The sequence below is a fragment of the Haemaphysalis longicornis genome, unplaced genomic scaffold (assembly GCF_048455015.1).
Source record: "Haemaphysalis longicornis isolate Haplotype H1 unplaced genomic scaffold, Haemaphysalis longicornis Haplotype H1 scaffold_10, whole genome shotgun sequence".
Lineage (NCBI taxonomy): Eukaryota > Metazoa > Arthropoda > Arachnida > Ixodida > Ixodidae > Haemaphysalis > Haemaphysalis longicornis.
This window is the reverse complement of record NW_027526204.1, coordinates 108767976-108911014: the sequence shown is the minus strand read 5'-3', so window position 1 is coordinate 108911014 and position 143039 is coordinate 108767976. Positions and strand designations below refer to the sequence as shown.

The 143039-nt window shown below is 47.6% G+C and overlaps 4 protein-coding genes and 1 long non-coding RNA gene across 16 annotated transcripts in view; 1 reads left to right on the top strand and 4 right to left on the bottom strand.

The window, feature by feature from the left end:
* LOC144157899 (uncharacterized) overlaps window positions 1–255 on the bottom strand; it is a 1226-nt gene extending 971 nt beyond the window's left edge. Inside the window, exon 1 of the mRNA XM_077688615.1 lies at window positions 1–255. This exon is cut by the window's left edge and continues 971 nt beyond it. Within this exon, the coding sequence (XP_077544741.1) occupies window positions 1–187 (187 nt within the window). The 5' untranslated portion in view covers window positions 188–255.
* A 34646-nt stretch (window positions 256–34901) lies between these two features.
* On the top strand, window positions 34902–53279 carry LOC144159088 (uncharacterized). Of its 7 annotated transcripts, none has more exons than XR_013320238.1 (7): window positions 34902–35193; window positions 37173–37229; window positions 40713–40786; window positions 43368–43478; window positions 47485–47676; window positions 50044–50103; window positions 52691–53279. XR_013320238.1 is itself a non-coding variant. In XM_077690365.1 (7 exons), the coding sequence occupies exons 4-7, from the start codon at window positions 40758–40760 to the stop codon at window positions 52815–52817; spliced, it is 327 nt and encodes a 108-aa protein (XP_077546491.1). In that variant the 5' UTR covers window positions 34914–35193; window positions 37173–37229; window positions 38991–39146; window positions 40713–40757; the 3' UTR covers window positions 52818–53279. The 7 variants fall into 7 exon arrangements, 3 of the variants coding, with proteins under 3 accessions (XP_077546491.1, XP_077546490.1, XP_077546492.1); XM_077690365.1 differs by lacking the exon at window positions 47485–47676 and adding an exon at window positions 38991–39146 and having other exon boundaries at window positions 34914–35193; XR_013320237.1 differs by having other exon boundaries at window positions 34908–35193; window positions 47485–50103.
* A 1410-nt stretch (window positions 53280–54689) lies between these two features.
* Window positions 54690–66534, bottom strand: LOC144159087 (uncharacterized). 5 transcript variants are annotated; one of them, XM_077690361.1, is made up of 7 exons: window positions 66352–66528; window positions 65940–65991; window positions 65509–65572; window positions 65108–65131; window positions 64832–64964; window positions 59345–59390; window positions 54690–55414 (listed from the first exon to the last, which is right to left on the bottom strand). In XM_077690361.1, exons 1-7 carry the CDS (start codon window positions 66365–66367, stop codon window positions 55387–55389), a joined length of 363 nt encoding a protein of 120 aa, XP_077546487.1. In that variant the 5' UTR covers window positions 66368–66528; the 3' UTR covers window positions 54690–55386. The 5 variants fall into 5 exon arrangements, with proteins under 5 accessions (XP_077546487.1, XP_077546485.1, XP_077546486.1 ...); XM_077690359.1 differs by lacking the exons at window positions 54690–55414; window positions 59345–59390 and adding exons at window positions 61821–62135; window positions 64323–64390 and having other exon boundaries at window positions 66352–66534; XM_077690360.1 differs by lacking the exons at window positions 54690–55414; window positions 59345–59390; window positions 65108–65131 and adding exons at window positions 61821–62135; window positions 64323–64390 and having other exon boundaries at window positions 66352–66533.
* A 5280-nt stretch (window positions 66535–71814) lies between these two features.
* Window positions 71815–83571, bottom strand: LOC144159092 (uncharacterized). Of its 2 annotated transcripts, none has more exons than XR_013320241.1 (5): window positions 82932–83571; window positions 81201–81268; window positions 80088–80583; window positions 78348–78644; window positions 71815–72046 (listed from the first exon to the last, which is right to left on the bottom strand). It is a non-coding gene; the product is annotated as an uncharacterized LOC144159092 (long non-coding RNA). The 2 variants fall into 2 exon arrangements; XR_013320242.1 differs by having other exon boundaries at window positions 78348–78641.
* A 9350-nt stretch (window positions 83572–92921) lies between these two features.
* On the bottom strand, window positions 92922–128862 carry Omd (integrator complex subunit 5 omd). The gene is made up of 7 exons (XM_077690351.1): window positions 127817–128862; window positions 124433–124629; window positions 114617–114898; window positions 109946–110098; window positions 105732–106064; window positions 100991–101395; window positions 92922–94103 (listed from the first exon to the last, which is right to left on the bottom strand). The coding sequence occupies exons 1-7, from the start codon at window positions 128721–128723 to the stop codon at window positions 93549–93551; spliced, it is 2832 nt and encodes a 943-aa protein (XP_077546477.1). The 5' UTR covers window positions 128724–128862; the 3' UTR covers window positions 92922–93548.
* Window positions 128863–143039: the final 14177 nt, after the last annotated feature.

Sequence of the window (143039 nt, the reverse complement as noted above, 5' to 3'; positions counted from 1 at the left end):
CGCAAACCACTGCAGCTGTCGTCAGCCTCCTGTCTTTTCTGTTGATGCTGCGTTCCCATTCTGCAAGCCGCGCAGCATCGGATGGCGCAGTAAACATGGAAACACGCTCCTTGTTCGAGCGGTAACCGCTTTTACAGAGCGGGACAAAGCAAGTTTTCTCTTTGCACTGTCGCTTTGGCTTTGACATTTTTCTGCACGGTTACACGTAGGTGACAGGCGTCGGAAGACTACAATCAGGAACTCAATCCATGAGTTGACCAGACGGTGAAATCGCGCAGCCCGGATACACGCTCGCACAGATAACTTGTGGAAGCGCACATCATGGCTTGCATGAGCAGACACTCACAAAATACGGTAAATGCTGCACCTCGGTGCATAAAAACACGCGCACAAGCAGTTTGACCACGCACACACACCGCGAACTTGAAGCATTAACAAGCGACAAAAGCGCATCGTCTGCTGAGGCGCCCTCACACTGTCGTCTGCTAAGAAAGCACCCTCTCGGCAAGCAGCGCCATCTGCCGCCATCGGTGGGCTTTCATTGCAAACGGCGCCACCCTCTCCCATAGCGCATCGCTGGCGGTCGGCACACTAGCCAGTATATTCTAGGCACTGTACTTCTAGTACACCATACCCATGCCTTCATGGCGGCCATGCAGGATGCAGCCTCGGGCCGCGAGTGACCTTGGGTTCCCGTGCAATGCGTGTGCGAGTGATTCGATAGTCAGTTGTGCAGCGATAGTGTGGTGGTTAGCGATAGCGTTGGTTACACGAAAAGTCACGATTCCGCTCATGAGTGTGACAACCAAATCTGCAATTCAACCCCAGCCTCCGCGCACACCTACGAGCGAGTGCGAGTCGGTCATGGCACAAAGGTTGCAACGTGAGCGCAGTGGCCCGCTTGACAGCAGGAACTACTGCATCATTAGCAAACTGTTGCCCTCTGAACACAAAGTAATACCTCGACGCCAAGTGTACTTGAGTGCAGCACAGTACGATCTACCTACCGCCAGACGCGTATGAAGTAGCCGCCGCAGATCGGCTGATTGCCAGCCGCCGCGCTCTGACGTCAGACGTGAGTTGTTTTGCTGGGTGTGAAACATTTAGCGCACGAGAAAGCCAGCGCTAAATCTGTGTACGCGTGAACCATTTCTCCAAAGAAAGTATTCGGTTTCTGTACTCAACCACGTATTAGAGGGCACCTACCAGACAAAGTCGTGGATGCGGTGCGCGTGCACTTGGGTCGAAATCCTCCTTCAAAATCCCCCGACCTCCCTGGTAGACATCGTCTGGACCCCGGCGCACACCGGCTTGGGTGGAAATGAGGCAGCACACAACACAGCACGAGGACTTACTATCCGTGCCGGTGCCAGCCTCGTTCCCTACCACGGCGCCAGGTCAGCCAGGGATCACCTAATCACGTACCATGATATCACTGCGCATTACCGCCTCGCTCGCCGTCAATACCCTCCTGCCCACCCTGAGCTGACCAACGATCAGGAGCGCTTCTGGCGACTCCTGCAGACGCACTCTTTGGCCTGCCGAGCACTTCTGCACCGAATTCCCCCCTCGCAATTCCCATCGCCAAATTGTCCACTCTGCGGGGACCTAGCCACGTTGGTTCATTCCATGTGGGCCTGTCCTCAAGACCCCTTTCCACCCGTAGTTAATGAAGAGCAGTGGGAGGGAGCGCTGGGCAGCTCGGACCCAGAGGTCCAGATACTTCTGGTCACCCGTGCTGCCAACGTCGCTGCCGGCCTCAAACCGGCGGCCACACCGCTTCCGTACACCAGCCTAAGGCTCAATAAAGTGATTCCTCCTCCTCCTCCGCGGCGGCAGCCAAATGCAGCGTCGGACTTATGCCGTTCGCCGCCGCGGTTTCATCCTCCGAGGAATCGAAGTGCTCGAAGGTAGGAAGAGCGCCACCACTTAATGTGAGTGCGAATAATATTATACCTGTTGACGTCACTACCGATAATCGGTCTGAAACGCAGCAGACGACGTGCGCTGGTGTTTCTTTTTTCTTCTTCTTCGAGATGCGGGCGCAAAGAGCATGCGCTGGCACGGTGGCCACCGACATGGCGGTTTTCAGTGTTGCCAGGCGGAGAAATCGCCCGCTAAACTTTTCATTGAATACCGCCTATACGTGTCACCACCCTGTACGGCGGACGCGTGAATCAAGGGACCCTAGGCTGCAGGGCGGTCTGTGATGTCATTGCGGACCACAAAAACACACGATTTAGAGGGGAAATCAAACTTTTAACTTAAATTGATTAATTTCCCGGTGAACAAAGCGTCGTTTGCATTCGGACAAGCGGGGGGGGGGGGGGGGCACTATAAAACACGAAATCTTTCGAATAACACAAGCCTCACACTGGAAGCTGCTGGAAGTTCATAGTCTGGCAGGGAAAGTTTTTTAAGCGTACACTCACCTGAAGTGTGTCCCAGAAGTATTACAACAAAACACTTTCCCGAAGCCGCGTGTGTCCGAGCTGGGAGCCATAAGTTGCACACCTCTTTCTTGAGACGACGCCACTTCTGCCACCTCGACTAAATTCTGAAGGCGTCATTTCACCAATACACTGTTCACACTAAAATCGCTACAGTGAACGAGAAGCCACCGCTGAGAGCGCAACGAACTTTCCAGTTTTCTTTCACACACACTACCAGCGTTATCGCTGCTGACAGTAAACCTACTGTAGTCGCTGGCACAGCTAACGACAGACGTCGACACGGAAGGACGGTTTCAGCTAAATGTAATACCACAAAAGAGGAAACGGTTTGAAACACAGCTAGAGCGCATTCCCGGTGCAAGACGGCTTCCTGGCATGGAGGCTTCCCGGCATTCACTGCCCCCCAGATTTGAAAATTTGAAAATAATCAGTAAGTTGCATCTCAATTTCTTCCACATTTAAATTTAAAAAAGATTTGCAAACTAATTGCAGAATTCATAATAATTTTCTACGGCTTTATTAGCAAAACCTACTCTTCTTTTTGTGTGCGGTCCTAAAAAACACCGCCTTCACGACATTCCCTTCCCCACGCATAAGCTTCGCAAATCTGCCACAGCTTCGCACTTGTTTTGTTGTGTAAAGCAGCCGCCTGTGGCGCTAGTATCTTACCCCATTTTTGGCGCGGTTGTTTGAATGTGGAATAACGAGCTGCAATGATTGATAGCGGTTCTAATCAGGAAACACTGTTGAGACTGGATTTTGCCCTACCTGATAAGCATCCGTGTAAGTGTGACGCCGGCATTCGACGAAAGATTTATGCCGGTGTGCAGTCAGTTCGTTAGCAGCATCGTGCGAGTATATCAGTGCTTTGCTATAAAACAAAAAAAAACTTTGCTATAAAATGTGTCAACATTATACCAACGCTGCCTATTTGAAGATGAAACAAGGGTACATATAGACGTTCAGTTTGTTTTAAGGAATAAAGAGTTTTCGCGCCTGAAAGTGGATCAGCTTGAGAAAGCAGCTTGTCTCGATTAAAACGAACAGCGACTGCTTTCGTACGGGTACGCCGTTGCAGCGCAGCGCGTAAGGTGAAATATACTTTGCAAAATGTTTGTGTGGGCGTGTGTGTAGAGAAGGGGAAGCACTCTGCACTACCTCTGCACCAGGCCAGAATTCTTACGCAATATGCATACGTGTCGAACAATTTCAGAGCTTGCCTATTGGCCACTATTGCAAAACGCATCTAACATGCTCAAAATAGGGCAAAATTATTTTATAGAGCACCGCCCAGGCCTAAGCGACGCGCAGGCGGAGATTTGGAAGAATAATTGTGCGGTAAGTCGGCAAGCTTTACGCCAATTCACTCCGTACGCGTGCGAGCGAGTACATGTGATAGCAATCACTTACCCCCTACCTACATGCAGAGCGCCGATATCGATTATAGGCTACTGTTTCGCGATTCCAGTGCTTTGGGGACGTAATGATTTGGAGTAGATGCACCTGGCACTGAAGGTATCAGCCAAAAGATTGCGTGCAAATGCTTCCTACGTGCAAATCACCGAGATTCTAACTGCGCCAGCGCTGCGCTCCTCTCACGACAAAAGCAAACGTGCAGCGAACTGTCGCAAAGGCGTAGCGACGACTTGAGCAATACGTAGCGGTGCGCGTAGTTTGTCAAAGCACGCATCCTGGGATCCAAAGCAAGCGCAATGCCTGAGAGCCTGAGACGCCACAGCAGGACTGCTTTCAAATGGGCGCCGCCATTTTGGCTACAGCTTCAGTGGAAGTGACGTCGGTGACATCACGATGCTGGGGCGCTATTTAGGGGGGGGGGGGGGGTCGGCCTGGTCCCTTACAGGATATGGTTTGGGAATACGCTGCTGGGCGCTTGCGGAAGGGGGTGTGGTTTGACCTCTAGCGCGCAAGGGCAAAACTGGTCACCCCGCGAATACTGCTCGAGGTAGCGTAGAGTAAAAACCAAAACCAAAACGTTTAGACGAGCCACGGCATGAGGGAATAAGCGCTTTGTACGACAGATAGTGTCGCCTTGTCGCTGAAACTGACCAAGATCAAGCAGCCGCAACCTTCACTCCCACATGTTCAGCCACACAAGCGTAGGTGGCGTCTGTTATTTGTGTGTCAGGGCAATTTAAAACCATCTTGGCTAACCTTCGGTAACTGGAAAGCAGAAATTGTAAACGCAGCAACTCCCTTCTAAAACGCTCATTCGGCGTCAAAGTAACGCTATCGCGTCCAACATGTCACTGCAACTTTTTCTGATGCAAAAATAACTGTCGGACGGTCTTCTTCATCCTGATCGATAGCAACGTGGTGTTGGAATTGCGCCTAACTTCATTAGCTTGGGCAGACGTTAGTGGGACTTCTTCTGTTGAAATAACAATGGGACACGCGGCGTTATCACGCGCATTTGGAGGCTGCTGTGAGCGGCCTCTGATTCTGATGCGCATGCTTCCGTTCCATCACCTATGTGACGCCCGGCCGCCGGTAATGGCCGCGTTTTTCAGTTTAGGTTCCCAAAACACCAATCTTCACGAGCTGTTTGCGTCGCGCGCATTCACGCTTGAAACGCAGTATATTTGCATGTCGCACTCTTTTTATTGGCCCTGTTGGATGGCCTTATTTTTACGCCGTCGAAAATTTGAGTGCAGTTGGCCTTTAGGGAAAAGCTTCAGTATAACAAGCAGCGGGACTGCGTGCTTTGTTAGGCAAGCGGATGTTGGATTAGCAGCAACGATGTTGTTTTAGCCCACTCCCTCCTCTGCTTCGTTTTAAGTGGATTGTCTTCGTCGTACGCAATCCCAGTAGGCTACTTCTTCACTAAACGTCCAACGGGTAGTCAGCTTCCCGAGCTAGTACTCTTTGTGGTGAAAAAAGGAAAAAAAACCTGTGGTTGCCGCATAGTGCAACTTGTCACCGACCACCACCGAGTCAAAATGAAAATGCTGGACCAGGGCACTCTGGCGTTTGAAGTAGAACCCCCGTGCGACTGTAACAAACCTGTACTCCCAAGTTTCGACTCCTGCGATGTGCTGAAGAATGAAGAACGCACGCTCATGACGTAGGACCTAAGGGGAAAATTTAGGTATCTTACCTAAAGTATGTGTATGACCTGCAGGAGAACCTGACGGTGAAACCGGTCCGTTATCTACACCGAAAGCCCGTCCATACGAATAATATCGAAAAGATGAACGTGAGAAGGACTATTCAAGTTCTGCCTCCGGCTGTGACCGCTGCCTTGTAACACCTAAAAGAACAAGCCAGGCACACATGCAGCCCATTGTTCGCAACTGCAGGCCACACCATCACATTCATGAGGAACTTCTATCAGGGGTTCATACTTCTGGACATGAGCAATACAACCCGGCACCTGCGCCAAAAGTTCCCCGATGTCCGGCACTACGGCGATGCTGACTATGACAGGCTTGAGTGGCTGGAGGTTACCATGCCTATGTACTTGGAAGATGTTAAAAGAAGTTGCGGCGATCCAAGCGAGTTCCTCACGAAGGAGATGTATGAGGAATTTTCTATCACCACCTACTCTAGTGTTTCCTGCATAAGGTACCTTCTGAAAACCGATAGCTTCCTGTTCGTGCATATACCGAATAGAGAAACGGAGCGAGAGCCCGTTGTCTTACCAATTGAGCTACGAGCACACGCAGATACAGGGGAGACAGACGGTGTATTCACCGAGCCCAGCTGTGGGTTTACCCCCTGCGTTCTCGCTGAATGCCACGTGATAGCGTCACGCGACCTCTCGCGCCTCTGTGCGCTCCGTCCACGGCACGTGTGGCGGTCGTGTGCACCAGTGGTTTGTCCAGGTAGACCTCGAAAAGTTTGGACTCGTGTGCAATACCGATACCAAACAACCGACTACCATACGTGGAATGTGCTTTGAGTTAACTTTCACGAATAATATAACTGCGCTGAAAACGCAAAGTCTGAGTGCGTATCACACCGGTCATCAGTCCGTTCTGAACATTGTGCTGAAGTGAAAAAATAAATAACGTGTTACAGGTACAGTGTAACGTGTGAATAACGCAACCGGGCCGTAGGCACCCGTGGTAGGTGGTGTATAAAGCGTCGCTTTCGAAACGCCCTCCACAGGGTGCATTGGCCCGCACTTTTTTGGAACGCAGTGCATAACGCAGAAAAGTCTTGCGAAAAGAAATATGCTCGGTTGTGGAATGCAGGCACAGAATTGTTTACAAAATCCCGCAGTCTTGTCAGGACGTTGCATTGACGATCGCCTGCGTGACTACGAGAACTTTCTCAAAGGGTCATGCTGGCAGTCAGCTTGCTGTGCATTGGAAAAAAAAAGAAGAAAGGGCACGCGTGACCCACGAGGCTTTCTGTATCGCACAATGCTGCGACGAGTGTATTCGTATGCCCAGTGTCTAGCGTGAACGGAAAAGGGATCGCATATCTTTCGAATTGATACGGGTTTCTTACCATCATTGTGTGCTTTAAGAATTCGTACAGCACCGTCGCCTTCTTCTATTTGTTATTTATTGTTGCGTAGATTTGACTCTTTCGTACAAAGGTTGCGCCCTAATGCAATAAAAAAGATGTGGTTGATAGTCAGTGCACATGTTTGTCTCCTCCTTTCTCGTGTCCCGTCTTCGGGCTGTTGTAATCGCTTAGTTCGTTTTTTTTATTTTGCCACCCTCTGATTGGCTAGGTAGCGCACAAAATAGGCGTCGCTGAAGGAACGACGGGCAGTGTGTTGCTGGAACTACGTGCGTCGCCTCCCTTCTTGGGCAAGTCGGCGGTCGTCCAGGCAGCTGGTGGCAGCGGTGGCGACGGAAGGGAGCGTATACTTCGGCGTTGGTCTTGGCGTCGGATTTGGTGAGAGCACGGTTTTATTATTATTATTATTAGAGTACCCTCAGGGCCTTTACGGCGTTACAGAGGGGGTGGGTACAGTGCATGAAAACAGGTAACAGTGTAGAAGTACAGGCAGTATGTAAACACAAGCATATTTCCGGAAACCAGGTTACTACTGCATTACATGTACAGAAAGTGCATTCTTGAATGATGCCGGATCTTCAATGGACACAATGTGGTGGGGAAGGTGGTTCCATTCCTCAGACATTTTGGGGAGAAATGAATCTGAGAATGCGTTGGTGCGGCCAGATGGAACGTTGTTGCCTTGAACGGATGGTCGATGCGGGATGATATGTACGTGGGCCGTGAGAAAAGGTCGCGTCTTATAGATGGGTTATGGAAATAGATTTTGTGAAACAGAGAGTCGTGAAATTTTTCTGCGATGGTGCAAGCTTGGTAGAACCAGGTTATTTTTCATTAGTGAAACACTGGAGGTACGGGAGTAGTCGGAAAGTATGAATCGAGCTGAGCGGTTTTGTACAGATTCCAGAAGAGAAATTAGGTTTTGTTGTGCAGGGTCCCAGATTGCCGAGGCATACTCTAGTTTAAGGCGAATTAGTGTCCGATAAAGTGTTAACCTGAGGGGGGATGGATCATGAGAAATTACGGCGTATATATCCTAAGGAACGGTTTGCGCTGCTGCAGACATAATTAATGTGTGTGTGCCATGTTAAGTCATTGCTGATATGAACACCAAGATACTTGTAGGATGTAACGTATTCGAGAGTGGCTCCGGTAATTTTGTAATTAAAGGGATGCTGGGAATACCGTTTGCGCGTAATGGTCATGCTTTTGCATTTGTTTGTGTTAAGTATCATGTGCCATTTGCTGCACCATTTAGAGACAGTGTCGAGGTCGGCGTGTAAATTAAAGTTGTTCGTTCGGTCACAAATTTCGCGAAATTACGCAATCATCAGCGAATAATTTTATGGAGGAATTTATACCATTGGGAAGGTCGTTAATAAATATTAAAAATAGCAGAGGACCTAACTCCGAACCCTGTGGTACACCGGATTTAACATCAGTAGGGGGAGAATTGCATTCGTTAGCAGTCACGAATTAGGTTGCGATTGGTCAAAAAGCATTCTGTCCACTTAAACACATTAGGGTCAATGTTTAGGGTACTGAGTTTAAGAAGTAATAATTGATGAGACACTTTGCCAAACGCTTTTTGAAAATATACAAAGATGCAGTCTACAGATGAACTGCGATCCAGAGCTGATGCAACGTCGTGTGTGAATGTTAGAAGCTGAGTTTCGCATGAGTAATTTTTCCGAAAGCCATGTTGAAATGGGCTGAAAAAGGAGTTGGATTCCAGGAATGATAGAAGGTTAGAATAAATGACGTGCTCTAAAAGTTTACAGGAAATAGACGTTAACGATATTAGGCAGTTTTAGCATATCGTTACCGTGTTGCCGGAAGCGCTGGCGACGGTGAAGCCTGTGCCGGTAAGTTGCCGTTCGCGGCAACTCTCTCGCCTCCCGCAAACACGGTAAACGGTAACGTAAACACGGTAACGATATGCTAAAACTGCCTATTGGCCGGTAATTTAAAGGAGAGCTTTGGATACCGGATTTGAAAACAGGGACGACCTTCCCCACCTTCCAATCAATTGGCACAGCACATCACTGAAGGGATTGAAAAAAGATGTGTGGCAGGATTATTGGCGAATAAACTTTGGTGTTTTTTAAGAGCTTGGGATTAATTTCGTCTACGCCACAACTGGAAGGTTTAAGGTCATGAATCAGCTTCATAATTCCAACAGGATCTACTACAATAGGATCCATAGGAAAAAAGTTGTAATCGCATAATTGCGGCACAACATCCGCAGGACAATTCGAAAACGACTTGGCGAATACTTGATTCAGAACGCGACAACATTCGTCACTGCGCATGACCTGGTTGTCAGCATATCTAAGAGATATAAGTTCTTTTTTATTAGGTCTAATTGTCTTCCAAAACATTTTTGGGTTACTTTGGAGAAGCGAGGGGAGAGTGTTTGTAAAAAAGACGTCCTTTGCTTTTTTTATGGCTGCACGATAAGCGTCGGAAATATTTTTGTAAGCAAACCAGCGGGATGTCTCATTTTTGCGTTTGGCTACACGAAATGAGCGTTTCTTTAGGTTTTGCAGTCGTTTTAGATCAGATGTGAACCAAGGTGAGCGTTGCTTGCCAGAAATAACAACTAAAGGAATATATTTGTTAGTCAAAAACGTAACTTTTTCTTTAAACAAGTGCCAACTGTGTTCAACCGTGCGATCAAAAAAGCCTACCATGTAGGCATCGATAAAACATTCGAGTTCTGTATTAATTGAAGCGTAGTCTCCTTTGGCGTAATTTCTTATTGCTTTGCTGTGTGTTAGCCGGCGCGAAACCTCAGCTTCTAAGGTAAAATGAATGAAACAATGAGCGCTTAAACCAGGAAGGAAAATTAGGAGTCGCACAAGATCAGGAACATTTCTCAGGACCAGATCTAGTATGTTAGCGGACGTCGGACCCACTCTGGTTGGTTTGTCAACTAGCTGAGTCAAATTAAAGTCGGGACACATGTTAAAAAATGTAGTACTATCTCCTGATAGATTACTGTAAGCAGAGAAGGGCACTGATCAGTTTATTTTGGGGAAGGTAAAGTCCCCGAGCAAGAACAACGGCGCTTGTGGAAATTTCAAGACCAGGTTGTTAAGAACGTCATGTATTTTGTCACAAAAGTCAGATGTAGCATTGGGCGGACGATAGCAGGCGCAAAACAGGGCGTTTTGATTATTTAAGTGTATCGAAACACAGATAATTTCTAAGACTGAATTTGTTATCACCATACTGGAAGTGAGACAATCGGCTGCAGCGATCAATACACCGCCACCAGGTTGATTACAACGATCAGCTCGGTATACAAAGTAATTTTTATCGCAACAAAACAATTCCGAGTTTGCCTACTATGTCTGCAGCGCAGTCATCAAAAAGGGAAAACAAGGCATCGCGCTTGTTAGTGACGCTGCGCACATTTGAAAATAAGACTGACAGGTTCTTGTCGTTATTTTTTGGGCGCGGGTCAGATGTTAGGATGACACGGTATCTGAACCACCGGACGTATCATCGATCTGCCTTGGCTTGTTCGTTTCCAGTTCGCATATGCTATCGGTAGCAGGAGAGTAGACATAGCACTTTTTGTTCAGGTAAAGCCTGTTATAGCGAATGGTAAACTGCTGGCCGCTATCCTTTCCGTACTCGTACAACTTTTTTCTCATGCTCCTCGTTGCCCTGCAAAAATCTTCGTTCACGACCACGTCAGACTCTTTCAGCTTTTTTTTGGAATTCAAGATGCTGTTTCTTCATTTGGATGAGGAGAACTTTACAATAATTGGCCGACATTTACCAGGAATGAACTTGCCTAACCTGTGGGCGCGAGATATTCGGTCGTCGCTAGTAGTCAAGTTTAAGTTCAATACGGAATTCAGAACTGCACAAACCTTTTCTTGTGGTTGTGCCCACGTCTCGGAAGAGCTGTCTGCAAGGCAATGAAATATTAAATTCTCCCTTCGTGAACGATCTTCAAAGTCATCTAGCCATTGGTTCAGCGCCATTACTTGTGGTTGATAATTTTGCGTGGGCAGCCCTTCGGGGCAGCTGTTTTTCAACTTCCGAAAGCCTATTATCGAGATCCGTAATCTGTTGCTCAAGGGATGATTGCGCCTCTTTCACTTCATTAATAGACTCCATCAGTTCATCGTGCTTTACATCTATCTTGTTATGCAATGACTTAATAAGGGAAAGCAGCTCGTTGTAGTGTTTGTCAGGAATATCCTTTGGGGGGCCGGGGTTTGATTGAATATCGCCAGACATGATCAGCAGTTTTACAACATGAACACATTCGCTTGTCACAGGAATCATTACACAAGGGCATGGAAGCAGCAGCAAGCAAACATTGTTTGATCTTTTGCTATAAAGGGAAGGAGCAGAACCCACCTGCACAAGAAAAGCGAAAGGGTTGCTGTAGACTCGCATTGTTGCTGCACTTCCATGCCCACTGGAGGCGATCCTCGGGTCCCAGCTGTTTAAGTAGAGCTGCGATGATGCGTCGGTCACTTTGGATGACGGCTGTGCGCAGAGGGCCGGGGAGTCGTTCTACAAAAACGGTTGCTGCGCTTGGCAGTCCGGAGTGTTTACTGCAGAATGCAACGCCTGGAAGCCTTTGCCGCCGAGTTGCGCAGTTGGCTGCAGTGTCTTAGCCGGGAGCGGAAGAATTTTCCACGAGGCAAGGAAGGTCAAAATCTGCACAACAAAAGCGAAAGGGTCGCTGTAGATGCGCATCGTTGCTGCACTTCCATGCCCACTGATATCGGCTTGTTTGACTTAATGTGAGCACTAACGCAATTTGCTTGGTAGTCGAGGATTTTTCACTTTTCTAGATATAAGCAGTACATCTAAGAGCGGAACTTTTGTTTCTGCAGTCATGATGGAGACGTCGGTAACAAAACCCAACCTAATGTTGCTCACCGAAGGGCTAGGTGTCACACGGAGAGAGCCCACGCGGGAGACAGACGGTGCACTCACCGAGCACATCTGCGGGTTTACCCCCTGCGTTCTCGCTGAATGCCATGTGATAGCGTCACGCTACCTTTCGCGCCGCTGTGCGCTCCGCTCATGGCACGTGTGGCGGCCGTGTGCGTTCCTTGTGCATGCGCTAGGATGCGGTTATATAAATATAAAAGGAATCTCACAACGCATGGCATCGCACTTCTTTTTCGTCTCTGCCACCGATCCCGTCGCCTCTGTCGTAAGCGACGGAAACAGAAGTGAGATCGTCTAACACCGGGTTTGAGTTTCCTTCATTTTGCAAAAAAAGTGTCCACTCATGTGCTACACCGATACAACTCAACCAACCACCATTCATAAATCCTGCATTCATTTAACCTTAACAAAGAACATGCAAGAAAGGGTATGGTTAAGTGCATTTCACTTGTCTCTGTTTTCATCTTTTGTAGAGCCACGTGTGTGAATTCAAGTGACGTTGCATGGGTAATCACTGTGGGTGTCGTTTACAGCTTCGTTTTCAAACCACCTTCGTAGGGTGGATTGGCGGGCATTTTTTGCCCACAGGGATCATTTTTGCTTACGTCGATGAAACCGTTGGGGGGGGGGGGGGTAGAGGTATACAGCTTTGCTGTAAAAAATGCCTGCAGTATGTGTTGTATTCCACTCCATGCCCATGATTCCACTCCATAGAGCCAGTAATGCGCAACGGCTCCTGGCCTCCCTGAAGGTGGTGCCTACATTTATTAATTGGTCCTTTCTACAGTGATGTTTTTGTAACTATAATAGTATATCACGGCTGTGATAGTATTGTTTCGCGTGCAGAGTATGTTATCCCAACTACAAATTCAGGCCGACCGATTACAAGCAACTTCTGAATAGAGTAGTTCCATATGAAAAGTCTCAAGCTATGAAAGCTTTGAATATGGGCCGTTTGATTATCCTTGCTCCTGATTTGTTCGTATGCGTGCCAGCACGAATCGCTGCGTAGTTTACGTAACTTTTGCTGTGCTCATTCATACCTCACTTACAGAAGCAATAGGTGCATGCGTCCTCAATTATGGCGCGGCCTTGATAGTTTCCGCGCCACAATACGTTTCCCCATTACATTTAGCACGCGCCTTCTTACAAGTGCAACTCATGGTGTATTAAAGTGAGGCGTCTTAAAGGGACAGACAACCGATTATTGTCGGGTATATATTCTCTATCCCAAATGAAAGGGCATCACTTAAAGCACCTTGACGAGAAACGGTTTTGCTGATAACGCCCTAGAACTTATTAAATCGAAATTTTTAGATCTGCGAATTTTTAAAATGTTTAGAAATACATATACAATTTAACATTGTACAAATACTTGTGTTAAAAGGTTTTCAATACGCACATAAACGTTTCAGCAGTTACAGTAGCTGCTAGGTTTGCAGGTCGGCTACCGAGTCGGCTTTCTAAGTAGAAAGCCACAACGCATTCACAAGGCCCACCTTCACCTGGAACCATAAAACCAGTCATGGGCACGTTACCGAAAAAAAGTAAGTGTTACAGTTACAGTTACCTAACCCAAAAAAGTAACTCTGTTACAGTTACAGTTACGAATTTTCCAAAAGTAACTAGTTACAGTTACAGTTACTGCAAAAAAGTAACGTCGTTACTTTTCCGTTACTGAAAAGATTTGGCTTATGTAATAGAAACGTACGAAGGCATGAAGGTAGTAAAAATTACAGGTAGTAAAGCCTATATGAGGGGAACCTAAAATGATGCACTCTCATGCCCAAACCAACAATCATTGTGTACGCCTGATTTTTTTTTATTACAGAAGTTTTGCTATCCATCACAAGGAACTTTATTTTTTTGTTGCTGCACTGTCGGTGTAAGAAATTTATTCGAAAACATCATTGTAGCACATAATTAGTTGTTTTTCAAAATTGGAATCAGAGAGGCCGAACTTATACTACCGAGCTGGATGACAACACAGCCGAAACAATCTTTCAATGTCAACTTAATAATCTTCGCCTGCAATGCTGTCGCTTGTCCACCCCGCGTAGTGAGAGTATGGGAGAAAGGGGGCGAAGGTGGCGGATCGACGGAAGGCCCGTGGAGGACTGGGGAAATGGACGTGGGAGTACATCGGTTGTCGAGGTGCTTTTGAAATATACTAAAAAAATGCGCTTCGTTAACTTTTTATTTCGTGCTTGTGGTCGGAGACGGAGATCAATTTGAGCCATTGCCAAAGCGACGTTTGTCTGTGAGCCCTCGGAGTTGTTCTCCCGCCCCAACCCACAGCCACCCCCATCCCCGGAATGAGACAAGATATTTCCAAAGGGAATAGAAACTAAAATGAACGCTTTACTGTTTCCCCTCTCCCCGCTGTCCTCAAAAAGGCGGATTTCACTGTCTCGACCGCGAAACACTGCTCTCACAATCCCAGCCTTCCTCAGCAATCACGTCGCCGATCCCAGGAACCCCTCCCTTCGTTTGCTTTGAGGCGTAGGCCGAACGAAGCTCGCCCAAGTATTCCTTGCACCCAACATTCAGAATCAGATGTAGCTACTGGTTTCGTTTCGGGCACAGCCCTCGAAATGAAGTCGCGAGGCTTTCCAAGAACATTTCTTCGTGCAGTGGCAGTGTGGTCAGACGTCTGCCGGCCAAGATGCTGGCTGGTGTGAGGGCACTCGGGGGCCAACATCGTTGGGGTCGTCGTATGTGTGGAGGGGCGTGAAATTTATTACTTCCTCGACCTCGTTCGAGTGCTGTTGACAGATCGATGAAGCCTCTAGACCAGGGGTCCCAAACGCGTGGTCCCAAATACGGCCAGGCGTCTCTAAAGCGCACAATGGTCGCAAGCAACGGCGACTCGTGAATCGAACACTCTACAGTGCGCACAGGGCTGGACAAGCACGAGGCCGCCGAGAGACTCCCCGCGGCGTTTTATGACCCCACAAACGGGGCTGCACGTCGCTAATGAGAAAGCGTCGCCCTGACCGGAGTTTTCCAGGCTTCGTCGAAAGTGCAAAGGTTTCAGTGCGTTGTGCGGCGTTTGTGGGTGTTTGTTTTCCTGTTCGCCTTTGTGTCAAACACTTCTACTGCGCCCCAGATGTGGCGAAAATGGTGCAGCCGCGCGTCGGCCAATAGGCTCTGGCGCGTCAACATGCATCCACGTGCGCTTAGACGCGTGTCGCAGCGTTATTTATGGCCTGGGTGAGAGCGATGTCGCTCTGCTGAGGAAAATACTGCCGCTTAGACTTAGAAACTTCGAGCCCTAAGTAGATCTCGTGGAACACCACGCACACGTGCACGCCTAAACATTTCTAGTCCAGATGTTTTTCACCCATGCGAAGGGAGTGAGCTGGCATAGATGAACTAGACGAAGGTTCTGCGGAAGAAAGGCCGAAAAAGTAAAACGCGCAAACTGTACATCGGCCGTTAATGAGTGTTGCTGTTGGATAATTTTTTTATAAAAATAAAGTAACTGTAACGATATTTCTCGTTACAGTTACTCCACAAAAAGTAACAGTGTTACGGTTACAAGTTCCTCTAACTTAAAAGTAACTAGTTACAGTTACAAGTTACTGAAAAAAGTAACTAGTTACCGGTAACGCGTTACTAGTAACTAGTTACTGCCCAAGACTGCATAAAACACACTGGCTACGGGGATGCGTACTGAGATCGCATTTTAGGCGTGTGTATTATTCCCATCCAATCCCGAATTTTAATTTAAAAAAATCTGAGAGCTGACACTATAGCTGATTAGCGATCGCAGTGACATAGTTTGTCTCGGGTGTCTGCTAGTTTCTGCATAGTGTGTCTACTAGTTTTTACCTTTAATTTTATGCGTGGTGAATAAAACTTCATGTAAAGGTCATTTCAATAGCCAACACGCCCCTTCACCAAGTGTGTAATCATTTCCTTAGCCGGTGCAGTATTGCATTCTGGGTCAATTTTCCTGCTTGGAACTTCTGATTATGCTAGGTGGCAAGTTGAAGGTGAACTTGAGTGAGTTTGTGTTGTGGGTGCCCAAGAGTTTTTGTGAGGGTGTAAAGGTGGGCAGGTGAAGGGCCGTTTTGTAGGCTTTCCATGGAAACACTGGTTCCAGAAACATCTTTTTTTTTTTTGCTTTCCAACCAATTCTGATGAAACTTCATAGGCTTGTTCAGTTTTTTTAGCTGATTTCAAATAGCTAATTAGTTTTGATGTGAGGCAACTAGTTTCTGTGTTAATTTAAAAAAAATTCCTTGGTTGTTTATGAGAACAGTAGAAAAAAAACTATTCAAGATTGCCAGCAAGACATGAATAGATACCAGAAGTTGTGGAGAATGAAACATGGGAAGCAGTTTTTTGTTTTGCAATCACATACAAGTTTACACCGATTCTAACTTCTAGGTTTGAACTACTATTGCTAACCAATTAAAAATAATGCTAATTAAACAAATACTGAAATGCAAGATCTGCTTCCCATATCGCATGGTTTACACATTCAGCTTCACAGTGCGAAAGAAGTGATCATTTCTAGTTGCACTACATGCTGGGATGTACTGTCGGCATCAAATGAAACGCGAACATGAAAATATGGACTAGAACGTGCAGAACGAGAACGGGCTAGGGCGAAGGCCAGTTCTTCGTCCTCCTTCGGGTGTTTGGTTTGGGTGGAGCTGGGGTCAAGAACTTTGCTCGAGCAGTCGGTGGCGGCTGAAACCATAGCTCCACGTGGCTGTGTCAATACAAACAACGTGCAGATTTCCTCGAGTTCCTGGACTCGCAGCTCTCTCCGCAGGGGTGGAGATCTTGTCGAAGGCGGTCTTCTCATGTAAAATGCGGAGGCTGTCTAATAGGTGTCTGCTCGCGGTTATCTTGGTGAGGTGCTCCAGGTGCGCAGTGTGTTGCACGGCTTGCACCCTGATTTGTTCTTCGAAAGTGTTGCGCGCACCCAACGCGTCATATTTTTCGTTTGGAGCGTGCATGGGTATTCCTAGGGCTTAGTAATGCTCATTTCTTGATGAGGCTGCTTGGCTTGCAGTCATTGTAAAATATTTACGGAATTGTGGAGTTGTTAGGGGTTTGTGTGAGGGAGAGGCTGGAAGATGGGTACTTGTTGTTAAGGGGGGATATGGCGATCCACCCGCCCCAGTTGACTGAATATTGCTTCACTACAGTTCGCAAACTGGGGTCACTTCAAATGTAAGCTGAATAATCTTGCGCAAGCGCTGTTGGGTAATGAAATTGTAGGTGTAAAACTATATTATGACCATTGATCTAAATTCCTGCGTAGGCTAAATAAATGGTGGGAAGCGGCAGCGTCCCGCGGTGTCCTACGGCTGCGGGTCGAATATGACAAGCGTTAGGTCGGCGGGGGAGCGGGGGCGATGCTACGATATGAACTAGACATTCTAGCTTCACTGTACTATCAGATCCGTTCACCCCTAACGAGATCCGCGGCTTGTTTGGTTTAATAATCAGTATCCTGGAGTAGCTACCTAGCGATGATAAATAAGAGTATCTAAACAAATGTCATAAACATGCACAAGCAAACCGCGGTATGTACGTGCGTTGCTTAAAATAAGCTGCCGACAGTTTTTACCTACGATTGCCTTTGTGCAGTCGCGCGGGCGCCGGCTGGCAGCTTGTTATGTAGCTTTGTGCTTTACACAAATATTGACGCCCAGGTGCAACATACGACGCGGGGCGCTGCGCGTTTCTCGCGCAAGCACGACCATTGCCCAGGTCAGGTTAGTTTTTCCAGACTGCTCTCACACTATAGTTCGCGTAAATCCATATCGCGGCCTCTCAACGCCGAAAGTGCACAACAAACATCTTCGAATCGAGCACGCATTAATAAAAAAAGTAAAAGCATTGCACGCACGGCATAGGACTCGCCGGCCAATAAGATGGCTCTAGCGGCGCCGGAGTGCGCGGTGTGCCGGAGCACGACCGGCTTTATGAATAGCGACCTGCGCACGCGCCCTTTTCCTACGGGGCTACGCGGTCCTGTTTTTTCCCGCCGTATACATTTTAGGGTTTGGACAATTTATTAGGCTTTGTTGACATTAACTGAGCGATGACAATGCTGACAACCTGGCAGTTGTCATTAGCATCGCGCCACAAAGGCGGTGCGTTCGGAGAGCTATTTTTCTGCCCTACACTGAAGGTGCGGGGAGTTTCTTTGTGCAGCTGAGCCACCCAGGCTTGGACCACATGATGGAGCGTGTTTATGCTGCTGACTACTGCGCCGGACGACGGGTCGTCTGCAGCTGGCGAGCCTGCTGAAGCGGAGTGGTGCAGCCTGGCCGAAGGAGTCGGCAGTCTCTACTTTGCGGCCACGGGCCATCACGGATGCACCGCCACCTTAGCAACACTTGCTTGGGCTGGCTGGTGCGATTCTTCACGGATCTACCTGCCTGCAGACATCAGCGGGTGATGACCGCGCCTGCTGGAACATTGCCAGCGGTGGCATTGGACAAGCGGAAGCCGGCGTAGGGAACGCTATGCAGTGACTAACGATTTAATCGACGAACGAACTTTCCGTCGCCTCTAGTCCTGTAGTCAGCTCTCGCCGGCGTACGCAAGAAATTTAGGAGGGAGGGATGTGGGGATCGCGACTTTCACGCGAACCCCTTTCTGGCTAGCTTCCCATCGCGGCTGGCGTTGCACAATGCGCCTCGCTCGCGCGACGGGAACCATACGAGAGGGCGCCAGCGACCGGAGTCTTCGTTGTCGCCAGGGTGGAGGCGTGGACCCTTTTCCCCTCTGCCTTACCTGAGAACCAGTTCTTCCTCGGCACTAGCGCCACCAAATGGCGAGGTCTGGTGGGTTGTCGCATGGCGAGAGGACGCTCTCTTGTCTTGGGGATGCGGTAGCGCGCGGACGTTTCGGCGGCCAGTCCGGACCTGGGAAACGCGCCACAATGGGACGTGTCCGGGCGAGCTGGGAGACTGCAACCGCGCTCGCACGCGCAGCGCTCCGCTGCTCCGGTATGCCATCGGTGATTCAAACCATCTCGATCTCTAGCGTTGTTTAATGCCACGCTCCCAGTGTTACCGTTATGGCCTACGAGTAGTCTGTATGCAGTATATTTGATTTGCACTTTGCAATAAATGCTGCCATATGGTGTTTTGCCCTCTCCGCCTCCTGCCTTTGTCTGCCTCCGCAAACAACGGACCCGTACGCAGCCGGCGCTCGCAAGGCATGTTTGCTGAGCGCGGATGGCTGCGGGGTGGGAAATAACTAGTGTGTGAAATGTAGAATCCTACTATATATATGTGTATGTGTATATGTATATATGTATATGTATAGATATGTATATGTGTATGTATGTATGTATATATATATATATATATATATATATATATATATATATATATATATATATATATATATATATATATATATAACACCACGCCCGATTCTCAAGATGCCATGTTTGTTCTCCCCAGGACGGATTCCCCGCTTCTTCCTTCACTTCCACTCGGCGGCTGTCCTCCTCGGTTTGGTAGTGGATTGGCCGGTGACCTAGGTCTCAGATTTTTGCTTGATGTTTTACGTCTCTACACTCGGCCACACTGCAAAGAGGTGCACCACCGAGCTGTTTGCGTGGGCCCCTGGCTCTGTCTCGACAGACCCACGAAAGGCTAAAGAGTCCGTTGCAGGTCTCTTCCCGTTGGTTATGTCTCGTGGTTCGGTTCTCTTTCTTTCTGGCCAGTGCTAGAGCAAAGCTTGTTTCCATTGATGAGGAATTCTTCACTGCATATTTCAGAAAGATCCTCTCCGGCGTTTCTAAGCGGCGTGTTCTGCTGTCAATGCTGTCCGTTTGTTTGAAGGTATTCCTCCCTCTCATGGTCATTTGGTTCTCGTTTTCATTTATGCGTAAGTCCGTCTTTTGTCCACGTGCTTGCCTTCAAGATTTTTGTTGTCAGTATCGGTAATTGTCGCAAAAGCATCCTTGTCTGTAGCAGGTGTATCCTTATGGTCGTCGTGCTTTTAATCTTTCGTTCGGGCGTTTGATGCTACCTCGCCGCTGGCTTCGGCCTCATCATTTTTAGCTGAAACGATGTCCTGATCCTCAATGGAACAACTACAACTACAACTATATACAACTACAACTACAACTACAACTGTCTTACTGTGGGCTTGTTGAAAGACAGCTGCCGCCTTCGTGCCATCCTGCGGCTGGCACTGCGGCGTAGCTGTCTTACTGTGGGCTTGTTGAAAGACAGCTGCCGCCTTCGTGCCATCCTGCGGCTGGCACTGCGGCGTAGCTGTCTTACTGTGGGCTTGTTGAAAGACAGCTGCCGCCTTCGTGCCATCCTGCGGCTGGCACTGCGGCGTAGCTGTCTTACTGTGGGCTTGTTGAAAGACAGCTGCCGCCTTCGTGCCATCCTGCGGCTGGCACTGCGGCGTAGCTGTGTTACTGTGGGCTTGTTGAAAGACAGCTGCCGCCTTCGTGCCATCCTGCGGCTGGCACTGCGGCGTAGCTGTCTTACTGTGGGCTTGTTGAAAGACAGCTGCCGCCTTCGTGCCATCCTGCGGCTGGCACTGCGGCGTAGCTGTGTTACTGTGGGCTTGTTGAAAGACAGCTGCCGCCTTCGTGCCATCCTGCGGCTGGCACTGCGGCGTAGCTGTCTTACTGTGGGCTTGTTGAAAGACAGCTGCCGCCTTCGTGCCATCCTGCGGCTGGCACTGCGGCGTAGCTGTCTTACTGTGGGCTTGTTGAAAGACAGCTGCCGCCTTCGTGCCATCCTGCGGCTGGCACTGCGGCGTAGCTGTCTTACTGTGGGCTTGTTGAAAGACAGCTGCCGCCTTCGTGCCATCCTGCGGCTGGCACTGCGGCGTAGCTGTCTTCCGAAGCATAATCGGTTCGCGCTTCATGAGCTGCGCTTTTTTTCTCGACTATTGTGTTTCTATTTGCTTTCGTGTTTGTGTTCCTATTCTTGCCACTGTTAAGCCAGGTTCCCCGTTGTAAATTTGATGTACATAATAAAAACAACTACACCGAGGGACCTGGTGATTTGTTTCTGAATTGTTTTGCAAGTCCCGTAATTGCTTCGCAAAATTGATGCATTTTGTTTATTGTGCCTCGCGGTCCGATTTCTGTTTTATAGATGCATTGTACAGGAAATTATTTAACGAGTGCGCATTAAATAAATGAGTAACGTTACATTATTTCCTGTTAAAGGGCATGTATAAAGCAGAAATCGGGCAGCGAGGCATCCCATAAAATAGGCATTGGTCATAAAGACTGGCCACAAAGCCAAAAATGTGCATGAGAATTCACGGGGTGCACCCATAGGCATTATCATGGCAACATACTTTGCCAAGATTTGTTCAATATTGGCCTTCCAGAGCTTGGCCATTTGTTGGCTTGTCAACTTTCCCAAGCGCCAGCCAATAATGGCGGCCGAAGTATTGTCAAGCTCGGACACATTGGCCAGGGCCGCACCCAGCAATTTTTTTCGGGGGGTGTTATGAATTTTGGGAAGGCGGTAATTTGGCTGAAAGCAACAGTAAGTTTACGTGCTGCCTGGAAAAGATTTCGGGAGGGGTTCGAACCCCCAAACCCCCCCTCTGGGTACGGCCCTGCATTGGCCACTGATGATTTGCCGTGCTTGGGCTTGGCAATTTCGGCTGCTTGGGAACGTCTTGTACACATTGAGGTTCGTACGTCTTCTAGTCATCTTAGTAAAGATGACTTATCAACATCTCACGGAGCTCAAGACGTCGTAGATCTTGCACAATTGTCCTGTAGATATCTCTCTTAAGACATCTTTGAGACATAAAAAATAGACGTCTTATAGCTAACTCGCATAGTGCAAGATGTCTAAGACCTTGCAAGACCATGGTGGACATCTATAAGACGTTTTGTGTTCAGTGGGCTTTTAGGCCTCCAAAATTGTGCTGGGCAAGGTAGTGTAATTAAGTTACTGAGTAGTTACTACAACATATTTTACTTATTTCTTGCCTAAATATTTAGCGCGTGGGCAAATTCTATTTTGCAATAGGCAGTTTTAGCATATCGATACCGTGTTTGCGTTACCGTTTACCGTGTTGGTGCACAGCGCGAGAGTTACCGCGAACGGTAACTTACCGGCACAGGCTTCACCGTCACCAGCGGCTTCCGGTAACACGGTAAACGGTAAAGAAAACGTGTCGGAAGGACCCTTTAAACCTAGTAGAGTTAGAGTCAATAGGCAGTTTTAGCATATCGTTACCGCGTTTACGTTACCGTTTACCGTGTTTGCGGGAGTCGACTGCGCAGCGCGAGAGTTACCGCGAACGGTAACTTACCGGCACAGGCTTCACCGTCGCCAGCGGCTTCCGGTAACGCAAACACGGTAACGATATGCTAAAACTGCCTATTGACTCTAACTCTACTAGGTTTAAAGGGTCCTTCCGACACGTTTTCTTTTTAAAGGGACACTGAAGTGAATTTGTCAAGCTCCCGTTTTTGCTTGCACTGCGTAGACTGGCTCAAATTAGCCCACTTTTCATCGTTTATCCGGTTGACAAATCGGTAATTATTTTACAAAGCGCGAAAGAAGAAAACTACCATGCGCTGTTTGCGGCGGCCGCACCAACTAAGGCTGTGACGTTGAGAGGAGGGGGCACCGTGATTGGACGATGCCCAAGGTTAGCAATCAAACAAGTTTCGGTTTCGGTTCTGTAAAACATAACCAATGGCGTTGTTGGATGGGCATTCTCAATATCTCAGTAATCATCGTACCGCGCTTCTGCCATGTTGTCGGCTGTAAAATGCACAAGATAAGCCTCCCAGGACGGCTTGTAGTCGTAGCATTCACTAGCCGAGACCTACGCAGTGCATGAACGCCCTCCGCGTACCCGCAGACGCCCAAATGTCATGCGCTTTTCCCCCATATTTGGAGCTTGCCTCCCTCATGCCTGTATCGTAAAAAGCGTGTTCGCACCAGGCCAAAGGTCTGTTCATTCTGGCCTGTGCCCACTGCCTGCAAGCAGTCGGTGCTTATGGCAACAGCACGCCAACGAGAACTCGCTAGCGCGCCAGTGCCAGCCTGCGCGCGTTTTGTGAACTAGTTCGTGTAGCCATGAACGTTGCGGCCCAAAAAAAGGTGAACTCAATTTAGAAAACATCGGCGGAAAACAAAAAAAGTTAACTTAGAAAAAAAAGCACGTAGCCGCGGGGATTCGAACTCGTGACTCGCAAAACATTTGCGGGGAATTCCCAGCGCCCCAGACCGCTAGGCCTATGGGTTCTGCACAGGCTCAATAAGCAACGTCAAAGAGAATCTTAAGATCTGCCTCGAACGTGAACGCATCTACGGATTGTTTGTGTAAACAGGTATAAGCAGCGAGCATGCTGCAAATATAATTGATAGGCAAACGTCAAGGCTGTCATGGGGCGAATTTAACAAAAAGAAATGGTGAAAAAGATCCCAATTTCAAACTACATTGATGTTATATGTGCATGCACTATACACACAGTCATCAGTATGTTAACTGTACGTAAACACTCAAGTGATATGATCAAACGGAACTAGAGGCCCCACTACAATCGCCCAGTTATGTTTCTTTGCAGTGGAATAGGTCGGTATCTGTTAGTCGCACAAACAAGATTCTCTGATGGCATGGAGAAATAGCTGGAAAGTGGCTATGGAGCTCCAGCTGCTTTACACATTTTCTGTAATACCAGTTATTTGTTTGAAGTTTGCAATAAAATTGATGTCATTTGTTAGTCTTTTTAATGAACGAAACTTTTCGTGGCCACAAAACAGGGGTCGATAAACAAATGCTCACTTTCTTTGGTGGCTTGTAACGATTCACTAGAATTTCACATGGCCAACCCAAGGAATCCATGCCTCGTACACTGCAGGGTAGTGCTAGTCTCCAAAAACATTTGACAGGACGACTGGAAACTAGCGCGGCCCACACGCTCCATAGGTGGAAACCAGTAGTACACCCACGCACTGCCATAAAACAGCTAATGAATGGAGTGAGTCTCTGCTAAATATTAAGCAGGTTCAAAGGGTAGGTTCGCATTGATAGATTTTGTGCCATCGTTCACTGTGCGTAGATTAACTATTTAACGGGCACAACAGTCATTTTTGTTATTTCGGACAGTTCTTGAAGGGTTGCCTAAATGTTCTTTAACAAAACAAAAAGTGAAAGCTCTCGGTTAGGGATTTTAAAAACATTGTTTAGCCTCTCCAGCAATTGTCCCAGCCTGAAGGAACTCGGCTGAAAGTTGGTGCCGACTGTCGTCCTCGCTTGCTAGCTCCCTGACCAAGCACATGAATACAGTGACTAAGAAAGATGGTGACCAAAGTGAGAAGAGAAGGTGGATCCCGTACAACAGCCCCTGATCAGCTAAACACCAGAAAAAAGCGCCGATGACTCACAGGCCACGACGAGGGCGTTAAAATACCTTTTGACATACATTTACAGGGCATTTACAACCTTTTATCAAAAAAATCTTATGATCACACAGTCCCTCCATAGAAGGGGTTTGTTTCAGACAAGGTCGTTGAAATTTGTTATTAGTAACATAAACTCATCATTGGTCCCTTTCATTCAGCACACTTACGGGCTTCGTTTTAAAAACCCTGCTGTTTCTATTTCACGTATAAATGAACTGCTTATGCAATATTCTCTTATTTACCTATGTTGGAAGTAAACTGTGTGTTATACCGTAAAATGTGATGTGCCGAGTGCATGCAGGTGTAACATTCTTCAATGGGACATGCAGAACATGAAGCTCAGTGCTGATAAACTTTAATAAGGGAAAATAAAGCTTCCCATGTTGCTTCTTTATTTTTGTAACTAATCTCTCTACCAAATACCTTGGTGTTAACTCAACTAAGCTCACCTTTACCCTAGGCCTTTATAATTATTTTGCTCTGCAATTATACATTCTCAGCTGGAGCATGCCTGCTGAATTCAGGCCCCAACCACACTTTGCTATTTCACATTTGCAGCTGTATGAAATGTTGCTCTAAGTTTTGCCAATGATTTCCAACAGGTCACTTAACTAGTGTCAAAACCATTTCATACCTTTAATTGCTATTTATAGCAAACAGTATTATATCATTTTTCATAACACATTTTGTTGTAACCTCATTCAATGATTTTGTTACCCCGCCAGCCTGGTTCATAAACCTTTGCGTGAACATGCTTGTCTTGCTGCAGTAACAGACACCACACATTTTGGCTTTCCAGCGTCGCTTTGGTGTCCGCAAAAAGGAATCTTTTTCTTGGCTCGTCTGCAGCGCTTTGTAGAAAAAGATCACTTGCTGGTTTGGCTTTCCCGCAGGACTCTAGTGTAGTGCAAGAGAGTATCGCTTGCTTATTCCTTTTTTGTTGAGGTTTTAATGCTGTGCATCTTCCAGAAGAACCCTGGCATTTTGTTTAGAAATGGAGCTTCACAGCACAAACAGTGCACAGAAAGTAGAGCTACTCACTTTTTGCATAGACACGGAAGTTTGGCAGATCACTTGTCATTGACAAGCAAGTGTTTGATTTCTGGCTTAAGGTGCAACGCTGGGATAGTTTACTAGTTGGGGGGAAAAAACGCAGCGCTGATAAACGGTACTGAAGTATTAGGAAAGGTGCCGTGATCAACATGGTTTTCATGTGTTGGCAGCTTTTTGGTCCAGTGTTTTTCATGAATATTTGCCTGGGGGTCTTAACATGGCCTGCTTTTGTGTAACAAAAATGTCAACAGTGAAGCACTTATAAATGCTCACATGCTGCTCATTGATATCAGAGCAAAAGTATGTTCAGCAGTCATTTTATTGTTAAAGCCACCCATGATTCATACACCTTCCAGCTGTACTGCAACTTTCACAAACACCGACAGGCATTCACATCCACGCACGTGGCCTTGGCTCCAGTTCTTGCACAAGGTATTAAGAAGTACTCTCGGTAGTGGGCAATGTCACGCTCGACACCAACCATTACCCCGAAGTTGTACTTGATAAACTATTTTTTAAGCCCGTTGGCTTAATGGCGGTGAGATGTTTGAGTGGCGCCCCCTGGCTCTGACGTCAGCTTAGGGACTCACGCCGCTGTCGTCTGCTACACTTGCGCCGCTGATACACTCGCTCCGCTGAGGTCCGCTTGTGACGGGCAGCAAAACCTAAGCTAAACATCGCCCGCTTTAATATTTTAGGGCATCGAAAAGCGTATTTCCAGTAATTCAGTTATTTTTCCAGCTTCTGACAGCTCTTAATAACTTCAAGCTGTATACCGCAAAAGTTTGCAACGAATGAGGAGAGAGAGACCAACTTTCTTCAGAGCATCGGCCAGATAATCGTGTGTAACTCCTCCTTTCTAGCTTATTTGCCAGGTCCAGGGCTCAGAGCTCCTCGATAAGTATGCAAAATGCGTAGGCTCCCCTAAAGTATTTTCGATATGTTCATATAAATACTCAACAGTCTACTTGTACGCACCAAGCAGCGCGTCCCTGCACGCGCATCGCGAAGCAGGAAACAAAGCGGTTGTCTTCTATTTCTTTCTTTCGTTGTTGTTGAGTTGTATCAGGTGAATGCTTTTTCCAAGGCACTAAATTTTCTGCGCCGCCACGCACGTCTTATTAGGAGGTTTGGGGATGCTTGAGAGGCGCAAATAGTTCGTGTGGATACGTTCTTCAGGCTGTAAGGCATACACTAAAATCTTCAGAAATTGGCTTTCGGTATGGCTGCGTACAAGAAGGTGCATATTCGCAGCGTGAGTTTATTTCCATGCAAATGCAATGAGAAGGTTTGTGCTACGCCACCGCGAAACGGCGCAGACGACGTAGTCCAGAGTACTGGAAGGCGACTTTTCCGCCCCCAATTTTTATCGTAACTAACGAAGCTGAATCTCAACATGAACAGCTATGACATGATTACGGTGTTGAAGGCTTGATATACTCGCTGAGAAACGCAAGAAATGGTGTACGTGCCGGTTTTCAGTATTATTAAGAATCATAACCGATGAATACCTACAAGCAGCTATTTGTTTTTTCCCAACCCCTTCAGGCGCAAAGAACAAATCCTTGCCTACTCGGGATGACATTCGATGAAGGGAAGAAAATTATTCTTACTGTCTGTCCTGGACTGAGGAACCCGCCCACTAACGAGATCGATATTACTGCTAAAGTTTTTTTCCTCCTCCCCCTCCTCCTCGTACTCTTGAGTGCAGTGTTATTAATCTGAATATTGGGAAGGCATGGCTGTCGGAAATGTACCGAAATGTCCCTCAGAGGTCTGAAGAAACATATTGTTACTGTATTTTTACCGTACACGTCTCCCGTTTTGCTCTATAAGCCTCCATACTGGTCAAAAGTATGCACCAGCACGCGCCTATACATACGTAGGTTATTTGGAACTTAACTTACATTTTTTGCGCCCCATAGTGCATGTCGGCACACTTTCATGCTATGACAACGTAAAGTGATGTGATACAATACTTTCGAGCGTTCGGCAAGGTTGCAAAAACTGTATACCTTACATACGATTACCAGGAATCGTAGTGCCTTCTGCCAAAGCCGAGAGCCCCGAAGGCCTGAATTTTGTTTTGGTCTTGCATTTTCGCTGCTGTCGGTTTTTAGACTCAGGATGTTCTCTTGTCCGAAAGATTTCTGAATACAGAAGCTGACGCCTAGCTCCGACTCTCCGCGCAGGACCGGCTTCGCAGGAAAGGGGCCACGCCGGCAATGTTTCTTCCGAAGCGGTGCCGAAAACTATACTGTAAATCACCCCCTCAGCTAATGTATGCGATTTAAGTCTTTTCTGATAATAAAAAGTTCCGCATACGCAAAATCTGGTGCGGACAAACATCAAAAGTTACCCGAGTGCAAAGAAACAGCATATAGAGCGAGCCCGAGTGAAGCAGACGACAAATGCGAGAATCCCTAAGCCGACGTCACGAAGACGCCCTTCGCAGCGCCACCCGTGGTCGCGCTCACCGCCAAAAGGATTGTTTAGGTGCCCATTTTGTGGAAGAAAAAGAAACAGCTAATGGGCACACAACACACAACCCGTGAATGTGTTTTCTAGCAGCTGGCTTCTGACGAGACTTGCATCTTGTGAACGAAATGTGGGACATTTTATAATGCCCCTTACCACTAAGTAAATTCACTTGAGAAATTTTCCAAAACAGTTTACACAGTGCGGAGTTAAAAAGCAATAGAATGTGAAACGTCCCCTCACAATTGGAAACTCTTCCTGTTCACTACCCCAAAGGCTTTGACAGTAGACGCTTAAGCACGCTTCACCAGTTGCAAATACAAGCATTAGTGTCAAGTTGAACTCCGCAGAGTGCTTGGGATGGGCATATAGATGTCACAGCCACTCGGAATTTGTGCATAGACTGCAAGCCTCCGAGATAAGCTCTCATCATCATTAGCCCATCCTGCTGAGAGTGAATGAAAGTATTGTGGCTGGTTATGTTCAATTCCAACCAAGCCAAACACAAGAGTAAAGATGGAACGAGCCTATCAAAGTACATACTCAAAGCAGATGCAGGAGGAAGTTCTGTTGCCTAACCAGGTTAGAGGAGGCGAAAGGTACTGGAGCGAAGGAAAGGGAAATAAAAGCCAAGCAGTAATTTTAAGCCTTGCCTATCATTTCATTAAGACTTCCTAAGTTGAAAGCACAATGGTACTCAAAGCAACAAATCTGAGCATAGATGAACAATAACTGAATTGTCACTTGTTAACCTTATGCACACCAGACTTTTAAAGGACTATTAGCAGAAGTTCCAAACTTGGCTCGCACGGCGATCTTATCGGCTGCACTTCTCCCATGCTTGCACAGTTGGAGCTTGAGCCTCCTTGCACAAGAAGCCAGCCAGTCAGCGAATGGTTTCAGTGGTATCTTGAATAGATATATCTTTGGACGGGCAGTTGGGCTCCACCCACGGAAGTGAAACTGCGCTCCCTGCACGGATTCTGCAGCGCCACGTGCACAGATCGTTTCTGCGGAATAGTCAGGATACATTTCTCGGCGACAGTACTACTGCCCCGGGGGAAAAATTGCAGAAGCTACATGCGAGATCGGATTGCGTTCGATGATGCCGTGCGCTACCTGACGACACTCGATTCATGCACACGCTGACACTAAGTCGCTCGCCACGGCGCGACGCGATGGAAAATACTGATCCCTACGTTTTATAATTGAGCCACCACTCCAGAATCAGAACACAAGGCTTGGCATGGAAGAAGCGAGGCACAAGTAGACAACAAATGCAGGCGCGTAAAGCCGATAGCACGCGAACTGCAAAACAACGTGAAGCTTACAAAATATTAAACAACTGTACATTGTACAGTTCTAGGAGCATGTAAAAAGCGGGGCGAAGCAGCGTGCAGAAAACAATGCGTTAGGCTTACCAAGACGTGCAACAGCAAGTTCACAAAAAATACCCAATCTAAATAATTACAAGCACACCTCCCAACAAGAAAAAAGCGCCGCGAGGCAGCCGCTGTACAGGGAGATAAAAACGTAACGATGCGTCAGGCCTGCCATTCGAACCACGGGCGGAGAACATCGGGACACAAGACGCGAACACCCGGCTGCCGTCGTCGTTAACACAAAAAAGTGGCATGATCAAATGACGTAAATATGACGTTTGTTTTGTGACGACACAGGAAGTCACGTGATTACTTTAGCTTGACGTCACTTCTGCGTGGCAGCAGCTGTTGCCAGGGGGGCGCAGCTCGTGCCACGCGCGTGGCAGGAGACTTAACCATTCTTTTTCTGCAGTTGATGAAGTATTTAATTTCGCAAATTCAAGCATGTTTGATTTTTTTATAACGGAACACTGCAAATATCACTTCTGTATTGATTTGTTGTCTCATATTTGCGTAATGTCTTGTTCTTCTTCAACAATGTTGACAATTATGAACATTCCACCGGACATAGACGGGTAGATTTAGCTGTGACTATATAAGACTATTGCGCAGGCATTGTTTTGCTTTGGCCGGGTGGCTGAATCGGGTCACAGACAGACAGACGGACAGACATACAGACATACAGACAGACCAAAATTTCTGGGTTTAAGTAGCCCAAGAAAGACTATCGTCTTTAAAATAAAGCTTCAACACAGTTACGCGAATTCCGGCCGTGAAAACACGCAGCAACTCAGGCCCCACAAAGCCTGTCAGGGGTGTCGGTGCAAGCTGCCGATGATGATGATGATGATGATGATTAAAGGCCTCCCCTTTGAATCGGGGTGACGGCGTGCGCCATCTAGCCTACCTTAGTAGTTTGAATTAGCCGAACCATTAAGGTCCCTGAAATTACTAAGGTAGCGCCATCTTTAGATCTCGCCGCCTTTCGCCCTCGCCCGCGCTCCTTTCCTCCTTCGTTTTTTGCCATTTTCTTTTTCGCCGGCAAACGCCGCGCGCCATTGGCCAACGGCCAGTGACGTAATACCTCGTCCCGGCGTTGTTTGTTTTTTCTTCTCTTCGCCTCACTGTCCATTTAAATTCGCCATTTTAGGCTCAGCTGCCTCGGAGCAGGCGAAGCCGCCAGCGTATAACAACCGATAACAACCGAAGAGTCAGCTGCTCGTTTCAAACAAGTGTTGCGTCCGCGTCTCTTTATGTTGCTTCGCGATGCCGAGTTGCTGTGCCTTCGGCTGCTCGAATAAGGTCAGCGCAGTCACGGCCAGCTCGGCTGTAGGAAGCTGTAATTTATCAAAGCCCACACATGAATCAATGTTAGCTGTACAGCATGAAAAGAATTCACAATTGCGCTTGTTAGCGTGCTTCTGGCCTTGGAATACGGTAGTTATTATAGAATTGGGCGCTACAGCTAATTGTAATGCTGGGCGCATTCTTTAACTGCGCGTTCTTTGTGCGAGCCTGTTCCAGATATGCCCGACAGGACCGTACTCGAAGTAATTGTGAACGCCAATCGCACGAACATTGCTATGCCACGGACGCACTGCCAAAAGTACAGCCGTCTTGGGCGAGGCCAACGAGGAGACGCGAGAACTTTGACCTTGACAGCGGCCTATAACGACGTGAAGGTGACATATATTTTGCAACAGCGTCAAAGCACCGTAAAGTGCACGAAATAAAGGTGGCATGAATGTCAGCAGCTAATGCGGGGCGCATACTGAGCGCTGCCTAATGATCTACAATAACGCAAAAAACGCGAACGCAAAAAAGCCAGCGCAGCGCTCGAACTGCCGCGAACCAAGGTCACCGCGAACCATGCGCAAGCCCTCTGTGCAGCGCTTGCACGACCACAATTTAATCACGCAAATGCAAGAACGGAATTACTGTAACAGAGCAATTTGAAACAACCACGTTCGATCCTTTCGCGTTCACGAACTATCCTGAGCATGCCGCACACGTAAACAAACACCGCGCTGTCCGTATGCGCCAGCGGCATCCATCCCGCAAATATCCCCTTCTACACAAAAATATACAACAAAACAGCCTCACTTAGGGCGTGTTGGTAATATGGGGCTCTAGAAATACTATGTAACATAGCAGTTTGAAACGTCCACGTTCGATCCTTTCGCGTTCACGAACTATCCTGAGTATGCCGCACACGTAAACAAACACCGCGCTGTCCGCATGCGCCCGCGGCATCCACCGCGCAAATATCCCCTTCTAGACAAAAATATACAACAAAACAGTCTCACTTAATGCATGTTGGTAAAACGGAGCTCTAAAAATACTATTAATGCTACCAAAGAGCGATTGCGGCGCGAAAACAAGAGCAAACTGCACGAAAAACTGCAGCGAGCGGCCCGAAGCGTTGCGAGGGCGTCTGCTCTGAGGAAGCCAACAAACATGGCGGCCCCGCCGCGGAGTTCAAGGGACCGCGGCGCCGCGGGTGAGGGGAGAGAAAAAAGAGAAGGGCAGCGGAGAAGGGGGGAGCAGTTGGCGCTACCTTAGTTATTTTAGGGACCTTACGAACCATCGGCTAACACCGCCACCTCGCGGCGCGTTGCGGAGTTAGCCAAATTACATCACGGCCTCCGCGATCGGCGTCCGGCGGCGCGCCGTTGCTCCGGCCGTCCCAATCGCCCGGAGAGAGCGGAAGTTGAAAAGGGGGCGTGGCCGCGTATGCGGCCGCACCGCGGCGCGCGCAGCCGATGGTTGGAACGAAAGCCATGTATGCTGGAACGCTCATCGAAATGGCTTTTCGTCAACTTTCGCGCTTCCAATCACAATAAAAAGAAAGCATAGCTGATTTTATGGGTGCAAAGCGGCTCATAGAACCTGAAAATGCATTTATTTTAGCTGCGATTGCAGCAATGCGACTTATTTAACATGGGCTGTGCCGCTTTATGCCCTCGACGCACGGACAATATTCGCTACCACCGATGGGAAATTTCTGGCACCGAAATAACGTTCGGTTCGCTAAAATGTCATTATTTTTTCGGTTATTTCTTATCCCGGCTTATGTATTTTATATAGTCTGCATGGATAATGCAGTCAGGAGAGCGTGGGGCGCGATCGCGTCGTACCCACGACAGATGGCTGTGCTCTTATCTAGCCTTCGAATTAATGCCTGTTTGGCAGAAAAGCACCCGTCTTATTTTTATAATTAACGCGTTTAAGGAGATTACGTTGAGCGATAACCTCAAAGATGCGGCAATCTGCTCTACACATGCGCGTTAAGCAAGTAATATGGTTTCAATTTCAGTCGCAACAAATTTAAAAAACTTAGTCAGGTGCACTCTGATTTCATTGTATTCTTAAACGTTTTTCGGTGGCCACAGGCAAGCCCATTTTTCCTATTTTGGAATGAATACCCGGCACATTTAAATTTTCAATTACTGATTTCAAAGCACGTCTATGTGCTAAGCAATGATGACAGCTTTCATGTTTGTTTTGTACATTAGCCACTGATGTACACACTAAAAGTTGGAAACCAAATGTGTACTACACACTCGTTCAAGAGCTGCATAGTTTATTAAACAGTTATTTACAAACTATATTGCATTTATATTCACAAATCTACACTTTCAAGGCATCTGCATGTCTTCAAAAACGGAACAGTTCACACACGAAGCACTTTGCGATGCAGGGGCTTGGGCAGCAGTTTTTTGCGGTACGCGGCTTTGTCCGTGACAGTTGCACCAACATTGGCAAGCAGTGGCTGAAAAAAAAGTGTAAAAGTCAAACGATGGTTTATGCCGAGATTTCGGTAAAAAAAAAAAAAAAATCCATATTTTGCACCAACGCCAGTTGCATTGAATCCTTTAATTAAAGTCGGATGCGGCGCTTCAATGAATGCTATTCGGGATATTCGAAAGCTATTCGAAGCTTTTTCTCAGCCCATCGCTGTCGTTTTTCTCGATCACATAAATCTAGGTCACGCTCCAGCCTGCGAGCAACGAGTGCTCGCAGGCTGGAGTGCCGAAAGCTTCACAATATTTTGCACGCCATTTCAGCAGTGTAATATTCAGGCCAGCCTTTACAACTGCTTACATGCGCGGGTTCTTCAAATGACTTACAACGCGCCGCAAATAGCTGCATGCCGCAAACAACGAATATAAATATCTTGTCGTAAATAAAAAAAAAGCATGGGCAAAATCATATAATCAATAGGCTGCATAACACGTGTTCCGTGAACGAGGCTTCAAACACGAAATATACAAAAATTAAATTTATAAAAATAACTGCCGAAAATCAAACACGGCACCTGTATAAAAATGCAATCACTGCGCTTGATTGTTGTCCATAACCCACCCTACGCGGAAATAAAAATATAACGGCTGTTCCAGCAGGCAGGCACCCGATAATTAGCTCGCCGAAAAGTTCTCGTCCCCAAATGTCCCCGCACCGAAATGTCATGCACTGATCACAGCGCAACAATCACAGCGCGATTAACTTTTCACGGAACAGTGACATACCTGGGTTTCAGTGCTGTTCCTCGAAGCTCCTAGACAAGCGGACTTCATGACCTGGTCGTTCGGTTGGTCAGCTTAACAAAAATAAAGCTGAAACACAGTTCTGCCTGATCCCGGCAGCGAAGAAACGCAGCAACAAAGGCTCCGCAAAGCCGTCCAGGGGAGCCGGTGCAAGCTTCCCAACCATCGGCTAACACCGCCATCTCGCGGCGCGTTCAGGCGTTAGCCGCATTACATGTTTTTGCTGGGGGACGCGCCGAATGGGACGGCCGGAGCAACGGCGCGCCGCCGGCAGCCGATCGCGGAGGCCGTGATTACATGGTTTTGCTGGGGGACGCACCGAATGGGACGGCCGGAGCAACGGCGCGCCGCCGGCAGCCGATCGCGGAGGCCGTGCCCTACCCTTCTCATTGAAAAGCGCGCGACGCGTCAGGCAATGTTAATACAGGCGGCGTTGTCTGAAGCGTATGCCTCTGGAGAAGCTCGCGGGATGGGCATGCGAAGCGTGGGCCACGATCCCATGGTGCAGGGAACATGGTTGAACGTTCGTTCAGAAGTGTGGCATCGCGAACGCGCTTGGCGGCACCAATGACGAGATGTTGCGGTCAGCGGAAGGCGACAAGGAGCTCCCGGAGAGCGACGAGGAGTGAGAGTACTTCGGGGAATAAATCGCCCGTTTCTCTCGCATTCGTTTTTCTTGCTCACAAAGTTCCTTGCACGTTACAAACGGAGGTGCAAGTTTTTTCGTTTTTTTGCCTGGAAAATCGGGTGCGCGTTAGAATCGGGGGCGCGTTAAAAACGGGTAATTACGGTAAGTGGCGAAATGAGTGAGCTACCGAAACCAATGAAGTCTCGGAAGCGTTCGCAGCGACTACCCAGGGCTGTGAAACCAAAACCGAAACAGGTGCCTCTTTGTTAACGAATTTGTTGACCCACACGTTTGTGTGGGCTGGGCCGTAAAGGGTTATAAAGAACGGATTTTATTTAAGGCTCGAATTTCGCGGTCAACAAGTTCTTTTATTTGTATCAGAGCCATGAGCGCCGACTGCTTTATTATACCCGTAATATTCAAAGTGGGGCATGAATGCCTCTTATAGTTAAGAATAAAACTATATAAAGTACTCAAAATGTGTACTAACGCTACTAATGCTGTAGTTTGAACAATTGAAAAGTTCATTGTTTGATATGTTGTTTTGAGACCACAAAATAACGACAATGCTATAAATCCAGATCGTATGAGCACAGAACAGGGTGGTATGAGCCAATCCAATCCACTGGTCATCAGTTCAAGCGTGAGTGCCTCGAATTTTATTCAAATGCCTACGGTTACAACTGTGAATGAATGAAGACTGTGTGCAGCCGTGTGAATTGTGTTGTGCGCTCAATTCGTCTGCAAGAGCTCAGCGAGCCGACAGCGCGACGACAGTTGTCACCGGATGCAACACTATTTAGACCGTTGCGCTGCCTCCTTGTTCATCGCCTTCCCCTCGTGAGTATTGTGCATCTCAACGTCATTACTAATGAAATGTCACGCTTTATTACTTTTGCCAGTATATCTGTGAAAAGGCACAGAGGTTGTACTTTGTTGCTGGTGTTGTGTGAAACGTGCCTTCGAAAGAAAGCGGTAGCGTCACAGACGGCACGGATCGAAAAGTAGATAAACATTTGCGCTTTGTCTCTTTAGTTTCCGCCCGTCCGCTCCGTTGGCTTCTGCCTTCTCTCGAAGTTACGTACCAACCAGCCGAAGTTCAAACTCTTGTGAAGCGTGCCTCAATGTAAACGGTTGTTGGCGGCGCGATCTTCACTAGATTAACAGCGCACGTAGACGAGTACATAACAAGAAGAGAAGATAGGACAAAGCGCTGAACTGTAACTGAGTTTTATTCAGACAAGAAAGACATAAACCGGGCACCACACCACCTAACGTAAACACCATCTCGCGCACTGCCAGCTACACCCGTTGCTCCTACTGGCGACGCGATGCTGATTTGCCAGTGGCCTAGCTGTGTGGATGTTTTGTCCATATTCTTCAGCGCAGCCTCTTCTCCCACTCGTGCGTAAAGGCACAACGTCTTGAGGCCCAACCACATGCACGCGTAAAATCGACGTACTCGCGCAACGACGTACGCCTGCGGCGACATACGCCGCTGCCTTCACGCCGAACGACGACGTCGGAGAGGGCGAGTAACCACATATCGCCGCAACGCGCGCGTAAACCGATGCGCCGCGAAGTGTGGCTCGACTACTCCCGACTCAGCTTTGTGGTGACCAGTTCAACTACATTTTAACAAATAAAAACAAATAATGCCTATTCTCACAAAAATACGTCTATTTAATGCAGAAACAACTAAAACAGTTCTTGGACATTAGAAAACGTTAGGGATTAGTATACACACTTGGCAGGCATGAAACCCTCCGCTAAATTTGCCTTGTTCCCATAGTTGCTCGTTACTTTGCGTGTTTTGTCCGGTTGTTTGGTCTCCGTATTTTACAAATTGCTTCGTTTTATCGAATAATTAATAGTTAGCTTATTTATCAATTCGCTGTCTTGTTATGCGACCTGACCGCCGATAACGTCATCGCCGGAGGTCTACGTCAACACAGTGCGCCCGAAAGTTTGCGTCGATGTCTGGCAGGCTCTGACTTGGGCGTAACAAGCGCGTACCAATATATTGGGCGTACGTCGGAGTACGTCGGTTTCTTACGCACTTACGCCAGTTTACGTTGTTGCGCGAGTACGTCGGTTTTACGCATGCATGGGGTTGGGCCTTTAGAAGTGCCTTCGGGATTGTTTGTGTTTGCAGCATAGAAGGCGCCTTTTGTACAGTCAGGCAAAAAAACAAAACAGAACGAGCAAGTGTTCACAAGAACTGGGAAACCCTGATGCACGGCAGTGATGTAATGGACACGAGTGGCAGGCCTTTTCATTTTTACATCCTGTGTGTATATCGTTCTGCGACTTGGGCGGAGAAACTGTAGAATGACAAAATTTGTGCGATGGTACTCACTTTCAGTCCTTCAGCATTTTAGCATAAGCAGCGTGAAAGAATGCAATTGTAAAATTTCTATTTTTAGCACACTGTTCTGTCGAATATAGCAACCTTATTATCGCACAAGTTCGTGTCTCTTTTATGTCTAGTGCTGAAGTGCGAATGTAACACCAAACTCATAACAAGACTGACTGCTAACTTTTACTTGGGGAAGACCTTCCCCAAATAGCATGCTATACAGTCAAGTCATCCCACCTGTGCAACAAACAAAGCCTGCTGTGTGCCGTAAAATTGAGCTCATATCAAATGCAGATTGCGTGTATCATGTTTTACTTCACGTACATCTTGTTTGCGTCCTGGTTATTCCATCTGCCAGTCATGTTTGTTGCCTAAATGCCACCCAAGCACCGAAGTCCTTATATTTTGCATGTGCTGCATTACTGAGACAATGATTTGTTAACTTGTTTTCCCCATGTAGCTCCTGGTGCAAGGCCATCTCATGCCCCACCCTGCACTGCATTTTGGGAATTGTGCGGTAGGTGTTCTTACGTGTTCTCATTAACTGTGCATTAATGCAAAGTTGAATTGCAAAAATATTCAGCTTGCTTGGGATCAGGGTATAGTAGGTGCAGTAGCAGCCAAAGTGGGGGGGGGGGGGATCGATATTTTTGGTTCCTCCCACCAGGTTTTTAAAGGAGCCATGAGGACAAAACACAAGTTCGGTTCATTCGAAAGATTGCCTCGATAGAATCATACTGACACCACCGTTAACGCACACTTCGCTCAAATAAGCTACATAACTAGGAAAAAACGGAATGGCCATGCGACCCACCAGCTCATTTTTCGCAACAGAGCATGTGATGTCGCATGAGCTCAGCTGTGCGATTGGCTGAGGACGGATAAAGTAAACGCAAATTAGGTACGGCTTATAGGCTTTCGGGATGAACTATTTGCACTTAAGTGTAATGCATATTCATTTTACAGCAGTAAGAATGGTGCGGTAAACGATGAAAATTACAAAAACGCATGTAAGCATAGAAGTACCGATGCACACTGCTGTTGGTACTGGAAGCACTATGCTTGTTTTAGCTGCTCAGCACTCCGCCGCCTTGAAGTTGTTTCACAGGAAACTGGCCGATTGGCATAAGCGGCGTTGTCTTACTGACCCTGTTTGTCGAGGATACCCCAAGTTTCATGAGACGATCACTTTTACAGTAACAAAAACAAGCCAGGTGCAAATACGCTCAAAAACAAAGCAACGGCGGACAACGGTTCGTGGGTGACTATAGCAGCGCCATCTAGGAGGGCTGACGGACAGCAAGGCCGCAAACCCGAATGACGCAGTGGAAGCACGCACTTCTGACGTCATTTGTGACTACGAAAACCTACGATTTGGCGGGAGAATCAAAATATTAACCTAAATTGATCAATTTCTCAGTGAATACGGCATCATTTGCTGCCGGACAAGCGCTGGGGGCTCTATAAAAAGCGAAATCTTTCGAATAAAACAAAGTTGTATAGTCTGTCTTCATGGCTCCTTTAAGCAATGCACCAGCCACCACCGTCACATGGCCGTTGTTTGCTTGAAAACGTAAAGTCCACTGAAAGAACATAAGCAAAAATGCACTTAATTTAATGAAAGCCTCCCTAAACAACTGACTACAATCGAATTCTAACCTCGGCAATTAGAATACAGTGGCCACTGGAAATTTTACAGAGTTGACATTTGACATAGAGGAAGACTATGTTTGAATGTGATTGCGCAATAAAAAATTCTTGCACTACTTTGATACTTACTGCTGTACAACATATACTTCACCTAAAAATGTAGGCCTAATAGGACAACAGGACGAGTTTTTCAGTGATGTGTTTTTTGAAGGTTTAGTTATGCATATATACCAACAAGCCCAGCTCGCCATTCTGCTGCAGGATCTATACGTCCATGGCAGTGACCCTGTCCGGGTGCATGCATGTTTCCTTTTGCCACATTTTGTGGACATGGCTTCATCCGTGTATATATTTTCACTTCAATCAACCTAGCGGTTAGGATAGACACCAAAAAATATTTGGCAAGTTCAGATGGGACCTGTAGCGTGGTTAAAAGGTCCTCAGAGTCACCGTTCATGAAATATAGTTCTTATAAATAGTGCTACCTTACATTGGCAGTCATAGTTAGTTTTAAGGTTGTCTTAGTAGTGCCAATGCTGACATTATTCATATGGTTAAATCTTTGTTGTAGCGAGCACAGCCGTCGCCGTCAGAAGCCAGGCCCCATATAGCTTCTCGTGCATTCCAGAACTGCCATGGGTTGAAAGCCCAAGCATCCGTGCCCAGTAGGCCAGCGGGTTCTCGTTCCAAAGTCTGAAGCTCACGGAGCGTTGCCAGGTGGTTTCACTCCCAGATCGCGGCCAGAAGCGTCGTCAGACCCTGACAAGGGTCCGACGAAGCTGGGGTTTGTTCCAGGAGCAAAGCCTGCTCTTTTTCTTCTGTTTTCCTTTTCTTTTCACATGAGCCCTCACATTGTGATTCCTTTAAATTGGCCCTTAGTGCTTCTGGCGCTTTTTGTGTTATTCTTTGGTTGCTTCGATGGTGCTGCTACTTCTTTGGGGGGTTGCTTATGACATATATGTCCAAACTTAAATTCAAAATTGAAGGATAAAATGGAACCCTAACGGGTTGTGCTGCATCAGGCTTCATATGATATGCCTATTGCGAACTTAAGTGATTAGTCATGCATCCCTGTTTTCACTTGCTGTGTTGTGACTCAGCAGACGTTGCTTAGTGCTTGCAAGCTAGCTCCAATGCACACTGACTGCCCTCAGGGAGGGGAAGAGAAGTAATTTCTTTGCTGGCATCAGAATTTTCACTGTTGAGTGCCAAAGGGTCCAAAAGTGTGGCCAGTACAGGGTGGCGCATAGCACAGGAGCTGGGGCGTGGCATATGCTGGCTGCATTTCTTAGTGAAAGGCAGCACCGTGTTAGTTTTTCTTCTGCTGATAGGGTGTTAAGTAGGGTGGTGTTTTGGAATTACTCGTGTATACGGGCTCCTTTGAATTACCATGCATTCTTGCGCATTAAAATCCACGTAATGTTAGCAAGACAAACATCAGTTTGAATAAAAGAAAAGCTCAAATTTAACACATTTGATTCTACATCTGAACACCTAGCAACTTTCCTGTTAAGGATTTGTGATGTGTAAAGCGCAGAGCAAATGATGCAGTACAGGGTGTGTTTTTAGGGGATGCGGGCTACACTTGCGCTATAGCAGCAGCTGAACAGGAGAAAGGGACCGGTCTTCAAAAATACAAAAATGTATAAGGATGGAGCATACATAATTGTTTTGAACCTATAGGCTCCAGTTTTCGATCATATTTGACTGGCTTTCTGGCTTGTTACAAAACATAAGAAACAAGACTTATCTTGAGGGATGCTTCAATGAGAGAAACAATTGCACATGCTGCTTTTCTGGCTTCTGTACTGAGAATGTGGCACAAAGTGTCACTACGTTTACCCTATGTGTACACTATTTTTAACTCTAAAAAATTCTGAAAACAGCTTCCATGCCGCTTGAAAGGCTCCCTGATCGGTGCTCCCATTATCACCTTCAAATTGATTGGGACTCCACAAGTATGCATTACCAATACGCTGAAGTTGACTCGTGCACGAATTTTGTGTGCATGTAAGAGAGGGAGAGAGGAACATTTTTAACTCTAAAGCCCAAAACAGTCTTTCTGAATAGCTGTGTATCTTGCAGTTTCTTAGAGTATAAATGTTACAGGGGTGCCTCTGCGAAACTTTATGCTGCTAAATGTTGCAGACTGGTATCTCCTCAGCAAGGAACTACTGAGAAATGCACAAAAGCAGGAAAACCTGTCCTGTACATTTTGTAAGATTAGTACGTTGTGGAAAATTTGAATGTGCACGACGAAATATTTAATTAGCGAATTATTTCTTTATGTGGAGTTGTGTTCTTTTTGATGAGCTTTTTAATAAGACATTTTTTCACGCATGATTTCCAGTTGACTCTCTGACGAAAAGGTCGAACAAAGCTTAACCCGCCGTGCATGGATGCCTCACAATACCTGAAAGGCAGGTTTGTAATCAAACTTTGATGCTTCCTTTTGAGCTTACTCAGTTCCAAATGCTTGTGGTCCTCTATATGATACTGTATAGACCAATGACACTCTCGTGCTGCTGGAGACAGCGGCTCTAATTTTTTCAAGTATCTTTGAGTATGGAATACACCTTCAAGACTTTTAATCTAGTGTTCGTTGTACAGAAACGTTTTCAATTGTACTCCCTCTGATCACCTTATGCATTGATAATGTTCATGAATCAGATAAACCAGCTGTCAGCAAATGATTGGAGCACATCACAAGAACAAGTAAAAGTCATTGCGATGCTGCTCATGTCCATCAACATAGATCAGAATGCACCCGGATACTTTAAAGCTTAAATTGTCCTGGAATTTCTTTTTCGTCCTTGGAAGACTTAAATCTTGGGGTTTCCACGTGGCGAGGTTGTTTGAATCGTATATTGTGGGAGGTCATTGAGTGTGGTCCTGACAAACCTGATTCCTTATCGCTTAGTGCAACACCGGCAACGCTTAGTCAAACATCTTGCGCAAGGCACAGTTGAGTGCGCATCCGCCACGTGTTTTTTTTATTTGGCTGGCCTCAACTTCGAGGTTGGCGAAAAGCCTTAAGTTGCTGGCCACAGTGAGGCTAGAGCATTGTCACCTACTTTGAAGACATATTGCAATGTCTGCCTACTTTAATGAAAATGTGGTTACATGAATTGAACATGAATCTGAACTGTTGATTTCAGTTGTATTTTACTTTCCTTTTTTTGATTCATGTTCTGTCGGATCTATTAGCAGCACAATAGAAATGAGGTGCAGCCTCGTAGCCTGAGCATTCTCTGTTTGGCCCATCGGGCTTTGTTTATACTTGGTAGCAAGGGGCACCATCTCACTACCGCCTTGGCTGAACTGCTTCTTTCTTTTCTTCCTTGGCCTGCGTCAGCAGGTGCTGCACCATCCTTTCGGAGGATTGGCTGAGCCTTATACCTACACCTCACTACATGTACATGTTGTCGATTGTTGAGAACTTTGATGTGGAAGCAGAAGTGGGTCAACGTGGAGTAGGGACTGTGTGCAGTATGTGGAGAGGGACACGACTTGGCCAAACTGTCTTTCTGTGCAAACAACTGAGCCCCCAACACCCTAGTGGCGTCATTAAATAAGAGGCGCTGGGTGTTGTTGCACAACTTTTGGACTGTCGGTTATTTGTTATTTTTACATTCTTCATGCACATCACAGAGAAACAAGACAAAAAAAGAGGTTGACACTGCGCTGTGTCGGTGCTGTCTCTTTTTTGTGCCTTGTTCCTGTGTTCTGTGCATGCAGAATTCCTCAAAAGGGCATGCGCGGATACAAGTGCAGCGCCAACAAGATGGGTAAGCAGTATAAGCCCACAAAATCCAGTTCACATTACGTAGTGTCGGCTGGAGAAATGGTGAAAATGAGCTGGCTAGAATAAAAAAATTTCCCCGCATTTCCCCGAGGGGAAGAATGTGAAAGCGCGAATGCAGGAGTTGAATTTGCACGGTTCAGTAATGTTCGCGAAAGAGAGATCACACACACACACACACAACTACAAAGAAAGAAAGATGCATTTATTCACAGACACCTATTTGTGTTGTCGTTGTACTTGATTGCTAGAGCGGATCTCAGCTTTGAAATTTCGTGTCAGTACTCCTTTAAGCGGGTGCATTAGCCCTTCTCACGCCCGATTCCTGGCCAATCCCCCACGTGGGTATGTGCTAAAGAAATTAGGAACTCTTCTTGGCCAATCGCCCTAAGTGGGTATGTGGTGCGGACGGACGGACGGCGGTGGACGCGTGATTCAGGGTCGCTTAAGAAGTGCATTCGCACTTAAAAGATGACAACAACAAACTATTTAATGCTAGGAGGCCCTCTAATATATATTCATCCTAGAGCCCCCCTCCTGTTACAACTGATTAATTTCTATCTGGTCTGTGCCGACCCTGGTGGCGTTGATGGTTTGTTTGCTTTCTTTTTCAACTATGTATGTGTCGGTTCGTGTGCAATCGTGATCAGGTGATTTGTACATCCAAAGGAGGCTTGCAGCCATTGCTGCCTATTTAATGGTTTCTGAAGGTGGATTTGCCAAAAATGCAGAAACATAAGGTGGTGTCACACATGTGATGAAGACAGACAATTAGAGAAAGACCGCTAAATCTAAGGCAGAACTCAAAAGCATTAGGATACAAGTGGAACTTCAAAAGATTTGCGCTGTGCTTCATAATTTCATATTGTCAAATGAAACATTAGTTGCAATCTTCAGAACGTCGTCTAGTTGAATGAAACTAAGTGCAATAAATGAAAGCACTTTCCTTTGTTCTTGGCAAGAAATTTTAATGTGTGCAAACTGTGTTTCTACTGTTTAACTTTTGTGAAAGGCCCTTTAGAAGTCCTTGATATTTTTTTTATGAAAACTGTGTACGGAAGGGTACCCTGCTTCTTATGCTTGATTTCAGAAAATAGAAAATGTTACCTGCACTTAATTTATATGGGCCCTACAGGCTGAGACTTACGGTTGGCCTCTTGTGCGTGTATATTTTTTTGTTGGATTATTCCTCTCTGCTCCCAGCTGCTGCCCACATCTTGCCTTCACCTTTGGCTGCATCAGGTGGGGTTGCTTCTGCCACTTCCCAAGTTCTATGGACGGCCATGTTCACCCTAGTACCACGGCTGTTTACAGGTGTGTATTATGCACCATTCTCTCAGTTCCCGAAGAGATGCTTTGGGGTATTTACAAGATAACAGGGAAGATAATTTGTGGTAGCTAAAACCAGTCTCTTTGGTCTGACTAAAGCCATTTAATGCTAAAGGATATATCCGCTCACTTGCTCCGCCATTTTGGTTCAGATATTTTTCCTTTTGACTTTTGCGGTGTGATTTTTTGTAGTAAGCAACCATGTGCTTCGAGCACACCCTAGTGCCATGATATAGACTTTTTGTCAATTTTATACGTATTTTTCAAATAATAACTGTATTTACACGAATATATTGATTACAAGTGACATGACAAGACATGCTATGATATGCAAAGGCATGAGAACACGGCCGAGGGTGACTCATTAGACATCCACACATGAAAATTCTCACACATAAATATACGGTAAAAAGGATCTCGATTACAAACAAAAAATAAGAAAACTTGCAGCATGAGAACATGTCTCGCAGGGCATCTGGAAAAGAAAGGGAAGTAACGAGTGGCAGATCCCGAGATATTCAAAGCCTAGAACACGGCCTGACAAAGATAATCAATAGTAACAAAAAAGCAAAAACATAAGATATGGCGATGGTACGAATTACCGCAAGCCATATTTGGCGTTTACTACTTTAACGCCTACTCCTTTTGTATAGCATGGCTGCATCGGTGGATGGCCTCCTTTGACTTGAAGGAGATCATCGCCTGCCGACCCTTCTCCAATGCCTCACGCAGTTCTTCGTCAGATTCGGCTCCCTCTAGCGCACTTGTGGTCCAGTTGAGTTTATTAACCAGGGGACGCCGAGCAGGTTTTAGGCTCATAGGGCACTCAACCGCATCGACCTGGGGCCTTCTGAGGAAGTGAAGGCCCAGGACGAGAACACAGTCGTAAAGGACGGGACATTCCGCTTCTGCACTTAGGTATCTGAGGCTCCACCAGGTTATTTGCCATCTTGTGCCAAAGAAGGTCTGTAATTCATTCCAAAATAAGTGGGCAGTGTGGGATGCAAGGAAGGTGTGCTCAGGCGGCTCCGTTTTACTGCACAGGATGCATCTCGTGCTGTAGCACACAAAGGAGCATCAAGACTCCTGCCGTGCCATAACTGGCAGCACTTAGGCATAAAAAGGAAAGAATAAATCTTTATAACCGGTAGCCACAGGCAGGGCTCACGCACGCCTCAATACATTCTTGCCTGGCTTGCACTCGGAAGGTTGCCGATGCAGAGGCAGTGGAAGGACTTTTGCCAAGAGGTCCTGTAATGCTTTCGTGGCTAGCGGTGAGGAGGTAATCCTTTCAAAACTGCTCCTCCAATGTTACGAGGGCAGTGGTAACCTCTTTGTAGAAACTAGTGTGGCTCAGATTGTGGTTAAGGCCCTCTGACGTGGTGAGCCAGCTGCTGAGGTGTGCGGAGCCAAGGCACTGTAAAGTCGCACGAAGAAAAGAGCCCGGCTGGTCGTGGAAGTACAAGGAGCGCTGTATGATCAGCTTGAGCACTACATTCACCAGGCCTACTCCTTCCTTCTCTATAGACTCCAAAACAGGTTGGGGCGACACATGGGTTCGTACATTGAATGCCAGAGGTAGGCAGCCCGTAACGGGTAAAGCTTGTTTATTGAGCTGGCGTCAATTGTAGTGATGCGTGCTCTGTGACCGGGGCTCCCGAGTAGCGTCGCTCCACCTCGTCTCTTAATTCTGGTTTTCCGAATTGGATGTTCTTCTGGAATTCTCCTGGTTGTTCCTCTTCGACCTTGATGAGCCCCCAAACGGTTTTTAAAAGGCTGTGCTCCTTGGCTCTATCTTCAGCAGTCTCATTCTGCCAATGTGATGCTTCGTGTTTGACCTTTTCATTAAGCTGTTCCCAGGCAGTGGTGTCTTGAGCACCTAATTTGAGATTTTCTATTTCTGTGGTAATGTTTTTGATAATCAGAGTATTTTTAGCATGATGACATTCATTATCCAATGCTTACGTGGCTTTGGAGCAAACACTGTTTCTAGTCTTCGCGGCATGAAAAAGGCGTTTCTTCTTGTTTTCAAGTGTTTTTCAAAAGTTTGTTGTTTTCAAAAGTTACCTTAGGGATGAATTTATCAGCTATCCGGTTCAGTTTGTTTTTGAAGAGTAACCAGTTTTCGCTAATAGATCGATCCCAAAAACCGTCCTGAAATGACAGAAGAAAGGCATCAAGTTCATGAATGATGGCCTCATAGTTCCCCTTATCATATAGTTGAATTGTTTTACTGCAAGCTTGGCGTATTTCAAGAACAAAGGCAAAATTAGCATGAATGACTTTCTGATCACTTATTTTGTTTAGATATGTTATAGCAGACAGGCTGCCTGGATCCGTTGTTAAGATTAAGTCAAGAATATTGGCGGTATCGGAAGTGACTCTTGTAGGTTGGGATATCAACTAAGTAAGATTAAAGTTTAGGCAGATGTCAAGAAATTCGTTAGCTTTCTTTTGTGTTGGGTGCTGACGAGGTTAGGTTCGTCCAATCGATGTTCGGAAAGTTAAAGTACCCAAAGAGAAGGACGCCAGCATTTGGGTATTTGTTCGAAAGTTTGGTTAAAATACTGTTAAATTCGCGAGAGAAATCTGGACTACTTTTAGGGGGCCTGTAACAAACACCTAAGAGCACCAACTGGGGTGCGGAACGACAGATCAACCATAGGATTTCGAGGTCAGAGGCTATTTTGATAGCAGAGCATGAAAGTTGTTTGTTTACAGCAATGAGAACGCCACCGCCACGTGTGCCGGGATGATCCTTTCTAAAGAGAATAAAGTTGGGCAAGTCGGCCAAAACCTTGCCGTCGGTGACGTCAGCAATCAACCACGTTTCGGTTAGTATAAGTAAAGAGCTACTGGATGAAGATATAATGTTTAACGCGTGGTCGCGTTTAGAAAGAAACCTGCGAATGTTAGTGAATATAACCGAAAAATGGAGATTAGCTTTGTGACCAAGAACGGTACCATTTAACGATCTGGGGTAGGAAGGGGGTTGCTACGATTTTTCTTCGACAGTTCCAGTTGTATTGTCGAAAACGTAGCGTTTAGAGCCCATAAACAATGTTTTGTACCGTAGAATAGAAGGAAAGGACCCGATTTTTCTTTAGCAAAGGCGAGAAGGTGCTTCCGTGGGTTCCGGACTTGCGGCGAGAAACCTTCACCAATGCTAAAATCGGTATTTTTAAGTTGAGGACCATTAGCAAGGACAGCTTCCTTGGTTGAAAGAGGTGAATTTTACTATTACGGGCCGACACCGGTCTGGCGAGTGGCGGCCAAGACGGTGGGCACGCTCAATGTCCTTTGATTCAATAGATATTTTGAAGTGGTCCTTGCAGAACGCAGTGATTAGCTCCTCATACTGTACGTAGGTCTCGGATAATGTGTCGTCCGCCATTCCGTAAAACAGTAAGTTCTGTTGGGAACGGTTCTCCGCGTCGTCCAGCCGAGCCTCCAGTACCGAGACCTGGCTAGCAGTCTGAGAGGTGATGGTTGTTATGGTGTCTAATTCTGTTGGTAGTGTTTGAACCTGATGGTAGTGTGATTCTAAGCTGTCGATTCTTTTGCCTAGTACGGAAATTGCTTTATCGGTGTTAGAGAGCTGGCATTTTAGGCTCTGCATGTCACCAATAAGCTGGGCTTGACCAGAAGATAAGCTTTTAAGTTCATTTAGAATATCTTCTAGGGTGTGGGGTCCAGGGTTAGTTTCGATGTCACCGGATAACATCAGCAGCAGAGAAAAAACAGTGTTCATACAATCAGACACGATACAAACACAGCACTGCGGGCTCGGTAGTTGAACAAGGCAACGATTGCTTGATTTTTTAGTGAAAAGGCAATACTGATTACTGACCTGCATGATGAACAGAACTGGGTTAGTCCGTGTTGTGGCACAGCCACCGAGCCCTCAGAGCATGCCGGGCTGGCAGGGACGATTTATACACAGTGCGCCTGATGAAGTCAATGACGGTGTGGCCTTGATATCCCTTTCGAGCACCCAGTTTGCAGGTTCCAGCTCCGTAGAAACTGCAGTGGCCAACGCTGGAAGGAGGCGCTGGTCGTCCACGGTGACAAGGCTTGCCGGGAAAGGGTAGTTCACGTGGATGGCTGATACTGGGCCCATAAGAACGAGGATCAGCACGCAGGAGATAGCGAAAAAAAAATCCTGCATGACGAACAGAACTGGGTTAGTCCGTGTCGTGGCACAGCCACCGAGCCCACCCGAAGACGAACGCGAACTGTTCAAGAATCCATGTCATAACTGAGTGATGGAGGGATGCACCATTGAACCACCATTGAATCATTTCTGTGCTTCCATGCATTTTTATTTTGTGTTATTGTTCTTTAATCATATCACTTGGTGTAAATTACGTAGTCGTGTAAATCTGTCTTGTTGTAACCAATCTTGAATCATTTCTGGATTTCCTCGTTTTTTTTTGTTCACAAAGCATATCACATTGTGTGAAATATCCAAATAGTGTAACTTTGTGTTGTATTCCTAAGCACCATTTAATAATTTCTGTTTCTAAAGTTTTCTTGTTTTGTTGTCTGCCATTTCGCTAGGTGTTAATCATTTCATCGCGTAAATTTCTACTGCTCGTGTAACTGCCGTACAGTCATTTCCGTATATACACCTTCTTTTCTTTTCTAGTGTTCATAACCATTTCCTTAGATGTGGGTTTATTTAAAGTAGCTTATGGCACTCGCAACCACCACTCAAATCCACTTCTGTGTTTCCAAGGTGCTTTTGTTTTATTGTTCGCCAATATTTTCACTAGATGTGAATTATTCGTAAATTTGCCTTGTTCTTGTAACCACCATTCAATCATTTTTGTTTCCACACTTTTCTTGCATTGTTTCCCACCCATTTCACTTAGTGTGAGATATTTCAAGCTGCATAACTATATCTTGTTCTTGCAGGGTGGGTTTACATGTTTCCTTTCTTTCCTATTTTTGCGAATCTTTCTACTGTGTGTGACTTATTTATAGTCGTGGAAATTTGTGTTATTATTATAAATATACAACCTGCGCCCTTTAAGCCAGGGCAGATAGGCATCACAATTTAAATGCTTGTGTTGCGACAATGTATTACATAATTCTGAAATCAATATAAACTGTTTTACCTGAACTCTTTTGGGTTTTATGTGTACTTTGAAAGCTGTCTGTCTGCCCAGCAGCACTTATTTACAGCTAGCTTGGCAAGACTCTCATTTTGATCAGTTTAATGGTTTATTTGTTTTTCTGATAGTTTATTTTGAGATGGCCTGTACACCTGTGCTGTGTGGTCCAATTCGATGACCCCAGTGTGGTTGCCTTAGTGTCAAGGGCACTTGTGCTGATCAGGACTGGTGTGCTGTTACTTACTGCCTCTTGTTTTCAATGTGACATTTCTTGTTTGGAGATGTGCGTTGTGTGCTTCTGCAAGTCTTTGGTCAGCTTGGCCCTTCACATATGAGACCTCATGCAATATGCAGCACTTAAATAATGGGAACACATTACTCTAGAAACCACATTCCAAGTAACAGCAAACAGTGTTCTGAATAGCTAGCAAGACATGTATTTGAAGTAAAAGTGGCCACAACACATAGGCAACCTCACAAAGGGCGCTGGCCAAGCTGCAAATAATGTATAATGTAAATTTAATGCATACATGTTCATCTTAACAATATCATACTAACGTACACTAGACAAGGATATAACAAACAAATGTTTGTGCCAAAGACAGCAAAACAATGTAGACTAGACGTACATATATGTCTTGCATGCGTACCACTACAATATCCATAAGATGTACCACTAAGGTAACATCCCATAAACGGCATATAAAAGTACCCTGAGAGGTAGATTCTACGTTATCTTTGTGTGATTTGGATGGTTTTTTTTGTAGTTGTAGCAATGTTGAATATATGTAATTTCGAACCCAACTGTACGTCTCCTGGACATCTGTAATGTCGATTGCTTACATCTTCCGGACATCTGAAGCACTTAACGTGGTTTGATGGGGCGCGGTTGCAAGATGTGAAATAAGACGAGTAGGATACAAGGGCCGGGCGTTCTGTGATATCGCCACTGCTGCTTTTTTTTTTTAATCTACTGACCGGAATCTTTCCCTGCTCTCTCAGCATCCTCCCCCGGGAATTTTAAACATTTTGAACAAGCAACCATTGAGTGGAACACGTGATTTTACATTGTTGTTTGTAGCGTTCTTTCACCTCATTAATATAGTTCAACAGAACTTCTTGCACAATCCACTACTCTTTGTAATCGTGGCTTTTGTCAATGCGGGCAGTTCTCTTCTTCATCGATGGCTCTCTCTGGTTGCACAGGGTTTGAGGTAAGGTCAGCCGGGCTCTTGTGCCGCAGTCATAAATTTGCTCTTGCTTGTGAACTGTCCAAGCAATAGCTTGAAGCCGGTTGGTGCCGAACGGAATGGTCTGAATTTGAACTGTCGTGCGTGAGGGCCAAAGCTCTTGCTGGCCTTTGAAAATGCCAGCCTTTGAATAAGCGCATGTATAAGGTTGGTGTTTTTAACCTCCTATCAATTTTATTTCAGGGAGGTGATGCCGGCCTTTTTGCGAGAAATGTATCTTCCCGGCGAAGTAACGGAGAAGAGGTGCTTGCTTCAGATGTCCTGTCACCTACATGAAATTATGTACAAAAATAGCTGAGCCAACTTCTACGGCAATATTAATTCACTGACTGAATCAGCTATATTGGTGCAAATACTTCCTAGTGAATGTATTTGCCGCACTTTATTGTTGGCCTTGTTTTGATCATGTGCTTTGGTGAGCTTTTCTTAACACTTGTAATGGATGCCTAAGAGCTTGTTATTCTGTTTTAGTGCTGGAGTGCGGTGAATGAGTGAGCTGGGACAGCGATTCACCTACAATAAGCAGACATAATTTGCTTCTGATGTATAAATTTCCTCATTTGTTTTCGTCTGATTTGGCGGTCCTGCTAATGGTCGATGCCTAATGAGGGACCAATGGCGGTGACAATGACGTCGCTTTGTTTTAGCTTTATTCTTTTAGTTTTGATCACGGCATGATACAAAGATTTTTTCATAGCCCATTGCCTGCTAAAATAAGCCTCATTGGTGATTTTGCATCTCAAGTCAGTGTGGATATATGCAGTAACACAGGACATCCTGCAGTTGCCGAGTAGGTACACTATTCTGCTCTAGAGCACAAGGTCCTGCGTTTACACTCTAGCCACTCTGGATGTTTTCCTGATACAAGCAAAAGACAAGAACAGCTGCACTAAGTAACGTGTTGAAGGTTGCAGTTCTCTAGGTCCTCTAAATTATTCCTAGCCGTTGGCTAGTGTGGTGCCTACATCACGTGTGGCTTCTGCTTGGAAACCTATCATTGTAGCAGTACGTCAAAGTGTTGCTTTTCTGAAGGCCCCGCAATCAGTTTTCTCATATTGGTTATGTTTTTGCGCAACAAATTTATTTGGTTCATTTAGCATCCTGAAAGCCAGTGTTTCGTCGGTGATGTGTTTTGCAGTGTTGTGCTTTACCATTGTCTTTCCCCATTCTCATGTTCAGTTCTCATTCTAGAGCTTCGTGAGTTAAGTAAATTCCATCAACTATCGCATCGGTACGGTAGTTTGCTTGAGTAACATTATTTGAGTGTCAAGAGTTGACAAAAAAAATTTGCGTTCTTGCACATTCACAAGAAAGCTTCTGGGCAATCGCTTAATCTCATAGCACTTTGTTTTATGGCTGTTTGAACCCTAGTTTGCCAGACATTGTACAGTTGTTTTTAAGTGTGAATACACTTTATAAGCGACCCCAAACCATCCACCGCCGGCGGCGGCGTCGGCGTCCGCAGTGCTCCTCTATAAAGAAACAGCATCCGGCGCCAGGTTTCGATCCGCGGACTTTGCGGCCGCAGCGCGACGCTCTACCGATCAAGCCACGGACGCGACGGTGATATCAGTGTTGACGCGCCTTATATCTTTAACGCATTCAAACTACGTCGTCAGCGGCGTGCGTTGGCGACTCAGCGGCGTTATAGCGGCTTGATAACTGCGTGGTGTACACGTGATACTACAAACCCGATGGAAGAGATGGAAGAGAAGGCGGCGAGGCGGTGGGCTGCGGGGGCCGAGCGCAAGCGCCGCAAGCGGGCCGACAACCGTGCATTCGCACTTTCACATTCTCCCCCTCGGGGAAATGCGGGGGAATTTTTTTTCGTATTTTGTTGGTCGAGTGGCGTGTACTTAAAACTATTTGAAAAAACGTGCTGCTGTTCATTCGAGGCCTATGTTCAAGATGTTCTCAAGCAACTGCCTCTCACTGTTCGTACTCCTCTAAAGCTGCCTGAAAGAGGTTTTTATCCCAGAGTCACTGGAAATCAATGTTTCTGCTCTTCGTATTATGCATTTAGTACCATTAGCTGCTAACAATTGACTCTTTGGCTGAAAAATCAAAATTTCAATCCTTTGCACCCTGTTTCAGTCGTCTCCTCCTTTAAATGGATCTTGCCCATTTCGCATTTGAACACTGAGCTGTTAACCATTAATGTTGAAGAGCCATTAAAAATAAAAAAAGATATACTCTAGGGTCATTAGCCCACCAGATTGAGAGGGTGCTTGGTTTTCTCAGCGGTGACTTCTCGTTTCCTTTAGCTATTTAAAAAAAAGTGCATGCATACATTTAGGAAGTGTATGCATGCAGTGATAGTGTGATTGAGAGCACCAACATAATAAAATCTAAGTCAGTAATGACACAACTGGCAACGGTGGCGTGATTATGGCTTGTAGATTTATTCCCATATTGCACTGAGCATGCAGTGATAATTTATTGCCTGCCGATTTTTAGTACTGTTAGTAGCCAAAAATATGGTAAATTTGAAAAACTGCGATTCGTACTAATGAAAAGATAAACCCTTTTAGAAGCAGGTGATGTCTTTGTACAAGCAGTAAGAGGAATAAATATCTGAATTTTTATTAGTGTGCCTCATAAAAATCTGGCACGATTAAAAATTGATTTCGCTTGAAATGCGAAGTAAAAACATTTAATACTGTTATTACTTTAGAGGCTTTCAAATGGCCACGAATATATGCCTTCGCCTCGCGTTTAAAAAATTGGAAATTTGGGGAAAAAGAAACGCTGCTCTCTGTGTTCTAGCTCGTCAACATTTTTGCTTCCACTTTGATGCTATTTCCACTTTCCTACTCCCCTGTTCTTGCAGTTGCTCATCGTGGGGTTGGAAGTGGCGACCTGCAAGGGGGCCTCGATCCTGGTCTGAATCAAAAGACTGGCACCTTGAACGAATCTTTGAGCAGTCTGGATGCGGGAATTGCAGAGACGAAGCATGATGCGGACAGTGCGTGGGGGTCGATTACTGCACAGCACTGTGTAGTAGATGTTGATATGACATCCAGCAGAAGCGGCAAAGACTGTTTCTCATGCCATTTGTGCCCATACAGCTCCAATAAGAAATTTAATCTTACAAGTCACATGCGTAGCCACAAGAAAGAGAAGTCATTTAGATGCGATGTTTGCTCATGTTCATATACTCGGAAGGATCATTTAAAGAGACACAGTGCTATTCATGCCAAGGAACGTTTCCAGTGTTCAGAGTGCCCTGCAGAGGGGTTCAGTTCCAGGGCTGATTTGTCACAGCACATGTACTCGCACAGTGGGAAGAAGGAAATTAGGTGCAGCGTTTGTTCACGGGGGTTCCTTAACAGGTCAAATTTAACCAGCCACATGCGCACTCACACAGGCAAGAAACCATACAAGTGCGAGTATTGCCTCCTTACATTCAGTCAGAAGGGCAACTTAGTGAGACACAGACGCCAACACACTGGGGAATTGCCCTTTGCGTGCAGTGTGTGTTCACGCAAGTTCACTAATAAGGTAAACTTACTGTACCATGCTTCTACCCACAAGTGATGGGAGGCAGGCCAGTGCAGTACTCGCTCCCCTTAGTATCCAAACAGGTCGTATGTTCGGATAAACGTGCACCTCACATTGAGTGCAGTGCATTGTGCTTGCAAGTGCGAAAAATGCATAAATTGGTTATCGAAATAACTTGATGCAATCAAGTACAACTGTTCTTTAAAATAATTGTCAGTGGATTTCTAAATGAGGTTATAACTGTTCACACTGAATAAGCCACATTTTTATGGAATTTCTCACTTGAATTCAAATTCGTGTGAACTTTACACATACATCCATTAACAAGGGTGCCACCCTGATTTCATGAAAAGGTGCTTGATAAGCAGGTAGGCCAGTGAAAACCTCGAGATGTCTGCTTTTTACATTGTATCAACCGTTGTAATTATTAGGCTTGAACGAAAACCAGTGAAAATGTAATGAACAGAGGGTTATTGTAAGGTCACCTGACTATAGCAGTTATCTGGGAAACCAATGGTCAAGTGGCTGTTTGATGGGGCATAAGCAATTGTATCTTGAGTTTCTTCAGAATAAACAGAGGAGTCGGAGTTTTTGTGTCCAGGGCTGCGCAGGGGCGTCAAGAGCTTCCACGTGCACAATTTGTGATGAGAGGTCACGTTTGCTGCATCAAAGCGCCACTTGTCCATTGGTTTTTCCAGATAAGTGCTATAGTCAGGTGACCTTACAACAATAACTTCCTGCTCATTGCCTTTGCACTGGCTTTGGTTCAAGCCTAATAATTACAAGGGTTAATTGATACAATGTAAAAAGCAGACAACCCGAGGTTTTCACTGGCATACTTGCTTATCAAGCACCAATTCTACACGAAACCAGGGTGACATCCCCAATAACAGATTTACGTGTAAAATAAAAATCAGTTCACACGAGTTTGAATGCTCGTGAGAAATGCCATAAAAATTTAGCTTATTCAGTGTGAACATTTATAATCTGATTTAGAAATTCACTGACAGTTGTTTTGAAGAAAAGTTGCACATGATTACGTCAAGTTTTTTCAATAACCAATTTATGCATTTTTTCGCTCTTGAAAGCAGAAAGCACACGTTTTTTGGGTGTAAGATGTAGCTGTGCTGTTCCACCTCCATCAGCAACTCGCAGCACACAGGCCAGTGGTGATTGTTAAAAATACCGAGTCCAACATTGCCTGTTTACAAAGTGCACCATACACTGCTTCGTTCCTCCTCAAAGAGGATGCCCAAGTGATAGTAACAAGCGGTCCATGTGATAGTCTATCTTTTCTGCCTTGTTGCGGTAAATAAAATTGCACACTTCACAGAAGTAATGTCACGAGGCCCTGGGCACATCATCTGTCACTAGAGAAGGTCCTTTCTGGTGACTGCTGTTGATAACTGTTCGATAATATTCAGAGACGAAGCAGTTCTCAACCATTCTTTCTCTTGTGTGGGTAAGGCTAAGCCAGACATTTTTGTCAGTGGCTCTGCCATTTCTTAATTGTATGACGTGTTCCGAAAGCTTGGCACACAAATATTTTTAAATTGTATTCATTCAGAAGCATTATTTTTGTGTTTAAAGTGCACTTATTAGTTTTGCTTTGACAGCAACACAATCAGTGATCTGGTCACTGGGTGTCTACAAATCTTTTATTTCCCTCAATGTGGGGCTTTTTTGTGGTTTTCAGAGATTGTCTATGATGAGTACCTGGAAGTATTATTCAGAGGTGTTTTACTATCATACTTTGTTTAAGACTTCAAGTTTTCATCTCTAAGTTCATGCTTCCATTCAGCATCCTCAAATTTCAGAATGTATCACTTAGGACGTGAGAACTTGAAGGAAAGTTGTCCTGTGAAGTAGCAGTGCAGTGGCATTACCCATATATATGCTTATCTTGGCCACCCTTAGTTGGTCCCTCAGTAATGTTCGTAAAGCTGTTTTTTTGTGTGTTGTCAAATGTAGCTGTCCTGTTCCACCTTCATCAGCAACTCGCAACACACAGGCCAGTGGTGGTGGTTAAAATGCTGAGTCCAACATTGTGGCACTGAAAGTGAAGTAGAACATTGTATGCGAAGTGCGGCTGATGCCGATACGGGCGCCATGTGCTAATACCTCTTGCAACAGTTGTCTACTGAAACACCCAATTAGCTACACATGCCAAACACCTGAATAGAATAAATGATACTGTACAAGCCTCCAAACTGTTCAAAACAACAAAGTTGTACCAGCTGGCACTCAGCTTTGTACCAGCTAGCACCCCTTGCGTCGATTTTTTGGTATGTCCCTACTCTGTAATAGACACGTTAACCTTGTAATAAAAGTTGGATTCAACTGTACCTGCTCTGTTGGATTGAAAATTGACTTTGCACTTTATTATAAAATGGGGAACTGGATTATTGTTTGTAATTGTAATTTGTACAGTTCATTTCAGCATCTTCCCTACAAAAAATTGTATTGTTTGCATTCAAAAACACTGCCTTCCAATTGAAACTACCCATACACAGGCCGTCTAAATTTTCCTCAAGTATGGGGAGGTTATGACTTGCAACAAGTCAAATGTTCTGAGTCTGACCTTGTCATGTGGCTCTGTATTCATTTGCACTTAACTCATGTGAATTAACACATAAAAATCACCCCAACACATTCGCTTATTCTCGTGTTGATTTCGAACAAGCCCAGGAAATCGTCAACAAACTCAAGGTCCTTGAGGGCAGTGTGCCATGCAAGCACACCCTGTAGTCTCTGAAGGTGCTGAACCAGCTGTTTTGGGTTTGTGTAATTCTTCGATGCATTCACCTTCACCGGAATTTTCCATTAACAGCCAGCTGAGATTCTTGGACATAAATTGCTCACATTATTTCTTAAGTCGCGTGTTTTCAAGCTGGATTTACGAAGTTCGCACAATGCAAATTTGTAGCTTCTCAGAACGGAATGGGTTTCAAACTAAACACTTACCCACACAAGTGGATTGGCCAATGATAGCTGCGGTCAGTGAAAGCAACAGGACTCAAACCCAGAGAAGCGTGGTAAGAGGCAAGTGACACATCCATTAATGCCTTGTGTCATGAAACGTGGCTTTCAAGGTACACTGGATTCTACTCGCATGCTTTAAATGCGAAAGCATTGACTTTTTCTGACGATACGTTACGAATACATTTCGTGTGCGCTGCGGCGGTTCATTGAAGTTGCCATGATACAGATTCGTTGCTTCTCAGCTAGGAGTAGATGCACTTCAGATCAATAAAACACCCACTCAAAGGGATTGGCCAGTCACAGTGACCGCTGCCGTCACAAGCTGACATGTAATTCACACCTTCCTAGTTGGCTGTGACTATTATACCCATCCGAAATTCCCCCATAATTAATTACTCGGTGGGGCTCGCGCGCGATGACAGCAGCCTTCAGAGGCTCGCAACTTATTTGCCTGATTCTCATGGAAAAAATGCTGTCGCTTGCAACGCTCGCAAGCAGATTCAGGTGCCCCCAGTAATTTATGTATGTACATATTCCGCGATATCATTTCATTTGAAGGCCTGTCAAGGAGAAACTCATATTTATTATCTCTAGCGCAGTTCTATATATTTAAGCTCCAGTGGCTGCCAGTTGACAGAGAACTCTACCGGAGCCTCGTGCTCATTTACTGACTGATAAAAGAAACCATCTGGTTTTAATGCTTTATGTCGTTAACTAACCTGCATGGCTCACCACCTCGAGTGCTTTTATATTTTGTGCGAACAAAAGAACACCGCTTGCAGCTCACCTGAGGTGAAATCGCACTAATCAAAATTCATGATGCCACATCTACATTGCTCGAGAGCTCGTTTTTCTCGGAAATTGAGCTATACTCACGATTACTGTGTCTGTTCCTTTGCTGCAAGCTTTGGAAGAGTACTGGCAGACATGTTGGTACAGTTTGTAGTTTATAATTACACCTGTAGGTTTGCCTACAGCGTGCACTCTTGGTCAGCAGTTTGTGCGACATGCTGCGCCATTTTGAACCATTCGGTCGTTAATTGCGTCATGTGCAAGCCAGACAGCTACTGAAATTACGTTGAATCACAGCTGTGAAAAGACATGGACGACAGCAAGAAGACACACCAAGCGCTGACTTACAACTTAACTATATTTTTCCGGAAACGTGCAATATAAATAAAAACGTCTAGCTCCTTCTTTATGAGTGCAACTGAAGCTGCACGGATACAATGTTACCCATATCTCGGCCACCTCAATAATTTCGCGGGTAAACGTGTTCAAGTTTTTGATGATAACACGATAACTTTCAAACAGCGGTTTTCGGACGTGTCACAGCGGGTGGCAAGGTGACCATCCGCTTTGTTTTTAACGTTGAAAGTTGCTGTCTTATCGGCAGAAACTTGAACACGCTTACTTGGGAAGTTATCGAGAGGGCCGAGATAGAACGCTTGGGGGAACATTCTATCAGCGTATACCTTCAATTACACTCACAAAGAAGGAGTTATAGGGCACGTGCCGATAATAGATGGGGAATTTGGTTTCTGTTTTTTCGTGTTTTGTTTTCTTTAATTTCGTATATAAATCGCGTTTCTTGTGAAAACAAAGCCCATTTGTAAGTAAGCGCTTGTGTGCCTTCTTGCTGTCGTCCGTGTCTTTTCGCTTGTGCTTAAGTTCAACCTGCATCATCAACTCGCCAAAATTTTCACGTTACTCAAATTAATGTGTGCTATATATATACGAAATATGAGAGCATGCCTGCTAAACATACGAAAACTTCTCTCTACCACACCACGTCTAATGGAGCTACAAACAGGCTTGTAAAAAATAAACCCCTCCTCTATGTGAACACGAATGCACGCTGTGCTTGTCCAACCCTGTGAAACCGTAAACCAATACCTTGTGAAATCCGTCAAACCAAATGGTCAACCTCTGCTCGCCAGACCCCTTCAGCGGCCTCCCATTGGTGTTCCGCATGGCTTTCTAATTGCCCAAACTCTGGATTCACTCACGTGCCCACTCCCGTTCTTTCAGGGCTGCCTGCTCTTCGGCAGAGCGGGCCAAGCACGGCTTACCCATGGCGCAAGCCTTCAACTGGCAAGAAACTGAGTGCGCGGAACCAATTAACCTCCCCTCTCTCCTCCGTAGGGAGCCAGCGCCTGTGTCTGGCTAGGAGTATGGCGTGATCCGGCATGCCACTTGTCGGAGCGGGGGATTTCCCGTCTCTAGCAACAGGCGAGGAGGGAGTTTTGTGTATGACGCCAACAGCAACACCAACGGCGTCATGAGTCGGTTAATACAAGCTTCGCTTGCAAACTACCGGGATGGTACTCTCAAGCAAGTTTTGATGACCCAGCGGAGTGGAGTGGGGAGTACAAAAGAGCATAACTCATTTTTTGTTATCCTAACACGTGATGCAATAGCAGCCACGTCTCAATCTAAAAGTTCCCTGAAGCATCTGCCTCGGACTAATTTCACTACAGTCCAGCTTCGCAGGAACAATTCAAATCAGCAAACTGACGTTGACCAACAAACTTGTGCAGGGATGGAGCACTGCAGTCCTTTGCCTTGGAGGTGAAGTCATACGGCGACAACGCTAGAAAACCTGTTTTGGCAAAAGGGGATTATCAGCCTCTTCCTATCTAAGGCCGGGGTTAGCGGTTGTGCATGGATCACCCGTGTATAGAGCTCAGTATTAAGACCATTGCAGATCACAGGTTCGCAGGTAGCCAATGAATGAAACTGGTGCTATGTTAGGCCTTCATATATACACCAAGGGCAGGAACCTCCCCAGGCATCATCACACCGTCGACTCTACAGTCAAGGCGTTCTCAAAATAAGAAGGCTTAACCAAGGCTCAAGAAACAACCAGCTAAAACAGCAAGACATCTACATAAAACATCACCTGAGACCACCACGTCTGATAGCGCATACGTACAGTGGGCCCATCACCTCAGCCATTACTTCAGTGAGACTCACTCGCACAGACCTGAAAGATACTGACCTGGGAATTACAGGAGCAGGCCCAGATGTTCTGCCTCCTCCAAGACCTGCGTTCTCACGAGAAGGGAATTGTGTGTTACTATTAATTGTGAAGTTACTATTTGAAAAAAAAAAGACCTATCAGTATGCGTGCGCGCGCGCACACACAAAAAGCCACGGCTCACTGGTGCGATGAACTGAACAGCAACACATCTAACATGGTACCTAAACTAATGAAGTCCTTCACTTTCAGCTTCCCCGTTGAGCCTCCTCCATGCCCGTTTTTTACACTTTCATTTGCAGAAAACTGTATTAATTCTCTGCAGGTTATTACTCTGATAATCCAAACAGCGTATTGGATATTCGGAACACCTACCGTATTTTCGCGCGTATAACCCGCCCTTGCATACAATCCGCACCCCCACTTTCAGCTCACCGGAAAAGAAAAAAAAATCCTCGCGTATTGCTCGCACATTTGATTCTGGAAAGTGCGACTTCACGGCACAACGCGCACTGCCGTGAAGCTGCACTAAAGGAGAAACCGCGCGTATTATCCCCACCCCTATTTCGCCAATGAAATTTTCGCATTTTTGGTGCGGGTTATACGCGCGAAAATGCGGTATTCCGAAGTTTCCCCCGGCTCGTTTGCGAACTTGGTTTTGACGTTTGCATTAAGTAGTCTTACATTATTATCGTGTACCTTGCACCTAATTCATTACCAATTAGAGACTACATGCAGCCTCACCATTGTAGCTAAATGTTGGCACATAGGCTGGTATTCTCAATAGCGTATACCCTCTGTTAGGTAAATCACAACTGGGTCAACCCTTTAGCTAAATGAATAGAATTTTTTCACGTTTTCCGATACTTCTTTATGGATCACGAAATCTACCCACAACTTTTTCTTTGCCTGATGCTCTCGGCAGTGTAAATTAAGCCTGCTAACCAATACCCTAACTTGTTTTAACCTTCTTTATTCCTACGAGATTACAATTAATGTCTGAAAGCTCCTCCTGAAGTACAGCTAAGCTCTTCTTGCCTGACATAATTTTGGCATATAACGTGGAAGGTTTGAAATTTCAGTGCATCCAATCCAGAAACCTTACAATTGGCCATAAAAAGAAAAGGGAAGACGCCGACTGGGTTGGTGTGTTCCTTCTGGTGCCACCAAGGAAACATAACATTCCTGAAATGAAAAAGTGGCATAAAATAGCATACTATTAAAAGAATTCCTATCGCCTTCTGTCTTCACAGGCGTGCGTCACAGTGTTAAAGTACGTAACTGCAGAACGCCAAAGGCCCTGGTACGTGCCACTTGGACTGTGCTAAATGGCATTAAAACTGGCATAAAAAGTAATGGGCGTGGGCAGGGCACGTAATGCGAAAGAATGGGCGTGGGCAGGGCATGTAATGCGAAAAAATGGGCATGGGCATGGCGTGTACGTAATACGAAGGCAAGATGACCGTTGGTCTTTAAGGGTAACAGAGTGGATCCCTGGAGATGACAAGCGCGGCAGGGGGCGGCAGAAAGTTAGGCGGGCAGATGAGATCAAGAATTTTACGGGGATAAATTGGTCGCAGTTAGCACAGGACCAGTATGGAGATCTATGGGAGAAGTATTAAGTAACAAAAGCCTGATTAGGGCTAGTTGGTAGAACATACTGAATAATTAGAGGCGCTAAGCAACGGGGATCAGAAAAAAACGCGTAGACACAAACAAAACGCCTTGTCTGTGTCTACGTGCTTCTTCTGGTCCCCGTTACTTAGCGCGTCTAATTATTCAGTATGGGAGAAGCCCTTTCCGTGCAGTGGGCCTAGATATATGCTGCTGATGAGGATGAAAAAGTGGCTACCCCTTGATCCCTTCCCTTCAAAATGCCGCAACATTGAGTAAAGGATTTTTTCAATAGACCCTTTGCAAAAAGGCGGCCAACACTGAGAATTCAGCGGTGGTAACACTGGTGGTGAAAGCGACGACGCCATTAGAAAGGAAGCAGATCGTAGCAACGCCGTTGCGGTTGCACGTTTTCACCCACGGATTCACGAGTATGTTGCCCCACGACGCGTATGCAATTACGTGGACGGTGGACGGTAGCTACTCCATAGAAACTCTGTGCGCGCAGCCTTTTCGCATCTTTCTATAGGCGGCGCAGCGGGTGCACAGTGTTGCCAGAGTGGCTTGCTGCTTTTCCGCCAACGATTTGGCCATTTTGCAAAGGGTCTATACAGGGAGCCAGCAACAACCCTTGGAGGACTATGCGAGTTGCTCATCAATGTAAAATAGGGCAGCTCCATCTGAAACCAACCGACAGGGAAATCGATGCACACGAATGGAGACAGATTAAGAGTGACCCGAGCAAGCTAGTATTTAGCAGGCGTGTAACTGGTTTCAAGGCTTAGGGGCAATTTCCCTGCGACTTCGTAATGTCAAATCGAATGGTTATGTCAGCTGCATCAGGCGGCCGAGTGGATGCACTACTACTAAAAAGCCCAGAGGAACTCAAACTGTTTATTGAAGCATGCCTGCATGTGAAAATTGCAGCACCACCTTTCGATTCCAAGAAATGATATTGACTGTTATTGATAGCACTTAGTGCTAGTGTAAAGAATCCTTGAGATTGGGATGATGACCTGAGGTGCACAGGACTTGACTAAATGAACTGCAAGTCCAAAATGATGTAACCAACAGAAGTGTTTCTTCCTTGGCCATCCGCCATTTTGAAGTTCGTCCGGTTGACGTTCGTTGTGCCGATGCCGGTCAGTTGGCAAGCCTCCAGTAACATGACTTCTTTGATTGCAACATCAATCAAACGCTGAAAAACGAATTAACTAAAAGGTACTGAAGACATATGAACAGATGAGTGATTGGGTAAACAACAAACTTAAACAACAAACTATAACACTATACTGTAACTCTGTAATGAATTGCATTTTATACCCAGGCCTGCACACGGGCACTTTCAATCCGTATCAAAGCGAATTCGAAGCGTGATTGACTTCGAGTGCGCTCGACGCATCATTGCTGCTACACAGCACGTTTCAATTCCGATTGAGATCTTGCATCGGTTGCACTCACGTACGCCAGATATCGCCAAAATGTACTTCGCGGCCGGCGTCTGGTAACTTAGCGTGGTCGTAGGTATACATAACTATATAAACGCTATCGCAAGCTTATTTGAGTCAAGTCAATTGATGTTGAAGTCAGCTTCTGTGCTCATTGGGGACGAGAGTATCACCGCTTTCGTCCGACCGCGCTTAAAAACCTCAATCGCGCTTGAGAATCCAGGATTGAGTTCGAACGAGATCGGGCTCAATCGCCATTGAAACTGACGTGTAGCAGTGCCCGATTCGGACTGAGCTCGATCTGGATAGACTCAATCACGACTGAAAGCGCCCGTGTGACAGGGGCGCTTGCACAAAACACAAGTCAAAACACAAGTTAGGTTTATTAAAACGATGGTTTAGTCCCGATGACAACGATACCAATATCATCGCAATCTTCGAACAAATAACGGAGATATTAAAGAAAACGTGTGAAGCAGTCGCGACCCCCTGGCCAATTTCCCGCAACTTTTCTATGACGTCACAGAACCTTGTTTGTGCGATTGGCGGCCACCTAACTGACCTGTCGCGACGACACATGACTGGGCGTCTGTAATGGGGCCTATAGTTCCATTTGACATCACTTGAATGCTAACGCGCAGTTAACGCACTGAAAGTTATGTTTTATTGTTGGCCCATATGACGTCATTCTTGCTCATAACACGTCACTGTGGTGCAAAATTTAAATACTTCTTGCTTCTTTTTCGTTAAAAAAATGCATCTTTGGGGCTGATACTGAATCCTAGTTCTTTCAAATTAAACGAAGTTGTATTTTCTCTTCATGGCTCCTTTAAATAAGCACAAATGCTCTTCCGACCTGTGACAACAGACCTGACAAACGAAATAAATGGCAGGACGATATGAAACAAGGTCCTCCTTCGCAGCAAGAATTAAACACCAAAAACAATATTTGACAATGATGTTTGGATTTCAATGGCGCAAGGCAAAAAAAAAAACAATATTTTATCACTGCTTCCCAAAAAATTATGCCTACCAAAAATTACCTAATTGACTATGATAACAGCTGATCACAAGAAACTGCTGTTGCAATGGGCTTTTAACATGACCGAATCTATAATGCAGAAGTTTACTGGCAATTATAAGACAGCATAACACCTGCGCAGTGCACAGAAGGTTGATCTGATCTTATAGCTGGAATGTTTATCTGCATTGTTCTTCAGCACATTTTTCTATATTTTCGACTGGTGCGAACGGCACAACTGAATGTGTAGGAAGATCCGGACAATTGCTCAAAAAAAAAATTACGCCCACCTCCCCTCGCGGGAACCCTGGTGTGATGCGACGCTGAGGGGGGTTCAAGCGCAAGCGGAGAGCAACCGTCGACCGAAAGGCCGCCGGAGAGCGGCACACCGGTTATATGCGCAGCGCCGCCCACCGGTGGAGTGACAGCGTGCTGGGCTGCACACCCGCAGATGTTGAGAGAGAGTGTTCGCTCTCACTTGGGCACGCGCCGGCGCCAGTGCGTCTGCCGCGGCTATGACGCAACACAATCCACTTTAATCCAATCCAATTTAAGCCAAGCCAATCGAATCCAATCCAATACCCCTCGCGAGAGAGTGTTCGCTATCGGAGAGGAGAGGGGGTGAGCGGAGGAGAGTGTGGACGCCGACGACGACGGATGCACGCAGGAAGGACAGGGCCGCTGACAAGAGATGCTCTCAGCGTCGCATCTAAAAAAAAAAACCCTGGGTGGTCTACTCGTTGAGCAAGAACTAGCACTGCATGGCCTATGGTAACTCGCCAAAAAAAACTGCACAGGAAGACTTTTGATGTCGCTACTCAGCTCCTCCGCCCATCTTCGTTTTCAGAGATCAAGATGTTTCATAGTATCCCTTCCAAACAGGTACCACAAACAGGTAAGAAAACACCAATAGTACATTTTGGTTATTATTTTCCCACTGACTTGAATTTGAGCACTGATGATTCTGTGACTTTACACTGACACCTGTGAAAACCAAAAATGTCAGGCCCTGCATTGCTGTGCATGCCGATGAAGCCTGATAAATTTTTCATGAACAGCTTTTGCACGTGCATTGTTAACTGCAAACACAAAATGGAGAATTGTGCCTGCATTCAACATGGACATCAAAATTTGATTGATGAATTAAGTAGCAGGTTTGTTTTAATCAACTTGTATATTTCATTACATCAAAGTTTAATTAATATTCAAGAGCAGGTCCTCACATTGAGAAGTGGCACCTGACTAAGACTTGCACTTGTAAGACTGGTATAGATTTATTAGCTGAACTTGAGTGATTTCTGGAGACTCGTGGGAGTTACTACTGTGCGCTATTTCCTCTCACTTGTGAGTACAAGTATATGGTAGAGTAGGCTGCCACTACTTGCAAACGTGCGTGAACAGGCATGCATAGGACGTTTCCCTTACATGCTGGCATCTGTCGGCCATGAAGCTGTTCTTCCAAGTGGATGAAAGCGAGCAGTACTCGCACCTGCAGTTCCTCGCCAGTGTGAACACGCATGTGCTTGTCCAAATTCCATCTCTCCGGGCACTTCCAGTTCTAAGTACAAATTAACAATTCACATTCACGTCCACATGAATGAGAATGCCTTTTATATAAGATGACTGCTCACGTTCGTTTTCTCGGAAGCAAAGTTTAAGTCGGTGAAATCAAGAATTTTACAAGTGTGCAAAGTGACTCACACAGGGGTTCATTTCCAGGGGTGGCTTGTATCGGCACATGTACACACACAGAGAGAAAAAGTTACTCAAGTGCAATATTTGTTCACGGGCATCACCCGATGCGATGGAATTTTTAAGGGGGGGGAAAGAGGGGGGAAAAGGGCCCGAAACTGTCTGGCATGGGGTGCCAACACCCCACGCCAGAATGAGAATAGGTGCCTGTATTCTGGACACAACAAGTAGCCCCAAGGAATGCCCCATTATAGAAATTCTATTTTCCAAGAAGTTATTGCAATGTTACAAACAATAAAAGCCCACCAAAATGTTTTGGCTCATTGACACTTGAATATGTAGGCCTAATGCGCAGCTAAACGGTGGAACGTTTTCTCAGGACAGAAAGCAATTCACGGAGAACTCCTTACCATGAGCACGTCGCCGCCGCCAAGAATGAGAGGCACGGCTTCAGCTTGCACGTCCGTGGGAAGGCTGCAACGATACAACCAAAAGAAATTTGAAGGCTCGTAAAACCGGCAACAGCTCTGTAAGTGGGTAAACGCGCTTTTAATCATGGTCTCTGTTTTAACCCAGCGGCTTGCGTGGTTGTCTGGCCAAGTATAACACACCTTTCAATCGCTGAGCATGTATTTAGAACGTGCCCTAAACACTACTTGACAGAACAGAACACGGACCATTTTTTAATTGGAAGTGAACATCAACTAACAAACACTTGCCGAAATATTAGCATATCTGTTTGGCTATCAGCTCAAGCTTTCGGAAAGCCCGAACACACAATCGATGAACGGGCCTTTTTAGCAGTTACCCATTGCAAACACAAACGAACAAGAAAACTCACGTCCATTCCATATCCTCGACCGCCTGCGCGATCTCGGGAAGAACGCCCATCTCTGCAAGAGAACAGACGGCGATTTTACGACCGGTTAGGTAGGGTTGAATTCGGTTACGTTGACAGCCGCTCCCAGAAAGGCCGGGCGGCCCTTGTTATTGCAGTTTCAAACATCGACAAGGAACGCACACAAGCCTCGAATTTCATTTAAAGGAGATTAAAATAAGTATATCGAACATCACAGCGATTCAGGCAATATCGTAAATGTTACAAAATAGACACTCGTCGAAACCCCAAGCCGCCAGCGTGGTGCTGAGACGGCACTGCAAAGCATGGCTGAAAACGAGAGCTACGCGATACGGTTAGAACGTCAAATATTTCATTTTATGTGCTAACTTCGCTCAGTTATTTGAAAAATTACCTTCGAACGCCGTCATAATTCGCTTTGAGGCACGCTTGCGTGCGAAACTTCGCAATTGGGAAGGCGCGCGCGCCAGGGTCAGCAGCTCGGCGGCTCGGCCGGCTGAGCGGCTGAGCCACGGAACAGGGAGGATTGCGCAACTCGCTCTTCGTTGTCTCAAGTCGGGACAAAATTATTTGGGCCTACTTCCGGAATAACGGAGCGGAAGTCACGTGATGTTGACTGGGCCGCTGCCCTGTCAACATCACTCCATGGGACAGCGTAAGCGTTGCGTCTGGTACTATGCATTAACAGTGTTAGAAAAAACTTCTAACAAAAATTTCTCTCTGTTTTTGATATTTTGCGACCATAACAATGAAGTTACCGTAACACTGTAACTTTGATGTTCCGAGATACGAAACTGACTATAAACTCTGGCTCTCATCCGCTACCTCGCAAGATCGAGGCAACGCCGTCTGCTCGAGGTTTCGGCGGTTTCGGTTGTGATCGTGTGCTGTCGAAAAAAAAAAAAGTGCGATCGGCTAACGGCGGCGCTACCAATACCTCAGCTGTCGGAAAAGTGTCCTCGCCGGTGTGTAGTACGAGTGTGTCGCGCCCATTCTCGCCAGTCAGCGTAATGCGGTTAGTGATGTCGGCGCAGTTTTCTTGCTTTTGTCGCAGGTATCTACCTGATTGAGGAGTAGGAAACCAAGCTAAACGTAAGGGACAGATGGGGCGGTACACCCTGCAAGTAGTCGCACACGAGTGTTTTGACGTCGTCCAATGCGTTGTTTTGTTTGTTACCTGGTCCCCCCCCCCACGTATACAGTACGCGTGCCTGTGTGGACACAAGGTCGTTGTAGAGTATCTCACTGTATCTGCTCTTCAAAGGTAGTAACTCTGAACTTCTGTGACTTGATCGTACTACGTAGAGCGTGGGGTTGTACCTCCAAACTAAATGCACTGCCATTACATGTGTCACACGAACGGGCAACGTCAACCTATTCAGCCAGCGAGTCTCGAGTCATCTTTCAACTCTTGCAGTGACACGCGCAGGGTGGCTGCAACTTACCCTTTACAAAATGTCGCAATGTGCATGCGAACTACAGTGAACTAGAACACTGTAATGCGAACATACGCTGTGTTGTCCGAGGAGTTGATTATTTATTTCTGATTCCCTAAACAACAATCGCACGTACAGTGGCATCGCTAGGGGGGGGGGGGGGGGGGGGGAGGGGGGTCGCTGGGCTTGGAGTACGAGTACCCTTGGTAGAGAGGGGGGAGGGGCTGTCACTTTTCCTTCTCCAAAGTGTAAACTGAACATGGAAAACTTGAACCGGACTGGGGGATTTCCTCCACATGCGCGGGACTTCCTCCACACTTCTCTCAATGTGCCGGTGGGGCCTGTAGTGAGCTTTCCTTGCTCCATGACTCGAGCCAGCAAGGCTTTCTTAATTCGTAGTATTCCCAACTAGTACATTTCTACGCCTGTAAAAGGTGCACCACCACAAATATACGCATATTGCGGCAAAGCCGCCACACCTCATGACTACGCGTGCTGCGTTAGACGTGGTGTTGCCGGTGCGTATGAAATTTTAAAGCTAAAACTTCCTTAGTAAGACCGCTGGCTTCCTGTAAAAAAAACTAGGGTATTTCCCCATTAACCGCTTAGTTTACCGAACAACTTTGGGGAGATCTTTGGACACACGGCGCGTGCGTGAAACCGCCCGGGCTTACATTGTGTCAAAGCGGCTACTTGAAAATCGCGGTAAAGGAACAGTTCTAGATAAGACAACACACGCATCGATAATGAAGAAGGAGTACGATAACGATAGTATACTTTTATCTTATAAACCACTTATCGATATACATTTAGATCGCTCGTTGATGGTGTTTACTTGGTGCGCGCAAAATCGTCGCATGGGTTCGTTCTTCGTTTCGCGATTTGGGTCTTTGAAGGTTTGACAATCAATTGGACGCTATTTTGGCGAAGGTTTCGACGCTCTGTGGACGCAGTTTTGATGTGAGAAGGCTTTTGCGCTTCCCTCAACTTTCTTTAGGAAGCGATGGTGAAGTTTTTTTAGATGCGACTGCATCTCATTCACTCGCCTTGTCCCTGCATCCGGCGTCGTCGTCGTCGGCGTCCTCCCCTCCCCCATTCTCCTCGCCGCGCCAGCTGCGCTCTCCGCCGCTCACCCCCTCTCCTCTCCGATAGCGAACACTCTCTCGCGAGGGGCATTGGATTGGATTGGATTGGCTTGGATTGGATTAAAGTGCATTGTGTTGGATTGTGCTGCGTCATAGCCGCGGCAGACGCACTGGCGCCGGCGCGTCCCCTCACCGTTATGCGCGCTATAAAACGCGGTGCCTGCGCCGCTCCGCTCCATCGTTCCAGCGCCGTTCCTCCGCTGTCCAAAGCTGCAACGTGAATTCCCTATGCGTCGCACACAGGGGTTCCCGCGAGGGGAGGGGGGAGTTTTTTATCTGTTGCTACAGCGTAACGTACGCTCATAGACGTACGTATATACAGCTGCAGTGTTCTTTTAATACTGGCTTTAATAAAAGGCATCGCGATTCCGCAGCAGAATAATTACGACAGTCTGCAGCACTGGTCAGTCGGTGGTCATCATATCCTCGTGTTGCTTTCGCATCTGGCACGTGTTATAGATCAAATTTTGTTAACTGTCAGTGGGGGAAATCAAGCGCCACACTGAGGGCTCAGCCTACTGTGGAGCGGCCGTGTTCTAGAGTTGACCTTACAACTCTGCAAATCTATTCTCCGTGCCTTATAGAAATTGCGATAACCACATGTTGCTGGTAAGAACAGATCGCTTTTGAAACTTGGACTCACAAGAAGGAATTAAAAGGAAGCCTTCTAAATTTATCATGAGCGAAAGCAAAGACTATACACGGAGTGTTTCAAGAAGTTTGCCTTTGCTTGAGATTTTGCAGCCGGCCGTCAAGCTATGCCTTCTGCACGATTGGATTGATCCTTTCGCTTGTGCTAAACGGCGGACACAGACAGCTCAGCCAGTGTGCCATTGATGGCAAGCGCAGGCGAAGCAGCCGTTTCAATCTTGCCTTGTCATGTGATACCAAAGCGAGGAGGTTTCGAGCAAACGAAGTATCTGAAGTAAAGGCAGAGCTTGCATGCTGACGGCTGAAGGTCACTTGTGACACGATGAATGACCTTGGGAACAAATGCGTGTTAAGGACCTATTGGTAGAAATTAAGAAGAAGAAATGGACGCGGGCAGGCCATGTAATGCGAAGGCAAGATAACCGTTGGTCATTAAGGGTAACAGAGTGGATCCCTAGAGAAGGCAAGCGTGGTGGCAGGGGACAGCAGAAAGTTAGATGGGCAGGTGAGATTGAGAAGTTTGCGGGGATCAATTGGTGGCAGTTAGCACAGGACCGGGGTAATTGGAGAATAATGGGCGAGGCCTTTGCCCTGCAGTGGGCGTAGATAGGCTGGTGGTGATGATGATGACGATGACTTACATCTTGGATCCGAGGGCAGTTATGCTATTACTACAGGCGATGTAACCACAGCCCCCTTATTTGAGTCAAGAAAAGCTATCGCAAAACCTCGGTCTCCCCTACGCAAGCCACGGTAGCAACGAATGGAATGGCATGCGCCGCTAGTATTCTGACGTTGATAAGGCTTGGTCGTCACGCACCAATCTTGCAGCCAAGCCCCATCATGCTAATACTACAAGCGACGTAGCGACAGCTACCTTATTTAACTCAAAAAAAGCTATCGCAAATACCCGATCTCCCCGATGAAAACCAAACAAGCCACAAATGAATGAGTGCTTTCGAACAGAAATAGCTTGCAATTTGTCTCAAGGCCCCAAGTTAAAAAGAAATTGATTCTCTTCTGCTCACAGGAACGACCCCAAAGCACGAGAAGGACGTGAAACCCGACCGCTGATGCCCGCTTTCCGCTGCTTTCTCGCGCTGCGTCGACGCCTATTGGCGGTGAGATGTTTGAGTGGCGCCCCCTGGCTCTGACGTCAGCTTAGGGACCCGCGCCGCTGTCGTCTGCTACACCCGCGCCGCTACTACACTCGCGCCGCCGTCTCCGCTTGTGATGGGCAGCAGTGCGTGTGCTAGAACCGCCCGCTTAGATGCTTTAGTACATTAAAAAGCGTATTCCCAGTAATTCAGCTGTTTTGCCAGCTTCTGACACCTCTGAATAATTTCAAGCTTTATCCCGCACAAGTCTGCAACACACGAGGAGCGAGATACCAACTTCCTTCAGAGCATTGGTGAGATGATCGTGTGTAACTCGTCCTTTCTAGCTTATTTGCGAGGTTCAGTGCTCAGAGCTCCTCGATAAATATTCAACATGCGTAGGCTTGCCTACAGTATTTTCGAAATGCTCTCATGGAGACTCAAGTCTAATGCTACGCACCAAGCCGCTAGCCCCTACACGGCTCGCACAGCAGGAAATAAAACGGCTGTCGTCTCTTTCTTTAATTGTTCACTTCTATCAGACGAATGCTAACGCGCAGTTAACGCACTGAAAGTTATGTTTTATTGTTGGCCCATATGACGTCATTCTTGCTCATAACACGTCACTGTGGAGCAAAATTTAAATACTTCTTGCTACTTTTTCGTTAAAAAAATGCATCTTTGGGGCTGATACTGAATCCTAGTTCTTTCAAATTAAACGAAGTTGTATTTTCTCTTCATGGCTCCTTTAAATAAGCACAAATGCTCTTCTGACCTGTGACAACAGACCTGACCCATGAAACGCAAAAAGGGCTATTGTAAATCTAAAAGACATCTACACAAGACGATTCGAACTGCTTAGAGACATCTTGGCGAAGAAGTTATTTATAAAAGCCGTCCTGAAGAAGTCTTGTAGCTGTGCTAACGCGACGCTTATAGCCGTCTATCTGGGTGCTTGCAAGACATCTACAGGACTTCTTATAGGATGTCTCAGCACCTTCTTGTTGACGTCTATACAACATCTTTTCAAGCAGTTTTAAGACCTTTTCAAGAGGTATCAGGAATTACGTTATCCGCGTTTACTCAGGGGCTCCTTCGTGGCACCCACTAAATTCTTTCTCTGTACACACAGGCTAGCCTGAAATATCGCTACGAGCTGTCCCCACAACTGACGCACCCAGCAGCTGCTTTTGGAACACCGACTCGACTGCCCGCTGTTCTCCGAATAAATATCTTTGCTTAAACTGGCACGCAGTTTAAAAGATACTTAATCGGAGAAGGGCTGGTCATTGCCGAGTGTTCTGGAAGCAACCACAGGGTGTGTTAATTGTTGACAGCTGGCAGCAACATCCACAACCGGCCTGTGTGAACAGAGAAAGCATCAAGCGGGCAGCACAACTGAAGGTGATGTTAGCACAACATAAATAGGGGGTATTCGCATAAACTCACAAGAATAGAGTTGCTTCATGCCAGCTAGGTCTCATTTCACATGTTTTGTGTCCTGTGTACAAAATGATAAATCAACCTGTAATCTTTTGAAAACCAAGCTTTATTTGTAGTGCAACATTAGGTATATGCATTAAAGTAGAAGGAATTACAGGAGAAAGCTCTCACAAAAAAAGGTAACCGTCAACCCGCTATATACTTGTAAACAGGGATGATAGCTTCATGTGGCAGTCATCAGCAGTCTGGCTTGTTCCCATGAAGCTGAGTGTCCTTGCTTCTTGCCTCCAGCCGTGTTGCCCGTGCCAGCAGGATGCCTGGGTAGAACACAAGGCACTGTGTCACTTACAATGTGTACCAGTAGTGAGCAGTGAAAGGTATCAGACAGACAGCTACTTATTAAATTTCGTTGATGCGAAAGCAAGCTAGACAAATGGTTCGTTGGGGCGAGGACTGTGTTGCACTGACTTCTCTGGCTAACTGATGGGGAATTGGAAATTTTTCGTCGAAACGGAAATTTCGTTGAAGCGGAGTTCGTTGTAGTGGGGTTCGACTGTATTATTGATGGGTATAGGTGCCAGAAAGCAAGTATAAGAATTAAGGCTGCAGTAATTTTTATCCGTTACCAAAATGAATGAATTTCCAGGAAGGCAGAAAGGAATGTGCACCAGCAGCTGTAAATTGTCACACCTAGGGATGGACACCAGTATGTCCACTCGTGTGGGGAGTGGGGGAGGGCATGACAGGCAGATAGAGAGGAGACAAAGGCACAAGGGGGTATTATGTTTTACGCGCCGACGCTACACAGGCGATGAGGTGCGTCATAGTGGAGGGCCCCAGATTAACATTTTGACCACCTGCACGGGATCTCGAGCACAAGGGCGTTTTTGCTTTCGACCTCCATCAGAAAAGCGGCCGCCACAATTGAGAAGCGAACCTGCGACCTCAGGCTCAGCTGAACGCCTTAGCCACTGACGGCGGGTTGTAGGGTATTAAAAGGACACCGAAGTGAATTTGTCAAGCTCCTGTCTTTTTTGTTTGAACTGCGTATAATGGCTCAAATAAACACACTTTTCATCATTTATCCTGTCGATAAGGCGGTATTTATTTTATGAGGCCTGAAAGGGGAAAAACTGCCATGCGCGGTCTTAGGCAGCCACAGCAACTAAAGCAGTGACGTTCATACAAGTTACTACGTAATTGGACAATGTCCAAGATTAGAATTCAAACCAGTTTGTTTCGGTTCTGTAAAATACCGTATTTATTCGCATAATTTGCACACCCTTAAGTTTTGCTAGGTTTACAGAAACGACAAAGTTTTGCCAGATTTACAGAAACAGCGCCAAAATTGTGAATTTAGTATAGAAAATACCGCCCAAAAACAAATAAACCACTTAGTGCTATGGGATTTGAGCTTGCGAATTGCATAACAATATACCTAGTGCTCCAGATCACTCCGCCATAAGCCAGTGTCGGCAAGGGCATAAGTATAATGTATATAATGTATACCCAGTTCACATTTTTATCTAGGTTCGGCATTCCAAGCAGCCCGGACGACTATTTCTTGAATAGCGCTTCTGCAGTAAGCATCCCTCAAATTTTCACAAATACCTCACCTTTAGTGACTGCATTCCTTTAGCAGAAAAGCGTTCATAGATGTGTGATCGTGCTGGTGACTGCTGTGCTAGTTCACCCAGCACAAAAAAGCGCTTCATGCACCCTGATTTTTCCCTGTATGGCAAGTTTCAGTTGACCTTATTTTCTTAGTACCTATATTAAGTAGAATAGAATGCAAGCTTGGGATATTTGGTACATTCCAAAAAAGAAAACTGCGATTAAAACGAGGACACGAGAGAAGACGACTAGACACACAGGGCGCAGACTAGCAAGTGATTTTTTATTTGAGTGAAAAACACATCATGAAGGAAACTGCGATCTACACATGTGCGATAACCTAGGGCACAGGACTAAGATGAACAACCAAATCACACCCAAAAGTCCAGTCACGAAACGCAATCTTCGCCTTTTTTTCAGAATCGCGTACTGCAAAAATCTCCCTCCTGCGCGCACCCCTGTAATGCTTTGTAAATTCGCGTGCTTCGAGGCATGGCGCACAGCCTTTGCAGTTCTTTACAGTGGGTGGCCAGGTTGCTGCCAGTAAAAGTGCGGAGGCTGTCGGCGTGTACCCTCAGTCGATCATTAATGCATCGGCCCGTTTAGCCAATGGTGTGATCATCCACTGGACAAGGGGGTTTTGTAGACGACGCATGCTTGAAAGTTAAAAAAGCACTTCTCATGTCTTTTCCAGCACCCCGCATGTCTATTTTCTTCGGTGTTTACATGCTTACACAACTTGTGTAGCTTGTTAGGTGCCGAAAAAACAACACTAACCCCCACCTTTTCCCTAGCTTTCTTGATCCTGTGCCCAACATTATGAACATAAGGTAAAACGGCCATCTTGTCGCCCTTGCCCCGTTCACACGTCGTCTTCTTGGTGCGTGACTCGACAAGAAGCTTCTCGCCAACTGCCAAGATAAGGTCGCAAGGAAACCCTGCTTCCTTCAGTCGCTCCACCTGTGAACAGAAACTCGCCTCAGCTTGGTGTGTGCACGAGCGTTGCAGCGCATTCCCGAGAGCTGACGTGAAGTGAAGCAGTCCTTTTTGGAATGAGGGGAATAGATCCAACACACATGGTCACAGTTCACCTTGGGCTCCATATCCAAAAACTGCATCAATCCCTCGACCGGTGCTTCTATTGTTTACGAAAAGACATTGAGGGTGGAACGAAAGAGTTCAAAACACTTCTTCAACTTGATGTGTAGTGCCCTCTGAATTGAGCTGCTACAGCACTAGGAAGTCGTCAACGAAGCGGAAAATCTTAATGACGTTACTGCAGAGCAACGGAAGCAACTGACGAAGTTGTCGAAACGTGCGAGTACGAGGTCACTGAATATTGGGGCAAGACACGACCCTATACGTACGCTGTCTTTAGGAACATAGGAACGACTGCACACTCCTTGAATTGGCTCAGCTCTGGTTGGGCCGCTGGCACCGTCGCAGAGTCACAACCGCCGGTTGTGCCAAATCCTTCGGGCCTCCGTATGAAAGATTCGGCACAACCGGCGGTTGTGACTCTGCGACGGTGCCAGCGGCCCAACCAGCTGAGCCAATTCAAGGCGTGTGTAGTCGTCCCTATTTTCCTAAGGACGGCGTATGTATAGGGTCGTGTCTTGCCCCAATATTCAGTCACCTCCTACTCGCACGTTTCGACAACTTCATCAGTTGCTTCCGTTGCTCCGCACTAACGTCATTAAGATTTTCCGCTTCGTTGACGACTTCCTAGTGCTGTAGCAGCTCAATCCAGAGGGCACTACACATCAAGTTGAAGAAGTGTTTTGAACTCTTTCGCTCCACCCTCAATATCTTTTCGTAAACAATAGAAGCACCGGTCGGGGGATTGATGCAGTTTTTGGATATGGAGCCCAAGGTGAACTGTGACCATGTGTGTTGGATCTATTCCCCTCGATCCAAAAAGGACTGCTTCACTTCACGTCAGCTCTCGGGAATGCGCTGCAGCGCTCGTGCACACACCAAGCTGAGGCAAGTTTCTGTTCACAGGTGGAGCGACTGAAGGAAGCAGGGTTTCCTTGCGACCTTATCTTGGCAGTTGGCAAGAAGCTTCTTGTCGAGTCACGCCCCAAGAAGACGAGGTGCGAACGGGACAAGGGCGACAAGATGGCCGTTTTATCTTACGTCCACAATGTTGGGTACAGGATCAAGAAAGCTAAGGAAAAGGTGGGGGTTCGTGTTGTTTTTTCGGCACCTAACAAGCTACACAAGTTGTGTATGCGTGTAAACTCTGAAGAAAATAGACATGCGGGGTGCCGGAAAAGACACGAGAAGCGCTTTGTTAACTTTTAAAACTTTTAAGGTTTTAAAACTTAGACAAGGGAAGAGCACACAAGGACGGGACTCGCGCTTTGCCCCGTCCTTGTGTGCTCTTCCCTTGTCTAAGTTTTAGAACAGCGCGGTTTAAGAAGATGTATAACCAACTAGCCCCCGTTTTAGCCTTGCTTTTTTAACTGTCAAGCTGCGTCGTCTACGAAACACCCTTGTCTTGTGGGTGATCGTACATTGGCCAAATGGGCCGATGCATTAATGATTTACTGAGGGTACACGCCGACAGCCTCCGCACTTTTACCGGCAGCAACCTGGCCACCAACTGTAAAGACTGCAAAGGCTGTGCGCCACGCCTCAAAGCATGCAAAGTGACAAAGCGTTACAGGGGTGCGTGCAGCAAGGAGATTTTTGAAGCGTACGCGATTCTGAAAATCAAGGCGAAGATTGCGTCAGTTCACCGTCAGTGTCCCTACTAAGCACCGAGATCGCGTATCATGGGACTCTTGGGGGTGATTTTTAGTGTCCTTGGACTGCCCCGGCACTCACCTTGTTTGTTTATGTGCGAAGCGATTGCACATGCCTAGTGTAGGGTTCTTTGCCCCCCGTGTTGCGCTCAGTCTTTTGGCTGTGGTTTTGGTTGTTTACCTTTGTTCTGTGCCCTAGGTTACCGCAGTTTCCTTCATGATGTGTTTTTCACTAAAATAAAAAATCACTTGCTAGTCTGCACCCTATGTGTCTATTTGTCTTCTCTTGTGTCCTTGTTTTATGTGCAGTTTTCTTTTTTGTACATTTATTAACTTTGATAAAGCTTCTCCCACCTTCAATTGGCCTTTGATTTTTTTCACTAGCATACCAGTCAGCGGAGCGTCGCATGTGTGGAGTGAGTTAAAACAGAATACAGTCTACAAACTAACAAACTAAAGGCAGATATTTCCAGGCACAAACAGGTCATGGCTTAGTTTCAACTGAGCAAACAAATTAAGACGACCCGCTTGGGGCCAGAAGACTATACGCTGGACCGACTGACTCTGTCGGAGGGTCGGCGAGCCACACAATAGTGCAGCCAAACCATCTTGTTTTGATGTCACACAAAATGTCAGGAAATCAGCAAGAAGGATGCGGAGGAAGGCCGCATTTTTTAATTGATTATTTCTACCGAATAAATTCACGTAAATGCCGCGAGTGGTGAAAATATGGCCTAGAGACTCCAGACTACAATTCGCACTAGTATTCCTGCAATATTTACAAATAACTTCAGTGACGCTTAAAAAGGGGTACAGTGTAGACCATTTATAACGTAACCGCTTATAGTGCGGGACCGGATATAACGCGGGTTTTTGCGACCCCCGGTTTGCCTCCCATAGAACTCAATGCATAAGCATACCGCTTAAGATGCGGTTGGCCGAAGCACAATACCGTTTATAGTGCGGTTTTTCGGCGGGTCTGCTGATCGACCGGCGCAGCTGAGGCATCGTTTTAGGGTAGCAAAAGAAAAAAGAAAAAATGAAATCGGCCATCTGACGCAGCGTGCACCCCTTGCCCTCCTCTAACGTAGACACCCAAAGAAAAAAAATAGGCACCCTTTATTTCGTGCGTACCTGATAACCACAACTGACTTTGCTTGATGCATCTCGGAAGATAGCGACAGTCTCCCCATCCGCGCGCGGAAAGTTGATTTTATTAATCGTGAACCGCATGGCCCGTTTTCGCGCACGAATCGTGCACATCAGTGTTGCGCGTGAGTTTTTGTTTGTTTTGTTTTTTTCGTGCTCGTGTCGACGATTCCGCGCTCGCGGTGGCTTCTTCGCGTGGCAGTGGGAGGAGCCTGACGACTTGCACCAATGGGGAGACGCGTACCTAATGGCGGGAGATTCGAAGCGCTCCGAGCCGGCTAGCCGCGCCAGAGATGTTTAGGCTTACCACCGCGGTATTTTTTGATGGGCGCTTTCACAAGCAGCGTGGATGGCAGTTTATATTCCACTTTTCGCCCACATTATTAGTTCCTTTCTTGCATGAGCATCTTCGCTTGCGCCCCGTGCGGCATTTCAGCGAGCGGTTAGAAGCGGTCGCTGGAACTTACTGGAACTGCCGGCGCCTTTTACCGCGCCGCCCACACCACGCCAGTTGTATCCGCGCTGGCGTGCACTGCACGTTTTCGCGATACCAAATCTACCACGCGGTTCACGCTTTAGAACGTTGTTGCTGATAAGCCACCGCTCTTTCCCTTTCCGAACATTCGAGCCGCGCGAAGCCGAAGATTTCCGTTGCGCTGATAAGCAGCTGCCTTCGGCATCGTGAACACAAGGTGGGGTAAAAAAAAAAAAATCCCGCTGGCGTTCTTATCACGTCTTGCGGCATCTGTTCATAGACGCTAAAAACGCAGCCATGGTCTCAAAACAAACACAACAGAAGTTAAAGCCGCTCTCGCCGTTTGTGAGACTGCACTTTTGCCCTGCAGCAGCGGCTGATGTTAAAAATAACGCGAAATATAGACCGTGCCTTCGTTTTTAAGTGCTGTGCGTTTGAGTGATGATAAATATAGGTTGACTTGAGAGATAGGTGGCGATGTGGTTGAATTCGCGCGTGTTTTGGTTATAGTGCGGTACCGCTTATAGTGCGGATTTTTGCGGCTCCCGCGACATACGTTATAAGCGGTCTACACTGTATTAAAAAAGACGCACACACACATGCACAAGAGAAGATGACAATCAAACAAACCCTCAGTTCCTCAATGTTGTTCCAAATCAACCGGGCTGGGAGGCGAGGCGTGGGGATGACTCCTGAGGCATCCAGGTAGGAGCCCAGGACCTTGTGGACTTTGTCCTGCTCCCTGGCACAGCCCGGCAGCAACAGCAGCTGGTCCAGCAGCCGAAGATTCCGCCTAGAGGCCAGCAGCTCGCCTCCCTGTTGTTAAATCTGGCCACTCTCCATGGCCAGCAGGCAGGGCTGTCAGCCACCTCCAGGTGGTGTTTCTCTGCTTGGAACCCACATGGGGCACAGGACGGCTGAGAGCTGCTGGAAGGGGAGGAAAACAACTAAGAGGAGCCCCAAAAGCAGCATCCTGGGCACACAGAAATGTTTAAACAAGTAAAATGCCTTCGGTACAGACGAGTTTCTGCCGCACAGACGTCTTTTAGCAGTGACTATGAAATGCCTCAGGACAAGCACCAAAAGAGTTCATGCGATGTGTACATACACCACATGAGCCAACAGATCATGAAGGAACTTGGCTTTCATTTAAAAAACGACTATCGGGGTAGCATTCAATTCGGTAGGCTACAGAACTTTTCATGAAACCAGAATGAACGAAACACAGTCACTTAGTGGACAGTTTGATGTACACGAAAACAACATCCTGAAGCTAAAACGACTACATGGCAATAAAACACAATATGACAAGATTCCCTGAAAACACCTTTGAGCTTGTTTAAGTAAGCAGAAAATGTAACGAAACAAAACAGACACTTGCGCTAAACCCACGTTTCTCTGGTTAAATATGCATGAAAGTAGAACTATCGTGACAGGTCCAAAGTTGTTTTTTGTGCCATTTTGTCCAGTGCTGCCACCATTCTAGCTTTACCCTCAGGTAAAAGAGACTGCCCACTTTCGACATACCTGCAGCTCTTGGGCTTTATGTCGAGGCTAATTAGATGCTCCGTATTCGCCACCATGTTATTTTTGTGGTCTCCACTTCTTGCTGGAGCCTGTCTCGGGCATCATGACTAGGACCAGCCTTGTCTGGGTCAAGACACCACTGCTTAGCTGCCTGAGCTTTTCAGCCACAATGCGCTCTTGGCAGTCTTTGCTCGATGTTTGTACTGCTCTCAAAACCTCTGGTGTCACATTGAAGTGACTTGCATCTCCGTCAAAGCGCTTGAAGAACGAAACAATGTGCCTGATGCCATGAACAGTTTGTATCGCACACTGAGCCCTTTCATTAAGGTGCCGGCAGTTCTTATTGAAGCCCATTTCCCCAACCGCTTTTCTATGTGGAATGCACAGCAATGCCTTCACTAGCCAAGCCAAGAGAGGGAATTTGGTTTTGTTGTTAGCCTCCTCCTTCTCAAAACTCTGCTGCCAATACTCGTTAATTCGTGTAGACGGATCTGATCAACATGTTCAAGCTGGACGAGCATGTATTCATCCATCAAAGTCAATTCATCGGTTAGATCACTTGCAGCACCCTAAAATGAGCTCTAGAGGACTTTTCTTTCCTCAGCTGTGGGCTTAAGAAGCACAGGCTCTGCAAAATGAAAGGCAGTCGTGCAGAAGGCACTCAGCACATTTTATGTAAAAACTTCCTTCCACTTCATTTTACGTAAAAGATGCCTTCAACGCCTGTGGCGTAAAGGACTCCTCCCACCAGAGCCAACACATTGCGGAAACCCGGCGAAACGAAGCTTCGGCACAAGATTGGCGCAGATTGCTTGAAATGAAGAAGGATGTAGCAGGATTTACCTTTCGGCACGGTTCGGCGCAGATATCACATCACTGGTTCGTTGCCCTTGAGCTCCCTGTGTCTGGGCTCCCACTGCGGCCGCAGCCAGGCGCCCCGATACAGCACTCCATGCACCACGAGTGAGCACAAGTCGCCCTCCGGATGCGCAGCAGGGCAACCCGGGAGTAGCATTGCAGGGCACAGCGCTGGGGTCAGGTCCAGGCTGACACCCACCAGCTCGGCTGTGGCTGAGGATACAGCACACTACAGCAGCGCCTGCCGGGTGACCTCCCCTAGCATGGCGCCTGCTGAGGCCGAGCCCTGTCGCTGCCGCACAGAGCCGCCCGAATAGGCCAGGGTGTAGCCCTTCAGGTCATCTCGGACGATGGCCCAGGCCAGCTGAGCTGCCCACAGTGGGGCCGTCTGTTGTTTGCTGCGCTTGCCCAAGATTTCCAGTTGCACCTCGGCCACCAGAGCAGGAGACCAACCAGGGCCCTCCCATCCAGAGGCCACCACCTGGGACATTTTATGATTACTGGACCAATAGGTGCAAATAGCAGTTCGGAAGGGGAAAACATGCATTTACCTTAGGAAATAGGATATAACGGTGTGATAAACATTGCTAAGCCACAAGTGACAAAGCTCTGAGGTTTGCAAGCCCGTCGAATTGCCCTGCAGCTGGCTAAACAGCAACCACTTGATCTCCCAGGTACGACGCTGAAATTGAAGCCTTTGTCATCTCCTGCCCTAACATCATTTTGACGCCCCTTTAAGCCACTCTAGAGTACATATAACAACCTAGGACAACCCAATGAACGTAGTTATAAATATTCCTTGGTGAAACCTGAAGACAAGAAAACTAGACACAAGGGCAGCTCTATGCAAAGCGGTAACATGAAGGGCAGTGAGCACAAATTGCACAGCTTCTCTCTCATTTAGTGCACACAAAGTGCATACCACATCCTGCCAAAACCTGATGCACCCAGCATAACCGGTTAATTGCACTGTAAACACATCATGGGTCTGCAAGGAAAATTCCAATTGCAACATCAGCTATACACAAAAAGTGGTTACCTTCTGTAAATGAGAAACGTCCTAATTGACCCTGTGCAAGCGCGGCTTGGCCTACTCACACATAGACAGGTTGATCAGCGACACCTCCTTGGCAGCTTTGTTGACATCCAGGGCTTGAAAAGGCGCCCTGAACGCACCGACCAGATGCCGGCAAAAATGCGAGATAATAAAGTGTACACAACTAAAGCACTGAGAATTAAAGCAGTTTGAAACTTAAGGTAAGCAAAACTTATCTCGAGGTAAACAAGGATGCAGAGGGGTTTTACTACTCTAACATGAAAATATCCTACTGCACAAGGACAAAAAAGAAGTCAAAAGCTCATTCACCGGCCTTTGCCTGTGAATGAGCTTATCTTATTCAAAAATCTCAAACCTGCTACAGTGAAAGGCTTGGAATGAATAAAACTCTAGGGCAGTGCCTTGAACATGCACACAATATTTTGGGAAGGTCTGGTACTACTCATAACTCAAATGTGAGTTAGCAGAAGAAAACTAAAATATGTCTAAACTAAATATGTCTAAAAAACTAAACTAAAATATGCAAACTTTCTCCATAAACAAACGTTTGCAGCTAGATAATATGCCATTCTCCTTTTGTCATACTGTTTTATGTGACAGGAGACAACTAAAATGGAACAAGTAGTAAGGCAAATGTGCAGTCTATTAGCTTCATTTTTAGCTCAGACAGAAATTTACTAAATATGCCCATCATGAATATCTGAAGACAACTGATCACATCAACAATAAATGCAGCATGGAGATATGGTAACGGTCAGTGGCAATGCAAATTGTCTTAAATTGGCCCCACTCCAGCTTTATTTTTGGTCCAGATTACAAAATCGCACGACATGCATTTTATACGGGTTTTTGGAAACAGATGGTGTATTAACTCCAACAATTTGTGTTCAGAATAACGAATATTCCTCCGTCATTTCCATTGTTTTCTTTGGAGTTATGAATAGGATTATTGTATTGTTGAGTTTTAGTTTGCGGACGCACCATAATGCGCAACAACTGTCTAGTATTTGTAATGTCCATACGCTAAACTGTGCTCTTAAACGCACTGACCTATGTAGGATTTTATCACATCAAAGGGACCTTACAAACGATTTCTAATTCAGTCTCTGTAGTCACATGCGTTATCTACTGGCTATTTTCCGGAATCTGTGAGAAACATTGCGTACATGCGGACTTACTGCAAACTTCTTGCTTTTTTTTTTGTTAGTGTCATCTTGGTAGCAGTGACAAGACAATGAGTGGAGCCTGGAAGAAACTACAACTCTGTCCTCTCAACGTGTTCTCAGACGCTTTCTTTCACTATTATTTCTTCTCGGCCAGTGCGTCATATATAATCTGAGAATGTGAGCGAAAAACAAGAAAAACGGGGTTACAGCATGAAAGGCGCCAACTATAAAAAAAAAGTACAGTTGCTCCCCCCCCCCCATTTTGCCTTAATAGGGTATTTACATTGCACTCCATCGTTGTGCTGTGACATCACCGAAATTTATGAAAGTTTTGTGCATCACTAGTCCATAAAGGCTCAGCGCGAGCTCGGCTGATAGCCTGTGCATTCGTTGTACTGCTTGTACCATTTCAACAGTTTTCTTTAACGAGAAAGGTAATGCCAAAAGTTTGCAAGCCCAAGCGTGTACTTCTTCACAAATTGTGGTGCTGGGCACCGGCGTGTGCTGCGCACAGAATTCGCCAAACTACGGTACTGTGCAGTGATAGCTCATTAACGACGACCGCAAGAAACTCTGCTACTACTTATCACGCTAGTAGCTACTCACCTTTGTTCGTGCCGAGTCGTTTCCGGACGCTTGGGGAACCGTGGCAGTCTTCACGCATACAAAGGCTTGAGCAAGGTATTTTGGAGATGCATTTAAAACACCATTTACCTATTTACTCTCTCAAAAGCATTTTTTTTTGCGCAAACAACCTTACAAACGCAAGAGCAACTTTTAGGAACGACAAACGCGACCAACAGTTGTTATGTTTGAAATTTGAATTGAAGCGACAGAGGAACCCCTGGTGCCCTGGTGGTGCTGAAAACTACTACCACAAATGCATAAACTAAAAAGTAAAATATTTTCGCTTAATAAAAAGCAAAAAACGTTTTATAAGCCCAGTTTTTTTTAAATCCAACAAATTACTCCTTTATTACAATGTTTAACGACTTTTTATCTTTTTTTTTTGAGTGAGCACTCAGCGCGCGCTTTTTGAAGTTTGCAGCGGTTCGGTTCTACAATTTTGGATTGAATCAATTGGAGTTTCGCCTGTCAAAATGCTTCTTTAAGTCTTCGGTACTTTGCCCATGCGTTATCGGGCACTCTGCCTATCTTCGGCACCGTGTGGAGCAAGGAAGCAACGAGTTATTTTCCAGAAAGGTGGAATAGGGTCGTCTGCTTCGCTGAACGCTAGCGAGCCTTTTTGGTAGCAAATAACTTTCGCTATCCCAAATGTTCCCAGTTGGTGCATAGCTGTTCATTTTTTTAGCTCCGGAAGATGCTGCTTGATGTGTGAATTGTGAACGCCAGCCTAGGCCATTATCACTAGCTAATCACTAGCGCTACCTTTAGTGCTATTACGCCGACGCAGCGCAGCTCCAGCCCAAGCGAGGTCTGGGACGCGCTCGTTAGTGCGCGTGGTTCAACTGGTTCAACCAGGTTCAACTCCACAGTTGCACAAAACATTGCAGTCCGATTCGCCTCGCCATGCCTCTTCAATGCTCCAGCCTTCACGCCAGCCCTCACATCTTGCGCAGTCGATGCCCGAGCCTATGTGCAACCACGCAGCCACGCAAGCACGCCAACGCTGTAACTAAGCCGGCCTTCGCCGTTGGACCAGTGCGCCATTTTGTCTTCCTCGCCCAAGCGTTTTGCACCGTTCACTCGCTTGCCTCCTTGTGCGCGTCTGCGCTTGCTTGCTGGCGGACGCTCCAGCAAGATTGTGTTTTGTGTGTGACCGCCTGCGTGTATCCGGCTCGGCGGCATATCATGCCGGGCATTGTGTGGGAGCGGCTCGTCTCAGTGACAATGTCGCGCCTATTCATCGACCTCATACGGAAAGAATTGGCACGGCGACAGCTGGACACAGCCGGTTTCAAAGAAGAGATAATTCGGCGACTGGAAGCCGACATTCGGCAGCAGCATGAAGCTAGCCCCCCGGTTGAACCGAAGGCTTCTGCCTCGTCCGCCGCGGTGCCTTTGACGCTAGACCCAGCCACGGTACTTAACCTTGCCAGACACAGTGCCAAAGACTGCCTGCAACATGATCCGTTGCCTTTGCCAGAGCAGCCGCCATGGCAAGTGTTAGTAGCCCAAACATTGCCCTCACGAAGTGCCCCTGTCGCATGACACCGTCGCATCCGACGCGGTGTTCGCGCGCCATCATCCCAATATTCCATCGTCCCGCTTCGCAGCCAGCCCACTCCCAGCCAGCACGCAGTTATAAAAGGTACATTGGCCGAACACAGAGCTGTTTTTGCTTGCCACAGCGATGATCTTGACCATATCATTGATAGGAAGCTCCGTGTTTACCTGCTAGCGTGTTGCCCTACAGTCGGCGCTCATACCGGTACGATGGAGAGCAGTTCCTGAAAACTCAGGGGCCCTAATGAACCATGGCTTTAAAGGGGAATGTAATGAGCTACAATCAAAGCCATCATCCGTGCCTTGCTCATCGCAGCCAAGCAGCCGCTAACTCTACAGCTTCTGTGCGAATTCAAAACGAGTAAAGGCTACGAGCTTCCATTCAAACAGTACGGCGTCTGTGGCCCCTCCGCTTCCTTCTGAGCCTCCCGGATGCCGTATGCTCGACACGGGTGGGTGGCGAAACCAAGTTCTGTCAGGCCAGTTCTCACAAAGGAAGTCAAGCACATACAGAATTCCTTCAACAGCCAGAAAGAGGTCATACCGTTGGTGAACCACCTGCCAACTACTTTCAGCCCAGCCAACAGCATGCCGAAAACTTTGTCCATGGACAGAAAAAGGGAAGAACGCTCGTGAGCCAGCCACCTACAGGTTCCAAGCCCGTCAACAGCGCCAACCAGGCGCGAGCTGTGCAGCAGCCAATGCCCAACTCGAGCCATCTGTGGTACCATAAGAGATTAAGGACAACTTGTGCCGCACCTGGCTGACCACTTCGTGAGTGGCATCGATGTACTTCAGCTGGACAAAAGCCCATGCCTGAAAGTTTTTGCAGCAGCACCGACCATTCAGCATTTGGCTACAAGACGAGCAAGGACTTCCTGCGTAGCAATTGTGGCATACTGTGTGCCACATGCAGCTCCATGAGACTGTTTGAGAGGGTGTCGGCAACCTCCTGTCCAAGGACAACTGGCACGCCTTTCACGAACCTCGAAGCCAAGGCTAAGGCCCTTACCATGCTTCAGTGTGCATGAAACTGCCAGTGCAAGGAAGCAGGACAGTGTAGACTCACCTCTGCAGTCAGTACAGCCACAGCTTAAACGGTACAATGCGCTTATTGGCTGTCTAGCCACCTAGATGACTTGGTGCACGAGTGAAGCGTGCGGCAGTGTTTCCCCCGCGTGTATGAGTGTTGTGCCTGTTGTGGACAATGTGCGGATATTACTGTCCACGAGACGTGGTCAACCAAACTGGTGGGGCGGGGTGCGAGCAGCCAGCCACATGTGCTGTAGTCATTGGGGGATCACTAGCATCACCTTCAGTGCCATCACGCCACGCAGCTCCAGGCCCATTCGAGGTCTGGGACATGCTTGCTTGTTTGTGCTTCATTTGTGCCCTCCTCCGGTGTGGTCAATCGTGTTGTATAATGTTCAAATAAATGCGTTCCTTTAAATAACTCCCATTCGCCTCGCCATGCCACCTGAATGCCCCAGCCTCCACGCCCAGCCCTCACAGTACGGCATACGGTGCAATTCATGAATTGCGAGGAGGACCAGAGATAGCGCAAATAAAAGTAATGTGGTTTTAGCAGCACAATATTTACAACAATCGAGGCCTAAACCTAAAAAATAGCCGCAGTGATTTCATTGAATCGGCAGATTTGAAGATCCACGGCGGGTAAAATGGATCACAAAAAGAATCTGGCTTGGATGTTTTTAAAAAAGCATAGTAGAGATAAAAAATGGAGGTGATTTCTTGCTGAATGGATGTCGGGATTTTTTACTATAGAAGTGTAGAGCATGTGTGTTTAAATTTGTTTTGAGATGGGGCGTGTTCAGACGTACTTAAGCACAAATGTCAAGGAAAGCATTTCTAGTAAATTTATCATGAGTGGTTTTCAAAGTTTCAAGACGCGTAACAAACAAATAGGCTCGGGTAACACTTCTTTACCATGTCTCCAGATAAACCTCTCTCAAGCGACGTTTTTAAAACCTCTTGGTGTAGCATATGCTTGTGTTGTTCTCAGCAAGACATCTTTTACACGTTTACAAGTAAACTTCTCGAAACTGCTAGCGGTAAACGTTTGCAAGATGTCTTCACGTAGAGGTAGACGATTGTAGCTGTTTCAGGCTGTTTCAAGACGTCTTCAAGACAGCTTGTGTTTCATGGGGACAAACGAAATAAATGGCAGGACGATATGAAACAAGGTCCTCCTTCGCAGCAAGAATTAAACACCAAAAACAATATTTGACAATGATGTTTGGATTTCAATGGCGCAAGGCAAAAAAAAAACAATATTTTATCACTGCTTCCCAAAAAATTATACCTACCAAAAATTACCTAACTGACTATGATAAAAGCTGATCACAAGAAACTGCTGTTGCAATGGGCTTTTAACATGACCGAATCTATAATGCAGAAGTTTACTGGCAGTTATAAGACAGCATAACACCTGCGCAGTGCACAGAAGGTTGATCTGATCTTATAGCTGGAATGTTTATCTGCATTGTTCTCCAGCACATTTTTCTACATTTTCGACTGGAGAGAGAGAGAGAGAATAGTCTTTAATGATACTGGTGAGGTTAGCCTGGCCAAGGCGCCTAGCTTGCTACACCAGATGTATAAAAAAAATGAAATCGATGAAGAGGTGATGATAATGACTGTGATGGTGCGAACGGCACAACTGAATGTGTAGGAAGATCCGGACAATTGCTCAAAAAAAAATTACGCCCACCTCCCCTCGCGGGAACCCTGGTGTGATGCGACGCTGAGGGGGGTTCAAGCGCAAGCGGAGAGCAACCGTCGACCGAAAGGCCGCCGGAGAGCGGCACACCGGTTATATGCGCAGCGCCGCCCACCGGTGGAGTGACAGCGTGCTGGGCCGCACACCCACAGATGTTGAGAGAGAGTGTTCGCTCTCACCTGGGCACGCGCCGGCGCCAGTGCGTCTGCCGCGGCTATGAGGCAACACAATCCACTTTAATTCAATCCAATTTAGGCCAAGCCAATCGAATCCAATCCAATGCCCCTCACGAGAGAGTGTTCGCTATCGGAGAGGGGTGAGCGGAGGAGAGTGTGGACGCCGACGACGACGGATGCACGCAGGAAGGACAGGGCCGCCGACAAGAGATGCTCTCAGCGTCGCATCTAAAAAAAAACCCTGGGTGGTCTACTCGTTGAGCAAGAACTAGCACTGCATGGCCTATGGTAACTCGCCAAAAAAAAAAAACTGCACAGGAAGACTTTTGATGTCGCTACTCAGCTCCTCCTCCCATCTTCGTTTTCAGAGATCAAGATGTTTCATAGTATCCCTTCCAAACAGGTACCACTAACAGGTAAGAAAACACCAATAGTACCTTTTGGTTATTATTTTCCCACTGACTTGAATTTGAGCACTGATGATTGTGTGGCTTTTTTACACTGACACCTGTAAAAACCAAACATGTCAGGCCTTGCATTGCTGTGCATGTCGATGATCGAAGCCTGATAAATTTTTTGTGAACAGCTTTTGCACGTGCATTGTTAACTGCAAACAGAAAATGGAGAATGTGCCTGCAGTCAACATGGATATTAAAATTTGATTGATGAATTATTTAGCAGGTTTGTTTTAAGAAACTTGTATATATTTCATTAATGTTCAAGAGCAGGTCCTCACATTGAGAAGTGCCACTTGACTAAGACTTGCACTTTTAAGACCAGTATAGATTTATTAGCTGAACTTGAGCGATTTTTGGAGACTCGTGGGAGTTACTACTGTGCTCTATTTCCTCTCACTTGTGAGTAGAAGTGTATGGTAGAGTAGGCTGCCACTTGGGGCACGGTTCACAACCGTGCCCCAAGCTAGCTGGACGCCTTCGGACTGCGATTATGACCCTGACGAGCACTGGTCCGCCATCAAACAGCAACGGAAAGAGTTTCTCGCCTCCCTGGTCGACCACACTCCCATTCCCAAGTCCTATTCTCGCTCTCAACAAGTCCGCCTAAGACAGCTAATGACACTTACCAACCTTTCCCCTGCAAAACGGCAACAGTTTTTTCATTCGTCACCTAATCAAGGCATGTGTATCCCCTGTGAAATTCCAGACACCACTGAACACATTATTTGGACATGCTCTCAATTTCAAACTGAAAGACAGGTTCTCCTAGACACCCTTCCAGCTAATACGATTAAATTCCTTAAATGATCTCCTGCGTCCATCCTACCCACCTAATTTAGCGAAGGCAGTGTGGGACACTCTCCTGCATTTCATATCCCGACCCACTATTTTTCCCTTGCTATTTCCCACCCATACCCGTCGTGAACCGTAACTTATCGCTACCCCTAAGGGGGTCTGATGCACTAGCAAGAGAATCCCGGGTGTTGTTTCTACATTTCAATAAACGTTGAAAAAAAAAGGCTTAACATGCACAGCAAAAACATTCCACAAACTAGGACTAATAACACTAGTCTCCAGACAACATTGGTGCAAAACGTCTGCTTCAGGATTAAGCAATGAATGAATATTGTAGAACTTGGCTCAGCATATTTCAGGCACTGAGCTAACGCAATTAGCCATAGACCATGTGCTGTACGCAACTCTACTCTGGTCACTTGCAGAAAGAGAGTTGCTGTTGAAGACATTGTATTGACATCCTTAAGTAGGAATGGGATGTTCAGTTTATTAGAGGGCTCTTCAAATGCACGCACTTTCGGTGCATACTGCAAATATTGTGTAAAAAAATGCTACACCGATGCACGCAAATTACGAGTTTCAAAGTAAACAATGCACAAGTGCACATGTTGCAAGTGCCTGACATGAGCAAGAAAGCAGACAGCAAGCAAGAAAGCACATACCACCACAGAACCCAGTAAAGGGCATGAAACGCAACAAGACATGCTATGCATGCAACATTCTTTTCTTTGGATAGAAAAGTACTCAGCACAGGTCACTTATGTGAGCTGTATCAATGATTTGTTTGCTAAACATTATGTTATAGGGCCCCTGGGCTTTTGCAACAAAAAAACTGCTTCATAGAAGATGACAAATTTTTTTTCCTGTTTCAGTGTTCGGTTTGTTTCATATTTCTTTTTCAGGATGATTAAGCCTTGGCTTCACTGTATCTCTGTCAGAAACAAAGGTGATTGTATTTGAAAATTGAGCAACCACAATAAACATCTCGCACGTCTTAAAACCCTAGTATTTGACCATAAAAGATTGATCGACTGATTATGGGGTTTAACACACCAAACTTACACCTGGGCAATGAAGCACACTATAGTGATGGGCTCCAGATTAGTTTTGATTACCTGCAGATCTTTAACATGTGCCGAAATTTCGCCACACAGGAGTTACTCCTTCCTGCCCATAAAAAGTGCACATTGCCTTTTACACTTGTCATGTGGCTTTTATAGCAAGGCTGGTGCGGTGGTACCGGCGGCTAGTCCTCGAGACTTGCGTTGCAGAAACGAGAGAGGCGCTTAAGACGGGCATATACGACGGGGATGAACATTAATTATCTCGACGAGACGAATTAACGTGAAGACTGTACAGTTACAAACAGAACATCTTAATAAACTCTATACTAAGGACATAAAATGCTAATAAAACTATGGTTTGGTGTAGACGAGAAAAACCTCAAGTTCCCAGCTCACTTTACAGACACACCCGTGATAGATCATGATAGATCAAACGTCTCACGTGGTCTGGTACAGTCGATGCAATCGATGCTGGTACAGTACCGGTTGTTGGCAACCTTTTGGTGGTAGACACAGGGTACACGTTTTCACAGTCGAAGCTGTCAATTTAATGCATGGTCGACGAACAGTGGTAGGCACGGCTGGCACTGCAGCCTGGCTAGGTCTCCGGGCGTCCTCAACGACGGCCTCGGCAAACCACGGCTACCGCATCCCGCGGGCAGCCCTCAGAACCACACCTCCTCCGATTCCACTCTGCTACGTAAGCCCCAAATCACGATCTCACTTTCCCCTCTTCCGGCGTCACTGTAGTACTTAGGATTATTCTGCCGGTACACTTGTACGGGCATTCTTGTGGGGCACATACTCAGAGAGGGCGACTGTCTACGTTAAGCCATTAAACTTCATCGCCGTCGAAGCCCTCTTTCGCGCGCACACCACCGCTGCCCTCTACCTCATCACAGCTGGTAAGTTATTTTTGTGCCAAAATCTAGAAACATCAGGTTACCAGGTTTGAGGCAGAAGCCGTGAGCGGGAGTAAATGTGGGGACGAGCTCCGCCTCGCACCTTAAACCTACCAGAAGGATGCTAAACTGCCCTAGGAAAAGAATGCATAGAACTGATCTAAGGGAGCATCTTGCCAACAGAAAAAAAAATACAGAAATGAAAAAAAAGAGAAAGAATTGCTAGGGCTCAAACACACAATGTAAGCTCTAGAAGCCAGGATGCCACCCATTAGGCCACAGGTGACAAACAGCCAGCTTGGTTTGGCAGTTGGTCAGGAAGGATGCGAGTGTTGAACGGTAACCATTAGGCAGCGATAAGTGCAACAGCAAGGTGCCGGCCTGCATTCGACAAGGAAGCGACATTCCGTTCCAAGGTGGGTATGAGCACGGCCTTTCGGGTGCAATGCAAAACGTTGATTAAATGTGTTCATGTGTGTTAATTAAATGGAATTAGCTCCGCTTATAAATCAAATGAAATGATGCCAAACCATTTTTATTTACAAAAAGATGGTGCAAAATAGGAGCGAAAAAAAAAAACGGCTGCGTATCTGCTCCTTTTGTTGCAAATGTCGACAAAAGACGATAGTCTTTCATCGACATTTGCCAAGTAAATGCCACTTTTCACTTTCCTGCCCACCTCTTATGCTGTTCCTCTTCCATAGCGCTTCTCCCAAGGTGAACACGCTGGGGGGTTTCTCAAGTGAATTTAAATTTACCGCATTCCAGTGCTCCAGGCCGGGTGTCTCGATGCCAGCGCTGCCGTACAGCGGGGAGACGCGTGAATCGAGGCGTTCTACTTCGTCGTTTGTAGAACCACATTGCCCTACTCCACGAGCGTTCCAAGCAGAACGTGGAATCTATCTAGTGAAACCTTTTGTAACTGTTGCCGCTTGATTTCTTAAAATGCCGCCAGAAACTAAAGAGGCATGGGCGACAGCAGGCAACGGAGTAAATTTTTTTTCTGCAGTGAACTTCGTATTTCATTTCACAAAAATCAAGCATGCATGAATTTTTTTATAAAGGAACACTGTCTTATATTTGCGTAATGTTTTGTTCTTGTTCAACAGTTTTCACAAGCGCGAACATTGCACCGGACCTAGACATTTACATTTGGCTGTGGGTATATAAGACTATTGCGCAGATAGTGTTTCACTTTGGCCGGGTGGCTGAATCGAGTCACAGACAGACAGACAGACAGACAGACAGACAGACAGACAGACAGACCAAAATTTCTGCGTTAAAGTAGCGCAAGAAAGACTACCGTCTTTAAAAATACTGCCATTGCCGGGGGTGGTAATGCGGCTGTTTGTTCCGAAGCCCACAAGTCTTCCCCTCGGTTACTGAAGCAGAACAGCGGAGGTGTTCAGAGGTTGCATAAAGGAATAAATGAAGTGTTGCAAGCGAAGAACGCACTAGTACCCACAAAAGAACGCACTTGAAAACGGGATGCTGTGGCCTGAAGCCACCAAAATGTTATATAGCCACAGAATTTGCACACAGCTGCAACACAAAACGTCTTGGCTTCCAGAAAGGGCACCTTGGCAGCCCATACAGTAACTTATGGCAAGCCTTGAGGGAGACTGCATGTTCACCAAAAGCAGTCGTTGGGCTACCTTAGAACAAGAAGCCGACAAGGAATTCTACTCAAAGGTTTGACAGGCATTTCAATTAGTGAACAGTATCACCAACGGTGCTTCTGGGTAAAAGTGAAGAGAAAGGTGAAACTACAACCAAGCTTTGAACGGAAGCACAGAAATATCAAAATCTTGATTGATGAGGGGCAGAAAATGCCAGTTCAAGTAGACATTATGATGAACGTTTTTATTTTCGCAGCCCTGTAGTTTACAAAAGAGCAATCACTTCGCTTATTAATTACAAATATGCAATGCCACTACATGTGATGGGATTTTAGACCCTAAGGGGTAGGCTGAAATGCCCCCATAATACAGACAGTCTGGATATATGAGGGCAAAAAAGCCCTTGTATTTTCATACAAGGTTTTACGAAAACGCCTAAATTATCATCTAGTCCAAGAAATTAGCCTCCCAAAAATCAATCGGTGACTAGTGGTTGGCATGACCAGCACCATATTTTTTGGTAAAGCACTGGGCTACTCATTCCTTTCAAATGGCAGTGGATGTTTGGAGCTTAAAATCCCTCGGCCGGGTTGGAAAGCCGGTTAGGTGAGATCGCATTGCACTTCCCAGCAACTGGCTTCACAGTTTGTTTTCACAGCAACAACTGCAGAGAACGCAAAGAGAAAACAGAACACAAAAAACACTATTCACATCTCCGGTTACACTGAGCAGCACAACATGATGAAGTCAGAGCCGGCTTTCTTTTTTAAAAGTATGTACTAGTGGCTCAAGGACAGGAAGCAGTCCGCTCGCCCCCTCTGGCCCTGGAGATTAACTCTTCAAAAAACCGGCTAGAAAGATCAAACCCCTTGGGGTAGTGAAGCACTCGGAAGCACTTTTCCTGTGCTCTTAAACACAAGACTTTGCAATGACATGACTTATGAACTGCCTGCAGCTACAGCACGAGGCAGAACTGGGATGTGAAGCCTCGCGGGCAGTTCTGCCCACTTCGTCGCTTCTTTGAGGAGACAGGTACACTCTACCCTGCCACACGGTGGGTGCAGCAACTCCCACGAGCAGTGGAAGAGAGTGCTGTCAAGCTCCGACTTTGAAGTCTAGTTTTGGCAGGCGAGGAGAGCCGCTGCGGCGGTCATGTCTTAAGAAACAAGTCCTGAACACGCTTGGTTTAGGACTGCACACCTTAGTGTTCACCACAACAAACGCTTGTCTTCTCTCTCCCTCTTGATGTGACCACGACAACAACGCCACCACCACCGCACCCTCAGGAGGAGGAGGTGGAGGGGGAGGGCGAGGGTTCGGTGACACTGAAAAACCTCTGGAAGAGGGGCCCGCAGACGTGGATGTTGTTGATGAGGATGGCGCGCAGGCGCTCCATGTAGCGCAGGTCGCCGCCCCCGGCGGCCTTGCTGAAGTCGCGCCAGAGCTCGCCTGAGGGGCCCCGAGGCGCAAACAGGGCGGGGCTGGGCACGTGGGTGCGCATGTAGTGCCACACGTCCCCGAGCAGGCAGCACACCTCGCGGGGGCTGAGCAGGGGCAGCAGGTCCCCCAGGCCGTCCAGGGCCGGGGGCAGCAGCTGGCCCAGCGACATCACCTGCAGCAGCGCACGGGTGGAGGCCAGCAGCGGCGGGGGGCTGTCGGCGGCCGCCCCGTGCTGGCAGTTGCGCCAGTGGGTGGTGGCCACCGCCATGAGGGCGCGCAGCAGCACGCTGCAGTAGCACAGCGAGGGCCGCACTGATGCCACCAGCCGCAGCACCGCCCACAGCACCGGGTGCTCCTCAAATGTCGCCTGGATGCGCAGGTCCCGCTCGATCGTAACCTGCACGCCGCCGCACCCGGGGGCGAAAAGGAGGGGACACAAGTGTGCACTCAACAGCACCCCCCATCACAGGGACTAAACTATGAAAATGAAACGCAAGTTTGGTTCGTTAAACAGACTGCTCTCTCCTAATAACTACGATACCAATTTCATTGCAAAATTAAGAAAACAGATGGGCACACCAGAGAAAACAGATGAAGCAGTGGCGACTCCTCAGCCCCTTCCCAGCAATTTCTCTACATCAGAATCTTGTTTGTGCGTTAGGTGGACACTGAAGCAACCACCAAGAAACATAACTGGACTATTGTAGTCGAGCCTCTTGTTATGTTTGATTGTGTCCCTTGAATCCTAACGTGCAGTTGAAAACTAGGTTTTTAGTGCTAGCGCATATTATGTCGCTCCTGCCCATTTTACGTCAGTGTGGCAGAAAATTTGAAAGTTTCTTAAATATTTTTCCCTTCTTCCCTAAACAAAACATTTTTCATGGCTGCCATGGAGCTGAGTGAGTCACCAAGGGCTAGTTATTTCAAAGTGACCAAAGCTGTATTTCGTCTCCATGGCCCCTTTAAGCCAAGTGTCCTGCTCACAATTTGCATCATGCAGCACACACAGAGCCAACCCCTCTCTTTTCAGGCAGGTACCAAGCAACCACCGGACGTCTGTCTGCTGTCCAGGGTACAAACGTCCATTTCAGGTCTAGCAGACATCCGCCAGACGTTCATTCAAGAGTCAATGAACATACCGGGTACGTCAACGGGATGTCCAGATTTAACTCGTATGTCCAAATGGATGTCCAAAATTGGATACTTTTTTTTTTGTTGGTGCATGGCAGCAGAGCGCCAACGTGCCAACCACGAGAAGTGAAGTCCAGGTGCTCGGCGGACTGCTAATTTGAAGCACCCATCAAGCCGACGAACGTGAAAACACATACACAATACCCCACGGCAATGGCCGAACTCCTGCTTTCCTCATTCGTTCAATCTTGGTTTCTTCCTTTAACGACGCCCTCTCGCCTCCTATTCATTGTTTCAACCTCCGCATAGACCCACCGCCGTTCCTTTCTGGCCTTTACTGCTCTTGCCACCTGATCTCTGCTTGCCAGTGTCTTTCCAAGCTGCGTTGTCGCTTTTTTTTAGAGCATTTTTTTTTGCCACAAGGCATAGATGAGGGGGTATGAATTGATGATGGTGAAAGTTGATTAGATGCACAAGCTAATTTCTTTCCCACCTTGTCCTCCATCGCCGTCTCACACTATTGTCCGTTTCGTTTCCCCTTCCGTTGCCTAACGGCTTGCCCTCCCCAGTACGACTCGCTTGCGGCCTTGGCGGTTTCACACTCTCACCTTTTTCCCTCTCAATTTTTTGCTCGGCCACGTCGGTCTTCCTAGACCAGCTCGCGCACTCAAGGCGCAGGGCTGGCGGGCTACCGCCGGCGCAGGGACGGTGAGGTGGGCACAAAATGCTCTTGTTTTTAGAAACGGTATTTCAGTTAAGGTTCACTAATTATGCAAGAACGCTCTAAATATAGTCACTTAAGGGGGGACGTGGGTCTTAGAATGGTCAGAAATGGCCAAAATGTCGATTTTGAGAAAATCTAATTTTTGGAATAATTGTACCTTCAAGCACCTGCCTTCAAAATATCAACGCTAAATTCGATCGGGAAATACTCGAAAATCATGTTTTGAAACGCGTCGGGGGCCACGAAATGCCCCGAATCGGGCAAAAGTTGTTTCCAATTCCCGCGCGCGCCGCGGGCGAAGCAGCCGACCGATCGCCGCCATCTTGGTCTTGTTTTGAAGCTTGTTTCTTTGTGCGTATTTTGCGACATCTCAAAATGGCGTCGCTTTAGTAGAACGACCGCCCTTGCCAGTTTTCCCAAAGGCGCCTTCTAGGCCACCGATTGGCTGCAGCGCGCGCGCGGTTTGAGTTCGTCGTTTGACGCCTCCTATTGGTCGGCGCGACTGCTACATCAGTTTTTTTTTTCTTTCGCCATCATGGCGTCTGCTACCCGCATCTGACGGAGTCTGCTCTTCTGGCGCAGCGCTCGCTTAGAGTAGTTTTGCTAGACATTTTCGTGGTTTCTTTGGATTCTTTCATCGCACACATTCGTGACTGCTGCCAGGAGACGTACGTTTGAAGAGGACGACCCGTCATGCATACGAGAAGCGAAAGCGTCGTCCGCCCGCGTAGTGCGACTTCGGGCCGCTCGACTCAGCCGGATGAAAATTGTTCACCGCCTCGTATTGCTTCGCCTTTCCCATCGCCTGACCAACTACCTCGAGAATCCAGACCTGCACGTCTTGTCGAGTTGACACAAGGTATTACACGGCGGAGGAAATCGCCGCGCGTACGGAACACGCAGACGAAGTCAAGCGTGGCATGGAGACCAAATCACCAACGCAGCGGAAATTCGACCTCCTTGAACTGGATCTGGCGCACTCGGAGGTAGAATTCCGGAACAGATTTTGTCTTAGTGGATATGGCAATGCTGAAAGACCTTTTTGCGCACGTCGAGTGCGGGCTGGTGGCGCCGGATTGGAGACGGCTGACAGGCAGTACAGACTCGCCATGAGGCTCCAGGTGACGTGCTCGGTTTAAGAATATCGTGTGGAGTGTTTTTCGTCACCAAGGACTGAAGAATCAGGCAACATCACTCCTTTCGAGGTAAACATAACGGCCTTGAAAAGTATTCAAAGCATCGGAAAGGGGGTGTCTGCTCTGTCGGATTTTTGTGCTGGAATGAACTTATCCCACAGAGGCTAGCCTACACCTCAAGACGTTCCAAGCGCACTTGAAAAAAGTGGTCCAGGTTTGCGAGGACACTGCAGCAGCCTCTGAAGCAGATAGCTAGTGTGTGTGTCGTCAAGGGCATGTACAGGGACCTTGCTCAGCCGCCAAACAACATTGATGTCATGTTTGATGGCATGTGGATGACCAGGGGATGATCGTCACACATTGGAGTGGTACAGCAAGCCTTCTACAACTAATGAACCCCCCCCCACCCGCCCACCCACTTAAAACTTCAGTGTTGCGAAATAAAAGCTCAGTGTTTTGTCACAGGATCGCCCGAATGTTTCCTGCCATACTGCCATAGGCCAACAAAGCTTGCCCTTCGGCTACTTTTTTTTTTCCCAAAAAACATCACGTCGTTTGACCCCTGTATCCTCTCTCCCCTGCATTTGACCCCTGTATCCCCTCAAACTTCCTGCGCAAAAACCACGACTAAAATAGCCTCACCAAAGAAAAAAAAAAAAAAAAAGAGGGCAGCTGAAGCAAGTTTCATCCCTCTCTCCTCCGCCGTACCCAATATTCTGGGTAACAAACTGCAATGTAATGGATGATGCCAGTTTACGAAGGACTGTTGCAGTTTTCACAACGCCAGCGAGACGACACCAGATTTCACAACGTCAGCAAGATGCCAACTGATTTGAAGTCGATAAATTTTGCTCAATTCCTGATGGTGTACGTTACTTGGCCTCTGGTATCTCCAGTTGTGGTTGACATTTAAGACAGATTTGGAAATGGGAAGAACATGTCTTTGTTATACGGAAATGCTGCAGTTACACTACTGACCGTTCATTTGATAACACACGGCCAAACTTCAAATGTAGTTTTCTCAGTTTCATATTTTTGGTCGTTTACGTCAGCCTTACACAGCTTTTTGGAAACTTCTTTTTGCTTCATAAGGTTAATCTTGGTACCGTTTTTTTCAGTACAACCTGAGGCACCCGATGACATTCTTCGTTTTTCTATTTAGGCCATGCATAATTAATGACTTGCAGTTATTTTGATGAGCCAAAATATTGAATACTGCCATCTTGTATACTTGACATATTTTTTTGGGGTGCCATGACTTTAGAGAAAAACGAAGAATGTCATCGGGTATGGGAACTCTCTGGCTCTATCAATTCATGTAATAAAAAGCTACGAAATGCAATGCGAAAGTTCATTAAAGCTGCGTAAGAAATTACCTAATTACGGTTTAGACTTTGCATGATAACTTTCAAACTAACAGCAGCAGCTCAAATATAATTGCATATTTGAAATCTACAGAGAAAAATACATTTGTGTGCAAATTTTCATTAGTTTCTACCCATAAATAAAAAAGTTAGTTTTAGGAACCTCGTCCCCCCTTAAGTTCTTAGCCCACCTGTCGCATGAGAACATTTACTAAGGCAGCATTTACCTCTATCATACAACACCCTTGCCATACAACACTTTCGCTTGGTCCCTTGAATGTAGTTTGTATCATCGGGGTTCCACTGTATATAGAAGGTGAAACGGCCTATGGCGGCAGTTGCAGGAGAGCGACCAGATACTGTCACTATGAAGACCAATGCAGACTACAAAGCTGCAATGACGAAAGTGAGGGTGGCAGCCCCTGACGGACGAAATGGTAGCGGCCACAACTCATCTCGGTGCTGCGCAGTGAAACGCCGATCACAGTGGTTGCACAGTTTCTCCTCCTGAGACAGATGCGGCCGCTGACTTAACCTGTGCCGAGTGCTCGTGATGTTATCCAGCCGCTCCAGGAAGTGTTGTTTCCCCGCCTGACTACTTCTTAGTCTGGGGTCATTGTGACAAACGGCCATCGCAAGACAAGAAAGGCGCGTGCTCTCTCCATGCGGGCACACAAACAAACGGGGGACAAACCAGTGGTGCATAAACACCGTACCGAGCACCGGCAATCACTGCACGAGAATCGGCACAGTAATTTGGCGCAACACTTACCGTATATTGCCGCGTATAAGTCGACCTTTTTTTTAAAAAATGACCTTCGAAAATTAGGGGGGTCGACTTATACGCGGAGTCGACCTATACATGGGCTGCCATCCGCTAAAAATTCAAATTTGCCGCCGCTCAAAAGTTGTTTCTGGAGCCGACTAGAGCCACTACGAAGCCTTATCTAGCCAAGACTAGCCAGTCACGTGAGTCGCTCGCCATTTTGGGAAGCGCTCTTTGTGTTGTGTTGCGGGCGGCACGGCCAAAAATCCTCCCTGTTCTGTGGCACGGCTGAGGCATTACCTTTCCTGACCAGCCGCAGCAATGCCTCCGCAAGCTCGGCGCCAGTACAGCGCGGCATTCAAGCGCAAAGTGATTTTGTTTGCCGAAGACAACAACAACGTCGCGGCAGAACGAGAGTTCGGCGTCTCCGAAAAGTGTGTTCGGGGATGGCGGCAGCAAAAAGACCGCATCTTCGCGTGCGCTGGTACGCGTCGGTCGTTTCGCGGGCCGAAGCAGGGACGTTACCCCGTCATTGAAGAGAAGGTACTCGAGTGGGTACAGCTGCAGAGGAAAGAAAGCCTCAGCGTGTCCTACGAGGTAATTGAAATGAAGTCGCGGGACGTCGCAACTGAGCTAAACATCCACCGCGAGGAGTTCAAAGTATCCAAAAAATGGATTACGAACTTCATGAAGCGTAACGGGCTGAGTCTCCGGCGTCGCACAACGGTTGCGCAAAAGCTGCCGGAGTCGTACGATGAAAAGCGGCTCGAGTTTCGGCGGTACGTCGAGGACCTGAGGAGGCGGCGGGGGTTCCTGCTCGGCCAGATCGGCAACGCCGACCAAACACCGGTCTGGTTCGATATGCCGAGCAGGAGAACCGTCGCCGAAAAGGGAGAGCGTCAGGTCCGCCTCCTAACCACAGGGAATGAGCACAACCGCTTCACTGTCATGTTGTGCTGCACGGCTGACGGCCACAAGTTGCCACCCTTCATTGTTTTTAAACGTAAAACCCTGCCGAAGGAGACGTTCCAGCCCAAGGTCATTGTGCGGGTGAACGAGAAGGGTTTCTTCAACGAAGAAACCGTGCTGGAATGGTTTCGGATGGTGTGGTGCAGGCGTCCCGGAGCTCTGCTGAAGCCCCGGAGCATGCTTGTGCTAGACTCTTTCCGCGGCCACATGACGGACCGGGTCAAGAAGGCTGTGGCCAACGCCGAGTGCGACCTTGTCGTAATACCGGGGGGGATGACGTCGATGCTTCAGCCGATCGACGTATCCCTCAACAAGCCCTTCAAGGACCGCGTCGGGGCTCTGTACAACGACTGGATGAAACAGGCAGACAAACCCACAACACCCACCGGCCGTGTGAAGCGCCCGACCCTGAGCACGGTAGCCCAGCGGGTGAACGACGCCTGGTACGGCCTACCCGACGACATGGTGCGGGACGCCTTTGTGAAGTGTTCGATTTCGGCCCCGCTTGAGCCGGCCACCTCCGACGACGACGAGAGCGACGACGACAGCGACGAGTAGGCTTAGGCTTTGAGCCGCTCTGGAACTGGTCGCTGTTTGGTTGTCAACAATCGCTTGTTGATATTTTTGCTTTGTTTTGTTCGCTCGGCGACGGCAGTGGCGGCCGGGGCTACGCCCGCAGCATCCACAGCGGGAATAAAAGTCAGTATTTTTGGTCCTTCAGAAATTGTTTGTCATTTTTTTTTTTGCGTTGGCGGAAATGAAAACTAGGAAGGTCGACTTATTTTCGGAGTCGACTAATACGCGGCAATATACGGTAGTACTCACGATTGCGTGCCAGTTTCTGAAGATGACGCGGTGCTTTCAAAACACAGGGGGGTCAAACAACTAGAGAGATAATCGGGGCATACCATGTAAGACCATCTGCCAAACGCTGCATCAGCACACCCTTCACAGCGTTGCACGACCGAGAGTTTGCCTACTTAAACGACAGCCTTGTGTACCATGCGCCAATTATTGCACTCATTGTTTTGATTCAGTGACACATGAGTGACTGAAATATGAATAGAGGCTGCATTTTTTTCGAAAAATAAATTAGTTGAGAGTCCAGCGCAGTCCAACCCTTTTCTCAGACCTCTGTGCCTCAACTGTTGTGCGCTGACCATTAATGATGGACGCCCTGCCCTCCCTCCCTACCTTGAGGAAGTCCTCATCGGGCCAGGGCAGGCCGTTGAACATGACGTCGGAGGAGACCATCTCGACAAGCAGCAGCGCGACGATCTTCATGGCCGGCACGGGGGAGGTGCGGCCGGGCGCCGGCCGGTCGTTGCGCCAGGGTAGGGCGCAGCACGCACTCAGGGCCTCCAGCAGCAGCTGCCTGTTCAGGGCGACCTCTTCCTCGGCGAGGGATGGCGGGGGCGCCTCACTGCGCAGCCCCGAGCCAATGACACCCACGCGCACGATAGATGAGTGGCTCTGCGGGAAGTTGATGGACGAGGCAAACTTCTGGTTCTCCTCCAGCAGAGCCACCGAGCGCGGCCGCCGCTGGCCGGCCGCTGCCCGGCCTGCCCGCCGAGGCCGCGAGCCAAACCGCCAGGCCACCTGCGACAGGGAACAGAGGCACGCTCATTGGTTTTGGTCTAAACACAAGGTTCCCCAAATTTTTTTTGTGTTTTTTTTTAATGAGGAACACGAAATAAATAAAAGAGAAAGGCTAATAGTGTAAATAACTGAAACACAAGAAAGGGGGACACAGAGCAGCACTACATTTCTATTAGAACTCTTTAAAATTTTGGTGTTATTATTGAACATTGAGGTGCGCTTTCTAGATAATTTTTTTTGTTGCCTCATGTTGGCACGTATGTGATGTTGCCTCACTGTGCATAAAGTCTGATAGACCTTTATGGGTGCCCGAAAATTAGTAATTAATACATAATGACTTATTATTTTTGTCAGTATATTAATGTGAAAAAGTACGAAGCAACAGCCAACGTTGTTGGATGTCTACAAAATCTAAGAGAGAACGTGCGTAGCCAGTGATCCTGCTAATGAAACTGGGAGGAGTAGGGCAAGAATCACATAAACTGTGCATCAGGTATTTATGGTCGCACTCACACGAAACAAATAAGGTGCAGAGATAATCAAAAAGCTCTGATAGGAAACTCCCATAGCTTGAGTCTTGTCCAACACCGCATTTACTTACGCAATCCTCACACCTTTAACGCGGCGACGCTACACAGACGATGGGGCGTGCCGTAGTGGAGGCATCCGGATTAATTTTGACCAACTGGGAATCTTTAACGCGAACCGAAATCTCGAACACACGGGCATTTTCACGATAGTACAAGGTGGCGATGGAAGAGAACTTTGGAGAGAAAAGAACTAAGTGACAACACAGCTTTGAAGGACACTGATAAGCAGAGATCAGTTGGTAAGCGTGATAAAAACCGTAAAGAAACGACGGTGGGGCGATGCGGAAGTTGAAACAACGAACGGGAGGAGAGAGAGGGAGTGTCGTTAAAAGGAGAAACCAGGATTGCTTGAGCGAGGAAAGCAAAAGTTTGGTCATTGCCATGGGGTATTGTGTATGTGCTTTCTTGTTCATTGGTTTGATGGGAGCTTCAAATTAGCAATCCGCCGGGCATCTGGACTTTGACTTCTCGTGGTTGGTGCGTTGGCGCTCTCCTGCCGTGTGGGACCATTGAAGGTAAAGCTCACGCCCTCCAATACCCACCTGCTTGCTTGAACCTGTTCAGCAAGTGGTCGGGCCCGTTGCGGACTGTTTACCTTTGCACATCAAGCAGCGCTAAACGTGGTTAAGAAATAAAGGTAGCGACAAGGCAGCAAAGCAGCATAAAACATGGGAAAAACACCCATTTATTCCCGGCAGCGTCCACTGCTTGAAGTGGACCGCATGCACTCAAGCGTTGTGTGATCGGGTTTTCGATGCATTCTTTCTATGGGGAGTTTGCCAGGACTGTGGTGACCCACTGTAAGAAGCGTGTCGTTGCAAAACTGGGCAACGTATAACAGGGGTTCCACTGTAAATTCTCTCTATTCAAAATGAAAGGGCATCACTTGAAAACATTGTTGAACAGAAACAGTTTCCTTGACACCGTTCTTGGACGTTTGAAAGGGTAGTTCTTAGATCTACTGGCCTTAGCTGCATGGCCAAAACGAATGCTGGCAACCATGACTGTGGGCTGTGCGGCAACAACCTTTAACTGCACGCGATAAAAACAGAGGTGTTTAAAAACTTGTCCTTGGCTACAGAAGGCAGCCTGTCTGTTTCCTTTAGTACGTGGTTTTCGAATCACGCATTGAAACCGGAGGAGCCGTTTGTCCGCGTACGGTAGCGTCCCGTTTAGACACAACGTGGCACCACTTTTCACACTTCAGAAGTTTAGTGCCAAACAGAAATTATTTCCACCAATTTATTGAAACTCCCGTGTGGTTACCCGACCATATAAAATGCTGGCTTTCACTTAAGCCAGAGATCTCATGAGTCCTGCGTCTCTTTAACCCGGGGAATAAATCGCGGGGAATAAATACAAGATCCAAAAGAGAACTACAGGGGCCCTGTACACGAGTTGGTTCGTTTACAACTTGTATTAGGTTATGTGTAAGCATGATATCAAACACTACTTTTGCGTGCTTCGAAAATTCTGAACCAGCCATCAATCGTTTCCAGTCAATCCCCGGCAGGTTAAAATCCCCTATCAAAAATTTTGCTGTTCATATATTTTGACATGTGCTCTCGAAGTTTAATTAGATATTCCGATGAGGAATGCCCTCCTGCTTGGACCTAAGTGTGGTCCGCAGTATGTATTAAATAAATAAAATAAATAAACCCTTTTGTTGTCACTGACGTACAGGTACGTTTTCGCATTTCCCCTCCGCAGTGTCACTGATGTACTGGTACGTTCTCCATTGTGCGTTCAAAAATTCGCATCATAGCGCAAAGCTGGTGTACCTGGACTGTTTATGCCATCTGTGAAGTCTTTCTAGTAGCTCGTATTTACACCCGCAAGCTCTCTTATGAGGGTATATTGAAGAGTACAAAGCGACCGCGCCCACTCTTCGTTGCTGGTGGACATGGTTGCTCCGTGCACTCTATTCTGTCAGGATGAGTAACCATGCAGCACGCGTGCAATCCCGTATGGGTGCAAGGGTTGTTGTCCCCTCCCCAACGGGTTTCTATGTCCCCCCGCCTCTTCCCACGTCTGCTACGGCACACCAGGTTAGCCCAGTGCACTATTGCCTCTCCAACAGACCGAAACACGACTCAATGGCGGCTTACGCTCGTTTGCCGCACCCTCACTTGCCGCTGTCAGCAGCAAACGAGGTTGTTGTATCAATGTTGTATCCCCTTTTTATCTCTATCTGCCATCATGATTTGGCAACGCGTTATTTCTGTGCATTGTGTGGGCTGCTGAAAGTGCTCCCTCCATGTGCGCGGTTACTTCCGGATGGCTGACTGTGCAGGACCTTCGACTACGGATAGAAGCGATGGTTCTTTCGATTCCGATCCGAATACAAGCCGAGCTCGAATTTGCACTCTGAGAGTTTCTCATCTGAGGACGGGGTGTGAGTTCCACAGCGTCAGGTTCTGATGTTGAAACGGTGGGGTCGTCGTCCCGGAAGCAAACTGAAAATATCTGGAAGAAAGGCAAGTTCTCACCCACGTTTTTTCCTTTTGACGCGATATGTTCTGGACGCTATCATAGTCAAATATATCACTGTCATGATTAAGGGGGCAATCTCCCGTTGGGAAAAAGGATGACGTGTCAAAGCGGAGCCAGAGGCCGATGAAAAGAAAGACGAAGAAAGAGAACGCAAATTTCCCGCGAAAAGAGTGGACTAATGACGAGGTGACGCGAGGGAGGCACGTGGAGAAATGACCAATGTGGTGGTGACCCGTGCGGCGGCCGCGGGCACAGCGAATGCAACAGTGCCGCGACGGCCGGGCAAAGGCTATTTAATCCCGGGGCACAGGCCGGAAGGGAGAGAGAGATCAGAAGAACGCCACAGCAGGAAGGCCAAGTGGCACGAGTCCGAGGAACAAGCGGGGGGTACGAGGCCACGCCATCGACCAGAGCCACGTCAGCCTGGGCCGGAGTGGACCGACGTGGCATCGGCTCCCACTTCCGCTTCGTACCACCAACCTGCGCTTTGGTAGCCCCAGCGGCGACGGTCGGGCGCCTGCGTACAGCGTGCACGCACCATCAACTAACGCCTTGGCGGTCCCCACGCGGCGACGTTCCCGGAGCTCCCCGGTGCTACCGGCTACCACGGCGACGGCCCCGAAGCCAGGGGCTGCTTCCTGCTACGAGGGCTACCACGAGGAGTAGCTGAAAAGCAATCCACTGTGTGACTACCACGCCCAACTACGTCGGTACCACCACCACCGGTACCGCAGCAGCGGACAACTACGACTACCAGCGTGTCACGGCCATGCTACGGGTACGACACATCAGCGCCGGAGGCAGCGGTAGGCCCGTCCACTAGGGACTTGGTATCATATGACTATGGTTGCTAGGATTGTTAACATGGACGTTGTATAGACTGGAACTAAGACGGTTTGCTTTATTAGGGACTTAAGTGTAGCGACTTTTGGTTTGGTTTGTGCTGCCTGGGTTGTTGGCTTTTCTGGGGGGTTTTTGTTACCGATCAGTATTTAGGAATTGCTTTGGTTGAGTTCTTTGTTTGCTTTGTTGTTTATTTTGCTTAGGGGTTTTAGTTGTGCATAATAAATGTGTGTTGTGGTAAACGTGCCAATGATTCTCCCGTGTCTATTCTTCTGAGCTGGTCGAGACGTGCCACAAAATGTGACAATCACTATGTCCCTTCCTTCCTATTCCAGAAACCAAGCCGACAGTGGGGCTGCGTCACGGCCAGAAACACCCGACTGTGAAAGGGTTAAAGGAAGAGGAGTCACCTTGTGGTCGAGCGCCCCAGACAGCAGGTTGCGCAGGCACAGGTGCTGGGCGACGGAGCGCACGCACAGGGTGGACAGCAGGCGGAAGGCCACGCAGGCGCAGGCGTACTTGCGCGACGCCCCGTAGTGCGGGCTGCACACCACGGCAAACAGGTAGGCCACGGCTGCTGAGGCCACCCGCACCAGCGCCGTTGGGCCGAGGGACTCCGGCCGCACCGCGGTGCACAGTAGCTCGGCCACCGCGTCCGCATAGGCCGGCTCGGGCGACCGCTGCATCTGCTCCGCCAGCACCTCGGCAAAGCGGCACACCGTCTCGCTTACCCGCACGCCCACCTGGGCAGGCACATGGGGATGGGGGCGAGGGATGGGACTGCTGTCAGGCGGCTGCCCCCAAGGAGTGGAACTGACACTCAGCCTTTTCACAAAAGTACGCAAGCAGGTATGCACAAGGAGTGCGCTTACTGGGACTGCTATCTTGCGGCTGCCCCAAAGGTGTGGAACTGACACCTGCGCTTTCACAAAAGTACGCAAGCGGCTGCAACAAGTACGCACGGGGAGTGCGCTTACCGGGACTGCTATCTTGCGGCTGCCCCAAAGGGGTGGAAGTGACCCTCAGGCCTTTCACAAAAGTACGCAACAAGTGTGAAAAAGCAAGTTCACAAAGTTCTATGCTACACCCGTAACAAGAGACTCCTGTAATTTTCAAAAAATGTGGCCCCATAACGCCAGTGGATTAAGATGCTTTAGTTTTGTGCGGGGCTTCACACCAAAGCTATGAGCAGTCATGGGCACGTTAACAGTGAAAAGTAAGTGTTGAAGTTACATAAGCCCGAAAAGTAACTCTGTTACAGTTTCCAAAAGAAACTTGTTACAGTTACTATGAAAAGTAATGTAATTCATTTTCGGTTTCTCATTAAAACTATGTAATAGATCACATTGATTGATTGATTGATTGATTGATTGATTGTAGGGTTTAACACGCCGATGCAACGCAGGTGATGAGGCGCGCCGTAGTGGAGGGCTCCGGATTAATTTTGACCACCCAGGGATCTTTAACGTGTGCCAAAATCTCGAACACATAGGCGTTTTCCCCTTTTTGCCTCCATCAAAAAAGTGGCTGCTGCGGCTGGGAATCGAACCCGCATCCTTGGGCTTCTGTCCAAGTGACATCAGTATCAAGGAACGTAGAACAAAAGTTGCAGTACCAAGCCCAGGTAGAGCTGTGTGCCCTATACACTTGCCAGTTGACGCACATGCCACCTCTATCAGGCACTCCATTTCACTTCACAGCAACCACCCAAATGAGAAGCCCACCTTGTGACATGACAAGTCATTGCACGGTCATTAAATATTTCGCATTGTCCTTAGATGCATATCCTGTTTATCTGTGAAAACTTGTCGCCACTTCAGCATCACCAGAGCTCCCCCAATCTCTATTTCTGCCCCCACAAGCCCCCCAAAATTTACGACGCATCAGCTGTACCGAAGATCTGGAGCATGCCTGATGGGAAGACAGCAATTCTCCCGCGCCTACTCTCCATGCTCCCCCAATACGATCTGTCAAAGCCAAACCCTGCTTGTTGCAATTCTCAGTTTGTTTGCCATTGTCGATGAGACATGGTTCATGCTTCTCCAGATAGGACCCACATCTCACTGCAACACTACTAAATCTCTTGAAATCCATCGTCCACACATGCACACGGGCTCTCTGACTGCCTTGTCCTCTTTGTGCTTTGTCCAAGAGAAAGCTCACGAACAGCACAACCAAAAGGTGTTCTTTTCATTAAAAATACACGTTGCTTTGGTATTTCTCGTGCAGTCTACAAAAGCAGTGTTGTAATAAAACCAATGTGGATTAAAAAAAAAAACGTCTGCTCCGCACTGTACAGAGAAGCCACGCAGCTTGGTCCTTGGCACTCGTGCTAAGGACTGCCACTCACGGCTGGGCACTGGCCACTTTGACTCTTAAAGCTCGGAACGCTTTGCACTTTTCAGTCTCTGTCAGCATGAAAAGATAGGCCTAATGCTGTCACACAATCTGTATGTTGCAACTTGCACGCAGGAACTTCGCAGACACAAAGAATGGCTAGTGTTTCGAATGACCAACTAAACGGAAACACTGGCCATGAGGAAATGTAAGAGCAACAAATGTAAGAACAACAATTGATTGATCCGCTTTTTCTCGCATAGTAAATTTTTCTTTCTTTTTTTTCCTGTTGTTTCAAAGCCTAGATATTGTATAATTACATTTGGCTGACACGCTCTGTAATCATTCCCTGCTCCTTCCTGGGCCTAATTCTGGCCTGCAGTATTGCCTGAATACATAAATACCAGCCACAGTGGCTCTGTGGCTAAGGCACTGTGCTGCCGAGTCCAAGGAGGCTGGTATGACTGCCGGCCGCGGCAGCCGCTTTTCAGATGGAAGAGAAAAGCAAAAACCCCTGTGTTGAGATTTTGGTGCATGCTGAAGATCCTCCCCAGGTGGTCGAAAATTAATCCAGAGCCCTACACAATAGGCCAGGTGTAGCTTAGGTGCATTAAAGGAGCCATGAAGAGAAAATACAACTTCGTTTAATTTGAAAGAACTACGATTCAGTATCTCACTCAGCTCCATTACAGCCACAAAAGATGTTTTTTTAACGAAAAAAAGCAAGAAGTATTTAAAAACTTTCAAATTTTGCGCCACAGTGACGTGTTATGAGCAAGAATGACGTCACACGGGCCAACAATAAAACATAATTTTCAGCGCGTTAACTGCACGTTAGCATTCAAGTGATGCGGTCAAATGGAACTAGAGGCCCCATTACAGACATCCAGTCATGTGTCTTCGCGATAGGTCAGTTAGGCGGCCACCGATCGCACAAACAAGGTTCCGTGACGTCATAGAAAAGTTGCGGGAAATTGGCTAGGGTGTCGCAACTGCTTCACACGTTTTCTTTCATATCTCCGTTATTTGTTCGAAGACTGCGATGATATTGGTATCATTGTTATCGGGACTAAGCAGTCTTTCTAATAAACCCAACTTGTATTTTGTCTTCATGGCTCCTTTAAAGGCCAACTGCACGCAAAATTTCAACCACTTGAAAACGTTATTTTCCATATAGTCTGCCTAAAAGGACTGCAAAATACAAAATATGACAGCTGAAATACGCGTATCAACGGCGCAAACGGCCATCAAAAATTTGAGATTTTGAAACTGAAATTGAGAAGAGCGCGGCCATTACAGCCAAACTGAAGTGATGTTCCAGCCGGCCTAGCCGGCAAGGGAGCGGCTGTACGCATCCAGCTGGCCGGAGAAAACGTGGGCGCAAGGCTTCGCCCCACACCACAGCACTACAAGAAGTGCGCCCAGTGGAACTCGACCGGTTCTCCTGGCTGGCTGTAGGAAAAGGCATAGGGCCGGCTGCAATGTCACTTCCGCTTCACGGCTGTTTGAGCAATCTGCTGGCAGGTGCAGCGTTGTCTGCGTCAGCAGAAAACTCACTGGCTACTACTGGCTACACAAAGAAACATCCCAGGCTACTACTGGCTACTGGCTACACCAAGGCTACACGAACAAACTACTGGCACTGCCAGGGATCGAACCTGGGCCCAAAGAGAAGTGCAGCGTGAACCCGTTGTCTTGCCGACTAAGCTACGCCCAACAAGTGGAGACGGGGACGCAGAGTCTGGGGAGGGGAGGGTGCTTTTCAGAAGAGACACATGAAACCAGAGTGAGGGGGAGGCAGTGAGAGATATGATGCCATACCCGTGCGTGCCACCCTCCTCCTTACCTTCTGAAAGACACTCCTCTCCATTTTTTTTTCTGCCGACGCTGCTGCATTCGAGACGGCCCGCGTGAATCACAGGTAATGGCTGGCAGATTCATTGATTTCACTCTTTGTAGAGCCACGTGCGCGAATTCCAGTGATGCCGCACGGCTAAACGTTGTGGGTGTCGTTTACAGCTTTGCAGTCCAACCCCCTACACAGTGTGGATTCGAGCCAATTTTTAAGCGTTTCTAACTAATCAACAACGCATTTCACGGGGCTACCAGTCACGTCCCAGTTGGTATGGTGGTAAGTACTGCAGGTCCTGAAGAAATTTGGCAGAGGTTAAATTTGAGTGGAGTTGGCCTTCAAACCCCGCAACCAGGTCAATCTAAGCAAACAAATACTAAACAGTTCCCAGGCCCCCATACAGATCAGCACCCTGGAATACACAAGAGCACCCACGGGCGAGCTTGCTCCTCCGGCGGCCAGCTTGCGGAGGTTCTCCACGAGGCGGGTGGGGCTGTCGACGCGCCCCGACCTCAGCTCGGCCATCAGGTGCGAGATGGTGTGCGTCAGGCAGTTCACGTGCACCACTTCCACCTGGTAGATCAGCGCCTGCACACCACACACCCACCAGGGGTCAGCCCTCCGACAACACCAGCTTCCGGGAGGCACGAGGAACAGCGTCAGACACCCGGTACAAAGGAAGAGCGTGCACTTTCCACCATACCTGTAATACCCCTGTCACAGGAAAGATCTAATGACATTTAGAGCAAATGTCATATGCTCTAAATGCCATTAGTTTGGCACTACACAAGAATACCGAATGACATTCGAGGCGAATGGCATTTAGCGGCTAAATGAGGTGGGGGAGTTCTTCAGCGGTCCAATGAGTCGCCTAGACAGCAGTGGCGCATCACTAGACAAGAAAGTTCAGCACTGAACTCAAGAATACTGTTTCTAAAGACTGACAGTAAATTTATATTCTCCCCTTTACATTGTTTTTCAAATAAAGATAAACAAGTACTTACAGAAAAGACTCTCGTCCCCAATGTGCGCGCCACCCTGATACGGATTTCTTGCGGGCTTGTCTCAGCTAGTGATGTCTACTTACGTCACCTAAAATTGTGATTTCTTCCTTCTTAAAGGAGCCATGAAGAGAAAACAAAAGTTTGTTTTATTCGAAAGATTAGGTGTTTCATAGTACCCCAAGCGCTTTCCCGGAAGCAAATGATGCATTATTCACTGAGAAATAAGGCAATTTAAGCCAAAATTTTAAATATCCCGCTAAAATTGAACATTCCGTGACGTGTACAATGGCGTCATAGAGCCGGTCCATGAAACAGATACTTAGTATGTCGACTCCATATAGCACCCACACGCGGGAGTCAATCGAGACGGCGGCCATTTTAGAAATACTAGTAAAACCTAGTGCACCCGCAGCCCTAGTCATGGAATCGCCTGATCCGGAGAACAAAACTCTCGCCGAGGAGCTCGGGCTTGCATTTAACAACCTCACACCACAAAAACGCTCAATGCTTCTAAGTGCACGAGCGGCAAGAGTTGTGGGATACGCGGTGGACGGGAAAGCGACCATTCCGCGATAGCCAACAGACGAACGCCCAGCCGTCGGCACCGCTGCCTCGTCAGCCCCGTCGCGACGGACGAATATAGACTGGTACGTATGTGCCGTGTTTTGATTACGGTTAATAATAGTTCAATTTCAGTAGCAGTATCACTTATGCCAGTTGGCCGGTGTCGTGTATGGAAAGCCGTTCGCGCGAGCTCTCTGCTTCGACCAGAAAGATACGAGCGTCAATGCGCGGTGTTTACGGCATTTTTTTCCCCAAGGTCAGAGCGATTTGACGAAGTCGGCGACGAGCGCCAGCAGGTCCCAGGAGTGAGCTAACGTAAGGGTCCCTGCCGTAACTGAACAAACTGAAGTTTTCAGTGGTTGTAAACTGGAAACGAGCTCGTAACGACAGCAGCAAGCCAACACCATTCGAAACTTACGCGACGACTGGCACTATCTCGTCGCTTCTTGCTGTTCCTTACTCCCCTCGTTTCTATTTTTACCTTTGCTGGTTGGCGATATGACGGACAACCTCCTGCGAAGGGATTACGATACGAAGCAAAATCGCGGCTGTGCGTGCTGGAACGGTTCGTTGGCCCCGAAGAGCCTCGAACCCGAAAATTCGTCTGCGCGACGGCGAGATGTCGAGCTCGGCCGGCGCGCTAGTTTCGTACGCATTGGCGCACACGCTTGCGAGTTCGTTCTGACCTTCAACCGTTTACTCCACCGTTTTTTGTCATAAAAAGAATGTGCAGTATGTTTCACGGGAATTTAGCTCGCTATGCAAACTGTAAGCCCTGCCTAACATGCGTTTGCTTCTGCCAGCCTCCGCCAATCGCAGAGCTTAGCCCATGTGACGGCATAGGTTCTGTTGCGGGAAATGAGCTGGTGGGTCGCATGACCATTCCCGTTTTTCCTAATTATGTAGCTTATTTGAGCGAAGTTTGCGTTATAAGTGGTGTCGTTATGGTTCTAACGAGGCAATCTTTCGAATGAACCAAACTTGTGTTTTCTCTTCATGGCTCCTTTAATTCAAAAAAAGTATTATTTGTTTTGTTTTGAAAAGATATCATACATGAAAACATTCTAGCTGCACCTGAACAATAATTTTGCAATTTTGTGAGCTTGCTAATCGTCACCGCCATCCCTCCCAAATGACACTTGTTTCGCCGTGTAGACCCACACGGCCGAACCGAATGTCATTAACAGCTAATGTCATTCACTTTGAATGACATTAGATTTGCTGTGTGACAGGGGTACTACTCAACAATGGTGTCTGGTTGCCAACTAGCCCAGGGAAACCACAGTTCCTCAATATACGTATCAAACACCAGTTCATGATTGACCCCCCAGCACCAATTTTACGCGTTAGAAACAAAAACAAAAGAAAGCACTTGAGCACCGCTTCAACTTCCCGTCGATGGATGGCAGGTTAGTACACCTGCCCCGTTCCTGCCCCTGTTTTTACCCAGTGCAGGGGGTCCAACTGCTGACCGGCTTTTGAAACACAAAGGGCAAGAGGTGGGGAGGGGCCGTCTGGAAGTTTTTCTACAGTCCCTAGAAATTTGGCTAGTATGCTTGCTTTTGCCGGTTTTGCATTACAACGGTGTGCCGTCGCAGTGATGAAAGCACGTAAAAAACATCACAGCAGTCTACTGTGGCGCCCTCTCAGTGCACCTTACAGTGCGCTCACCATGTTTGCTATTGAGGCATTATTGGGAATAAAATTGCTGTTCTAATAAATTTTGATCGAAATGTTTCGTTTACATTTCTTGCTTACCGTATTTATTCGAATATAGGTCGACCTTTTTTTTCCGAAAATGTGCTTAAAAATTGAGGGTCGACCAATAATCGTGACCGAAGAACCTCGACATATAGTCGTGATCAAAAATGGCGAGCGCACCGAGCGATCCGTTTCTCCGTCGCGCCCGGCGCTCCTCAATTTGAGGCGGCAGCGCGGAGCATCTAGAACAAAGAAAGGCAAGAAAATAAAGGAAAAAATAACAAAACAATCAGCGTAAGAAAACCACCCACAGTCACTGCCGGCTATCGCGCATTACCTGCGGCCGAACCGGACACACACGAGCGAGCTGATGTACTGGCTAGAGAGCCAGATTGGCTTGGCTTGGTGTCTTCGGAGCCGCGGTAGCGGCTAGCGCAAGGTGGGGGTAAAGGTGACTTTCGCCACCTAGCTTAGCCACCTCGTGAACGGAACGGCGTTGCCTGCTTCGCTCGCTGTCTCTACTATCCGTTTCATGCACTTTCTTTGTGTTTGCTTCGTTGTGATTTTCGCACATAACGTTTTTCTCGTGTGCATTTCGCGATGTCACGTCGGACTTTAAGCGGCGGGTGATCCTGTTTGCTGAGAACTTGAACAACTGCGCCGCTCAGCGAGAGTTAGACGTTAATGAAAAGCTGATCAGGGGATGGCGGAAACAGCGGGACAAACTTTTTGCTTGTAGGGGACTGCGTCGTGCGTTTCGTGGCCCTACAATTGGGAGGCACGATGCTCTCGAGAAAAAACTCCGGCTGCACGTGGAAGAGGAGCGTGCGATATTCAGACCAAAGCTCAACAGTTAGCGCTGCGAGGCAGGATTGGCCGTTCAGCCTTCAAAGCCAGTTGGGGGCGGGGGTGGGTAATGAACTGCGGCGCATGCGGCGCAAGTTCCGACGACGACGCAGTGTGTGGCTCCGACCAGTGAGGTGACCGCGTTGTAAATAAATGGGAGTTTTAAAAAGTTTCCTCAAGTTTTTTCTTAAAAGTATGGGTCGACCTATAATCGAATATATTATTTTTTTTTTCGGCGACTTCAATTTTTAGGGGGTCGACCTATATTCGTGCTCGACCTATTTTCGAATAAATACGGTAAGTTATTTTTTCCAGCAATTAAAAGTAAGAAATTAACGTAGTCTGCTTGCACGCCGCTTTCAGCTGTGGTCATATGCACTCGGTGGTGAGCAGACGATCAGACTCGTCTAAAGCAACAACTTTGATTTTAGAGGGCCAGTATACTGAGAGGGCACTGCAGTCGACCAGTGTGCCGTCCACCCAAGGCTTTCATTGGGAAAAAGACCCTTGGGCGGTATTCTTGTGTTTTGTCCGTTTTGTGACTGTTTTAAAATTGTCCGTTTTGAGCAAGCCCTGACTGGCTAAAAGCGAACACCCGGATACAACGCCATGCAAGCATGGCTGAGTGATGAGCCGCAGCTTCTCGGGGCAGACGATTTGGAGCAGCCGATTTTTCATCGCCTTGTTGATTTGCTGGCGGAACAAGAAACACATAAAAGATAGTTTGCAATAGGTGTAGTACGTTTAGTCGTTTAAAATGTCCTTACAAGAACAGTTCCACAAAATTCAACCCAAAGCCCGCCTACAACTGAAAGTACGTCACAACAAAATGAACGCAAAACAGAGGTTTTCAAAATGGACGAACATGAGAATACTGCCCCTGCTGAAGGCCTCGGACGGCAGACAAGCGCAATTTTCAGGGACCATAGCCTCCAGGGACTATAGCTGCCAGCAGAGAGGAGATGACAGTGGGAGGAGGGGAGGGGCTCGCCTGGAAGAAGAGCAGCTCGGTGGAGGAGCGGACGCGGCCGGCGAGCAGGCGTGCCAGCACGGCGAGGGCGGTCTTCTCGGGCCGGTGGGCGCACAGCAGGGCCAGGGCGTTCCACAGCCACATGGTGCGCGGCCCCGAGCGCGTCTCCAGCCAGCCGCACACCTCGCCCAGGCGCGCCTCCAGCGCCGACAGCAGCGGCACCTCGGCACCGCCGCCGGCAAACACCCGCTGCTGCGTCTCCAGCAGCACCCCGTCCAGCAGGACCCCGGCCGCATGGGGCACCTGCCGTTTGCAGGGGGGAGGGGGGGAGAGAGTAAACGTGTTTATGGCAAAAAGCAATGGGGAGGAGCCCTCAGTACAAGACCCCTTGAGCTTTCCCAGTCTCAAGAGCCCTCAACACCAGCAGGTGCTGATCACTGAAGTCGGAGCTGGTCAGAGCTCTCTCCCAAAGCTCGTAAGAAGAAAGGGAGGGATTTCGCGAATGTAGTGGGGCGTTGGCACAGCCCCCTACCATATTGTCACGGGACACCTAGGCGGCCAACGCCCCATACAGCCACGGCTCATCAGAGAAAGACAACGATGGCGACGAAGAAGTGGTTATGGCCGCCATGTAAATAATCTGTAAATAGATTGTTGCTCATCCTTCAACCATCGTTCTAGTCATTGGCTCTGCCGCCACGTTACATTTGGTGGAGGTGCGGGGTATCATCCCCGTCCCGGGCCCAGCTTCGCACCTCATCGGCGTTGGTGGAATCATCGAGGGTGTGTGAACCGCGTCGGGTAGCCCCAGCCCCACCGCTACAAGAACTCGATGACGTCCCCCCGCCCCGTGTCCCCAGCCCGTGACGAGCCGATCCGACGACGTTTGACCTGCCGACGACGACGACGACGTGTCCCCAGCCCTGTGGTCCGACGTGGTAGCCAGCCCTCACCGGTTCGTCATTCCATTGTAGGCGTAGCTGCTGTGGGCCGGAGCTCACCAAACCCATTGCTTACATCCGTGGTGGCAAGAGCTTCACTCTTTATTCTCATCACATTGTTCACCTTCACCGAGCTCATCATGCTATAGCGGCCTCGACCGGGACGGTCGCCTTCGAGGAAAGGGGCATGTTACACCATCAACGATAATGAAGACAGCAGCCGCATGTGGCGTCACGCACAAGCATCTGCGATGACGACGAAGCTGTGTGGGGCATGCTGCCTGGCTTGCGTGTTCCCACATTGCTCATCTTCGTCACCATCGTCACCGCGGTGCAACTTCGACCGGGACGGTCGCCCTCGACCGGGGGGGTAATGTCACGGGACACCTAGGCGGCCAACGCCCCATACAGCCACGGCTCATCAGAGAAGACAACGATCGCGACGAAGAAGTGGTTGGGTCCCAGCGCGCGCGGTTATGGCCGCCATGTAAATAATCTGTAAATAGATTGTTGCTCATCCTTCAACCATCGTTCTAGTCATTGGCTCTGCCGCCACGTTACAATATGTAGGCTTTCGAAACCTCTGTGAGACGCCACGGCGACAGCCACTACGACAGAACGCAGTGGTGCTCTACTTGGGTCTAGCGAGCGACCTACGACGTCAAGGTGAGCCCCTAATGAGCTCTGCACTTAAAATCCTAGCAGCACAAGAAACACTTCTCTTCGTAAGACCCAGTGTCCCCTAGGAAAAATCACTGTAGCATGTGCCCCTCCTAGCTTGCGGAGATCATGAAACAACTTTGACCGCTTATACACGGTCACACGCTCCCAGAACCTTCTGGGAGCACAAACAACTTCAGGAACAGAGGCCACTTTCAACCAGGCTTTGTTCAGCACTTCCTTCGCAGCACTCATCAAATGCGTGCAGTGCCAAACAGAACTCGGGTAGGTATGCGTTATGTCCGCGCGGTCAGTGACGAGCTGACGCACGGGCACACTTGAAAATAGGGTTTATTCACTCAAGAAGAACGCGGATTTTTGCGACTGCTCTGCAGCAAGGTCCCCAAAGCGTCTCTGGCGCATTGTCCATCGCACCGCGGAGTCGGGGGCGGCGTCGGCGAGGGAAAGGGCCCTTTGCGGGGGACACTAATTGGCGCGCGGTCGAGAGGCGCCGACCGGCGCGCTGTCGGAAGGTGCCGAAACAGAATGCGCTTCCGCTGGGCACGAACACAACAGTATGCATCTGCATCAAGGGAATGTTCCGCGAACCAGCTCTGGTTCTCTGCACAAAATCCCAACCCCACAAGGAACGGGGCCGGTTGCACAGAAGTTGTTTCTGTGAGTCTGGTTGACGTCCGGACTTTGACTGTTTATCTATCTGGGATTCAGGGTCAGTGCTTCACTGTGCCGTTGCTCCTTACTTGCTTCCATATGCTAGTCTGACTGCAGCCCGATAGCAATTCAAACAAGCACCTCCCAAAGTGGGGACCCATTAGTGGGCCTGTCCAGAGTTGAACTGATCCCGAAGCAGGCTTTGACGAAAGTTAAATTTTACACTCAGCTATTGCTGGAGTTAAGACTGTCACTCCCCATAAGAAGACCACGACCAGCTTTATAGACAGCAACCTGCCCATTCTAGCCGACGACAATGGGAGCCAGTTTGCCAAAAAAATTTCCGTGTAGGGACAACTTCCTCTGCTAGGTGGGGCTAAGTTTAACCCCTAACTTGCCAGCTTCACTTTGCTCGCAGTGGGGTCTGCGCTACTCACATAAAAGTAGTGGTCATACCAATCAATGCCGAATGTACCGATCACTACCTATAATAGCGGCCAGTACCAAGAGTTTACGGTCAAGTCTAGACCTGTTTCTTAGCTATGCAAATGCCAACGTACACAATAACATAACAAAACTTTATTTCAGAAGGTGGACGCGCCGGTCAGCATGGGGAAGAAAGGAAGGTGGGGGGGGGGGAGAGTTTAAATGTTACATTCTGCGGTCGACGCCTGAAGAGCGCGCGAACTCCCACAGAGAAAGCAGCGTCTGCCTTGCAGTGGCGGGTTGCAGCGGGGTTGTCCATTCCACAAGCCGCTGGACGCCGGGCGGAAGATACTGTAAACGGAGCGTTTGAAGGCCGGGACAGTCCCACAACATGTGGTGGACAGTGGGCGTGGCTCCTGTGGAGCAAGAGGTGCAGGCAACTGTGGCCACAGATGGCGCAACCTCGACGGCACGGTGGTGACGTTTTGGCACATACGCACGCCACTTGGCCAACACATCATCGGTTAGCGCGGCACCAGCCCGTGCCTTGTGCAGAAGTACTTGTGCGCCACGGGGCAATCCAACGGGCAGGGGGGCGGGGTCTGGTGGAACCAAGTTCCGCAACGACTGTTTGGACGCGTGCCGTGCTGCCGCTTTTGCTACACAATAAAACCACGTACACAATACACGTACACAATAAAACCACACCGCTACCATATCCGTCTGCTCGACCAGCATTCTTTATTTTCAAGCATTTTCGTTCATTTAAACATACAGTAACTTTGCCGACTTTCACTTTACATTGAGGAGCTTTCGTTTGACGTGACGTTCATCTATGCACATCAAAAAGTTGACAGGGAAAGTTCAAATTTGATTAAGCACACAAACAGGGCCATTGTGTGTGTGGAAAAGCCATCATTCTTGCGGGAAAACAGTGTTTTTCCAGCGAAGGGAGCACTATTCGAACGCAACCTTCTAGCGGGTTGTGGCGTTTTCACTGTAATTGGAGCACCATGTTTGTAGAAGCTCCCTCGGGCAAAGCTCACAAGCCAAACAAATGGCAAAGTTGAGTGTTGCAGCCGGCCCTGGTCAGTGCCTCGGAGAAGAACCACAGTTATCTTCGGGATATATTTTTGAACCACTGCTCGTGTACCGGAGCAATTGGAACCTGGTGAGAACAATTTGGCTTTACTGTGCACCTACAGGGCTAGCTCAGCTGTACGCAACAAATACGATCGCGCAGGATATGTGCACTGAAAGTGTGATACAAAAATGTTGCCGGACCTTTCAGCATATGCTTTTGCGAAAGCATTTCTTTTGACTCGGTTTGTCACCAAGCTTCTTTCCTAAGTTGACTGCAACCTACCACCTCGACATCAGACTCACTGCAGCTAGTTTTTGAAGAATCTCTGCTCATGCTACACTGCCTCCACAGAAGCTAAAGGCCAACCAGGCCTGCGTGGGAAATTTCTGACATGCTTTTTTTTTTGTTATACTCGTGCTATGCATCATGCATCAGTGGGAACTGACCACGCACCAAGTGTTTCCTCCTCTTTTTCTTTTTTCTTTTGATGTACTATATGAAACAGTGCGTGCAAAGTGCTTCTTCCGGCTCATTTTTCTGATCCATGCTAAAAAGCAAAACATGCCGAATATGTTTTGGGGGTTCTATTCTTTCGGGTGTACGCGTGATATCAAACACGTGAAACGCCATGGAACGCGCTGGCAAAGGGTTAGTAGCTGTGGACACTTTTTTGCGGGCAATATCTTGGTGGGTGCGCGTTCGGTGGATGCCAGCCAAGGGCATGCTTTCACCAGCCTATTCAAATAACAATTTCGTGTTAAATTATTATTTGAGCACACCGTCAAGCCAGTGATGTTTTGTGTGGCGATTTTTCCTTATTTCGGGGAATTTTCAGCCGTAATTTTGGCCAGGAGGAAAAAAGGGAATCTTTAATAGATGCAGAGAATTTTAAGAGTTTTGGAGTTAAAAAAAATAATGTCAGCAAACTGGACCTCGCATCATTTATTATTGCTTTCTTTTTAAAAGTTACGCTACAGTTTGTCAAATTTATGTTCAAATACCCACAGTTGTGCTTGCGCAAGCCACCAGCATCCTAGACCGCTTCCCATAGAGTTCATAAAACAGGAGGGTGCATAGAGAAAAGAATACTCCATAAGAAAGATCTAGTACAGTGTGAAGAGGTGGCGGCTGAAGGGCTGAAGCCTGTTCACATGTATTACTGCGCAATATACAAAAAACTAGTTTGGGTGCGCCTTAGTCTGCGTGCTGTCAAGATGGTGCCAACAGTACAGGCGCTTAGCTAAAATTACCTCAATTACCCAACGATGTGTCGTTCTTTTTCATACGGGCAGTTTCAAATTAGAGCTTTAGCATGCAAAGTAAGCATGCCATTCGGAACAAAACGTGAAATGCATAGTAAAATGCTGCTGAGCGGCATCAAATGGAATTTAGTTCACACTGAAACTCTGATTCCCTGAACGGCACATGCGTCTGGAAGGCTTTGTAAAGTGGCTCAAAACTGAACAGGAATTCCCATAAAAATCTATCAGCTACAAAATGAGAATGCAGGGAAATTTAGAAGAAATTCTTGAGCAACCTGCGGGGAAAAATGCTACAAAATAGAGAATTCCTGAACCTAGAAATGGGAATTTTTCTTCCCAGTACGGGATATCACTGTGTTGAGCCCACAGAAGGTGTGCCCTTCCACCAGCGTGAGTTGGCAAAGTCTGAGTAGAACGGACCGAGAAATAGATGAAAGAAATGAAGGAAGCTCAAACTAACGCTGTACACAACCTTCACGACCACCACAAAAGTTCAAGTCCACGATTGCAGCCAATTTGCTTCTTCGCTCCCGCAACGACCTTTACCCCATCGTTGTTGCTATAAGTGTGAGCTTTTTCCATTTTTTTGGAAGTCATAATCGTTGGAATTAACCCTGGAGGGGCGTACGCTATGACGTGTCTTTCTCATTGCGAGTAGGTGTTGCCACAATCACGGTGAACGCTCGAGTCTTTCTCGTTCCGAGCAAGTGTTTCCATGATTACAGCGAACACTAAAGCTTTTTTTTTGGCCAATCTTGGCCAATCTCCCTAAGTGGATATGCTTGGCTAGACAAACGTGCGCCGGGGACACTGGCTGATTGTCGCGAGGCACGCAAACACGAGCGCTCGGCATTTTCTTGGTTTTTAAGTGCGATGCACTTCTTAAGCGACCCTGAACCTGCGTCCACCGGCGATGTCCGCATAGCATACCCACGTGGGGGATTGGCCAGGAATCTCCTCGTCTTCCTTGGCAACGGGGGGAGATGGGCGCGCGCTGCCTGGCCGCTGACATGGCACATACCCACGTGGGGGATTGGTCAGGAATCGGGCGTGCGAAGGGCTAATGCACCCGCTTAAAGGAGTACTGACACGAAATTTCAAAGCTGAGATCCGCTCTAGCAATCAAGTACAACGACAACACAAATAGGTGTCTGTGAATAAATGCATCTTTCTTTCTTTGTAGTTGTGTGTGTGTGTGCGTGATCTCTCTTTCGCGAACATTACCGAACCGCGCAAATTCAACTCGTGCATTCGCACTTTCACATTCTTCCCCTCGGGGAAATGCGGGGAATTTTTTTATCTGCCGGGCGGTCGCCGCAATCTTGGCCAATCTCTTTAAGTGGGTATGCTTGGCTTGACAAACGTGTGCGGGGAATGCTGGGCGGTCGTAGCAAGACATGCACACATGAGCGCTAGGCATTTTCTTGGTTTTGTTAAAGGAGTACTGACACGAAATTTCAAGGCTGAGATAACTATGTAAAAAGCTTCCCTTGTAGAGGAGACACCCTCTCGGAAGTTTAAACCGTAACCGTTCGGTAGAACATATTTTAAATCAATTTCAATCTTTGAGCAAACGAGCAAGCTCATCACGTCATCTGCACTTCGACCCAAATGGCCAATGTCAGGGCTCCCGTGACGTATTCAAACGGCCGCGGTGCTGTTGGTGTGCGCTTTTCCGCCTTGTGCATCATGTCACAGTTCTGGGGACTGACGTCATGTGCGAAGACAGCCAGGTGGGCCATACTCGTGCGCGCGTGCGCCCAGCCCAGCATCGGCTATGGTGCGACGAGAACAGTGATGTCACATGCGGCTGCCTCATGGCGTATTCGGTTGGGCGTTTACGAGCGCTCTGGAGTGCTCTGAAAAGTGGCCGCGCCTTCTGTTGGTAGAATTCGAGCACTCGAACTACCTTCAGTTGGTTCTTTCGGAGTGTCAGCCTCCGACTCGGAGCGCTCCCGACCGCTCTGACTTCGAAGTGAGAGAGAGGCGCGATCTGGCCGGGAGGACGGGTCACGTGACACAAAATGCTGCGGTTTACCCGGCGGCTTCCCGCGCGGGCTGCAGGGTGGCACTACAGGCGTGCTGCTCCGAGATCGCCGATGCATTCGGTTGGTATGCTGCCTCTCGCGCTCTGATTGCCAGCCGCCTTGGCATCTGGCGACTCCGAGCCAGAGGACCGGAGCGGCCAACCGAATACGCCATCAGTGTCCGCTTCACTCAAACCGAAACTGCCACGAATAAATGGAGCTGTAAGTAATTACTTATGCTGCGCTCAACAATTTAATGTGCCATTATATGATTAGTGGGCTTGTAGGCATCTATACCCGAGAAAAAAACTACATGAAAAATTCGTGTCAGTACTCTTTAACTGCCGGGCAGTCACTGTGAGGCCCGCGCTCACATGTGCATGCTCACGTGCGTGTGCGCTCAGCAATTTCTTGGTATTTTCAACTGTTGACACGAAAAATGCCGATTTGCGAAACAGCTTTGCTGTTAATAACAAGGATTGCAGGCCAAGCAAACGTACATGCAGCAGAGAAATGGGGATCAAATGCAGCGCCAGCTGGTGCAGTATTATCCGAAAGAACTAAAAAAAGCCGGCCAAGCAACAACAAAATTCAGTATGTGGAATTGGCAAGCATGAGTGGGTCACTATCTATAAAGCTGGTTGTGATGAAGACAGCTCCATTGATAGATAAAGTTCACATTCAAAGTATCCGAGATGTGTAGCCAGAGACCATTGTGTGTGAGTGTCAAATGTAACCCTGACAACTTCTTGTGTTGAATTGGGCCCTCAGAGTTTTCTTCCGGCCTCCATGCAATGCGCACTGAATTCAATTCAATGCACCCTATCATGACCTCCTTGATGATGATGGCTTTCCTTCAAGGCACTACAAGCTTGCAGTGAAGCATACTTCACAGGTTTCCCCAACTACCTCAGGCTGGTGCCAAAGGCTGGGACATCTGTCACAAAAAAAGTGGGCCTAGTAGCCTTTCAAGACTGAGTTGCTTAAGAAAAAAAAAAAAAAAGTGCACAACTGCCATTACTGTCCACTCATGCTCAAAGCTACTTCATTCTCAGAATTACGTCCAAGGTCGTGTGTTCGATCCCAGCCGCAGTGGCTGCGTTTCAGCAAGAGTCGAAAAGCTCAAACACCCCCCGTGTTTCGGTGCACGTTAAAGATCCCCTGCAGGTGGTAAAAATTAATCCGGGGACCTCCATCATGGCGAGCCTCAAAGCCCAGGCGTAGCTACGGCCTGTAAACCTCTCAATCAATCAATCATTCTCAGAATAAAAATACAACTCTGTTCAAGAAACCGTTTTTAAGCATGAAATGCCACCAGCTGTGCCCAAGCTATCTTCACTTGTTTGCGCATGTGTGGCCACGCTAAGCCCAGATGTGAATACTAGTTAGACGGTTTGCAAGTTCTGAGCACACTGTTTCTGACACAGCAACCCTCTCCTGCACAAGCTATACTACAGCGCCCAGAAGTCTGCCCTGGATCAACGGTGCAAGTTTGACTAGGACAGACCCTGTGCAATTTCCCCGCACTCATCCGTCCATAATACAACATCACAAGTGCTCCTCCACTGCGTCTAGAACCACAAGCTGTGTGGTTCTAGAGGCTGTGAGGTGCAGAAAGGCACCGACACCACAGTGCGGAGGAAAGAAGCCCAGTGGGCGGCAGACAACATTCTGGAGCCCAGAGAAGCAAGCTTGAGTTCTCCCCTTCCCTCACTGATCGATGTCAGTGCCTCCTTTCTCCTCACTGGTCAACGCACGCGACGCAGCAAATCGGGTGAGTTGGCGCAAGTTGATGTCGTGAAACAGCGCAAACACACATACGCTTGCCCCCTATATCCTGCATCCCTCCTCTACTAGACCCTGCAGTGCAGGAGATCCTTGGAAAGCAATAGACTTTTTCCAGTAGCGTTCCGCGCATGCACTACTCTCGCTCCCAGAGGCCGATCCGCCATTATTGGGGGCAAAATGTAAACAAAACAGCGCCATATTAGATTAGACAGTTGCGAACGCTGAGCAATCTAAGTGTCGCTCCGTTTTCTGAGTTCTGAAAGTGGCCGACAAGTAGGTGATACTGCCATCGAAAAATTTCTCTGCCACCAAAACCCCGGGACGGCTTCCTCAACTGCGCAGGACAGGCGGGAAAAAAGGGGGGGACACGTTCTTCTATAATCCCCACAAAGTGTGGTTCAGGGGGCCACCGCTAGAGGGCTATGCTACTGGAAAAAGGTTAACTGGAAAAAGGTTAAGGAAGTTAACTTCAAGGCTGTCGAGGCGACGAAAAGAAGATTAGAATGCTGGTGGACGAAAAGCAGAGGGGAATATTGCCTAGGACAGTTACCACCTGTAACAGGAAAATAAATGTATTTTGTGCCTAGTAATCTTTTTGTGCCTGCCCTAAGCAGCGCTAGTATTAAACTAAGAGTATAAAACATAGGTACATTAGTCCTTTTTGGTAAGATGACATGTCATCACCCCGCTACAAAGGGGAAACCAATAGCAATCATCATCAGGTCCATTTTCGCGTGTATCTAAAAGAATTGCACTGTCCTCTACTCGGCCGAGCCAAGGAAACACATGGAGTGGAGGACAAGCCCAATGCAGCCATGAGTGCCTGTCCTTTTTTCCATCTGTGTGCGTGTCTGCGCTGTTTCACAAGAGGGTCAACACGAGCTGTCGCCTCTCCAGCGTTCCAATCAACGCCGCCAACCGACCCGAATCCCAGTTCTGGCAAAGGAAGAGAGAAGTGCGGAAGAAGGGACACCCACCGCGGGCACCAGCTGTGCCGAGAACTCGCTCTCCCCGGCCGCGATGTCCAAGATCTGTCCCAGGAAGCGCAGGTCGGCCGAGCCCGTCTGGACAATGAGGACCACCGTCAAGCTGAGCAGGTCCCGGGTGCCAGGGATCTTGGCCGACTCCCACTGGGCCGTCAGCGTCGACAGCTTGTTCAGCGTGTCCGCAGACACTGCACGACGACGACGAAGACGACGATGATGGTTGGTTTACGCTGCCGCAAGGCTACCGAAGAGCAAAAGGCGCCAAAACAAATAGCTACCTCTAAAGTAATGCACAAAGGAAGTAAAGTCAGGTGGTCATGGTACAGGAGTGCGACAGAGCGTGAACAATTGTGGACATGACTTTTAAGAGCATTTTTGAGGGTTACAATCGTCGTCATTCCCACTTGAACTGCTCAGCCAGCATTCACATTTCCCGCTCTACGGAACGGTGCTGCCATCTCGTGAATGCCGCGCCTTCATCATCCGCCAATGCTTTACCAAAATAAGAGAACAAGATGAACACCTCGGCGTTCTACGGTGCGTCAAGTAGGTGTTTTTGGTATTACCTGTTCTATCTAGTTAAAACATTTATTAAAGCAAAACTGTAGCTGTTACTTTAATACATAAGGGCTACAGATCCTAGTATAGTGTACACGTTTTCTATTGCAGCAATGGTTACGAAACGGTGGTCACGTTGACAACTAAGACATGACCTAATTTATTAACTACTTATGAGATCGAGTTGTTTATGGTTTTTAAGTGAAATTTCGGTTATCAAAAGCATACACAGGCAGTTCCAAATTTTTCTGGCAGCTACATCCTAATGTGTGTTGGCTGGTAAGTTGGCTGGTGTATAGCGCCAGGCTGTACAGCAGATGTGCTTAAAAGGCAAATAATTCCCTGGTTCTGAAGACCACGTGTAATTCTATGAATGGGATGAGGTGAGGTGTAAAAATTGGATCTTTGTCAAAAACTTGAAAAAAAAAAAAAAAGCCAGATGAAAAACATGCGGTCTTCAGCTAAAAAGCACGATGGGTGTAGTGGAATGTGCTGTTTGTATAGTTCTGGGAAGCATATTCATTGTGTTGTGTCGAGTGCCTTGCATCGAACGGGGACATGGATTAGGGATAGGCCCTCTCCACACGCTCAGCACAGGGGGATCATGGTGATGCGGACAGGCACACAGCTGGGCTTGGCAGCGCAAGAACAGCACTCGGTTCTTGGCCTCAAACCTAGTGGAAACTGAAGGAAGTGGCAGTGAAGAGAAAACACAACCTCGTTCAACTGGAAATAAATAGTATTCGGTGACCTGCTCAGATTCATTCCATCCCCAAATTACATTTTCTAAGTGAAAATAAAAAATGCAAAAAAGTGTTTGCGCTTGCATGAATTGCCATTTACGTGCATTGTACTGATGTGCAACTGTGATGCTGTGCCGAACAAAATAAATCAGAGGCTGTGGGTTCGTCAAGCTGCCTGTGAGCAGCTTTTTTCCCGCTGCCCTCCCATCTACCATGCGTGATGGCAAATAAACATGATTTGATTTGATCACGCCCCTCTTGCCCATATACGTCCCTGTAGCACAAAATCTGAAAGTGTTCGAGCACTTCTTGCATTTTTCCAGCTAAAAAAGTGTCTTTCGTCACTGGAATGGCACTGAGTCACTGCAGGCTAGTTCTTTCAAACTGAACAAAGGTGTGTTTTGTACTCACGACCCCTTTAAAGTCTACACACAGGCTTGGAGTTTCATAAATGCAAAGTTGTATGAGTGAGTGCCCATATGTGCGACACATGCAAACCCTTGCGTGTTTGCATGTGTCGATCACAGTGACAGCAGAACGAAAACGTGTGCTGCACAATTCAAACACTTGCAACCTGGGCAAGCGCAGACCTGGCGGCACATAAAAGTAGCTCTATGGGAGTGGGTGGAGGAGGCGGACTGTCGGACATTGGAGGGCTGTTTGCGGCTGCAGATGGCTGCATTACGAGCCAAGTGTGGCACTTGGCACCCCAAGAGACAGCAATGACTGGCCAGGGCACACGGTGAAACCCTTATGTGCATGGAATCTGGAGAGTGTGAGGGGGAGGCCGTGAGACATGCTGGGAGGTGGTGATGCGCTGCAAGATGATGCCATTGTGTGCTCGGCAATGACGCATTCCCTTCCTGAGACACAGATTGACACCACACCCTGAGATGCAGTTCGTGAAACCGACGCAGAGGCCTGCCATCGCTGACATCTGGGTGGGACGTTTCAAACGCAATTTACAACATGCTCGGCCGCAGCGAGATAATGGCAGAGTAGCACGCGGTGTGTTTGCGTGTCACGTGATAACTTTTTGAGATGCGGTAGCTATGCGGCATTATCAAGAAGACTGCAGTTCGCGCTGCGCACAAATTTAACATTAGGGGGTGTAGTAATCATCAGCCATTCATACTGAAGTGCTGTTCCCGTGCCCCCCCCCCCCCTCTACCCTGACTGCCTCATTTTGCAGTCTTTCGTTTTTGTTGTCTCGCAATGAGCCAGCTGCATCCTTGCTCGTGTCTCCAAAGGAGCTCCCCTGAGCCCGTTGTCGGCAGAGTTCTGCAATATAGGTGGTATTCGTTGAAAAGTTTAGCTGACAGTTTCTTTGCTTGGCTACACTGGAAACGGCCACAGACAAGGCCGATGCACCACGGACATGGCGCAGCTTGGGCCACTGCGCCTGCATGCCGAAGAAAAAAAACTCCGGCATGCATCGTCTGCTCCGTTTCAACCCGATTCTCAACGGTGGTGTCAACAGAGATGCTATTAATCGCACTCACACTGGACTCGAGGCAGTACTTTGCGTTCGGTGAGGTTTGAGTTTGTTAACGTGCAACACAGTCATGTGCTTAGCACGGACAAGTACCGCCATGCCACGGAGCCCGCCGTAACGAGTGACGGCGCACTCACACGGTTGCCTGCATGCTCGCCTCGCCAGTGAATACAAGCAATACACCAGTAGCGAAACTCCACTTCAGAACCTGGGCAGTGAGGCCACCCTGCTTCGTTGAAGCTGACGTGAGGGGCAAATGTACTGGCGCAGAGCGCCTAGGGGACAAAATGGACTTCGCCAAACATTTATGCCGAACCTGACAAAATGAAACTCGTTTTTCATATCCGGCAACCATAAATTATGCACTGTTTCCTTGTGTTTCCACGGTTTCTATTTTTTGACTTACGGCAGCAGCCGTAAGCACTTGGGTACTGCTTCAACTTCCTGTCGACAGATGGCAGGCTACGAAACTCTCCCTGTGCTTTTGATACACGGGGCCTACGGGGAGTTTCGCAATTGGTCTGTGTTGAGGAACTCTGGCCGACAGGCTCATGGAGGGGCCCCCACGCGTGCACTCACGGACTTTGGTGAACTCGGAGACGACGGCGGCGAGCAGGTGGTCCGACATGGAGGCCAGCTGCAGCAGGAACGGGATGGTGGCTAGCTGCTCGCGCGTCGGGTTGGCCTGAGCGAAGCTCTCCTGCATGAGGGCCACCAGGGCACGCCGAATGTCGGCCGCGTGCTGCCCGACCAGGTGGCCGAGGATGCCGACCACCGAGGCGAGCTTGGGCACCTTCCTCTCGGCGCCGACCTCGGGCTCGTCCTCGCCGATGAAGTCCCTGAGGCCGCAGGCGAGCACGCGCCGGATCACGGTGTCCGGGAAGCAGGAGCCGATGTGCGCCACGACCCAGTCGAAGTGCGGCGAGTGCTGCACCGAGGTCTCCAGCAGCGCGTCCACGCACTGCTCGGGGCTGCTGTCGATCAGCGCCGACAGGCACTGCGTGCTGAGCTCGACGAGCGCGCGCGTCGCCGGGCACGCCATCCACAGCTGCAGCGCCTCGGGCAGGCTGGACGAGTAGTGCATCCGCCGGTCGGCGTACTTGCGCGTCAGCTGGCCCAGCAGCTCCAGCGACCACGACGACACGATGGGTGCCCACGCGCCCACGTTGGCCTCGATGAAGCCCGACAGCACGCGCTGCACCTCTTCCACGGCCGACTCGCGCTCCTCCGCGCCGCCGGGCTCCTCCGAGTCGAGCCGCGCGATGTGCCGACTGACGGCGTCGTCGAACAAGCTGTGCATGTACTCCAGCACGGCCTCGCGCGCCACGGGCAACGTCTTGAGCAGCCGGATGGCCGCCTGAGCCACGTCCGAGCTGCGGATCTTGCTCTCGTAGCTCGAGGTGCCGGCCAGGAAGAGCCGCAGGTCGTTCAGCGTGGCGTCCGGCGCCGCGCTGTTGCTCTCCGAGTGCATCGCGCTCGCCGCCATGACCCGCCGTCCTCTTCAGTCCTCCAGAGACGCGGCACAAGGGCTGACCTGGTACGGGAGGCGCATGGTCCAATTGCAAGCACACGCGCGGGCAACAACTGATTTTCTTCGCCAAACAGAACAAACGGACGCGCTCATAAAGTTGCTCGATGATGGTTTTCTCAACATTTGGATCTGGATTGGCTGGTGGCTACGAGTAAGTGGGCACAAACGAAGCCGCTCCGGAATCCACACACAGTATAAAAATATCTGTGCTGTTTCGGTTTCGAGTGATGCTCCAAAATTTTTTGCTGCAAATTCATGTCCTTCCAACCTACCCCCTGTCCCCTTCCCATCTTTTGAGCGGTGGATGGCTCGTCTGACCGATCCGGAACTTGGACTATAGTGCCTAGAATCGCTAGAATTTTGGACACCAGCAAGACTGTTTAAAGAGGGCCTGGACGGCAAGCGGAGTGTGAACGGGGCCAAGTGTTCCTTGCCATATCAGCACGTCCTCTCTCTCTCTCTCTCTCTCTCTCTCTCTCTCTCTCTCTCTCTCTCTCTCTCTCTCTCGTTTCATTCCTATTTCTTGGGCCACTGGTCGCCTTTACACGCGCATAATTTCTTTCTACCCTTTTAGGAAGCGGATTTCCTCCATACCTTCACAGCATTCACAGCACTGCTACCTTACTGGCAACGTTGGTGTACAGTGCCTAGTACTTTAAATTACCGTAAAAGTTATCATCTGCGCATTGATTTTAAGCGTATTTGTGTTGTGCTCTGTGCCACTAAACTCTTCGGGACGTGAATGAATGACTTGCTCCTTCGTTGAAACGTACGGGCCTTTCAGCCGGAGCTCGGCAGAATCGCAAGTGTTCAGCACCACGCCGCAAGTTTCCCTGCCTTCAGCTTGAGATGTCTCGCCGAACAAGGGATAGCAGTATCCTTCCAAAAGACTGGAAATATAGAATATTCTGGGAATGTAAATTACTGTGTACGTGGCAGCAAGATATCCGCTGCCAAGGCATAGCTGCCGCTGGCCCGTCAGCATCTGATGTGTTCAAAATATATGCGTTGTTCTGTGGCTCGGCGTTTTCATTGCCTCGTGTTGCCACAAGCCCTTAAAGGGGAAGCGTGCTCGTCTCGTGCCGGCCCAGGAAGACACCAACACCGTCGCTCCAGGAACAATTGGAGGGTAAGACACCACGGGGCGTTCAACAAGCCGAGCATCCGCAGTGGGGGTATCGACGGCGCAACAACAACGACAACGACAAGGAAGGGACATAACCCCGACCATGAGATGCTTCGCATCTAAAAAAGAAAGAACGAAAAGAATGAGTGCCCTTTCGCTTCCTGAAAACGGATGACCTCCGAAGCTGCACGACCTGTACGGAGCGCATGAAACAAAACACGTTTGTTTGTAATTTACGACTGAGCATACTTCCAAGCCGAAAGGGCATGAAACCTTTCGCTGCGCGTACTCGTCCCCCCCCCCCCCGCCCTCCGCTCCGAACCCGTGCGCGCATAACCCGGCAACCGATCACTAGCGGGTGCTTAGAAGCGTAAGATATGGTTGAACATGTAGCCCTAAAAGCCCTTTAAGCTCAACAAGTGATATTGACCGGCCCACGTCGGCGTTCCAAGTGAGCAATTAGCTGTTCCTACGGGAGTGATTCACGGCTACTCGACCAGCTGTAACTTGAGGCAAAAACGGCGGCGCCAGCGGCTTTCCCTTCTTTTCGCACCCGTTCGCGCCTCTGTTCGGGCTAACGCTTCTTCAGTTTCCGCTCTTCCTCCAAGCGAACGATATGTGTCCATCCCATAGCGATTTAACACCTGGAAAGCCTCGACCTTTATTCTAGCGGACACACACGTGCGTGTCCCTTTCGCTGCCCAATCGTAGGCATCTTATTGTCTGAGAAACCCACCGTCCCAGCCCCAAACCACTCGACTGCGGAGGACAGCTGACAGGGGGCATTGAGCCATGAGACTCCCACGTTTAAATCCCCCGCCAACACAACGGGTACGTCACCGGTAGCCCCATTAAGCTCTGCTGTGCGTGCATGCCCACTCCCTCTACACCCAACCCGTGCATGCCTGTACCAGCAACCAGGGATAGGTGCAGAATTAGGCGTGAAATACACCGGCAATGGGACAGAGGAAGACTTTATATGCGGCCAGAATAAGATCTGTCCTCATCCTTCCTCTAGAAGGACTATGACCAGCTGGTAACGAGCGCCGTCGACGCGACAATGTCTCTCGCAATGGCTTTCAAGCTCAAGAATGATGTGCTCCCGCCAGCGTTATAACGAGGCAAGTTGCTTCCACCCGCAATGATAGTGAGCGAGGTGGAATTTGAGGCGGCAACTGGCGCGGCTACTTTCTCGGCGGTGGTGGTGGCGACGGTTTTCCGACGTTTTCACACCCAATTACCCAATTGCGTTGCTGTTGATTCTCCGCAATCATCTGATAACGGCGCTATGGCCTGTGTCAGCCGACTGTGCAACTTGTGAAAGGGCTTTGGTGGTTCGAAGCCTCTGTGATAACCGTTGTGGAAGAGGTGTCGTTGATGGCGAGGACGAGCCCGGAGCGGCGCCGAGTAAATCAGTTTCACCGGAATGAGACATATACTGCTCCGCAGTAAAAAAAAAAAAAAAAAAAAAAAAAAAAAAAAAAAAAAAGCTGTGCAACATCCAGCCATAGAGAAAGAAATACTAGTAAGAGAGGACATTCCGATAGAGCCCTGCGGCCGAATGAGTGTAGTGTAGTGTAGCGGGCCGAGCGGGTAGACAAAGTACTAACCATACTTTCGTTCACTTTCAGTTTCGCGGACGCTGATTTTAGCGGGTAGTTTCAATGGCTTGAGAGAGAGAGAGAAAATGACTTTATTGAGAAATAAATATCCTGCGGAGGTGGGTTCAAGTGCGACGCAGGGCACCCCCACCCCGACTATCGTCCTCGCGACGATGCCTCGGCCCGGGCTTCCGCGCGGGCGGCGCCACAAAAGTTTGAAAGCTCTGCTCACGGCGACGGGCGTCGGTACGGCATTCGGACGCTTTCATGCATTAATCAGTGTTTATTTGAATATATCATCCCCAGGCTTGGTGCCCGCACGCTTCAAAAAAAATGAAATGTGAAATTGCAATTTACAGCACCATTTACAGATGGTTAAGAATTATGTCGTGTGTTCACGTCTTGTCAAGCCACATAAAAGACCGCATCCGTGAAGAAATATTTATTGCATGCCACTAAACGGAACAACAAGTTCAAATTATCATCATTATTTGCAATACACATATAATATTAACATATAATATTAACCACAACAGAGACAATACACAGTATTTAGAGGGAAACACGTTTCCAGGAATGAAAAAAAAAATGCACAAGTAAAGGTGCTACAACCACACAAAGGATGTATTCTTCATGGTAATTGAACACGCAGAAAACCCAGAAGAATCAGCCATCGACAGTTTTACTTGTATCTAAGACATCCTCAGACTCTGTGCACTGCTGCAGTCATAAAAAAAATATCAACCATAACAAAATCTAGACACTGGTATACTTGCAACTGTTTACGACCACAATCTCCGCAGATAATGTTTTTTTAGTAAGGCAATTTCTCCAGTTAGGATGTGAAAGAAGGGGAACACTTGCGCCCCGTTTACCAAAAAGGCTTTGATGGCCTTGCTTATTTGATGAACTCCAATGAGGTCTATTGCCTCTGGTCAACTTCAAATCAGTAGCAGTAATTGAACAGAAATCAGCTTTGTGTGGACATGCACACGCAAAAACCTTAAGAGAAAAAAAAATCAACTTCCTATTGGTTCCTTGCAAGGAATTGGTTCCTTGCAACTTCTTAATTTATTCGCGCATTTTTTAACGAAGTATTGCTAATGCTAAAGAGGATTATAAGTCGCATCGGTTTTCTCTTTTACCAGACCCACCCAAAAAAAGCACCGCGTTTAAAATGTTACACTGTTGGAAAGCGGCTCCTGCCGATCATAATGTTGATTCGTTTACCAATTCCGCGATGAAACAAAATATTTTCTCGACCGGATCGCTCTAGGACTGCATACGCATTTTACATTAGTGGTGCCATCAATCCTCACGGGATACGGTCAGGATGACTTTAAGGAAGCCACTCTCGAAGATCTCGAGAAGGGATTGCGTCTAGCCCCTGACTCGGCTCCAGGACCTGATAACATTACAGTTAGCATGCCGAAACTCCTCTACAGCGAACCCCCGCCTGCCTACTACACATGATTAATCACTCTTTACGGCATTTGTGGGTTCCACCTGAGTGGCGGCTGGCTAAGATTGTTCACCTCCTTAAAAAACAAAGTTTGGGTCTTGCAACTGATAATATTAGACCCATTGCCCTCACGTGGAATTTAGTAAAACTGGTAGAAAGAATTCTACTCACCCGAATTGATATTATCCTAGAATGTCACAACATATTAAGCCGCAAACAGCTAGGTTTCAGGCCGGGCTGTTCAATATTGTCTGCCCACATTGATTTGGAAGACCCGTATTCATTTGGCACGCTCACGAAGAGAAGTTGCCGTCCTGGTCACCTTGGATGTCGCCAAGGCTTACGACAGCGTGAGTACCAAATTCTTTTTAATACGGTTAAACGTTATCCTTTCCCGAAATACACCATCTCATGGATTATCAATTTTCGGTCTAATAGAATTTTTTTTGTTCAAAGCAAGGTCTGTCCTCTCCAGTTTTCAGTCAAACCCGCGGTCTTCCTCAGGGCTCTGTTTTGTCCCCAGTGCTTTTTAACGTTCTGACTAGCTCCAATCCAATACACCCATTACGCCGACGACATCGCTTTCTTTGCATCAGCCAAAGACATTTACACATTGTACCAACGTCTTCAGACATATCTATGCGCCCTAGAGGCTTGGCTAGATGGTCTATGATTGAACTCAAATGTGGAAAAATGTGTTCTTGTCTTTCCGGTAGATCGCCTAGTCTCCGTTTCTCTTATTTACCGCCAGCAAACCATTCCCCAGGTCAATTCTCTAAAATACATAGGAACAATATATATGAATACACTTTCAATTGGCGTCCGCACATTGACTACATTGCTTCTAAGGGTGCGCGGTCTGTTTCGCTATTGAGAAGCCTCAGTCGCAAGAAATTTGGTATGCGCCGTGACACCTTATTAATGGTTTACCGAATGTACATCCGACTAATACTTGAATTTGGATGTGCGCTGTTCTCAGGAAGCGCACATTACAAACTTCGGCCGCTAGTAACGCTAGAACGGCAAGCCCTCAGACTATGTCTGGGTCTTCCACATTATGTGCCAATAAACGTTTTATACATGGAAGCATGAATTCCCACAATAGTCTCCCGCCGGCACGCCCTCCATGTTGATGCATTCCTAAGAGTTCTGGCGTCGCTCATATCCAGACCGCAGACTACCTTTGTAATATGGCCGTCGTTGTTTTTCATCAGCCTATGGTCCCGGTTCAAACGCCCACAAGTGATATTTGTACAATCCTTGTAGACCCGTTACGTGTGGCCCTATTACCTGATACCGTACCTAATCGTTATGTTTCATCCTTAGATGTAGCTTTCGGTTAAATTTTCCCTGGGAATGCTAAATTGCTCTCGTGGAATCTCTTATCCGGCCTTTTGCAGGATCACCTAACAGCTTTCCCTTCTCATGTCATTATTGCCATTGATGTCTCCGTCCGAAATGAGAAGGCAGGCGTGGGTATTTTGTCTCCCAGGTTACCTGACTGCCTGAACGACTACCTGTTTTCTCTAGTTGTTTTAATGCAGAACATTTGGCGTTATCCTAGCCCTTGTAATAACAACAACAACATCTAATAGTGATTACTGACTCTCTCTCAGTTTGCACTGCTCTTTAGTCCCAAATTACACCTCCTCTCCGTCGAACCCTTAATTATTTGTTCCGTACATCATTACGAGAACTTCGTTTGGTGTGGGTGCCTGGACACGCTGGCATCTGAATTAACGAACCGGCAGATACGTTGGTGGGTCAGGCATTGGGTGGTCCAGTGGTGCAAATCCTGCCGCCCATAAATTTCCTCACCTCGGCACGCTTTCGTAGATTAGGCCTCCTACAAAGCTTGGCTGAAACTGCGTGCGTAGGTTCAGAGCTTGAACACCTCGGGTACTCATGGAAGTGCCGGAATAGTCAATCACGAGAAGGTGAAGTTAGCCTAACTAACTTTCGCTGTGGCGAACCAAATTTAAAATATTATTTGCACTGCTGTGATCTGGCCCCCTCACCCATTTGTGCATTTTGCAAATAATTAAAGACAATATAACATTTTTTCCCTCTTCTTCCGACGGTTAACCACCGTACGAAAAAGATATCTGGAAAACACTTTTAATAAATTGGCCAACTCAGTCTCTGTTCCTTTAATAATATCATTCGGGGCGAAAGTCCTGGGTTTTTGCCGCAGGAATGTTTGCCGCGCTGTACATTCATTCATTTCTAAATCTCGGCGTCTACCATGCTAGCCGTATATAAAGACGGCAGGCTGTTCAATAAAACATGTCAGCGCCTGCACCAACTGCCTTCCCGCTCACTGCCTCTCCTTCACTACCGTATCTTCTTGCTTTATTTCTTTACGTATTTTTCACGGGTGTGTTTTGTCGGCCCTTTCCTTATTCATTAGTTTCGATTTTATAGTTGGTGTGTCCTCTCTGCTACCGCACCTCATTTTCTGGCAGTCTACTTATTATCTTTTTTATTCCCGTTAGAATGCACCTTGTTCCTAATCGAGTACTTTATGTCTTTTAATCCCAAGCCCAGTTTTTTTTCTCTCTAAGTTTGCGCCCATTTCCTGGCCAATCCACCTGGGTATGAGACATATTTTTGGCACCAACCAACCAGCAAGGCTTCGGAAGGCTGCCTGCCAGGTGCCTGCTGTGCGGAAGCGGTCGTGTCCCGAGGTCTTCGGGAGCTAGAACGGCCGGGAACTCACCCAAACGGTGTGGTAGAACCTTTGAGCGCTTCAGCATCGCCTGGAACCAGAGAACGTGAGCCGCTTATCTACCACATGCATGTTTCGAATCTGAGCTGGAACCTGATGCTGCTTCTTCTTTGTTTCCGTACTCGCCAAAATTTGTGCGTCTTGAGGTTGGGTCCTCCTGGATTATCAGTCCCGGATCGTCCGCGGACTGCCCGATACGCGATCCGGTGCTCGATTTTTCCGTGTATGGGGCTCCCGGTCCGAACGCAGTCTGCGGACCGCCCAGGACTGGTAAATCGAGGACGCCTTTTATTACCGCACACGCTTGTGGCCGCTGTAACGCAGCCTCGATAATTTTTCTCGTCCAGATAAATGTTCGTCTCTATTTTCTTCGCCTGCCTTTTTTTTTTTTTTGCAACGCGAACCCCGATGACTATTACGGAGGATTGTTTTGCGCAGCAATATGTGGTGTAGAATAGAAGGGGCGGGCGCGGCCCCAAAATTCGCACTACTCTTTCGGTTACTGTGTGAGTTGCCAAATTGATAATGGTAGTGTCTATTGTCCCGACAACAGTCAAGATTACTGTCAGGAATTCCTCACCGAAGTCGCATCTAATGGGCTAATGACGCGCCCAGAAGATTTTATAGGGCAAATATTTACTAAAAACTCATTCCTACAGATGCTCCTGTAGCGCTGTGTTATATCACTTGCTTTTAAAGAGAAGGCTCAGGCTGGACTCCCGCATTGCCGAAGCTTTTTTTTAGCTTTCGAAATTTTTGAAGTTTTCGCTCATGGTGATTTTGTTACTGCTTTTTTTAACCTGGTAATATATCAGAAGATCGGCGCACAGGGCTTCTAGAATCGGTTGGAGTAAGTTAAATATAGATTGTATTCTGTGTCGTTGGGCTGGGTTAGGTTAAGATTGTTGCAGTTGGGCTGGATTTGGGTAGGTTATGATACGTTAGGTTGGGTTAAGTTAGGTTAGGTTTTGTTAGGTTACGTTGGGTGGCAATATTATTCAGCGAATTTTGGGTAAGCCAACGTTTTCCGACAGAATTTTCCGCAGGTAATTTTCACAGTTGCCGGGATGTTAGACGCAGCCATTGATAAACGCAGGCGGCTCACATACAAGTTTAGAGCAAAGCCTCAATTGCACGACGCAAGTTAAGAAAAATCCATGCGCCATATAGTGCAGCCTTTCGTCTGATTTTCATTGTTGTTGTAACAGTTATAATTTTTTTATAAACCGAAGGTAATAGCGTAATACAATACTACTACTGTCTGTGTGCACGCGTGCATGGCGTTACGAAAACATGATCAAGCTCGACGTTGGCGAGTACGGGTGGTCAATTAAGCAAGATATAAACCAACGTCGGTTCGCAATGCATATACGCGGTCACTATTAACAAATTTCGAGGCCATCAACTTGTGCGTGCACGTGACTTTTGTCTACCAGTTCTTTCCCTGTGCACCTTGCCGTTCCGTGTTTTAGCGAACGCTGATTTTGAATCAAGCGCCGTCAAGAAGCAGTATGCAAGCCCGTACGCGGCTGTCTTGGATTATTCAAAATTGTAAACGGTTTGTTTGAAATCGTGAAATCAGTGGAACGCGTATTGCACATGATTTACTGGGGCGCCCCGCTGAAGATTTGGTTTGACGACCACGCAGATAGCCTAACATCTTGGGTTGGAATCTTCTCTATTGTATACTACAAGGCTTCGTTTTTTTATGCTTTTACAATGGGCTCAACAGGACCAGCCAATGAATATCTCTTTCAAGTAATAAAGGGTGTGGTTAAGTACATTTCACTTGTCTCTGGGTTCACTCTTTGTAGAGCCGCGTTTGTGAATTCAATTTACGTCACATGGGTAATCGTTGTCGGGGTGGTTTACAGCTTTGCTTTCTAACCACCTTCACAGGGTGGATTGGCGCGCATTTTTTCCCCACTTCATTTGCACTCCACTTCCCTTCACAATCGAGCACTTCACTTTCACGCCCACACACTGTACTGTTTCTGGAAGGCCTCTTTGTCTTTTTCCCATTTTAGATGCGACTGCATCTCATTCACTCGCCTTGTCCCTCCATACGGCGTTGTTGTTGTCCGTCCACACTCCTCCTCCATTCTCCTCTCCGCGTAGCTGCGCTATCCGCCGCTCACCCCCTCTCCTCTCCGATAGCGAACACTCTCTCGCGAGGGGCATTGGATTGGATTCGAATGGATTGGCTTGGCTTGGCTTGGCTTGGATTGCATTCGGATTGGACTGTATTAAAGTGGATTGTGTTGGATTGTGTTGCGTCATAGCCGCGGCAGACGCACTGGCGCCGGCGCGTCCCCTCACCGTTATGCGCGCTATAAAACGCGGTGCCTGCGCCGCTCCGCTCCATCGTCCCAGCGCCGTTCCTCCGCTGTCCAACGCTGCAACGTGAACCCCCTACGCGTCGCATCTACACAGGGGTTCCCGCGAGGGGAGGTGGGAGTTTTTCTTTCTCTTCTTTTTCTTGTCCTCGTAGGTGGATTCGTCGTCATACTCGACGTTTTCAAACTTGGGCTTGCCGTGCAGACATGGTGGACACGGTCATGGCGGCTTTCAGTGATGCCAAGAAAAAAATCTTCCACTGAACGTTTATGTGCATGCCATGTATACAGAACGGTTCTCCATTCTAGGCAGACACTCAACCTGTAGACACATGCTGCGAGTTGTACCAACAGCATGGACGAGCGGAATCGTCAGAGCTCAACGTCCCCACACCGCTTTACTGAACATATAAAACGCAATGTATAAAGTAATAGAACTAAAAATTTTTACTTCAAGTTGATAAATGTTTTCTTTTCCTGCTCGGATTTCTTTTGCACATGTCTAAATCGGCCGGGGTGCACCCAAACACGGACGCAACCATGGAGCGAAAACACTGGTCGGAGAGACACTGACGACGCATCGCAAGCGCACTTTGGAGCACGCGTACGAGTCGTGTGACCGTTGTAACAATCAGTCGCATGTCAATCGCATGCTTTAGTTGTGTATGGGAATCGCGCTAGTGGCTAGGAAGTCGTCCTATTGGTGGCCTTACCCAGGCTAGGGGGCACCACGGTCAAATTTCCGTTGAGGGGAAACAAACCACAAAATACACGGTGTTGTACAGGACACAAGTCAGCCAAACAAGTTTAATTTTATCAAATGGGAAATCATCCGTGGTGGGACAATCGAAATTTACGGTATACACATCAGGCGTTAGCATGCATCGCTTTCCGAGGCCCTAAACGCAACGCAAGCTTTGGATATAAAAGCTGACATTTTGAAGGAGCGTTGAACTCGGTCTGCAGTAGGCCCTTCACCGCAGACATAGTGTTTCAGGCACATCTCACCCGGAAGGGGTAATAACAGCAGAGAGATCGCCACAGACACGAAAAGCTGACCCAAAAGGCTTTAGAATCATTCGCAACGGTGAAAAGACAGCGACTTTAAAAACAGCTGTTTCGTCGGACAACCTACCCGGAGTGAACACGATAAGCCGCCCAAAGTCGCAACTTTTTCGCTAATTCGCGTTGAACGTTCCGCCTTACCGGTGACAAACGAAGTTTGGCTCGAGGTCACGTTTAATGAACGCTGCGTGTACGTACATTTTAAGTTCCATACCTATGAACTAAGTGGCAGGTCAGTGCAGCAATTTATACGGCACCGCTTATGAAGACGATAGATACTCCAAAGTGCACGCTACGCTGAAATGAAACTTTTAACATGCTAAACAAAGCTGCTCTCAAAATATTTTTTTCTGCTAGCAAGCTTCGCTTGAAAACAGCACACGCCGCAGTGGTCTAAAAACGCGTTCATTCCTTTAAAACGCGTACGAGTCACATTAGCGCCGGTCGCCTGCAACCAGTGTGTCGAACCGGAATTTTCTCGAGTTCAAGCCTTTCGGGTTCGGTTCCTCACCCCCATTCCATTCCGGCCCAAACTGGTTCGATCCGGTTCAAATCGGTTTGGAGAAAATTAAGGCCGTTCCACTTGATGTGAAAGCTGTCGGAGGTGCAGAGCAGTGATTCGCCACAATGGGCTGAAGCGCCGTTATCCGCTCACTGCTATCACCCAATGCAATTCAAATCTCCCGCCTATGCAGTGCTCGCGCGCCCCATGCCGGAAACTGGGCCAGCGGGAGTTCTGTTCCTTTTGTGCTTGCTTTTCCTCCCGCACGTGCCGGCGTTGCAGGGTTGCACCTCCACTTTTTTCCCTTACTGTCGTAAAAACCAACCCAACAAGCGTTCCTAACTAAATGAACGCGGGCGCTGCCGATTAATTACGTATAATTTGCCTAAAATGTACCTACAGTTTTTCTGCGCCAAACAACGAGGAGATGTATGACAAGCGCCTGCAGTTCACGAGTTATGAATGCTTATGACTATAAAAAATGCTGCCAAGCGCTTTTTATGAGAAGTTTTAGAGAGAGCGGCACTGTCTGCTTGTGGTGTGGGTTCTTCTGCCTTCTGCTCGCTTGCTTCAGTTGTTCCGAGCACCGCTTCGGCCATAAAAAACCCGTATATTCAGTACCCGGATTTCTGCCATGAAAGTTTGGTCTTTCGGTCGTTTTTACGCCCATTCGCGCTTCTGTTGATTACCTGTAATACTCTGATAACGTCGTTACCACCGTTAACAGACTTGTGAAAGAGGCATCGGTGGTGGCGAGGGCAATAATTGTTGTGAAAGAGGGGTCGCCGTCGGTGAGAAGGAACCCCAGAGCTGCGCCGAGCAAGGCGGCTTCACAGGAATGAAACCTGGGAGTTAGACATATACGACTTCGCAGCAAAATGTCACTATTTGACGAGAGAGTTCCAACTGTGCCAATGCCGTAATCGCAACAACTACGTGTTGAAAGAAATGATTCCGATTTTAATGGCCCATATTCGTTATTTTCGGCACGAAGTGGAAACATGCCATTTGTAATCACCCCTCATATTACTAACTTCAGTGCAATATGACAATAATAAGCACCCAATAAGCGTATTATTAATTTTGAAAATATTTGCATGAACTTTTGTTATTATGCATAACTTTATTGTACACACAGCAATAAAGTAACCGGCAGTAATACATTATTACGTAAATATTATGACAGTACTAAATCATTTAAACATATAACTGATTAGTAGGGATTAGCTTTACATGACAAATATCAGTAGCTGGCCGCTCATGGCTTTGTTTCAGACTGTTCTTTTATTTTTCTGCTCACACTCAAAATGTATTTGTTTACCTTCCAATATTGAAGTGAAAACAACGGGACATTGTTCAAAACATGAGTAACTGATGGATGAATAAAGTGATTCAATTAATCGCATTTAGTCGACACCCCAGTTACATAGACCGTTAGTCATCGTATAAATATACCTGCATGTTAGGCATAATTATTAACCGGCCAATCAGCAGTCTTCCAAATTACGCACTAAATTGCCCTTTTAACTTTGACTGATCATTTTGGTTGTCTACTTTTTCAGTTTCCTCAGCATAGTTACGTCGCCACGCCCTCCAGCAGCTCACGGCCTTCAGGTCCCCTTCTTGCTGGGGCACAATGAGGAGGGCGCTGGTCGTCGCGAGTGCCGTGCTGTGTTTCCTGAGGGCTACTTCGTCTGTAAAAATCAACGTCGCAGACGGCGGCTACGAAGAGATTCTGGTCTCGGTTAGCAAGGACGTCCCGCACAAGGAGTCTATTATTGAAAACATCAAGGTGAGCGCAGGACCCGCATTCGGCATTAAACTCAGTGGGTGAACAGACTTGCATTTTGAGCTTTGTCCTTATGTGACGCCCCGTGGCCCTTGTGGCTTCGAGCGTTATATACCCCGTGTCGGCGCGTTCGGGAATGGGGACATCCTTGGTCACGAATCAATAATGAATTTCCTACAGACCGCGCGCCTTTTAATTCTAGTATGCAAATAAGCGGGAAAACGCGATGACGAACAAGCGTGGTTTATAGAGCAAAGGGGCAATGGAAGGGGGTGTGGTCAGCCTCCTATGCCCAGACGGCTGCGAAATCACGCAGCCGTCACCGCCCGGTGGACCAGCATAGCTTAACTTCGTGGTTGTACCTATGTGAGATGCAAAATAAGAATTGCAAAGCGCAATAAGGCAGAGGGAACGATAGATGAACTACCCAAAGGGCAGATGAAGCACAGGAGTGTGCAACTGAGGCTAAAGGGATTTAATTGTTGACAAAATATACTGGGAGGAAGAGCATGCAATTGAGCACTCCTTGCTCACCCCCACCCCTCCCACGCATGTAGTCGGTCTTTGTATGTTGCGGGATATGAAATATTCTTCCAAGAGTAGTGCCGTAAAAGCGGCCAGTGCATTTGTGTAACTATGTTCGGAGGCTGTCCGTATTTCATAGAGCAGATTCGTGCCACTTCTACTGCGCTCGGAAGTCCACAAAACCTCCAGAATTCCATGAGAAATTGGAAAGCCATTGCAACTGTCAATCCACTGGTGTAACTTTAAAGAAAGGCAAATATCCTGAGACATCACGGAAATGTTCATCCTTGCAATACAGTGCGGATGAGAACTCACACATTTAGTCATTACCGCTTGCAGAGCTCTTCGTTGTAACCCCTGCTTGCTTTTAAACGTGCTGGGGGGTTCACAATGCCCGCTTTATTGCCCAGTAATCAAGCCGCGTTGTCTCAATTCTCTTTGTTTCGGCTGCTAAATGGCTTTCGGGCACATATCAAGGTGGAACAGCGCTATGACGGGACACAGAAGATGAAGACACGCTCTGTGTCCCGTCTTAGTGCTGTCTGACCCTGACAAGCACCTAATCCTCTTAGTTCAAACTCTCCTGCTTTCAGGTAGCGCACCCAAAAAATTCAAATGCGTGATTACACTGCTCCACCTTTCGAATGTTTCCAAAACGCGCAGGCCCTGTTCGAGTCGTCGTCTGAATTCCTTCATCAAGCCACTCATGGACGAGTGTACTTCAAGAAAGTGATCATCGAGCTACCAATATCTGAGAGTACTTTCACGAAGAGCGACGTACGCGTCGACATGCCCATCGCAACCTGTACAGACAAGCCGTTCACAATGCAAGTGGAGAAATGCGGCTATCCCGGTGACTTCATAGAGCTTACACCAGGATTCCTGGCCCAAGCACAAAACACGGCGGCACGCTCCAAGTTGCACGCAGACAAGTTGGAATTTCTCGCGCTTTTTGTATTCTATCATTATTTAGCTTGCAAAAGAAAGTTTTCTTCTTTTGTTTTGTAGTTTCGCTTTTTAATTTTTTCGGCGCTCTTCGTTTACAATAAAACTTGCATAGGGCATCTGCGCTTATGTGCATTTTACAATCTTGGCACGCAAGCGCAATCGTGCTCTTTTTTTCTAAATGTCTTGCCT

Excerpts from the sequence above, each read along its gene's own strand:
- LOC144159088 (XM_077690365.1), top strand. The coding sequence starts at position 40,758 with ATGGATGCCTCACAATACCTGAAAGGCAG. Across the intron at positions 40,787-43,367 it reads TCACAATACCTGAAAGGCAG|CTGCTGCCCACATCTTGCCT; the intron begins GTTTGTAATCAA and ends CTCTGCTCCCAG. Across the intron at positions 43,479-50,043 it reads AGTACCACGGCTGTTTACAG|GGAGGTGATGCCGGCCTTTT; the intron begins GTGTGTATTATG and ends ATTTTATTTCAG.
- Omd (XM_077690351.1), bottom strand. The coding sequence starts at position 128,723 with ATGGCGGCGAGCGCGATGCACTCGGAGAGCAACAGCGCGGCGCCGGAC. Across the intron at positions 106,065-109,945 it reads CCGGAGGAGCAAGCTCGCCC|GTGGGCGTGCGGGTAAGCGA; the intron begins GTGGGTGCTCTT and ends GTGCCTGCCCAG. Across the intron at positions 94,104-100,990 it reads CCGATGAGGACTTCCTCAAG|GTTACGATCGAGCGGGACCT; the intron begins GTAGGGAGGGAG and ends GGCGGCGTGCAG.
- LOC144159087 (XM_077690359.1), bottom strand. Across the intron at positions 65,132-65,508 it reads GCGGCGGCGACGTGCTCATG|CCACCCCTGGAAATGAACCC; the intron begins GTAAGGAGTTCT and ends TGCCGATACAAG. Across the intron at positions 64,965-65,107 it reads CCCTGGAAATGAACCCCTGT|AACTGGAAGTGCCCGGAGAG; the intron begins GTGAGTCACTTT and ends ATTTGTACTTAG.